The sequence below is a fragment of the Melanotaenia boesemani genome, chromosome 20, assembly GCF_017639745.1.
Source record: "Melanotaenia boesemani isolate fMelBoe1 chromosome 20, fMelBoe1.pri, whole genome shotgun sequence".
NCBI classification, from domain to species: Eukaryota; Metazoa; Chordata; class Actinopteri; order Atheriniformes; family Melanotaeniidae; genus Melanotaenia; species Melanotaenia boesemani.
Window position 1 is genome coordinate 11,002,505 of NC_055701.1, and position 121,723 is coordinate 11,124,227.

General features: G+C 40.3%; 5 protein-coding genes across 9 annotated transcripts in view; 4 read left to right on the forward strand and 1 right to left on the reverse strand.

The window, feature by feature from the left end:
• The window catches only part of LOC121631741 (bcl-2-modifying factor-like), an 18,482-nt gene extending 17,560 nt beyond the window's left edge, over positions 1-922 (forward strand). Inside the window, exon 4 of the mRNA XM_041972790.1 lies at positions 757-922. Coding sequence (XP_041828724.1) covers positions 757-876 — 120 coding nt within the window. The 3' untranslated portion in view covers positions 877-922. The remainder of the gene's footprint in view (positions 1-756) is intronic.
• Positions 923-46,194: 45,272 nt separating this feature from the next.
• Positions 46,195-78,871, forward strand: crim1 (cysteine rich transmembrane BMP regulator 1 (chordin-like)). 2 transcript variants are annotated; one of them, XM_041972876.1, is made up of 15 exons: positions 46,195-46,892; positions 50,698-50,859; positions 51,123-51,296; positions 58,366-58,608; positions 61,765-61,944; positions 64,098-64,301; positions 65,394-65,522; positions 65,846-65,996; positions 68,164-68,285; positions 71,163-71,381; positions 72,489-72,704; positions 73,766-73,987; positions 74,933-75,055; positions 75,316-75,494; positions 75,729-78,871. In XM_041972876.1, the coding sequence occupies exons 1-15, from the start codon at positions 46,598-46,600 to the stop codon at positions 75,921-75,923; spliced, it is 2,814 nt and encodes a 937-aa protein (XP_041828810.1). In that variant the 5' UTR covers positions 46,195-46,597; the 3' UTR covers positions 75,924-78,871. The 2 variants fall into 2 exon arrangements, with proteins under 2 accessions (XP_041828810.1, XP_041828811.1); XM_041972877.1 differs by having other exon boundaries at positions 50,698-50,850.
• Positions 78,872-82,346: 3,475 nt separating this feature from the next.
• eif2ak4 (eukaryotic translation initiation factor 2 alpha kinase 4) lies at positions 82,347-107,081 on the reverse strand. Its single transcript, XM_041971616.1, has 39 exons — positions 106,694-107,081; positions 106,459-106,574; positions 104,938-105,040; positions 104,689-104,862; positions 104,264-104,344; positions 104,028-104,164; positions 103,841-103,941; positions 103,588-103,745; positions 102,901-103,439; positions 102,487-102,599; positions 101,404-101,558; positions 100,862-101,295; positions 100,712-100,784; positions 100,525-100,614; positions 100,321-100,443; positions 100,133-100,237; positions 99,978-100,035; positions 99,781-99,860; positions 99,591-99,692; positions 99,463-99,513; positions 99,140-99,376; positions 97,492-97,567; positions 97,056-97,177; positions 96,747-96,796; positions 94,998-95,166; positions 94,338-94,454; positions 94,142-94,207; positions 93,881-94,051; positions 93,660-93,794; positions 93,351-93,458; positions 92,895-93,023; positions 89,593-89,679; positions 89,283-89,395; positions 89,131-89,192; positions 88,655-88,758; positions 87,667-87,735; positions 86,911-86,955; positions 85,866-85,981; positions 82,347-82,766 (listed from the first exon to the last, which is right to left on the reverse strand). The coding sequence occupies exons 1-39, from the start codon at positions 106,820-106,822 to the stop codon at positions 82,709-82,711; spliced, it is 4,956 nt and encodes a 1,651-aa protein (XP_041827550.1). The 5' UTR covers positions 106,823-107,081; the 3' UTR covers positions 82,347-82,708.
• Positions 107,082-109,721: 2,640 nt separating this feature from the next.
• On the forward strand, positions 109,722-112,946 carry LOC121631203 (actin, alpha cardiac muscle). Its single transcript, XM_041971937.1, has 9 exons — positions 109,722-109,800; positions 110,645-110,795; positions 110,951-111,079; positions 111,278-111,388; positions 111,478-111,562; positions 111,837-111,998; positions 112,087-112,278; positions 112,442-112,623; positions 112,710-112,946. The coding sequence occupies exons 2-9, from the start codon at positions 110,667-110,669 to the stop codon at positions 112,851-112,853; spliced, it is 1,134 nt and encodes a 377-aa protein (XP_041827871.1). The 5' UTR covers positions 109,722-109,800; positions 110,645-110,666; the 3' UTR covers positions 112,854-112,946.
• Positions 112,947-113,459: 513 nt separating this feature from the next.
• On the forward strand, positions 113,460-120,177 carry arhgap11a (Rho GTPase activating protein 11A). 4 transcript variants are annotated; one of them, XM_041972834.1, is made up of 13 exons: positions 113,460-113,513; positions 113,963-114,113; positions 115,256-115,323; positions 115,419-115,515; positions 115,607-115,863; positions 116,024-116,187; positions 116,284-116,424; positions 116,627-116,701; positions 117,095-117,268; positions 117,349-117,478; positions 117,626-117,734; positions 118,407-118,527; positions 118,624-120,177. In XM_041972834.1, the coding sequence occupies exons 2-13, from the start codon at positions 113,994-113,996 to the stop codon at positions 120,090-120,092; spliced, it is 2,925 nt and encodes a 974-aa protein (XP_041828768.1). In that variant the 5' UTR covers positions 113,460-113,513; positions 113,963-113,993; the 3' UTR covers positions 120,093-120,177. The 4 variants fall into 4 exon arrangements, with proteins under 4 accessions (XP_041828768.1, XP_041828767.1, XP_041828769.1 ...); XM_041972833.1 differs by having other exon boundaries at positions 113,461-114,113; XM_041972835.1 differs by having other exon boundaries at positions 113,461-114,113; positions 117,403-117,478.
• The last annotated feature ends 1,546 nt before the right edge of the window (positions 120,178-121,723 follow it).

The window sequence follows — 121,723 nt, forward strand, 5'->3', positions numbered from 1 at the left end:
GTGCACTAGGGGTGGGGCTCTGGGACAGTTGTGTGTATACGCAGGTTCCAGTGCGTGTGTCGACTCACGCAATGGACCTCCTCCAAACAGTAACAACTGCAAAAACATTGGGTCTGGTGTTAAACTCTGAGCACTTTTTCCAAGCTCATGTTTCACAACAGAGCACCAGGTCCTCCCTCCTTCTCTTTCTCTTTTTCTCACTCACATCCCATCCCCCACTTCCCTGGTACTCTTTCCCTCCTTTTCTCGAGCTTATTGGCCCTACACTCCCTATCTGTTTGTCTGTTACACACACAAACATGCACAAAACTTTTCAACCCCTCACCCTCCCACTCTCCATCCTTGAGTACACTCTCTCCTTTGCCCTACCTCCCTCTCTTGTTGGCTGTGGCTGACTGACAGTGCTGATTTACTCCAGGTTTGGCAGACAGCCAGCTCATCTCAAACAACTGCATGAGGTAGATGGTCGGCAGGAGGAGCCAAGTGTGGATGGCAATAAACAAAGATCAGCTCTTCTTCCTCTCTCTTCCCTTCTCCCAGTGTAGCTCCAGTATGTCAGGACCCAACAAAATATAATTTTTAAATAGATTTTATTGCTGCCAAATGTTTTGAGACCTAGGAAGACTTCTTCAAGGAATATAGCAGCATATTATTCATTCAATAGGCAAAACTAACACTGCTCTCAGTGTTGCTATTATATTACCTCTTTTTTTTAACTGATTTTTTCCCTCTTCTCTTTCTTTTTCTTTTATTCAGACAATGACAAACCAGTTCACCCCACCTATTCACACAGAGCTCAGCCCTGGCTGCTGCCAGCTAGCTGTCGCTATCCCTGCACAGCGATTGGCTAACATGATTGCCCAAAGGACCGGCTAAACTTCTGAACCCATACTTCTCAAAGAAAGAGCTTCAGACATCTGGAATTGAGAACCACCAGGGACTGAAGACTTGAGAATGAAAGACACAGCAATCGGCTCTTTTCTGGCTGCTGATCATTAACCTGTGGTCACCTCAATTCTACCATGGGAGAACATGAAAACCCTGTTTAAGATAAACAATACAACAGATATGCAAAATCTCACTAATAACTCAGGGGATATGGGAGAGGGGATGTTTTGTAAAGAGATTATTATAATATCTGTAATGAAACTTTAACTATATTTCTATTTTCAAACTTCTTCTGTGTGCTGCTCTATTAAAAACTGATGATTCTGACAGGCAGTCCCAGCAGAACTGCATCAGGGGAGTGTAGTAAAACAAAAACAAGATAAGCCATTCCAGAGAACAGATTTGCTCATAAATAATTCTCTTCCAAGACAGCTGAATGAATCTCAAATGCAGACAGAGATGAAGGTGGGCTGGGAAACAAGCAAACAGCATAATTAGTAGTCATGTGCAACATTTGTCTTTGTCTGGCACAACAATGAAACTGATTTAAAGTGCAGTGGTGATGATAAAAATAGCTCATCACTTCTGTTCTAATGTTGTTTGCTGTACAGTAGGTCACCTACAAATGCTATTATGGCCCTAGGCGTTGACCTTAATTCCTTGATATTTTACTTTGTGCCTCATGTTGCGATGTGAGCCCTTCCAAGCTAACTCCACACGATATGGTTGAGCTCACCCTGTGGTGTTTGTCTATTTCTATTACAGATAACCGTGTTTTCCAGCAGCATGGTTCCCAAGCTTGACACCCCACAACATTTCAACAACTGCAAGTTGATGTGAAACTCCTACAAGCATGTGAAAGCAACACTGTGGTGTGCTTTGTGGTGTGCACAATGTGCCTCTCTACGCAGTGACAGCAGACAGACAGAGTGAGCTGCTCTGCAGACCTGTGAGGAGTGTGAGGGTTTCATGTGACTGTGGCTGTGTGCTGTGTTGTGGTGGGGTGAGGTTTGGTGAGGATTGGCTTGCTTACCAAACAGCTGCGTCACCAGAGAGAGATGGTGGGGAGCCTCGTGGTCGCAGCAGACGAAGTGCGGTTGCCTATATTCACCACACCGAGCAAAAGCATCTAGGGTCCTTCAGCTGAAGCCTCACCACTCTGAAAGCCACCAGCTTACTATGTTATTACATCTGATTGAGCATTATAACATGGCTGATTGTTTGAGTTTAGCATGCATGAAGTTGCCAGATTGTGACAATTGCAGTGCTGAGATGTCTGGAAACCACAAGTCTCCTCCTATCTCAAGCCACTGGCAAATGTTTATATAAACCCAGGCTGTTATGCCGATGAGAGGGCCTCTTGATACTGTTTTCAAAGCTTCCTGGGGAAAACAGCAAGTCAAAGTAGATAACACAGATGTACAGTAAATAACTTCTCGTCTCCAGCTTCAGTGATAACAAGAGGCCAAACACCATTGTTTTTAGCATAATCTGACCTATCTTAGTTGTCTGTACTTGACAAGATCACAGTCTGTCTAATAAACACACAGGAGTTGGGCTCACTATCAAAAACAGTTCTCTCTATCACCTCTGCTGCCATTATCTTACCTCCAGCATGTCCCTTAATGGGTTTACACTGAAAATCAAACAGATTAGAAGCATTAGAGCTTAATAAATCCAGTCATGGATGTGATAAAGATGGGCCAGAGGAATCTAAGATGTAGCATGGTCCCTCCCTGCTGGGCTCCAACATGAGAGCGCTGCTCTAATCTGGTTAGCAGCAGAGGGATTTCACGCAAGGAAAAATGACATCAGCCCCTATATTTTTTCTGGTAAAGGTTGGATAACAGATGCAGTAATGGGCATGATGCGCGTTACTATTGTTCAGAGCAGAGGTTTTGCATAGGGAGAGAAATGCAGAGATGGAAAATAAAATGTCAACATGGGCCTGGATTAAACAAAGTCTTAGTTTAGCATGCTTTACTTGTATTAATGCCAATCTTTTGGAAACTATATTTGGCATGTTTGTTGCTAGGGCAACTTGCTGTTCTTTGAGAATGATAATGTGGAGCCATAATTTGTCTCATTTAAGCTGGTCCCCCAATTCAGTGTCCCGACTCACTGTCACACTGTATCATTTAGCAAGCCTGCCTCAGACAACTCATTCAAACACATTTTTCTCTCAAAAACAGATTTCTTGTAAAGGCCATTCCACCTCAGTAAATAGAGGGCACTGAGGGATGAATGGTGACTGCTCTCCTGGGCCCCCAAACAATACTAACTCCTACAATGCTTTTAGCTGGCACACAGATTTCAGTAATTAGACTGTGACTGTTGCTGGCAGGGGGCCAGGGTCAGAGCCAGAGGAAGGGGGTAAAGGCACTGTTCCCTGCACATATACACACACAAACATTTCTACACACCCTGACTGCTCATGAAATGAATGCTCAATGCTTTCTCCTTCTTCTGCCCTGCCATGTTTGCCCCTATAAACTAGTATCCCACAACCCCTTCTATTTTCTAGTGCTGTGTTTTAATGGGTCTATGTTAGGGGTCCTGGGGTTTGTTGCATTTATTTACCACTGGGTAGTTTGTAAGAAGTTAGAGGGGGCTTTTTAGGGGGGGAGGGTAATTACAATGGTGGGGAAAACAAACAGGATGGAGTGAAATGGGACTTGGCCATGGTCACAGGGGAGCTATTTATTCATTATTGGTTGGTCCAATGGGAAAGTTTGTTTGCTTTGCTTTAAGATGTTTAGATGGGGAGGTGCAGATAATAAATATATAATCATTGGTGGACATTTAAAAAGTGGAGTCTTCTTTCAACATGTGAAATGCTATTTGTACTTCATGTATGGTATTTTACTCTCAGAAAGCTGATCCTCTAAACAGGCATCTGTAGAGTTTAGCTCACTGCAGCTGGCTTGATATTGCCTCTCCCCTCCTTTTTGCTCTTTCTCTTTCTCTCAGACTACCTTCATGAACTCAGGCTGAACCATCGCATACTGCAGAGGTTTTATGAGGTACGTATCATGGTCAGTCACCCCAAACCAGCTCTGGTTGGCAGAGTGGCGTCGAGTGGTTAACAGCACAAGACAAACTATCCAGATAGGATCTTGAACTCCTGAACTTATCGCAAATACACAGCCAGAGAGTGGGCAATCAGTCTCACTCTGTCTTTTTTAATTTCCTTTGCTTTTTTTTGTTGTTGTTTTTTTCCCCCTTTTTTGTCATTCAAGCTCTTGGCAATTAAACTTGGTAGTTAATTTACTAGCACAGGCAAACTAAAAAACAATCAAGAACCTGCATGTCTGTGTTGTTTGAGTGATGTTTCATCGCGAACAGTGTCCTCACATGGTGGCTGTTCTTATGAGTTGAAGCGGGTGAGAGTCTGGACAGCATCTTACCCGCTCCAATCTACCGTAACTTCAAGTTTTCCCCAGGGTAGTTGGGGGAAGGGAAGCTGGCAATCCCCTGCTCTCACGCACCCCCTAGATTAAAAGCATTAAAAATCACAAGTAGGGAACAAGACAGAAATACCCTCAGTGTCTACAACCCTTCCTCCACCACACAGTGACCCTGCGGTCATCTGCTCTGTATTGACCTCTGCTCACTCAAAACTCAACTCACGGGGATCAGCTTCTTGTGTCAATGGAGTTGTTTACATACAGAGGCAATGAGTGGAAAATGTGCAGAAAAATATGAATGAAGCAAATGCAGTTATTAATCAGAGAGAAAATCAAATCAACGAGGAACACAGAAAGCATTGTGGAAGTTTAATTTGACATTGAACAGTGGTTAATGATAAAAAAAAAAAATTAAATAAAAAAAAAAGTCCTGGTTTTATTTTAAACAATACCCCTTTATCCAGTGACGTAGAATGAGATATATATGAGATATATTCTCTTATCCTATTGTCCAAGTACAACACATCAATACAATGTAATGAAAATTCTGATCTAGCTGGTCTGGATAACTAGCTTAAGCAAATAAATAGTAATGATAATTGTTGACAGGTTTCTCAGTGTTCAACAAGACTTATCAAATATCTTATCACATTTACCCATTCAATTTTTCGCATAAGAATCACTTCACACTTATTTGCCTTGGCAGCCAAAGTTAATGTGCCTGTGTTTACCGATGTGTCATGCAGCAGCATTTGAACAATGAAAAGCTGCAGCAGCTGGGCCCCTGAGACCAAGAAACAAGAGACCTTGTCTCCCTTTTTCTCTGATTCTCTCTGTTTTTGTCCTCTCAACAGCTTCTCTCACGTGGTTCTCACACCCCGAATCCTCATGCTTTCAATCACCCCCGTGAGATTTGAGTATGTTCACAATGGCTCACATCAATTCCCTGGAGTCTGCAGAGTCAAGTCATACTCATGTTGCTACATGGCACAAGAAGGTCTATCTTTGAATTAATGCATTCATCAGCACAGAAAGAGTGCTTTGATATTATTTTATGGCTATGGACTCCATGACTTTGTTAGTGTTTATGAATGAGTCTACACAAGGCATAATGTTTAAACTTTTTGATCTATCTAAACAGCTTGATATGTGTACATGTGACACATGGATGGCTTTGACTGTGGTGAGCCTTTCTATCTGAAGTTCTTTGCTGTTTGTCAAACTGTTGATGCCCAAGGGCTGGACTTATATGAGTTATCAATAAAGGGTTAATGAACTGACCTTTGGGGATTGTGTAAGTCACACTAGGAAATCCCCTGCAATATAGTATTTTTTCAGCACAGCTAAAATTCTTCCTCATTCCCCCTTAACTTTCAGAAAGCCTCCAGCTTACAACTGCCCAACACCATGCCATTTATCAGCTGAAGCACTACAACATTCTGAGTGCAATTTAGTCTCTGATTTAACCTCAATTTTGCCCAAGGGCCTGTGAGAACATGTCATCCAAAGATTAATTTCACGCTTAAACTGATTTTATCATAAAAAGAAGCCACCACTAAACAAATCTTATACCATATATTATGATTATTAGAATATAATTACCTTTCATCTTTGTGTACATTAGCGTCTTTCTTTAAACAAACACTGTTAGCGGCTTTCACGCACAGATTCCTATCGAGTTTTGGCATGTTTTGATTAGTAACTGCAGCTGGCATGCCGTCTAATTTGGTAAAACGAACCCCAGCAGCCCAGGAGCCAAGCAAATGCTTTAATGGATACTGATTGTGTTGAAATAATGGCATGCAATGGTGTTGTGATATCTTCTCTAGTTCAAGTAAACACCACCAGTTCAGAATGTGCACCTGCCATTGCTGCAGCTTAGTCAAATAACAGTCAAAAATCTTTATAGCACAGAGCATGTGAGCATTGATTGCAGATCAATTGCAATCTAAACAGAGAAAGACAGAAAAAATGCTTTAGGGCTTTTTTTCCTTTTGAAGAGCTCATGGGCTAATTTGAGCTACAGATGGATTATGTGATGTTGCTGTGTTGGATTTAGAGTAACTACCTGTCCAAAGTAGGCTAATTGTCCATACTGGAGCCATGCCTGATGATCTGATTGCACAGAGAGAAAATCAGTTGATTCACTTCTGATAACAACTTTCTGCTCTGACTGACAGAATTTGTGCAGCAATTACTGACTTAATCATGTGCAGTGACCTTTTGCCTGCAGCCTTTTCTTCACTGCCCTAATATTTAATCAGAGCATCTGTTTAGTAGAATCACAGTAAAACACTTCTCTGTTTGCCTCCTTAATTGCTATCGTGCTGTGTCCGAGCCTGATCTGTGGAGTTAAACTAAACAAGCTGATGTCTTCCTGGCCAACTATTACTGCTGGAGGAAGCCATCGTAGGCTCCGGTCTGAGGTAATCACGCCACCGGGATAATTACACTCTGTAAAACAGTAACTGGATGTTTATGTCCAGACCCCAAGGGAAGTCATTAATGCCATCTTAATTAAGGGTAATAAAGCTCTTTATTTCTGCCTTTTGGGATAAAGCGACCTTGACTTGATCTCTGAAATGACACATGGGTTAAATAAGAGACATTTACCAAGCATGTTTTCACAGCTACACACAGCATTAGGTTTCACCCTCACTTCTCTGTCTGTGTTGATCGTGTTACTGATGAAAGATGATGGCTTTCGACTGCTTGTCCATGTGCACTTGTCTGCTGCATTTATGTGCATATGTGTGTGTTTTATTTTTTTGCAAGTTAATCTTTTCCCCATCAAATCATAAACACCACCCAACAAATGAAGAAGAAGAAAAAACACTTATGTAGTCTTTTGCTGACACAAACAAATTGAGTACTTCATCAACAAGTCCTCTGTAACTTCTGTTGTATAAGAAATAATTCTAAGAACAGTGGTAGCAGGAAATGATTAAGCTAAATAAGAATGTAAAAGTACTTGCTTCAAACCAGTGTGGCAGGAAAAACAACCTGCCATGGTTGGGACAACCCCAACTTACAGTGACTGTAGCTCCAGCAGCTCAGAAAGAATAACACTGGGTCAGAGAGGGGAGCAAAGGAGTGCACATTGATATGAGTAATGGCAAACAGCTGCTCAAGCTGGCCGCTAAAAATACACACACACATGTGTAAGGCAGGTGTGTATGTCTGTTTATGTTTCTGTAGGAGATTAAAACTTCTTGCAAACTTAATTTCATAAATGGAAGAAAAGATTAAATCAAAAATATGACCAAATTCACTGAATTAGCACTTCAGTGCTTTTGTGCATAACAGTCAACATTGTTTTATAAAAACATCTCATTACATATAAATCTCCTACTTTGAAAAGGTTCTTGTGATGCTTTGTTGCAAACATGCAGAAGTTACTGTATCAGCCTAAATGATAAGGAATAAAAGGGTTTACACATCTACAATCCCATGTCTCAGTGCATGGCCAATCTTACCCTATAGGTTTTCCCTTCGAATACAAATTTTTAATGTCTAGTTGGCAAGAGCTTCAGCCATCATAGGGTCATTTACTAAGCGACTGTCCTTTAACATGATTGATGAAAGGCAGGAAGATGCTGCATAACAGCCACAGGTCATCCAGTCCTCACTTTGGGGAGTGAGTCTGCATTTGTGGCTGTAATGTAAGTTTTACACCTCAACACACTCACTTCTCATTCACTTTAAATGGGGGGATATTTCGCTTTGCCAAATTTACTTCTTGGTCTGTTGCTTCGCTTTGGCAGCATAACTTGTAGTATGTAAAGTTTAGATTAGTTGAGATTTTCTTTGGGTGCAGCAGACATGCCAGCCAATCTAACTGATTATAGCTGATTAGCTCACTGTCACAACAATTCCAAGTATTGGGCCTACCCAGTGTCAACCAATGTGGCATTGCACCTGTTTGAATCCTGCTTAGCTGCCTCTGTTCGGCAAGTGTAAATTAGCAAAAGTCGCAGTAGCAGGTTGATGAGCACATCTTTTTATTCACCTATAAAGTGCAACCAGTATATGAAAAGAATTGCTGTAATTTTTCTCTTTTGCTGACTCAGAGGTGCATCAGCTTGTACCAACAGTTCTATCTCCAAACCTTTCCAATAAGTGTTATAGGAAGTATTGCAGGACTTCGTCACTCATGCTGTCATTGCCTGATATCTACATATCTACTAGCTAAAATCCACCATTCAAAAAGTTCCACACACACAGACAGTGGGGAATTATTCACAAGTTAAATACACCCTTACAGATTTGTCGCAGGCCTTAAGACACGACTGAGAAGAATTACATTTCCATGAGACTGTATGTTCTTGCACTCTGAGGCAAAATTTTACTCCACAATGATAGCTTTTTAATACAAACTTCATCTGCTGATGTAGACCATGCATTTTGGTCAACATACCTAGAACCCACAAGTAAACTAACCTTAACTGGTCTGTAAATTAAAGTTCATTTCAGGGCAATGTTTGAGTTTCATGAACAGATTGGTTTCAATTTCAATACAACTAGAAAAAAAAGTACAGTTCTTGCATATCCAACTGAAATGTAGTGCACTGGAAATATTAACAGAAAAGGGAAACAAATGGATAGTATGCTGAAAGCAATGGGGGAAGACAGTACTTTATATTTTCTATTGCTTCTGTTTCTATCCACAACATTTCAGCTGTTCCAAAAAGCAACAAAAAGGCAATCTGTTTAAACAAAAATATTTCTAAATTCAGACTTTTTGTATTTAGCTCTCTGCAGGAACCCTGTAGAAAGGTCTAAATCCTAGTAACAGGATCTGGAGAGGCAGGGTCTGGACCCCAGGCAGCAAAAACAATCATCTGGCCTCTACTGGGAGTTAGGAGCAGGCCTTCTGCCAATGATAACAACTCCCTGATCAACCGAGGGAGAGGGAGCGAAAGAAAGAGTAGTGAAGGGGAGTAAAAGTGTTTATCTCTTGTGTGTTGTGTAGGTGGCTTTCAGTGTTCTTGGTGATGCATCACTGGTGGGATCGAAAAGTTAAAGGGACTCAAGTGAAACCACAAAGTCAACATCATGACCTTTTGTTCTGTCACCCAGATAAAAACACTGTCAAACTGTCAAACAATGAGAGCAGCAACAGGAGGTATCTTTCACTTCCACTGTCATTCTCTATCACACGGACAAGCATATTCACAGAAAAACATATCGGTGTAGCTTCTCAGTCATCCAGGTCATGGTAAGGATCCAAAGAAAAAATAAGATTAACCTTCTAAGAATGATTAACACTTACTCATGCAGCATCACACCTCACACCAGACAGCCAAATTCTTATCTGTTTATCATACATCCAGAAGATGAGATCAACACATCATGCAGGTCATGGAGACATGAATACATCTCTAATACAAAGCTGTAGTCACCTTAAGAGTTTCTCAACTGAAATATGCTCCCATTTTGTTGAGTTTAAAATTGTTTTGGAAATTCTGAAGAAAAAATATGAAACAAGTAAAATAATACATACAGAGAAAAACAAACACAGATGTGAACAAGCAATCAAATTTAATGATATCCTGTTTTCTTCTGAATTTGTTCCCTTAGAGTTTCTGTGCATGTGTATAGGTAAGTGTCTGTGTGCGCGTTCAGTCTAACTAAAGGGATTAGGAAGGCCTGTCTTAAATATTCTAGTCTGGTTTCCCCTGAGGCCTTCTACTGAGGACAGATCCCTGCTGGAGACTGTTTCTGTTTGCATGAATCACAGCATGGGTGTGTGTATGTGTGTGATCTTGTGTGTTTATATGTATCGGACTTTGTTTGTGCTTGCTCATTTGCTTTGCTGTCTGTCTTATCCCTATTCTGCACGTTTCCCGCTTTTCCTTATCTCTGTGTTCTCCCTGAGAACCAGTCTCCACCCGAAACCTCACCTGCAAGCTTCCATCTGACAAAGTGACTGTCATTTACATTAATCGTAAAAAGGCTACTTCTAGTCCTCACTTTGGATTGGTTGAGTCATACACAAAAAACTGTCGTAGAACACCTCCAAATGCCCACCTGTGACCACATAACAACCACCTACAGCAGGATCTGTGTATCATTTGGCAACTGGTGTTCGGTCACTGTTGAAAAAAAATTATATGTAAAGCACTTTGCTCAAAAGGGCCGACTTGATTATTACCCAAAATAGTAAAGACAGCTCTGCTTGTTACTAAATGTTGTTGGCTGTTAGCAGCTGATGGGTGTAGAAGCAATCTTTCAGCAGCATGTTTACATGTTCACTCAAGTCTTCTTTAAAGAAGTTTGTTGTGTGGACATCTTGAACTTGAGTGCCAATTTATTGTCAACACAATTAAGGCTAACTTTTTTTTCAACATCAGTTCCCACATGGAGATTTACAATAAACCAAGAATCTTAAAAATATCCTATATAGTTAACTTTATAATTCAGTGTCAGAGCTGCTCTTGCAATGTGAGTTATAATGATTGTGGCTCATCTGTGCATCTTTTATTAGCTCTTCCATGTCATCACACTGTTTTACTTCTTCCAGAGTACTGCAAAGAAATTCTAAGTAAATTTTGACACTATTCAGAGTGTAAGGTTGTCAAAAGTTCAGCAGTCAGACTAGAGGTTGAACAGGGTGGTACTGAGAAAAACCGGTGGCCACAAAGCTTAAGATTGTTCCTGAATACGTGCCAGCTTGAACATGTCCTTTGCAGAGGGAAGTGTGACCCTCTTAAGTTGCATCCTGCTGCAGCAGAAAGTCATGTCTCTCTTGCAACTCTGCAGAGTTTGTGGTTATACCTGCCTTTCATCACATCGCAGCACTCGGCACTGCTTATCCCCTGACCTTAAGATGACTTATAAACTGGTCTTGATGGTGAAGATCACTCATTTTTCATGACGCTTTGCTCTGCAGATCACAACGGGAGAAACATTGCTGGTTATAAAACACGTGATTCTGACTAAGTCATAAAGTGCATATCACTCCATTCGTAACAGTCCATACTACAAGGCAGATGTGGTTATTTTATATGCAAGTAAAACAAACCACAATATTAAGAAAGATGATTTCGAAATGTGTATGGGGAAACAGTGTATCCAGTCCTGCTAAAGACAGACTGATGTCATGAGTTAAAGCAAGAGAGCAGCCTTCTTGTAATGTTGACCATATCATACGAACCATTTGTGAGAGCAGCCTGAACGTTTATATGCTAGAGGTTGTAAAGGCATTTGTGGATCTTGCTCAGGCTTTATACAACACAGAGCTTTCTGAACAACACCTGCAGTCTGTTTCTGGTTACTTCACAAGTGTCAGGTCAGTGTTCCAGTTAGAGCCACATCTGCTGAAAGGATTTGTCACCACAGCAGGGACACATCCTGCTGACGGACTAACTCAGGACTCTAGAGAAAAGTGTAGTAGTGTAATTTTACTGTGTCCTACAACGAAACACAACATCTTTTTAAATATACAATCACATAAAGTATGCTAGAAAAGTTCTGCAGCTAAAAAAAGTTATTGTTTAACCTGAATGTAATTGTTTTCTCGTATACTTCATCTGTTCCTGATCGGGGGAAAAAACTGCAAAGCGAAAACAGAATCTGCTGCAGGCAAAGCAGGATTTTTTTTCACTCTTTTTCTCTGTCACTCCTTTTCTCTCTCTTTCTTCTTACCACTCCAGAGCTTGCAGGGTCTGCCCAGGCTGTTTTGATTTCACCACGGGTGAGTGGCAGCCTCGACCCCACCTGACCCCCCAGCCCAGCTTTTGCTGATGTCAGCATCTTGCAGCAGATTGGAGCATGCAGTTTTTAAACAAAGCCCCAGTCTCGACGCCCGGGGAAGGGGGTGGTGGCGGGGGTTCATCCACTTTATTTCTTAAAGGGGCCATGCACTATTTCAATGGTTTTTGCTGCACTTGGATTCCCTTCTGTGCCAATGATTCTTTACAGCATTGACACCAGTCAGCTGTGTCGAAAGTCACTATTTCTTGCATAGGCAGGAAAAATCTCCAGGCAAAATACAACATCTAATGTTTTTAACTGTGTATTGCTGGATGCAGTGTCTGGTCATAATATCCTGCATGCCCTCCTCTTGTCTGAATGAACTCTCGGTGGAGACAGAACAGACAATGTTATGAAACCTACTCAAGCAGACTTCTTATCTGCACTGTCTGTCTTTTTTCCTATCTTAGATATGTTCACCCAAACTCATTATATTCATTAGATTTATTGTCTTTTTTTTTTTCTTCAAAGCCAAACATATTTTTCTAACTTTTACTGCCCACAGTGCAAAAAGATTTTAACTAGCACTCTCTTTATTTAAATGATTTGTCTAACAAAACCATTAACCTGCAGTGGAACAGAATGGTGGTTATGGTGAGACTGAATTGCAACATTTGCAAAACGTGCAAGTTTCAGACTGACTGTTTTTATGTGCCTCAACATTTGTGGTTTCTTGCATGTTATGCTTTGTGTCTGTGGTCAACCGACTGCTGGAAAAAGTACTACTGACTCAAATACTGACATTAAGACAGATATCAGTACATCAGATTAAGCAGTAAGAGGTTTAAGGGATGGTTTGCAAAGGAAAAAATACAGTGAGTGACTGTGCAAAGAAGGGGTCAACTTGGTTAGGTCAAGGTAAACATCTCAAACAAAACACTCCATACACTCATGCACACACTAGTACACACACATATACACAAACTTAAGTCACAGAGCTAGCATGCCGTCTGCACCTGACCTAACTTTATTGCCTCTGTATGCCCTTCCTGGCTGAATGTGCTGTGTGTTGAGGTTTTGTGTGAACAGCTGGGTTGACGATTTCAGGCTCCAGACCCAGATCATCTAATATCTCTTGGCTGGCCCTGAGGTCTCAAGTCCTGGGGAAACGCCATCCACAAAGAAACTCTTATCTGGTCTGGGCACCTTTTACATTGTGGTGATAATAAAACCCCGCAGAGACTCTTTGACTATTCTAAATCCAGGTCTTTTTTTTTGGAGGGGGGGGGGGTATTGGTTTGATCAAGATCAAACTGGTGAAACATCAGGGTTTTTTGCCATATTAATCTTTTTTTTCCTTTGGTTCTAACTCTCATTTTTTCAAATTAAATTAAATTAAATAATTTTTTCCCACAAAAACTGACTTCCTTGATTACCCTTGCAACAAAACAGTCTCGCTTCTTTGGTAGTGTTGTTAAAGGTTTGCAAATCCAGAAGGAAGAACATCAGTCAAATTAAGCTCCACTTACATTTTACCCTTTCAAATTCAGTTAGTCACACAGGATGATTCAAGGAACCACTGCAGAAGAGTAATGGTAGTATAGCACAGATCTCCGTGAATCACATAAGAGCTCATTATCTAACACTGGCGCCACTGTCTGTGAAACCACACAGCACTGCTGATCATCTCATCATGAGATTCACATTAGTTTTTGATTACAACACTGTGAATTAGTGCATCTGTGGCATAAGTCGGGAGGAGAAAAAGGCAGCATCAGTGGTAGAGGTTTAAAAAGGTAACAGGCTGCTCAGGTTTTTCTTATCAAACCCAATTTGATGCTGTGTTTTTTTTTTAAAGTGCTGACATTCTGTACCTTCCTTAGTGTTGCTGCCTTTCCTGCAAACTGTGTTCTACACCCAGAAAATGTTAATACACTATATCTAACCAGAGTTTAGTGCAATGATTGCAGACTGTTGTCTGCAGTTGAAGCTCACATATTATGCATTCGACAAGACACGTTTACTTGCTTATACATTATACTGTAAGTTTAATTTTGAAAGGTCATAATATGCTTTGTGGGTTTCCCCAATTCCCTCAATGTGATATTCATCATTTTCGTTTATGTAAAATTTCTTAAGAGTAAAAGCCCCAGGGAGTTACTCTGTCTCACAGAAGACATTTTGTATTCCAGATTTTTCTTATTTTACTTTGCATAAATGCCTGAAATATATTGCAAGGCTAAATGAAAAGTAATGTGTTTAAATGAGGGGGTACACATATAACCAAACAAATTCCATTAAATCCTTTCCTACTACAAATACTTACTCTGTAAAGGCTATAACTTACTGGTACAATATACCTGTGCCTCCCAGGGTGTGAGCATATCCCTCGGATAACATTAGAAGAAGGCACAGTGTACCACAAACTGTGTTGGACCACGGTTTTTGAAAGTCCCCACTTTCTGAGACAATAAGAATACTTTTACATTTTTTATTGGACTATGGATGTTAGCCCTGCAGAGCAGCTCATAGAGTCACCTGGTCAACAGGTAAAGGTAAAACAATCTAGTCCCTGTTTATGAGTTGTTGCTGTCAGTGTCAGAGCTTCCACTCTTGTGGCCCCAACTGCAGCATCTGGGTGTTTATGTGCTGTGCTGAGCCAAATCAGAAGCAAACAACAAAACAAAACATCTTCCATGACTACTGGAGAAACATTGTCCCTTTTAATTTATTCCAGTGACAGATGTGGGTATGTGTAAAGAGGGTTTTTGTTGTTGTTTGTTTTCTTTACCAGTGTAAGATTTTATCTTTTTAACTAGTCAGCTGACCAATCAGAGCAGACTTTTGTAAACTTGTCTCTTTTGTAAAGAGACAGAAGCTAAAACTGAACCCTTTGAAAATGAATGATTTTGATGCATACATCACTCGTGCATGCTTCTGCCGGTCAGAAAGCTAAGCAGTAAATTAAAATATGCGGTGGGTTTGTCTTTACTGAGGAAATTAGAGTGATTTCAGGCAGTTATTGTGTATTTCACTGTTCAAATCATTAAGGCAAGAAGGCGCGCAAACAGTGAATGCGGTTTTACTGGTTTCCCATAAAAAAAATACAAGCAAACACCCTGAATTTGTGCAATCGGCTGGGGAAAATTGCCCAGGAACTGGTTATGCAGGGCTGACTTAGTCTACTTAGTATACTTTTTAAAGCAATGGACTCACGCTACCTCCTATTCTGGCCACTTTCTCTTGACGTCTCCGTTCATGTCTTAAGTGACATTGCACGGACAGTAGAACTGCCAAAGCAATTTTGCCTGGCCAATTGCACAAATCTGGACTGCTCACATGTGTTTCTTCACAGGAAACTGGTAAAAACACATTCCCTGTTTGCTTGCCTTTTTGCCTTAACAATTTGAACCATCAACCTACTGTAGTAAAGACAGTCCAATTGCAGGTTTTAATTGACGGCTTAGCTAACTGCAGAAGCAGTTACGAGAATGTGCAAGTGACATGGGTCAATTTTTCAGAGGGATCACAGTTACTGTATGTACAGTATGAGGGAAATGTGTTTGTTTTTGTTTTTAACAACAAAGAATACAAGTATTTTCAAATGAAATGATTAAATTGTCAGTGTTCTTACTTCTTGTGACCTCACCAAATCAAGTAGAAATAAAATCTTCTAGACAGAAATCATTCTGCCCCGAGATTATTATTATTCTGCCAAAAATGGCACAAATTGCAAAGAGAGTTGGGGAAACTCAGACGCATTAAAAAACACTTTGAAATACTGTAAAGCTTTTAGCATATTTTGGCTCAGTGCTTTAATTCTTTAATAGTATTACTGTCATGCCCTCACCTGGTCCAGCCAGGCACCAGAGCCATCACATTCCAGATTACTCATCAGTCACACCTGTATCTTGTTAACTCTTCCTGCTTTATATACCCCAGCACCTGGCTCATGCTTTGTCGGACCTTAACCTATGCACATTCATGGACTTGCTCTCTCTCCCTTCCCGGCTCCATGGTTCCAGGAACCCAGTCAACTCTACCACTGCCTGCCTGCGTAAGACCATTCATTTGTGTTCCTTTTATAAAATAAAGTTCTGTTAATCCTTCTCCTGTCTCCGAGAGGTCCATGCATAACAATTACAGTCTGAAACTCCTAACTTTTTATAGGGAAAATGCTCCAGAAAATCAACCCCTGGTCACCTGCCTGAAATCCAAACAGCAGATAGTTATACTTTTAACTGCAGCTGGTATATAAAAGAGCATACTAGAAATTTGCCTGTCACTTTAAAAGCTAATGCTAATGTTTGTGCTATTTCATATCACTTTATTGATGCAAAAAGGAGGTTATGAGGTTATGTGATGTCAGTGTTGGCTGTTTTTGCTTCCCTCAGTGGCCCAAAAGCAAGAATGAAAGGAAAGAAAAGAAAAACAAGTAAACATTTATTAGTTTAAAAAGAGGGGAACATTTTAGTGCTTCTCAATGCACCCTTGGTTAATCTGACCACTGATGTCGGGCTGATGTGTCTTCCATTGCCTTAGTTATGAAGTGAGGAGCGTGACACTTGACCTTGTGGTCCCAGACTTGTTTTTCTAGTCCTCAGGCCACTGCTGCCTCATGTACAATACATAATCCTCTTGTGTCTATTCTGTCTTTCTTCCTCCTGGCATCTCTCCAGAGCCTAAAGCTATCTGAACAGTCAGAAAAGAACTCTTGTCATCCTAACTAATCTCAGAGGGGGCTGTTTTAGATTCTAATGAGCTGCTTGTAAACGCTTAGCTTCCTGTCTCTCCTTCCTATATTTTACATTGACACAGAGTCCAAAATAAATTCCTCTAGCTTTTTTTTAGGAGAACATTTAAAAACTATTTTCCTCTGCAAGACTCTTTCTTAAACTTCACCAATATCTGCCGTCCTTTGGTCACTACATCACTAGCAAAGTTCAGTGGAGGAACAAAGGGCGAAACAGTGAACTAAGGTGAGGGTAGGTCAGTGAGGAAAAGTTGCTTTGCAAAGATCTGGGAAATCAGACCCAAGATTAAAAACATGCCTACACCAGTAACACATAAATTGTACAACTCTGGAACAATAGAGCGTTTGAAGTGTCAGGGTGGACCAATTATTTTAACTAGACCAGTGTAGTCAAGAAGAAAATTACATGCCAACGTACATTTCTAAAAACTAAGAGTATGAAAATATGGCTAATATACAGGTTCTGGAGCATTCCAGATTTAGGTATTTTCCTTCATAAAATTTACATTTGTAATCTTACTTAAGTATGTCCACAATGTTTTTTTACTTGACTTTTAATACAAATGCATATATGGGCCATAAATGTGGGTAAGGTTCAGTACAGCTACAAGGCTTCTAAGTACTAGCTCAGTCACCGTGAAAGAGGGCATGTACATATTGTACAAAGGCACTTCAAAACTATAAATTACCTACATATGGAGCAGTCCGAAATGTACACAATGTCTGTGATTTTTGTTTCTACATGTATACATACATACAATAAGTTTACACCTGCTGGGGCCTAATCCAAAAATATGCTAACCCATCCATTGTCTGCCGCTTATCCGGAGTCGGGTCGCAGGGGCAGGTGCCTAAGCAGACAAACCCAGACTTCCCTCTCCCCAGCCACATTCACCAGCTCATCCTGGGGGATCCCGAGGCGATCCCAGGCCAGCCGAGAGATGTAGTCCATCCAGCGTGTCCTGGGTCTTCCCTGGGGCCCTTTTCCGGTGGGACATGCCTGGAACACCTCAACAGGAAGGCTTCCAGGAGGCAACCTGACCAGATGCCCAAGCCACCTCATCTGGCTCCTCTCGATATGGAGGAGCAGCAACTCTACTCTGAGCACCTCCCGGATCACCAAGCTTATTGCCGTATCCCTAAGGGAGAGCCCAGCCACTTGTATTCGCGATCTTGTTCTTTTGGTCACTACCCATAGCTCGTGACCATAGGTGAGGGTAGGAATGTAGATCGACCGGTAAATCGAGAGCTTTGCCTTTTGGCTCAGCTTCCTCTTCACCACAACAGACCGATGCAGAGTCTGCATCACTGCAGACGCCGCACCGATCCGCCTGTCAATTTACCACTCCATTCTTCCCTCACTAGTGAACAAGACCTCAGGCGAACTGTCCCCAATGTCCACACGATGCTGCAGAGGCATGTCAGCCAAGACAGCCCTACAGTATCCAGAGCCTTAAGGAACTCTGGGAGGACCTCATCCACCCTCAGGGCCCTTCCACCGAGGAGCTTTTTAGCGACCTCAGCAACCTCAGCCCCATGATTGGGAGGGCCAACACCAAGGTCCCCAGACTCTGCTTCCTCATCGGAAGACGCGTTGGTGGGATTGAGAAGGTCTTCAAAGTATTCCCTCCACCGCCTCACAACGTCCCGAGTCGAGGTCAGCAGCCCCCCATCCCCACTGTACTCAGCATTGACGGAGCACTGCTTTCCCCTCCTGAGCCGCCGGATGGTGGACCAGAATCTCCTCGAAGCCGTCCAGAAGTCATTCTCCATGGTCTCTCCAAACTCCTTTCATGCCCGAGTTTTCGCACACCAGCTCAGGCTCCTTCCCCGCCAGAGAGGTGACATTCCACATCCCTAGAGCTAGCTTCTGCAGCCGAGGATCAGACTGCCAGGGTCCCCGCCTCTGGCAGCCGCCCAGCTCACACTGCACCCGACCCCTATGGCTCCTTCTGCAGGTGGTGAGCCCACAGGAGGGGGGGCTCACATTACCCTTTCAGGCTGAGACCAACCGAGCCCCATGGGCAAAGGCCCACCAAGCGCTCGCCTCCGTGCCCCACCTCCAGACCTGGCTTCAGAGTGGAGCCCCTATGACCCATGTCCGGGCAAGGGAAACCTGGGTCCATGGTTTGTCATCATAATAGGGGTGTTTTAAAGCCGTGCTTCGTCTGGTCCCTCCCCTAGTCACCTATTTGCCATGGGCGACACTACCAGGGGCATAAAACCCCCACAACATAGCCACTAGGATCATCAGGACATTCAAACTCCTCCACCACGGTAAGGTGGCGGCTCAATATGCTAACCCTTTAAACTTTGACTGAGTCACAGATTTTCATGTTTATGTAAAAATTGTTAGTCACTGTACTGTAAGGAATATGGGCCCCAGTAATATTCCCTGGTGAGCGCCATAAATGGCTTTTTCTCAGTTGTAGATATGTAACATGTACATTTCTTGTTTCAAGATACTTTAGATCCATGGAATACAACACACTGCCACTGGGGATCCACAGTATCAAAAGCCAGTTGTAATTAGTATGTTCACAGACTTCGTACACATAGTTTACCAAATTGACTGATTTTTTTGTTTTATGATCAGTATTTGGTTTCAGTGTTTACGCTACAGAAGTATATAGGATTTTACGAGGATCCCTGATTAAACTTATTACTTTTTTTTTTTTTTTTTTTTTTTTGAGTGAATCATATCTGTCCCTGTAGTTATGTTAAAGTTGAATGGAGAAAAAGAAAAAGACAAACGAACCTTAGCTCAGCTTTGAGAAACAGCCGTACAGTTTCTGAGTTTGGAATTCTTTTAAAGCATGACTTTTTTGATTTCACATTGTTTTAGTGTATGGTATGAAGCGGGCTCTTGAGTACTTTCTCATATTGTTTCCAGTTCTGATCCTGTTGCTGTGGTGTATTATCGTCCCAATAAGCTGGTCTTTAAACAGCCTGTCACCATTTAAATGCAATTAACGTAATAAGTGTCTAATATCAGGAGTTGTAATGAGGGGGCTATTAAAAAGCAGAGGTGGTAACCACAATGTGACTCAGCAGAGACAGATTGGGTACATACACCCACACACAAGGGAGTGATTAAATCTACCAGTACAGTGAGCAGTCTTATAGCTTGAGTCGTGTCCTGACATGTACTCTGACCTTGGTTGGGAGGGAAACAGCCTGAGGCATGCATCCTCATTTTAATAAGCTGGAAATGTGACATGTTGCATTGGCTACAACCAGCTTCTGCCAGCAAACACTTGAGTATAACTATAGACCCCTCTCACCAAAAGAAAAAAACAAAACAAACTAAATTTTAAAGTAATGAGGTTACAAACAGAACTCCAATAGAGGTCTGTGTGACTGGCATATGCTGCCTTTGAAATAAGTTTGTCTTTTAGACTTTGGTGTTGCCCTGTCCTCTAGCTCAAGCACAATGTGCAACATGAAAGAGAGCCACTTCAGAGAGCTTGTTGAGCTTTCAACTTCAACATGCACCCTCTGAGACCTCCACTCACTGTCGGAGCACTCAGAACAAAGCGCACTATCCAGTCGGCAGCCGCTGGTAACATTAGACTGTAATGCATGTGTGTGTGTGTGTGTGTGTGTGTGTGTGTGTGTGTGTGTGTGTGTGTGTGTGTGTGTGTGTGTGTGTGTGTGTGTGTGTGTGTGTTAAAGGGCATGGTGCATTAATGGATGAAGATATTGTTTCATAGCCAATGTTTATAGTTGTTTGGCTTCTCATTTGACTAGCATTGATTTGGCTTGCTGTGTTAATGTCCAAATGACATTACACATTTTGATAGAACATCTGCAATAAACACAAAAATTATCCAATGGTCTTGGACTACATGCACGTGGTGTAGAACTTGGAATAAACAATACTGCACAGATCTTTAATTTCATGCATCCATCAGTAGACTAAACTCTGCTGATCAGATATATCAGAAAATCATATCATATCAATAGTTGCATCTTACGTCTAAACATTTCTGCTGCTATCTTGATGCATCTTATATCTGTCTTCATCTCTGCCATTATTCTATTATGTGCTGAAGCTCTTTTAAGTTAAAGATTTCAGATCTTTCCAAAGGTTTTCAAAGGGATTTGGTTCAGGACGCAATGCTAGCCAGATTAAAACAGTCTCAGTCAGTCTCTGTCTTCAATCCTTGTTCAGCCAAAAGACTAGATTTTTACATTAAACTCAAGTTTATGATAATGACTCTGAACATTTTAGCTTTTAGCCTCTGATACACTTTACTAGAAGTGAGCTAGAGGCAGCAGAACAGCCCACAGTATGACAGAAACTCCACCTAACTGACCTTATTGGTTCAGGGTGCAGTGCACATAAAAGCGTGAAACCATCACTTCAGATTACAAAAGGTTTCCCAGAAGGTTTTTGCGAGATGCTTGTCCCACAGTCAGTGCCAACTTCCACAGACCTCTGACTTTTTGCAGAAACCACCATGTTCTGAAAGTACATCAATGATTAGTATGATTACAAAACTCACTGGCAACATTATGAACAGTAAAAACAGGATTTTGCCTCAGTTTTCTGACTTTTCATGTCCTGATAATTGCTTTTTCAATGCTCTCGTTGTCTTTAGAATTTAATTAAAAGAAGCAGGAAATAAATGGGCCTCTTCTATTCATTAAAAAACATAAAACTTTAGCCACAAGTGTTGTGAAAATTTGCAGAACATTGATTAAAACATTATAATCATGTACTTTTTTTCCATTATATTCCCAGATTTACCAACCACAAAGTGGCAAGAGAGTCAGTCTTATTTAAAGTAAACTGTGTGTTGTAAATCTAAGAATAATGACATGCCCTTTTCCTTGTCTATGGACAGATGAAGAAACTAGAATAACTATGGCAAACCATGAAAGCAAAAATGACTAAGATGACTATGAACACACCTTACTCAACTGAAATTTGGTGCCCCTCAATCTAATTTGTCTCCCTTGCTTTTATGTTATCTTTGACTTAAATGCAAACACATCTTCAAAGGAAGTGTTTGACCCCTGTTCTCTTTCTCTCCACCCACACAGACTCATACACATACACACACTTTGTTCCCCTTGCCAACACACTGTTTTTTAAATCTCCTTTAAGATGGACACATCAAAGACATCTGTTGGCAAGAGTGACCTGGTCTGACCACTATGACTGGAGCCTAGTTTCTTTAAACAAGCAGCCCTCCAAGCTTTGATTCTGCAGGTCACCTGCCTCACCACGGCCTGAGGGAGAGACAAGAAGAGGAGAATGAGAAGTGCAGATTGGGGGTATATTTCTTCCTTCTCCTCACACCTGCTGTGGTTCAGTTTTCTTTGCATTGCTCACACCCCTGTTGTCCTGTGTCTTTTAGACACATAACTCTCTTCTCACTACCCCCCACCCCACCCTTCATCCTTCTCTCTTCGCCACATCTGGGCAGCATTAGCAGGGCTGCTGACACGCATGACTCTGATGGGCGATCAGCAGCACGGAGACATGCTAAGTGTGCCAATGGAAAAATCTCCTCAGAGCTGAAGACATAATGCTCCATAATCAGGTCACTACAATACTGCCACCTGGACCAGCCCTGGTTTCTGAAACTTAGGTGGTGGTAGAAAAAAATGTCCCTGAGGAGTGTTGAAGAAAGTTAAGGGTAAGAGAAAGATATAAGACTTTCTCCCACCATGGAGTTCATTGGAGGGAGCTGGCATGAGGTGTCATTCAGGTTGATGCATTAATCTGCTGACAAGCCCAACTTGCTCCCACAGCTCAAGCCTTTCCAGAGAGACTCTGCTCAAAGCAAATTGGCTGTCCTCTCCAGTCAGAGCTGCTTGACTCAGATCTATGGACTTAACAGTTACCTGAGGCAAGTTAGGCCAAGAGGCCGCTTCCCGCCCAGTCTGCTCCCCTAAATTATAGCCTTGCTCTGTTCAGAGCGCCTGAGGCCATGTGTGTGTACAAATGTAGTGGCTAACTTGTTGCTTTACACATAAACCCAAGAAACACATAGAGAAAAACACATCAAGATAAACAAGGCCCCATTTTTGTGCCCTTATCTTTGAACACACTGTTCCAGATTAACAGCTTCAGTGGCCTTGGACGTCCTCCTCTGCAGACAAAACTCTGTGCTGTAATTATCCCGTAATATAGCTGCAAGCAGTAAAAGCTGTATCCTCAACTGTGGAATATTTCTTGAAGAAAAGGCTATTCAACAACTTGTGCATTTACAGTGCAGCTACAATACAGTATATATTACAGTAAAGTACATTATGCATCTCAAGTATTTTTAATTTTCTGTGATAGTTCAGATCATGTTATAGGTAATATCTGTAGAGCAAATGAAGGAAACTCCAGCTGTTCTTGGTCTAGTCCATAATTTTCACTGTACAATGATCTTTTGTAAGTATAAGTAAGTATGTTTTATATGTGAATCCTGATTTCCCCATACTGTAAAAGACAGTCTTGCTTCATTCCAATCTGAAGTGTCTTTCGATGAGATAGCTTCCACAGTTGGTTTTATAACCACATGTAAGTGAAAATTGGCTGCTGCATGTTTATATGCTGTAAAAGGAGCAACTTAATTGAATTACCTCAAAGGGTAGCAAGCAAATGAATTAAGTTTATCTGAAAGGACAAAGTATAATATTCAAGTTTACTGAATCCACTTAAGTGTACTGCCATTACCACAAAGAAAAGTAAATGAAATTCATGTGAAAAAGTACTTGAAATAAAGTTTGAAACCAGTTTGAATTAACACTGCAAGTAAACTATAAGTCCAGACTGTTTAGGTTGATGATTTTTTTTTTTTAGGCAGAGAGACTTATATCAGTCTGTAGTCTGAATGACTGTAAAATGCAACATGTAAAAGTAAAAAAAAAAAAAAAAAACATTACAGATACAGCATGATGACAAATGTGCACATATTTTACTGCTAAGATTTCAACTTGCCACAAAGCTACATGGTTAGCATGTTAGCATGGTGAGTCAGTAGAGTCATTAGAGCATTTAATGTACCCTCAGACAGATATTTAGCTAGCATATTATAGTGCAAAAAACAAGGTAGCTGGATTCTTACCAGAGTTGTAAAATCAAAGTAGGGGGGTTGTGAAACTGAAAAAAAAAACTAGAAGAAAAATAAAGACTTTTTATGCAGATTATTCATTTATTTATTTTCCAAATAGCTCCTGTAAAAGTTTGAATTAACTAGCTGGTTCCACAAGTAGCACTTTGTTGATATGACTAATTAGCTCGTAAAGGATTTTGGAAGACAGGTGATTTTATTATTTTTAGGCACCCACCCTTTTCCAAACAGTGTCCACTTATCATAGTTGTGTGTAACAAATCTTATAGTGCCTGAGGTCAATTCAACATGAGAAGAATAGATTGACTTCTTGATACCTTCTCTCATTTGAATGGCACAACAATAACATTACAATATTATAGTGCATGAAACAGTTAAAATACTATTATGGCTGAAGATGTTGGCTATCATTGAAGAGCTGGATGGGCACGATATGAGCTAGCCTTGTAAAGGATGATTTAAAGCTTAAGCTGTGTTTTCTTTGTACACCTGTGATAGAGATAGTGGTTAAGCCCAGTAGCAAGTAGAGTTCCTTATATGTCTGATCATCATATAGTATTTTTATTTGTCATATCTATACAGTACAGGGATATTTCCAAAATATTTCTCAAACACATGATTATGAACTTTTGCCTTAAATATAGATACTTTATAAGTAAAGTTTGATATAAAAAAACACAGTTTTACATCCAGTTTATAAGATAAATGACCTACTAAAAATAAGCTCCATGTTATTGATTAAATTATGGTATTTGTGACTTTGGAAACAGCATGTTTTTCATGCAGACTTGGAGCTAACACAGACTGATTTGTGAACCTACTAAATTTCATATAAATCTGCTATTACCTCTTAGGTTTTTTTGATTTGTGCTTAGTTTGACATTTGCAGAAACTACTGTAATTATAGATAATTGCTTGAATAACCAACAAATAACAAACTATCACTCTGTAAATCCATCAGTCACATGCCAGGTCTCATGACATCATTGTTATTAATCAGGTTTTGTCAGCCTATATAGCTTAACAAATGCTGAACAAAGTCATATTAGGATGACATTTAAAATCACTCAAGTGGAACAATTTAAAAAATGTATTTTTCTAATGAGAGGGAGTTTAAATTAGGCATCTGTGGACAACTATTAGACTACTTTTAAAGTTTTACATAAGGTTGTAATATCATAACATTAGAACTGGACATAACAACAAACTCTAATTCTGTATGGCAAAAAAAAATGTACACACTTTATAAACACCATTTTAATCTTATTTATAATTGTTTCTTCTGTTGTTTGTTTGGATGGAAGTTTTCAGAGAACACAATGTCACACAGAGCATATTATTTATGGATGTAATGGAGGCTTCACGTCTATTTATCAATTTGGAATTACTCGTCCACTGTGAACGGATAAAATTATGCCCAGTTGATGAATGAAAGGAGACTGAGTAAAAAGAAAGCACAAATGTTAACAATGGTCTTCTTTGGAGCAGTGGCTCCTACTTCTGTACAGAGGTATGTACAGACAATGCAGCCGAGTTCGTTTGTACAGAATCCTGCACAGGTTCAATTTTACCAACCCGCATGCGGCTGTTAAGATGATTACCAAACCTGACCCATGCATATCTTCAAGCGAAATCTGGACCCGACCCACAATGTAGGATTTAAAATATGACCCAACCAGCACGTTAACACAATCATACCCGTCCATCCCTTCATTGCATTACTTTTCTTAATTTGTTCATTTAATTAAAATGATAGTATTGTTTGGTGTTGTTTTCATTTACAATTAAAAGAGGAAAAGACAACAACACAGTAAATATTGTGAAACAGCAGAATTGAAATGTGACTTCTGTGACATCAAAGGCGGATAAAACGCAGCATGACCATTCAGACCAAGGTTGCTTCCACACAGATAGGACGTATCTAATCTGGGACCACAGTCCTTACAGTCAACACAAAAGGACTGAAGTGGGGCGGTTGAAAAGGGGAAAAGGCTTTAGGAGGACACAATAGGTAAAAAAAAGAACAGAAAAGAAAAGAAAAACATGTGACATGACAGAAAAGGAAGTGAGGTGGCAAAAGAAGCTTTGTCGTGAAAGAGAAACTGAAACTAATACCTCTACACTAAACAATTTATCTCACTTTTAATCTTTTAATCCTTGCATTCAGAGTTTTACTGGAGGTTTTTCCTATTTAGTATAAATTCTGTAATTCATTTGTAGATTTCAGCAAGAAAAGGTAGAGAGAATGAATTTGAGTAATGAGGACAAAATTAAACAAATACAAGTGGGGATGTCACAGACAGAAAGACTAAAAGAGTGTGTGTCAGTGTTTTCTTTGATGTCAGCCGAGTAGTGCCCACATGTCCAGCCCCTCTCTGCCAGGAAATTACAACTCTGTCCCCCCGGAGCCCCACTGACTGCTGGGAGAAATGTTCTGTTTGATGTTCTAAAGAAGGATCTCCAATGCAATTTAGCCTTTCATCTCTTCTCTTTTCTCTGTGAATCATCCAGACACTGTCAAAGTTACAAACATTTTCACAAGTCAGAAGCCATAAGTAATATTAGACTACTGCATGAAATGAACAACCTGTGATACAAAGACAGGACTGAAAGAGGACGATAAGAGTCCATGTACCCTCTGTCCCTGTAATCGTCAGACAATAAGGATGGTCATTTGTGTAATTACTTCATCTGTCATAGGCTATTAAGTTCTCACCTCCACATCCATGTTGTAGGCATGCTGTATCTTTCAATTCCCGAGCACTTAAGAGATATTACAATCAATATTTATGCATCAATAGCTCAAATTATGCTGTTTTCCCATTACCTTTATTGTATTTTGTAGATTTTTATGGCTTTATAGAAAAAGTCAAAGCTGCAAAGACTTGCCCATTAATGGTAGATCCTCCTCTTGACCACTTCTAATGTGCTGTAAAAGATTTTGTTTATTGTCCAGGCCTAATTTTCACTACTTGACAAAATCACAGTGAATATATTGGTATAATACCAGCCAATGAGACCAATCACAGCAGACTGGGTATTTCCAAAGGGGAAATTAAAGAGACATGAGCTAAAATAGAGCATTTTGAACAGAAGGCCACAAGACACGCAAATGTAGAAACAAGTTCAGTAAACTATAACATTGTTCTGCACATGACATGTAAATATCATGTAAACATCTTCAACAACACCTTCAACAAATATTGAACCTAATGTCACTAGTTGATTTTATAGGGTCACTGAAATTTACTTTATACTGTACATTTATTGCTGGACTTAAAATTGGAACGGTGTCTCAGTATTATTAATTGATCCTGATGACCTTGATGTTACCAATAATTTAAAACTCTTTTTTCTTGCACCCTTCTAAAAAAACAGTTCTTTTTCTCTCAAAACCTGTTTGGACCTTCACATAGCTGATGTGCCAATGTACTAATTCAATATCCAACATCTGTCTTATTTCTGTTGGCACTGATTTCCACATCTGGCAGGATTTCATTACAAATATGATACCCAAAGCAAAAAAAAAAAAAAAAAAAAAAAGGCTCCTCGCGATTTATCAGCTATGGCTGATGGTTTTGGGCAGGTACAAACAGCTGTTTTGTGCCCTCTACTTGCTCTGTGCTTTATTAATCAGCTCTTGGTTCACCCTGATGATTTATGACACAGTAACACTTGAATAGGGAGGGAATAGATGTAGACTGCAGACCCAGCTGGGGGTGCTTGCCTTTGCACAGAGTCAGATTAATTTTTAACAGTTTGTTGTTTGGCTAAAGGAGAATATAGTTTTTTTGAATAAGCACCATCCCCAGAGCCACTCTGCATCATCACCACATTTCGTTGACCATTCCTCTGTAACCAGTGTTTACTACATTCATGTGGCTGCAAGGGAGGGACAGGTGATAAAACCAAATTCACTGTTCTTTTCTGGTTTGTTTAATTTCTTCTGATGTGACTGGGTAAAATAAATAAAGTGACCACAGCCGATGATCTTATTGTTTAGAAAAGAGGGAGACTTTTCATGACATCCCCACAATGAATCCACCGTTGTTGACAATGTTTTATTCTGAGCTCCATGTTTTTCTTTTACCGGTGGGTCTCATAAGAGTTAAACGAGTAACCGCCTGACTTTGGTTGACCCCAAGAAGCATCAAACCTGTCCCCTCTGACTTTCCACAGAGGAGCCTTAATAGCCTCTTTTGTAGCTCTATAGACATATAGCAGAATTTATTCTACTCATAGGACTCATGGACAAGTGCTTTCTCCGAGGTGAAGACAGCTGTCTTTGATTTGAAATGCATTCAAAATTACAACACATAGTCATCCTGCTCATGTGCCCAGTCACAACAAACAGTGTGATTAGCAGGTCAGCAAGAGTACTGATGAATGATGATCACAATGACAATATTTGACAGTATACAGGTATATCATCATTATCTAAAACAAATAACACCAGTCCATCCATAGGTGAGTTGTGCTTCTTCTAATTAAATATGATAGGACTATGTAGTCAGGTAATTTGTTTTGAGTTAGCCTCAACCTGAAGCATATGGAGTGCTATAATTTCTTGGCAGGCTTATGGGGCAAGTTTTTGACCTCTTCCTGTGGTTCTTTTGTTCTAAGAGGGGCTGGAAGGTATCAAGGGGTTGCTTATCACTCTGACACAGGATGCCAGCAGGGGTTCATAGTGCAAGGGGGGAAGTGACAGTGTGGCACTTGTTTGTTTTCATAGGGAATGCAGTCATATAGTGACACACTGCTGTGCACCTCAATGAAATAACAGGAACAGCAATTATGTCCCCAAAGATTGTCAAGTGCAGTTGGTGGTATTATCTTCTGCATGCTTGTTAAACTAAGCATTTGGGTCAAGGTTTAAAACGTTTGTTTAATTTTGTTCTCTGTGTATGTCTTCTTCACCAAAGTTTAAAGTGTCTGTAAAATAGCTACAGAAGTGCTTAAGACACATGGAATGGGGCAGACATAAAGTCATATATTGGTTTTGGGTGTATGTGACTGATGAGGGGATGTGGTTCTCAGGTCAGGCTTACACACTTAGACAAGGGGTGATAATCTCATTCTGTCACAGGTGCATTTCCCTCGAGTATCTGTGGTTTTACAGACAAGTCACACAGCTGCGTGTTTGCGTTTCCTCCATAACAAAAAGGCAACAGCTGCTGGAGTTTCAGAAAGAACCACTAGTGCCGTTACAGTGACCAAACTGATTTCTAAAATTTGCAAGGAAAGTTTTACTGGCTTTTGAACAGAGGTGTTACTGTTCACTAGTACTTGACCTGAGCTTCTAAAATGTTTTCTGTTAAAATACAGTATATATTCATTTAATCTAAGTTTTCTGCTTGCAGAAATGTGTTGCAACTGCAGATTTGCAGTGCATGGAAAGGCTTTTTAAAGTTGCTTAGTTGCTTAGGTCAGCAGTGAAAAAAGTGATCAGTTATATAAAGCACAAATAGAACTGTAAGAGATACTCTGTTACAATAAAAATTCTAATCAAAAGCTCAATCAAAAAGTGCTCCCCAAAATACTGGTTCTGCAAAATGATTATGTATGAAAGTATGTGATCACTGATACTGATTGTTATAGTTTATCAATTCTAAACTGGCTGATATGGGGTGTATGTGGTGCTTAAGAGCTGTCTGTGTGCTGTCTTTTTAGAGAGTCTAAAAGTTTCCTGACAGGCAAGTTCAAGCTAACAGCTACTCAGAGGGAGGCCTTTTGAGGTAATACTTCACTGTATAAATCAACTCAAACAAGATCATGAACCCCACTTTAAATCTGCTCCGTTTATTGGTGTGTGGATGCATTAAAACTGAGAATAAGCACTGCCTGTAAAACTACATAGACTATGAAGTGCTGCATGTGTGTCTCAAAGTGTACATTTAATTTGTAATATAAAAAACATTAAAAGTATTGAAAAGTTTTATATGCTGTAAATGTGGTTTATTTACTTTTTAACACCATTAGGAAACATGAACTGTATTGTACAGCTGTAAATATATGATGGAGATGTCAAATTTCATTGTGTACACAAGAACTGCTTTTTGTTGTTTTTTTTTATTTTTATTTATTTATTTTAATTTTACTATTTTTAGTAAAATAGTAAAGTCTTGAGAAGCTTTCACCTTTAACTTGCGTGACAGGAAACCTAATTCTCCAAACTGGCTACTGGCTACTGGAGGTAAGATAATGTCCTTTTTTCTTATTTCAGTTGTGCTTTATTAGCACAAATAAAGACATTGTGTTTAAGGTGGTGCTGCTTGTAAATTCATACACACCAAAGAGGGGCAGCTCAGTGACACATCAGTGTGTGCTTACATACCAATGTAGCACCAGTCTGTGCTTGAGAGTGATTTATGAAAAGGTCCACTGATAACTTCTAAGTATTTAAATATGCACTAAAGAAAATGTGGTTTTCATGGTGATGGTAACTGCTGCAAATAGTTTTACAGGATTCTGCAGCTGAATCTACAACCAGCTAACTATTTAATCCCAAAACTGTAACAACAATCAACCCCAACCCAGCTAGAGTTTCACTAAATTGCATAATTTTGGATAATTTTCCAGTTATTGTATATGAAGCATACTCCTAGAACAATTGTCCTTTCATAGTCTAATAAAGTAGATTATTGGAAGCATTTAAAATGAGATGTGGAGCCTCTGCAGTATGTTTGTGTTAAGGGAGGAGACTGTGGACTACCTATCACAGCCATTTCTAATTAGTTGGGGATATCACAACATACTGAGGACCCCGCTAAATGTACAACTACTGGTTTGTTTCTTTACTTATAATTCCTTTTCTGAATGCATTTGCATTCTTACAGTCTATGGAAATAATGACCACAACTACATGTATTACACTATAGTATCTGCTGTACTTCAGTCAGTGGATCGCTGCTCACTTTTTATCTTAAAGATCACTATCCTGGCTAAGAGTTGGAAAGGGATGGACCACAGTGCTATCAGTGTTGATGATAATGCTAACTAACCAAGTAACAGCAATAAGCATGCCTTGTGGCATTATTTGGCATTTATGCCTGCTAGTGTTTCTTAAAGAGGCATAACTTTCCAACCTTAAAACTCAGCACTCCTGACTTGCTTAATGGCTCACTGGCATTTATTCTGTACATTTCTGGAGCTGTCCCTTCACAGCAGTGTCCCAAGGCTGAGAAAGTGCACTTCAAAACTTTTCCTTCCAGGATGCTTGGACATTGTAGCCGAGTTTAGCTTTATGCTCCATGTCAGCAGTGATAACGCCATTAAATTTGCGTTACTTTTTTTTCAGTTATGGGTAATCTAAAATGACTTTTTCCATCATTAGACTTCTGTGTCATTTGTGTGCATAATTTAGTCCTTTTCGCTGGTCACACGTCAGCTATAATGCTCAACACTGACCCTGCGGTTTCCAGATGTATTGATCCATTTGCTACGTCAAACAACAGATATTGACCAAATTATGTACATAAAGGACGCAGAAGATTGACAAAATGCTCCATATCTGTCTTTAGAGTAGAACATAAATGGGCCTTAAAAGTCAGTGTGCACAGCTGAATACACAAGTAACTAAGAGGTGCACACAGCAATGGTGAGTCCAGAGAAAACAATGGAAGAGTTTTTAAACTAGAAATACAGACATTACTTTTCCCTCACAAAGATAAAAGATAAGAACGTTATGTGAAATGTTCATTATGCCTAGGAAAAGTGTTTCTTCATGTTGGCTGTAGCAAATATAATCACGTGAAGCATGTCGCTTGAGGATACAGAGCCACAACATCAAGCAGACTGAGATTAGCATGGAGGATATTTCTGTTAGTAATTTACTCTATTACATTTCCATTTTATTTATTAGTCTGATCTAATATTTAGCCTTATTATGAATAAATGAACATACAGTTGAAGTTAAAGTTATTGTGTAGAAAGTAAAAAAGGTTACAGTCATAAATGCCCAACCTAATAAAAGCTTTCCTAGAGCAAGAGTCACATTATGGGTTTAAAAAGAAAAGTCAGAAGTGCATTAGCTCATAAATCATAGTTGAACATGTTTGGCTAGGTCTGCTCAGAAAACAGGAGCGAATTTAAACACTGTTCCAATGCCTGCAACCCCTGACCTCCTGACCCCTGAAACCCAGGTCCTGTTCAAGCCCCAGAACTTGTAGGTCAGTTGTTTGACCTCACCCGGTTTAGATCAGCAGGCTAATGGCCTGCCACTGTCACTGGATGTCAAAGTCTGACTGCTCTATGAGACCTCATTACACTGGGCAAACTAGTCAAGAAAGAGGCAAAGGGGATTCATCTGGCATTTCAGATCTCGGTATGCATTTGTGTTGCATGACACTTTTTTCTGAAAACACGCATGCACAGAAGCCACATTTGTTGTCATGAACACAGACACAGAGGGGTTGTGTGCTTATGGTTGATGGAAGCATGTAAGCCACAGAATATTAAAACAAGGGCGACTCTGGTGGCTTCACAAATGGCAGTGCAGAAGGAGAATTGTGTGTGTCTGTATTAAGAGGTCCTGTGATGCTGAACAATGGTTCCTCTTCATCTGGTCATGTGGTATGTGTGTATGTGTGTGTGTGTGTGTGTGTGTGCACGTGTGACTTTGTATGCAACAGTTTGAAAGTGTGTGTGTATGTGTAAGTCCCTTGCGGTGCAGCTTGGTCACATGAAAATAGTGCTAATGAGGGACGATTGTTCACAGCTGGTACCAGCAGTCAAACCTCTGCTGCACACACAAACAGTTGCACTACCAGAAATTGGAAAGTCTGGCAGTAAAAAAGTGGACAAGATTTTCTCCAGGACTCATGGAAAAGGTTGATTCAGTCATCATATGACACATTTAGTAAGGTTTAGTGACTCAACCCAAAGAGGAAGGATTACTAATTATGAAATATTTAGCAGTCCATGGAGATCAGCTGATCATCAGAAAAGGCCAATATGCAAAAATGTTTTTAGATGTTTTTGATGCAGCTTTTGACTTGTGAAAAGGGCAGATTGAAATGCATTTTATGCATCATGATAAAGACTTGAATGCAGTTAATGTTATGAGAGTTACTGTTTAAAGGCCAGCAATGTTTTGTTCACCATACCTGTCTAATGAAAAGACTTTTTTTGCAACCTAAATCTAGCCAAATGGTGACTCAAAGTGAAAGTAAACAGCAAATTGAAACTAAAATGTAGTTTAGAACTAAAGTAAAGAAACAAACAGAAAGATTAATTCAGATCTTTTGGCTGAGATCTGTGTGTACTTATCTATTCCTCACAACTTCTAAATGTTGACTTTTATGCCTTTGAAAACTGATGGACACTCCTCTCATTCTGTGACAGATTCATAGAAAGTGTAGGATGAAGTCCTATATGGAGACGTTTCTGCATCCACAAGCACAAACAAACTAGGAAGAAATTCATATCCCAGGACATTAATCAATGGATGACATTTTGTGATATTTCTGAGACGTCCCAAAAACATCTGTAATGCTGTCATTATAATGGACCCACTTAAAACAAACTCCTAAACATTTCTCAGTTTCTCTCGTAAATGACTTTTTTTTTTCTTCCTTCTTCAATAAAGTCTTGCTTGGCATTTGCAGCCACAACTCTATTTATTGCAGCCTTGTGAAACACAGCCTATACCACAATATTCTGATGACATTACACAGTTCAGTTTATTTGTTGCAATTCAGTGAAGTATTTAAGTCACCTGCTGAAATTCAGCCTGTTTTCAGCAATATAAAATTGAATAAATCTGGTATTATCATGTAAGCATAATGAAAAGAGAAGCTGCATATACATTGTCACAATGCTGTGACAAAGGTTGTATATGTCTGCATATAAGAATACAGAAAGAGTCATCTAAAGACTAATTCTGGTTTAGTTTAAAGTATATTCATTCATATGCATAAACACATATGCACACCGGTTTTATGTAGCCATGCAGTGTTTTGAGCCCATTGTACCAGCCAATAATGACGGCCCCATTAGCTGGGGGTGCTTTTGCTGGCCACCACTTAGATGCACTACAGGAGAAAAGATCATGCTATTTGCTGCTGATGTATGAGTATATCCAGCACACTGGGTTTCTTATTGGAACCAAGCCAGCTGAAAGCATTTGGCAGTGCCTGCTGAGTCTTTGTGTGAAAACTTTCTTCAGCTAGAGAACCAAACACAGTGTGTAATTGTTATTCGTGTCAGACACAATCCACTACAGCGTACTGTTATTGTTGCCAGATGAAGATGGAGCTCAATGTTTGTGTCATTTTAGAAAACAAAGTATTTAGCATCTTTTTTTATTTATTTATTTTTTCTCTTACATTTGCTCTTCTGGTGCCTAATTAGAGAGTTACATTAAAGCTACCAGCATGACTCAAGAGGAGCCATCTCATCCCAGATCCTTTTGATGAAGGAGATCCGCTGCTTTAATTACCGGTCTTCATCCATTCATGTTTCAGTGAAATTGCTCCATGGTCACATGATGACTTGGAGGGGGGGGGTTGTTAGCTGCTATTTGCGGTAGGGTTGGTTGTTTGAAGATCACAAAGCTTCTGAAGCGCTAATCATGCAAAGACACCATTTTGCATAACACTTTCTCTTATCTTGTCAACATATCACACTACCTGCTGCAACACAAAATCCACAAAATTCACAAGAAATGAAGGGCTTTATCTTTGTTCTGTTTATCAAAGTGCATTTTTATGAATCAAAAGTAAATAAATGTAACTATTCAAACTGGACCTTTATAAAATTATCCAGTTCATTTAAACTACGAGTTTCTTCTCTGCTGTCATGTTGGTGTTGGGTGTGCAACATCAGATCCTGCAGATGCACTTAGTACAGCACAGTGGTCAAAACTGAGAAGAATGCCTGTTCTTTGCCAGTACATTTTACTAATGAAAACCATGCTCAATTGATATAAAGAGAGGGAAGATGTGCAGTGGAAACAGTGGAGGAGCCTGAGGCTGTATTTATACATTACTGCCTAACCTTGGGGGAGTGTTTGGTTGATGATGGGATCAGATCAACGCAATCAATGCCACATGCCACAAGGAGCGAATGCATGTGGAGCAGGAATTTATCTCATCTCCGTGACAAGACAGCCCTAAAGTTGTGTTTCTGTTAAGAAATGTCGTGATATGGGGTTACATCGTGTGAACGTGCACATGTGTGCTGAAACAGAAATACAAAACAAGTGAATCAAAAGAAGAGTGGAAAAAAAAGTGAGTGAGGCAGGGCTATTAAAACCATGTGTTTGGGGCAGTGCCATGCAGCCATTGGTGCCTGGAAGAGATGGCAGGGTGTTTTGTTTTTTTTTTTTTTTTTGTTTTTTGTTTTTTTGTCTCTTTTTTGAGCCTGTGTATTGCCTCTCAATCAGGGAATGAAGTGACAGAGAATTAAGACTTGAAGTGTGTATATAGTGGGAGGAAGGCTTGGCTGGCTTTGGTCATGGGGATGTGGAAACAAAGTTTTACATCCCAAGCTGTTTTATAGAACCATTTACTAGAGAGCAGGTGCTAGACTATTAAAATCTCTCTTTACTAGTAAAATCACTTCAGAATGAGTTACACAGTTGGTCTGTATGACGACTTAGACATTGAGACAAGGCAGTAGCAAGTGAGGATGAAAAGCAAAAGGGAGTGTGGAGGAGAAATCGCTGAGGGTTAGAGGTTAGAGTTAGTAGAGTTGAACCACCGCAAGTTCACCAGCTTAGTTTCAGATCTACTAAAAGTTTGATGCTTTATCTTCTATGCAGCTTAGAAATACACACATAGATGAGTGCCTGCGCACACACAAACCAGTGAGGTGCAGAGAGTACGGCACTCCCTCTCACGCAAAGAGTTGTGATTGTGTCAGATCATCAGGCATCCTGCCAAAGGGAGTGAAGTTTAGGTGGGGGAAGGGGCCCACAGGTGCTGAGTCTTAAGCCTGGGGGAGGAGGAGAGACAGGGAGAATCAGGGTGAAGCAAGTGGACGCATTAGGAAAGGGAAGAGGAGAAGGAACCCTCCTTCCCTGTCTCTTATTAAGGGCCAGCACAGATGTTTATGAGTACATGACAGTGAATGGCTTCAGACAGGACAAGGAGGCAACTGCATGCCAAGGCCAGTCGCAGAGAAGCCTGCGAGGGAATAGCGTGACATCCGAATGTGTCAACAAAAAGAACTGAATTGTTTTCTAAAGATATCCGAGCTGTGACATATAATTGTCCAAAGCATGATAAACACCTTCCGTGAGCATTTCCCAAATGTGTGTTTTGCTTTGACTTTTACTTTTTTCAGAGAGAGTTTTCTCTTGCCTCTCTGTGCCCCACTCAACACACACATGCATTCACATTAAATTTGCTTCTCTCTAAAAAAAGAAAAAAAAGAAGAAGAAGAAGAAGAGGAGGGGAAACATGCTGGTAGATTGTATTTGCTCAGCAGAATTTAATATGAGCGAGCTAGTGGTGCTTTTCTTCTGGGGCCAATTCCCTGGAGACACATCCATCTCTAGGAGATGGTTGGGAGGACAAAGGAGGACTGCCCCCAAGGCTCAGCCCAGACGTGCTTAAATACACTCGCACACATAGAGCATGATGGTGCACGCAGATATCAACAGTTACAAACACACACACATAGCCATGCACATATTCACACAAGTGCAGTGCTCAGACAGAGTCCGCCTTGTCTGACAACAACTACAGACTTGGAATAGAGAGAGGAGGAGGGAGCTGAAAAGAAAAAGATTTGAAAGGGACCCTGAGAGGTATACTAAAGTAAATGGATGGACTAGAAGAGGTGGAAGAGGAGACATTAAATGGAAAGTGACATGCTAGATGCTAGGGCTTGAAAGAAAAGGGAGGTTTTCCTTTAAGAGGAAGACATAGAGGAAAAAGGAAAACAAGGTTGCAGTAAGCGGTAATGCCCCATGACAGCCCTGTCAGTTGAAGGAAACAGAGTGAGGACATGTTTATATTAAGAGTTATGGCAGGCTTTCCAGGAAGGTTGTGCTGATTCTTCACCTACTTATGGTCAGATCTGACAGTCAAGTCTGACAGCCCATTTTACAGTGTTGCACAGTCCCTGAAATATCAACAAATCAGATTTTTAAAACCAGAGAGAAAAAATAAGTAACTTCAAAGCAAAAACAAAACGTCAAATTCAAGTGGACCCCTCAAACTTATCAAAACCAACTGCAACCTATTTTATAAGTGTAGTTTAAGAAATTGGGTAATTGTGTTTTGGTTAGTTGGCATAACAAGTCGCATAATCACTCCAGTGCAAACCCCCTTGGAGAATTCATGCCCTGGAACAGCCTTCAGCCCCGCGTAGTTTATTTCCTGTTCCTGACGGAGGCAATGAAGGATAATAATCTTTACGCTACACTTACTGCGCTTGATGATGCAGTCACACAGCTTCTTTAAGAAGGAAAGAGAGGGGTTAGAGAGAAGAAACAAGACAGAGACCTGTCTCAGTAAGTCCCCTTCCCACGGCATGATTGATGTGGCAGATGCAGAGAGTTCCTCCAGAGAGAAGAACGTGCTGAAAACACCATCTAGATCACAAATTGTGATGCAACTATAAAAAGATGGCTGATCTTCTTGTCTGATGTGATAGCTGGAGTGAAACTCTAACCAGGTGTTGTATAGACCAGCAGTTAGATAGAAAATCTGCAGTCCTCTTGAGGGTTATTGGTAAGACAGGCTGTTCTGGAAGCAAACTTGAAAGGTTTGTATTACCAGCAGAGCTCTACAGTGCTGTCATACAGTTGTGACTGTTTATGAAGAGAAATGTGAAGTATTTAATGTCAGTCACCCAAATCTTGTGTCGCGTAAAGTCACACTCTTTTATTTTTAGTATCTTCAAAACAATCACAGCATACTGCTGAAGCTGTTAAAATACTGCAACAAAGCATGATTACACAGAAACCAATAAAATAGGGGATGTGACTGATTCATATTACTACCCTGCAGCCTGAACAAAACTTCAATGTGATTGCTACCACATCTCCATTCCCCGCGTTCCCCCACAGGAATCCCAAAATCATAAACAGATTCTTGGTTATTTCAGAAACTCTGCTGCTGCCTGGGTCAGATTTACCCAGGCCTGGCAGCAGATACCCATGACCAACCTTATTACACACTTACCCAATTACCTAGTGGAACTTAGCAGGTGGGGGAAAATAAGACACACTCTTCACAAACACATATATCTGCATGCATGCAGGGTTAACATGAGGTTATGGGGTTGTCAAGTGCACAGAGTGAATAGATACTGAAAAAGTGCACCGAGTTGTGCATAGACTTGGCCTCTTTCCAGCTGGTTCTGGGCTGCAATACAGGTGCCCCACCAGATCACCACCCAGACCCCTTGCACTCCCCCCATACACACACAAACACACACACATATTGCCCTCCAACTAGAGCTAGCTTCTACAACAGGTGCAGTAGGCTGGACAGCAGGTCCCAACATGCAAGGAAACAGACTGTTATTATTGTGGACCTTCCTTCCATCATCTCCTATTTTATTTCTATTTTTTTAAACATGTTCTCCCTTCCACCTCTCTTTCCAATCACCCGGGGGAGCAATCGAGAGGTCCAACCTGAACATGTAACCTGAGCACAGCTCTTTTGTATTGTGCAAGGACGTTGAAAAAAGGAAGGGATGAGTGGAGGATGTGTTGCAGAGCTTGGTGGTGTGCTTGCGTGTGCGCATGTGAGTATGTGGTGTATTTTGGAAGCAGTAAATAAGACCATGAAATGATAGATTTCTAACCTACTGGCACTTGCACAGTCAGGCACATAGTCAGTCAGGATTAGACACACTGCTTTTGCTTGCTGACAGTTAGATGGTAATCCATCCATCTTAGTGTCCACTAACAATAACTGTATAAAAATGCAAGGACATGAACAAGTGCTGTCTTTGTATACTATTTGTATACACACACACGTGCAAGAAATTTTTCAAAAACTCATTTAACTGACTTCCAGGGACTGTATGTTTTTTCTTGCACAGAAAAACTTTGCATCGTGCTGCATTTCATTATGTGAAATCCAGATGTTCTTCTTGGCTGCTAGTGAATGTCTTCAGCTGTGTATGACACCGTTCTTGGCCTCTGCACACTGAGCACAGACAGGGAAACGATGCCTCAGGGCAAGATTTTCTGCTCCCTCTTCCAGTCATCTCTTCATCCAGTCTCTTCTTTGTCTCTTTCTTTCACCCCCACCTCCTTTACTGACTTACACTTTTGCACCCTCTTCCATGTTTCACCTCGCATCCCATCATTTTCATCTCCCTCTTATGCTCTGTCTGTGTGCCACTCTTATCACATTGTCTGCTTTCAGAGACATGGGTGTTCTGACCATTGACAGGTAGTCAGAGGACTTGTGGGAGCCGGCTCCAGAAAGTCTGCCTCTATACCTACTTTGACACAGACTCTCCCTCATTCATACATCTCTCTCTCTCTCTTTCTCTCTCTCTCTCTCTCTCTCTCACACACACACATACACACACACACACATAGTCATTTACAGCTTGCATGGTAGACCAGTCATGCCAAATGTCATCTGACAAATTACTCTTTAGGGTTCAAAGAGAGTGATGTGTTGCTCATATCTGTCAAACCAAACACTACATCAACTTAATCATTGTTTTGAATGACTAGCTCTCACCCAGGTTTCAGTGCTGACATTTACAGTGCATGATGTCCTAGATCAGTATTTCCTCTTTTCTGTGTTGAGACGTGTACAGTTTTGTGGGGCAGAGGGGTAGGGGCATGGTCAATCTAACTAAATTGTGAAAGAGATACTGGTTCATGGTGGATGAAGAAGATTTGTTGCAGTTTTTTTCTTTAGATTTTTTATGTGTAGCTTTACTAAAGAACATCAAAACGGATTTTATACATATCCCTGAGGCCATTACACTTTAAAAATATATCAGCTTGTAGCATTGTGGCATCTGTAAAGTAAAAACACAAAATCTGGTGGTCTAATGAGCATGTACTTTCTAGCTTTAAAGTCCAAAGTTTGTTTTGTGGCTTTGGAAAATATATTGTTTGACAATTAAATTTTCAGGTCAGAAGTTAGTCTTATTCTAACTTCTGTGTCTTTGATAGGGACCTTGGAAAGTTGTGTCATCCTTCCCTCTACTGACGAGAATATAAAATTACACAATTGTTCTAATCTAAAATAAAAATACTATACACTTTATATACTATAAAATACACTTTGAAAGTTGTATTTTTTTCACTTAACAACATGCAAGGTTCTCAACATATAATATCCATCCTTCATTTAAATTGCATCTTACATGATCTCAAACATGCTGAATAATTTTGCAAGGCAGCAACTTACAACGAGCAAGATGCACCTAACAACAATCCACAGCCTCACCTCAGCAGTCCTACTGACCTCAGCCAGACAGGTCAGTATAAAAGGTTTCTGTCAGCTGACAATCCATCGTCTAGACAAAGAGCAAACCCCTTCCTAGAATTGTTTGTTGGTGGTTAGTGGTTGGAGAAAAACAGGAAGAGTGTGTGACTAAGCCAGTAAAAGCTCTTGGATCGGCAGGAGTAAAGGCTTCCTGTCTTTAGATGTCAGGAGCTGATTTGTAGAGAGACAGAATAATTATGCTTATAGACAGATGTTTGTGTAATATAACATTATGGGATGAGACGTAGGTCCAGATAAGCTGCATTAGCTACATTCAACCACATAGTGGCAGCACTGCATTAAGAAGTTTGTGTCACATGCATTTACTTTCTCAGAGAGAAAGTGATTAATGAGAGTTGTTTTTTTTTTTTTCTTTCTGTCTGATGTATATAATGTATATTATTTTGCAAATAATTATTTTGACATATGTTTTTGTAGAATTAGAACAATCTGGGTTTGTTATGGACTGATTCAGAGTGCATGACCAGTGACCCAAACAAATCATTAGTTTTAGTAAAACCGAACCGAAAAAATGACATTACTGCTTCTCACTGGCAATAAAAAGCTACAAAATGCTGACAAACTACAACCAGTTAGCTTAGCTTAGTTTAGCTTAGCATAGCTTGCTAGTTCCAAAATGACAAAATCCACCTAAACCACTCATTTGTTTCAGTAAGAGAGATGTTATTTGTTTAATCGGTATGTCTATACATCCTTATGTAAAACAGGGATTCTTCTGAAGTCTCTCAGTTTTGGGGCACTGCCAGTTATTCAGGTTTCAACATGTGGTAAACCTGACTGAGCACAGCATTGATCTTCTCATATGACTGAACTAACTGCCCAACAGGGTACTTCTTTTTAAAATAAATAAAAAAGATGTGTGTGTATGTTTTTTTTTTTTTTTTTTTTTTTTGTCAAGTAAGCATATTTTTGGATCTTCAGAAGTATTTATACAGCACACACTACTTACTTTCCCCCTCATTTGACCTGTTTCTACTTTCCTTTGACTCATGTGACTTCAAGTATGCACATGCCAGCTATGCTAATGATGTCAACTTGTTGCTTCACCTTCATAAAGGTCAGAAAAGTCACACATTTCTCACATTCTTGCTCCTGCAGCCCGGCCCTCCCCCCTCAAAGACAGGAGTAAATCTGCGTCCCAGACATAACATTAAGCAGTGATCATTTTCTCTTTGCGAGGTGGTTGTTTCACCTCACCGTTTCAGTTAGTGACACTGTAATTATAAGAATTTACAGCTGAAACACAGGTTGTGACATTCCTCTGCCAGCTGGAGGTCTGCCTGTAAATCTGGCGCCTTCACCTTTGGATCCTCCCCAATTGAGAAGCCACTGAAACAGCTAGAAACATTTACCTCATGTGCAGTCACAGGTGTTTATATGTTCACATTTTAGAGTGCAATGAGAAGGAGTTTATTAAACTTTATCATAATTGGATATAAGATCTATTAGCCGCATTAACCTGGTTACCTTGCAAAACCTGATGATTTTTTTCTTGTTAATATATCCTGTAAATAACTCAGTTTGTCACTAATTTCCTTTATGTCATCCAATTTGAGTTTATGTGTTAAAAATAAGTCAAATGTTCAAATTTAGCACGGCCACTTTTAGATATTGCTGTCTAAAGCACAAGCTTTCTTTTAAAAGAAACGAGAACTGCTACATCTTACCACGCTGACCCTAAACATTCAAACTGGAAAGAAAAAGGAGAACAAAACCCAGAGTTTAATCCTCGAGACTGTTCTTTCTTCCTCCCTCCAGTAGCTCCACTGCTGACAGAAAAGAGAGGGAGAAGTTTTGTGACATCATCTGGGAAAATAATCTGTCTCAGATCAAACCAGTCCTTAAACACACATCAGAAGACAAACCGAGGTAAACAATGTCCTAAGTGTTATGTATTCTATGCTTGTAAACATTTTGCAGAAAATTAAAATCACATTTTGTATTTAAATGAATAAGCTGTAAAATAAAAAAAATGCTATATGAAGAAGTCAGTGTCATAGCATTGTTTGTTCTCTGTGTGTGCTGTAATCTGAGCCTCTCTGTTCGGTTTTTGTATATGGAAGTTATTCCCGTGTAGTCTAAACGTCCAGACAGAGAAGACCTTTCAGATTTTATTCCACTGTATAATTCTTAAGCTAAAATGTTTCTGACAAAGACTACACAAGCTAGTGAACATTAGTCTATCCTCCCTGAAATCAAGAGCCCTGCATGACTCTCTCCAACACCTTTTTAGGCTTCACTCTCAGTTTTCTTTCTTTTTATTTAGATGTCTTGTATAACGCAGCTTTAAATGTTTAAATGTTTAAATGCTAATTTTCAACTAGGTATTGGTTTTCTCTGATTTCTCATAGGTTCAGTGATATTTTGAGGAACCTTTTATTTTAAGCTATAAAAATAAGATATTACTCTTTGGAGTTGATATACAGGTAAGCCACCTGAGAACCAAAGAAAGAAGGGAAATATAAAGTGACAATTGTTACCAAAATACAGCATCAAATAATTAATCTCGCTGATTTGAGAAATACATTTTCATGCCAATATAATCAACTATTTCCATTTAGTTAATTATAACTTGCATTACAATGGTAAACTATGACAATGACAACGCCATAAAAACTCAAAACTGAAACACTAAAAATGATGAGCTACTCCCATTCAGACTAGTTTATGATCAGACAGAAAATCTGAGTTACAGCCTCGCCCTTCACTCATTTGCTGTAACTGTAGACCTTCTGAGGCTCTATAGTTCAACTGTCTCGGTGATCTCATATATGAAAGGGAAGATTACACTGGACAGGTGTTATGGGAACGAGACACAAGGGTTCTTTTAGGCTCCAATCCACTGAGGAATTCACCATCATCACAAAGATTTGCAGATTAAAGCTTCTGAGAGGGCCACTTAACGTTCCGCTGCAGCTCGACAGGGGTGAGCAAGTATGCCACTTGTAATTGTCAAACAAGCTGGTGGCAGTTTGCTCCGGAAGGTCACAGGGTCTGCTGGTAAAAGGGGTGCAGAGAAAGTGAGAGAGAGGCCCAGAGCTGGGCACAATCTGGAGCCAGAGGATTTCAGCCGTGACTGGAGAAAGGGTCAGGGGCTGAGTCATAGCTACTTATGATGTCAATCGAACCCAGAAACCTCATGGTGTCATTACAGCTCTTTCGAAAAGTGTTGATATAGTTGGTAACAGAAACTGCTGCATATGTGTTGTTGAGTTTAGAGACCTTACATTGCGTTTTTAGAATCATAAATTTAAACTTCATGGTGGTGCTTCAGGAAAACTGAGGGAATCACCAAAGTCATTAAGGCAAATTATTAAAGGTCTGTGTTGGTGTTGGTCTATCTTGCAGAAGTGATTTTTCACTGTGAAAGACAAAACTTGCTAGAGAAAGGAGAGGATCACTAAAGTCCGTTTGTTGAGTGAGTCAGTCAGGACCAAAGTACTAAAGCAACCAGCTGGCAAATCCTTATGACCATCCTTAAACACATCCCACTATGGTTAAAAAATGTAGATGACTCCTGCACTTTTCCTGTCAAATATTCTCAAGAAAAGAAGTGAGGAGGCCTGTAACCTACATTAGTGATTTACATGTCAACATTAATGATGTACCACTCACTAAGTTTATGTACTGTTCACAGAAAACAGCCATTTCACAGAATACAAAGCTTAAGGTGTGTCTCGAACCCTTAGGACTGTTTGACCTCACTGAACCCTTTAAAATTCAAGCAGCAGCACTCACAGCGAAAGACGAGCAGATTGAGCACCTCTGTAGTGCCAGTCTGCTGCTGTTACCGTTTGAAGGTTATTGTAGGACAAAGAGAGAAGAAGACCGCAAGAGACCTGACAGTGTCAAAACACATTATTATCGTCCCCAGAAGAAACACAACCACTGGACCAGACCTCACAGAGAGAAAGAAAAAACAGTGGCAGAAGAAAAAGAGACAATGATAGGGGAAATGTCATGAGAGAAGTAAGCTGCTTGCACAAGGAAATCATGCTCTGTGTTTTTATGGACTTTTATGCCTACAAGTTCGTTAGAATCTAAAATAAAAGAATCTCTCTGGATAGTTGAAGAAAAGCATAGTTTAGCCCAGCACCATGCGCTCATGCAAAGATAAGCTAAAAGCTGTTAAACCCTGAGCACATCCCTGGTCCTTTTAATCAGGTGTGCCACACGCTGTCCACTCGACATGCATTCAACACTCACACACAACAGTCACACTCTGCATTCAGCCCTGTAAAGCCATCAGACTTGTATTGCTGCTGCAAGTTAGTTCACCCCTGTAACCATCATTCACACTCATCTATATCCCTGGAAACACACCCTCACCGCAAGCCTGACACTTCCACAGTAGCACAGTGATGAGAGGTACCAGGAGTGTCTGGTAGAAACAGTAGTCATCTAATCTGTGGGATACATCCCACACCCTGAGTTTGGGATGATTAGGTCACCTGAAGCAATGTCCACAAAGACTGCATCTGAGTCCCCACACCAGGGACTCCAACGCGGGTATGAAGGAAGCTGATAACCTGTATTTTCTCAGAGATCTGTGACTCAGAACATCATTAGCACACACACACTGCATTTATTCAGGTCTTGTAAGATGGTATTCTGTGCCCGACCTTTTCCCCTATTTGCTCCATTAAGAGTCTACACCCACAAACATGATGTTGCACAATTACAAGTACTCAGACACAGGCAATCAGAGGTGGAAAATTTTAAAAAAGCCAAAATTATACATAATTTGATTGACAGACTTAAAATAAAAGCCTGCAGCGTTTGATATGAGGCACATGCTCAGAGAGAATCTAAACAGAGTGCAGTCATTGTAGTATTCAATTGTCCCTATGAGAGAGAAATAGCTCTTCTTTGCTTTTATATTGGCAGATACAGTTAGAATCAAAAGGTGCTGCTGTGACCTTTTCATCTGGCAAAAAAACAAACTCCTAATCCATGATAGCAGAATGAGGGTCCTGTGAGTGTTGCCATCTGGCCCCAGTCTCCACAAGTGCTTGGAAACTTGGGCTCTCCATGGTCCCCGTCTGATCTGTCATCAACTTGCATGGGTGTCCAGCCAGCGGTCGAGTGCTTCAAGCAGGGGATGCAGAGAGGGAGGGTGGAGGGAAAGGCAGTGGACAAGAGCTGATTTGTGTTGCAAGGGCTGATTATGCGTGCTACGGGGCTGGTTTCCTGCATGTTGTGTTTGTGTTGGAGAGAGTGGCTCCAGGCAGATGTTGCAAATGAAGGTGCTGTTGTGTGCTGACATAGTGGAGGAAAAAAATCATCCTATCTGATTGGGGTTTTGAGAGGGAATGTCGGCACTGATGGCAAATATCTTAAGATTTGATGCACTTAGGAAAACACATATATTTTATTCTGGGTATGTAACAATAACAGTTAACTTCCAGCTGTACCCCACTCACATACAGACCATCCATTTTTCAATACAAGCATATCATATAAACACCACTTAAACAAAGATCACGCAACCTTTTACCTTTCTGCAGCCATCTGTATACACAATCAGACACCTACAAGTAAGCACACATCCAGAATGACATAGCAGTAATATATCCGGATATAGTTAATTATAAGGATTTGACGATTTGGGGATAAAAAAGCAACAGAAGAGACATAATCCCTACTGTCAATGTAGTCTGTGAAATAAAATGGTCTCCAACTTTACTGTAAAGTTGAGACCCGTCCCTCTGTGCAGGAGGGTGGGGAGGGGGGCTTTAAGTACAAGTTTGAAGTACAAAGAGGGACTTACATTTATGACATTCAAAGTTACATCACTGAGCAGCACTGAGGCAAGTTCTGGACACAGATAAATCAGTTCAAATCCTCCCTCCTTTCTCTCCTTCTGACTGGTTGGAGCCTGTGTCAGTCAGGGGGTGGGTGCACCGCTAATTTCTATATGCCTGTACGTCAATTTAAGACTCAGATTGCGTTTTTGTGTGTGGCTGTCAGTAGCAGCGGGCCCCAGTGGACATCTGCAACCTCAGAGTTTGATTTTTTTTGTGTGGATTTGTCTCAGATAAGGAGCTCGGGACGCGCGTCTACCTGCTCACGCTGAAGCTTCATCTTTGGATATTACTTCCACTTAAAACGCATCCGCACCTTCCTGTCCTGTCTCGTGGTGCGTTTGCATTTTGAAGTCAGCTGCTGAAGAAGAAACAGCCAAGGAGAGACGCTTTTACAAAACTTTTACAAAAGACTTTGACAACTTTGGAGATTGTGTACGTCTAAGTGAAAAAAAAATCGCGGTGAGTTCATGTGGTTTATCATCTGACACAAGAAGATCGTTTCTCTGGAAAACATAACTGAAGGAGGTTTGGGAACATGATCAGCAAATTCGTTGTGTTATTGAATGTCTTCTTTCTGGTGCGGGCGCTCTCGGCGCACGAGTGCACGCCTTGTAACCTCCGGACTTGTCCCGTCAAACCCCCGCACGGCTGCGAAGGTGGTCGGACTTTGGCTCGAGATCCGTGCGGATGCTGTGATCAGTGCACCCGTCTGGAGTGGGAACCCTGCGGCGGCCAGGACTGGGCGCACGGCTACTGCGCCCTGGGTCTGACCTGCGCCTCTGTGAACAAAACCGGAGCTGCCACGATCCCTGAAATTGGAGTTTGTAAAGGTGAGGATAACTCTCTAGTTTGAACTTAATTGAAAATGGCAAAATTTATGGATTATAGAAATAAATGTGTAGATGATGTATAGGACTTTTTTTTTCCAAGTAACGCCATTCAAAGTCGGTTCAGCCCTGATTGCAGCGGATTTGTCAGTGTTTAACTTGTTTCTGCTGCCTGGGTCAGCTCCCTAGGTCTGAGGAGCTCTTGACTTCCAGGAAAGAGTCATGTTCAGCAGCTTACTTCTTCTCAAAGCCTCATTGATTCTTAGCTCAGAGGCATTACAATTCATTTGGTAGAAGTGATTTGGCTGTGGGTTCCAGCTCCATTGGTAGCAGGTTTACTTCTTTTTTTATTATTATTATAAAACATTTAGTATAAAGCTGAGATTAGAAAAAAGACACACGACAGAAGGAGTCTGCAAGAGGTTAAATTTGTTGATGACTTCACATTTATTCTTTGTCATTTGATAAACAAGCTGCCACCTATCTTTCTTTCTTTTTTGTTATTGTTTACATGGTTGGCTTCCCTGTGTCCCTCATTGAGCCTCTAACAGTCTGACATCATAGTTTCAGTTTTTTAATTAGCAGTTCCATGAATCCACAATGCTACACTGTTATTTTCCTACCATTTAGAGCTAAGCTTTCATAGGGTGGATGTGGTCATTTTACGCAAAATTTGAGCAAGTTTCTCAGCTTCAGAGAAATGCACAGGGTTTTAGGTTCCTCACTGTGAATGAAGTCTGCAGCAATAGCTTTCCCTTGAAGAAGAAATAACTGGTGGAAAGACCCCCTCCAGCCATGCCATCTGCACTCTGTTCAGTTATTTTCTGAATGATTGAAGAGGACTGACAAGGCTGGGAGAATAAGCAGCTCTCAATCGGGGTCTGGATCTCCTGATCCTGTCCCTCCATCGTTTTTCTTTAGGGTGGTCCAAGTCTGGGCTCTAATAGGGTTTTCCAGGGTTCTCCATTCCCCCAGGTATTCCCAGGAGACATGGGGTGCTGATTATGCCTCATGCACAGGCATCTGGAGGACATCTCTGCAGCTTAACAGTTTTGGAACGAGTGGGCGATCTAATGGTTCCTCTGACTGCATCATGCCTCTGGTCCTGCAGCTGACCTCCTAAATCAGACACAAACACCCTTGATATCCCAAAGGGTCTAGGTGGGGGTAAATCAACACCTCCCAGTGTGTTTTTTGGGCCCACGGTTGGCAGGCTGTTGGAGGCTGATCCCAGATTTCCCTCCTCAAGCTGCAAGGGTCTTAAAGTGATTAGGCCTGCAATCAAGAGTAGGGGGTAAATGTTTCCGCTTTTCTGATCCCATTTTTCTGTTCACAGTTTGATTTACTGGGTGGTCAGAATCTGCTGGTGTGGAGCCAGTTTTATAGTGCAGGTGACACTTTACATATTACACGAGCAGGATACTTAGTGTTATTGTTTGGCCTTCTGCTGTCAAGAAAGAACTATCATACTGCAGTTTTTCCAGCCTGGAAATGTCATGTATTGCCAAAGAACATTACATGTGTATGGAATTAATTTTTAATCTTTCCCTTTCAGGGGAAAAATGTTATCCCAAAATCTGTTACCAGTAAATCTAACTATTCCTGAAGGTACAACAAGCAAAAATAATTGTGCAGACTCAAAGAAATAGTTGTAGTTTTACAAAAAACAAAGTTTATTATTTGCATCAGTTATTATCCTAACATTTATTCTCTTAAACTGACGAGAACTTGTACAAAAATGAGCAGTAATGTTGCAGCTTTGTCAGCATGCACCTGCTCTGTGGAGACATCATTTAGCCTGTCCATCTGATCTTTTAGGCCTCAGCCAGGTATAATGAGTCCTACCTTAATTAATTGTTTTAAATCTCTGACTGTTTTCTTGTGCCCATCTTCTCAAGCCAAGTACCTTAAGCTCCCGAGATAGTTAACATACCATGTAGCAGAATGCCTGTCTTACAGGGACGCTATGTCCACTGCACTCCTTCACATGGCTTCTGCATCTCCCTTTCTCTGGTATTATCTAATGTTTCAAAGACTTCCTTTTAAGCTGGCTATCAGCCTCAGGGCCTCTAGAGGTCAGCTTTCCCATCCAAGCTCTGAAATCCAGACAAGCAATGGCTGAAAGAGAAATCCCCCTGCGATGAAGCGTTATAGACTTTGGCTAGACTTATGCCAGACCGGATAACAGATAACCAGGAGGGACCATAACAGACATGGGTCAGTCTAAATGGTTCTAGGCTGAGGCTGCTTAGAATAACAGAGCTCATGTGGGTGGGGGTCAAGCTAAAATTAGTTGCAATGTTTTCACTGCCCAGCCTTTCATTGATTGTTTTGACTCCTACCTCCTTTTCTACATGCCAGCTTTAGCACCTTACAGACAAGTACTACCACTGTCTCAAACTAAAATACCCTTGCAGGCACAGGAAAGCCTGAGGTGGAAAAAATGTGGAGGTGAGGATCATTTTAGGGTGAAAGGAAATCAGGGAGAAAGTTTTGGTTGTTTTTTAAAGCTGCTTGTGCTCGGCCAGTTCACCGGCTGTCTGGGAGAGCTATTAAAAGCGCTGGCTGGCTCAGGTTAAAGGTAACATTACCTTCACCGCTTCCACTGGCCAGTGTTTTCGGTAGTGTTTGTAAGCGCAGGACTCTTGTACAAAAAAAAGTGTTACATAAAAGTTTTCTATTGCAGTGCCGCTGATTCACTTCAGCAGTTCATTTTTTTTTATCACAGCAAGAGATGTCACATTCTCATCTGTTTGGGATCAATATCTACATACGTGTTTTATTATCAGCTGTGGCATTTTAAAGCAAACCCACAAAGTTGCAATTCTTTCACTTTGAATCACCTCATTTTTTTCGACCCCTAGCTGAGGAGAACTCTCATTTCTCAGGTAGGGTCTCTACAGTAGTCTGGTAGACACACCCTGTAGAGGTCATGTTTGTGTTGGGTAGTTAAACCTTTGACACCTCTTCCTCTGGTGCATTGTTCCGGTGTGTTGCTATTTGGAGAAGAAAGCCATAGTATTTTGACAAGCTGCAGTCACGCTTCCACGCTGTTGATTTGATGCCTGGGAGCTAAATGCCTGGGAAGGGGATAGTCTGTGTTACAGTTTGTCTCATCCTGTTTACTCTGCTGCCACTCTTATTCCTCTTGGATAGCAATGAAGGAGGGTAATTTAGGGGTATATATGTGTGTTTATTCATGGATGAATGTGAAGGGAACACTGAAGGTAATGTGTATGTTGGGGCCCTTTAACCCCACAATCTTGGTGAATATTCAGCTCACTTGGCTCTAATGTGACATTCCTTTGTATCGTTAAAATTTCATCCAAGTGGGGATAAGCCTTGTGATGCCATCTCGGGGGTAAAACTCATTGGGTGAAGTAACAATATGTGGGTATGGTGCGAATGGCCTCAGTTCAGAGGAGGCGTTGCTGCAGCCTGCAAAGATGGAGACCCTGGGAGGGCCCCATGTTGTGGAACAAAAGCAAACAAATGGGCTCAGTAGTCGTAGTAGTGTGGCACAAGGAGAAGGGAGGAGGGATTGCAGCCCAGCATTAAACTGGTCACTACAGTGTTGTTTGTGCCAATGTAATGTGTTTACAACAGAGACTGTAAGCCGCCTAACTCAACTGTTTTGATCAATAAATGATGATTTCTAGCACATTTTTCCTTTTTTTTTTAATCTTTTGCTTTACTTTGAACTATCAAGCACCTTTTTTGTTCCCATTTTAGATGTTTTATGTAAATATCTTATAAAATGCACAAGTCCAATCCTAATAAACTTTGTTCTTGTTGCTGTACCCCACAGTACTTCCTGACCATCCGGATGCAGGTCTTGAAGATGAGCACTGTCCTCTGATAACAGGCTGTGACAGAGCAGGAGGCCAGTGTGTGTGTGACGCCCATCACTCCTGCTTGGGCTCCTTCACCTACCCAGACCAAGAAACCTGTATGAAGGCCAGTAAGTCAGGTGGGCTCTACTTTTCCAGATCTTTCTATGTTAAAAATCACAGATACACACAAGAGAGATGAATCAGAGTTTGAGTCTGTAACGCTGTTCATAGAGAGGAGCTAATTCAAAACAAATGTGACTGAGGTGACTAATGCTACTTGCATATTATAGCAATGACACAGGGGCTACGGCTTTGTGTAGTGGTTATTACACTCACCCTCGAGTGCTGCCATTGTGACTCATTGATGACTGTGGTTTGTGCATCCGCTGTTGGATTTCAGATGGTCGGAGGAACGAACACAGGGAAAGACACAGAGAGAAGTATGTGGGACCGTCCAACCCGGCCTGCATGTTCTCCGGGTGTAACCTGACCACTGAAGGCTGTATATGTGAGTCTCAGAGTTGCCACCACCACTTCACCTACATCAACCGCAGCCAGTGCCAGGAAGCAGCAGGTAACCCTCAAGTGGCTTTAGACTGACAACCGTGCAGTAGGCAACCAATAGCTCTACTCAGCTGAAAGTTATTTAGTGTCTTTGAAAGAAATCCTGTAACAGCAAGGTTATATTTACCTGTTAGAATTAGATATTTTCCAAATATTAATATAAGCATTCATATACAGGAAGTTTTACCGGCTCAAATCACCTCAGAGTGAAACAGCCACAGCATTCCTTATGTCACAGCCAGTTATGTGTAAGGGGAAATGTATTGATGCTGACTAAAACTTTGTGACTCAAAATGTCTTTAGTGGGAGCACAATAAAAAGCTCATAATATTTTTGCAAAAAAGAAAAACAGATATAAGTGAAAGATACGGGGTGAGAAAAGTAGGTAATGTCTGCCTTTTATAGAAAGAGCTGGCAAGACTTTTGGAGAGTCATTAAGGTGTGAATGAATCGAAAGCCGCTAGAAAATACAAGAATGTATGTTCACCACCGGTCTTTGCTGCCTCTTTGATTGACATTTCTATGTGAAAAACATTATTGGCAGAGTGAGTTTAGTTTCTACATTGGGATTGTGAGGTGTCTGGTAGATTGACAGTCTCTAAGTAGCGGCTGCCTCCTGAGTGGCATTTGCAAAATGGAACAAGGCTGCTACTAACTGCACTCACTCAACTTCCAACTATGTTGGGCACAATTCTTCATACTAAATCTAAACTTGAATATAAACTAGTTTGGTGCAGTTCTGAACAGATTAGGTCTAAAGCACGTGAATATGACTGCCTGTCTACATGACTTTTTCCTCCTTTAAAGTGTTCCAGATGAAAAGCAGCTTTTTAGATAGTCAATACTCTGGCTGGCAACAAGCCATGAAGACACATTAAAGTTTATTTAGTCTACAGCTAACAGAGAGGTTATTACAGAACATCCACAGTACAGCTGTATGGATGTTTATCTTGAGACATTTACTCAGTAAATCCCACAGGAAGTGTGCTCATCAAACATTATATTGTGTAGACATATCATCTAGTGTTACAATAAAAGATGGACTGTCTGTGTTGTGTAACTCCTCAGAGCCTGAGCCCACTGGTTGACAGTTTAAACTCAAACCAGTGAAAACTGTAAACAACATTTTTCAGCAGCTTATGAGTTTTCACTGCAGTATACACCCACCCCTCTCGTAGCCTGTCATTAAGCAGAAGAGCAGGATGTGTGTATTTGTTTGTCTTAAAGGATACACATGCATGTGGATCAATGCACACGTGCATGCTTGCATGTGCATCAATCCACCGTATATCATCGCATATGTGAAATGAGCCTATGAGCCTGTGTGTCTGCGTGTGTTTGTGCATGTGTCTGTGTGAGATAATTATCTTGTTTGTCTTGATGTCTGGGCAGAGATTTTTCTTTGTCTGTCATCAGCAGGAGCTTCCTCTGCAACCAGGCTGAGACTCTGTGGGTAGGAACCATGGTTCTGTTGGACTCCATGGTGACTGTGTCAATCAACACTATGTTGTTTTTAGGCACTTATTAAAATTAGTGTTGCTATGTCTTTTTTAAGGGAATACTTCCTGCAAACTTGCTGTCATGGCATGAGAGCTCCACTGTGCTCTCATGCTATGACATTTTTCTTTACCAGAAACTTGTTTTTACCTGAAACTGCATATAAAAAAATTACGTTACCCATTTGTTTATGGACTGCTGTTCTGAAACATCAAGTTCAGCATTAAACTGCCACCATCTTGGGTTCTGATTCATGAAAATGAAGTTAAATGAATAGAACTGATTGAACCTGAGGACACTATGGACATTTGCTACGGAGCACACCTGCTCAAAAGACACAGAATATAAAGCCTTATTTTTTTGGCTCATCTTGGCTTTATTTATTTTATTTTGACCAACAGAAAACTGGTTCAGTTTTCATTTGCACATTAATTTTGATCTGGACTAATTAAACAAAGGATTTTCGCTTGCATCACCAGTCCAGTCAGGTTGGCGGTTTATGTTCACAGGGTCAGTACTCACCCACTCATGCCAGCCAGTCAGTATAACAGATCAAGGTGTAGCATTACGGGGTGTAATGGAACTTCAATTTCTCTAAGGAAACCTCCCAAAGAGATTAATAAAGTTGTCTGAAATCAGGTTGTAAATATTCCAGTACAAATCCCATAGAAGATTTTTAGGTTTCAAACTTTTTTTTTAAACTACAGATGTTTAAAATCTGCACCATTGGTCTTCTTGGTTTATCCTTTCATTTTAACTCCCTGATCTGTTAAAGCTCAGATTCACTGCTATCAATGTCTAGTCACTTGTTGAATTTTTGTGTTTTTGTTGTAAAAAACACAGATTTAATTAATTATTGTTCACATGCAACATGGTGCATCAGACGTTTTGTTCACATGTCGTGGAGGAAAGAGGATGTGATTAGTGTAGTAGAGGAAGGGTTTAATGCAGGATGATAAGAAATCACAAGAGAAGCCAACCATTTTGTTGAGGTATTTGTGTACAGGCCCCATGGTCATGATAGGGTGGTGTTTAGTAATTTTACACTCTGGGATGGTTTACATATTTCATTCACGATAAGGCTCCTCAGTGTTATTTTAAAAGAATTCCCCTGCTGTTGCTCTCTGATAGTAGCACACAACAGCCGGTTAGACATTACTGGTGATTCATGTGACTGATGCTAATTTATAATCAGAGCTGGTAAAAGTTGAAAGCCCAAGTTATCCTGATGAAGTTAACCAATGCTCCTACTCTCTCTCAGGACCAAATATTGGATTTAGATTGAAGAATTGGGCCTCACATGCATGTGGTAGTTCACAAGTGGCTCATCAGACAGGGAAGTGGTGCCCACTGTGATCCCATGGCACCAGCTGACCTCACTCTCACAAATCTGCTTGCCTACATATGCCACCTCCGTCCTGCCTCTCTCAATCCTTGTGAAAGGACCGTTAGTTCTGCTTGGCTGCAGCCTCTTTGTGGCAAGACTATTACTGGCTGAGCCAGACCGCCACCGGCTGGCGGGGGCACGAGACGTCTCAGTGCTGAATGTTTGTGTGTTGTCAGAGGAAGCTGTGGCCCCGTCAGTTCCCAGAGCGTGCGTATTTATATGTGTGCGGAGAGTGATTTAAAAGAGGAAACAAAGCTCCTGTGTGGCTGTTGATACAAAAAAACATCCCTTAAAGGCATGTTGGGATTTCTGTCAGTCCACTTACAACTCTTGGTCAGCCACTAACCAAGTAAGGCAACTTTAGGCCAGCAGGAAAAGCCAAAATACACACACATAAAGTCTTAGACCCCTTCTGCCTGTCCATCTCTAACCCATTCCCTCTTTTTGGGCTTGGCCCTCTCTTCACTGAATCAGCCATAACTATTAACAAATCAAAGGCAGTCCAACTAGAGACTAAGCCAGCTCCTGATGTTCTCTGGCCCATTTGTTCTATCATCATTCTTTTCCTTACTGCCAAAACAGAAAGTAACGCAACTGCCTCTTTTATGGTTAATGAAGCAGCTGTGAACACCCCAGGTCTCCCATGGACTTGTTTTCTACAATTGCAACATGTTAGGGCTGAGTCTGATGGACATTACACGTGATAATTGTTAAGTTTTGTTTGAAAGTGTTTTATGTCCAGCCCACTGGAGCAAAGTATGTTCAGTTTTATCCCATGGTTTTTTTTATCCAACTCAGCTGGGATGCAGTTGTGCATCTTTGTCTGGGTAACAGGCTCTTTAGTCTGGCTGAAGTCTAAAATTTGTCACTGTTCTTGTTTTATTCCACCTGACAGCAAGGAGTTTCATTGGAGTGTACATATGCTGTGAAACTTGCTGTGCACACATAAACCTACATGAATGCATCAATGTGCAAATGTTGACATACAAGTTGCAGACGTTCTCATGACCTCACTCAGTCACACCTCTGCTGTGGGGTGATTTAGGAGGCTAAGATCATGTTTTTAAATCTGCAAATATTAGCTAAAGAGTAAGATAAGTCATAAAGCAGATGCAAGGCTGCTGGCATCTGCATGCCTCTAGCCTTTGTCTGTGATGTGAAGTGTTTCTACCAGGTGACCTTGATGTTGTCTTTGGGCCTGAACCCCCCCGCCCCCTCCTTACACATATACTAAGGTAGATGGTGAAAAATGCTGACTCTCTAAGCTGTGCCTGCAGGTGGGCCTGGGGCCAGACCCCCACAGCTTAACATAAGAGACAGCCCTGATATGTCCCCTCATGAAGCAACTTTACAAAACCTGAGGACAGAGCAGAAACCCACAGAAAGCAGCTGGACTAAGGCGGCTTTGTTCTCCCCTGACTTGTTTCCAAAGTCAGTCGGTGAACAGAACTCACATTGTGCACTTTTTTCCATGAGTAAACTCAGGCTGTCAACGCAGCCTCCTCTGCCTGTTTGAGTCCCTCTGGTTTGGGGAAAGAGTGTGCTCCTTGTACCCAGTCCTGAAGAGAAGAAAAAAAGCCGTTTTTAGTGGAGGACTTTCTTTCTTCAATGAGTTGCAGAGATGCCAGAAATATGCATTGTTTACAGAAAAGATCATTCTGGGATTATAAGGCAATTTCCACATCTCACCTTCTCCAGACCAGCATTGTGTGTGTGAGTGCAGCTAAGAGAAATCACGTATTGATGTTTTCCATTCTTTGCTATCTTTTAAATAATAAAAGAGCACATGTTGCCTAATCTGCAGAGAGAATTTGTCAAGCATACAAAATCAGGGCTTTGTGTTCGTGGAAGCTGGAGTATTGCCACCATTGTGATTGGTTCTGCGGTCGCTGACTCACTAATTATAGCCATTTATGCTAAGAGATAGAGCACAAACTGCACAGGATAAAATCCATTAGCTGCTGACTTTTTCCACCCTCCATATCTGCCTATTCTGCTTTTAAATGTTCCAGCTAAAAAATTATATTAATTAGACCTGCAAGGGTTGGACCATTTCCACAGATGGATACAATTCTGTTCATTTGAATGACAATGGTGTGTCTGCCAGCTGCTTTTCCCAGAGCTCTCTAACCCCAGGCATTATCAAAACTGAAAGAGTAATCAGCCTTCTCTGAGGCACATACAATACATAGAAAGTGTTTTTCAGAGCGAAACTTTGTGCAAGATTGCCCCAGCGCATTTTCTGTGGCTTTTAAAAGCTTGAGGTTTTCATATGCAAAACTGGTCTTCAACTGAGCAGCAGCAGACTGCGTTAGACTTTATTGGATGTAAAACACTGTCCAATCAGCACCTCTAACTCAAGTTTATTTAACTTTGGCACAGAAATTTGGCCAAAAACCGTTAAAAGGTTTGTGGCCTTTCTTAATTCAGGGATTTTCCCTCAATTTCTATGACACTATTCAGTTACAGAGTTTATCAATGAGAGCTTTGTGGCGGTCCTCACTTGTTCCAGCGTTGCTTGAGTAAACAGTACAGTACAGATACCTCACACTCCTGCTGTATTTATCTGGAGCCAGAAAAATTCAACATTTCCCTTCTCCTCAATTTCATCTGTCAGTTATGTTCCCTCCACCCACCAGACTACAGCAGTCACAGCCAGAGCCTCTCTTTTCTTGTTTTTTCAAAGTCAGGCAGACATGACACATGCCAGCAGAGCATCAGGTCAGAGAAAAGAATATATCTTTCAAAATTTGGAATAAATGAGAATATACAGTCTGATTTGTAGGTCTCATTGTGGTCTTGAGGACTAGCAGAGCAAAATCATTATTGAGGCATGAGCAGTCTGGACCCTAAATCTGCTTACTGGTTTGGTTCCCACATCTGAAAACTCTTAAGGATCCATTTACCAGTCTTTGAATGTCCGGTTTGAAGCACATCCTCTGAGAGACTTGTGTTGCCCTATTGAACCAGCATCAGTCTGGGAAGCCCATCAACAAAACTCTGGAAACTTTACAATACAAAAACCCCAAGCACTGTTATGCAATCTCAGCCTGTTTCATTCCCTTTCCTCAAAAACCAGATGTATGCAAAGATTGTCAAGCATTTCTCATTACTGAATAATAACCCTCTTGATTTAACTCCCAAATGCTGCAGTCATTTGTTGACACATTTTCTCCTGTAAATGAGATGGTTTCCAGTAGATGTGCAGTCACCACATTTTCCTCATTTTCATCCATGAACCCTGCATAAGTTAATACATCTTTTCTACTTTGTGCAGTTTTCTTGTAAAAAAAAAAAAAAAAAAAAAAAAGGCATAATCGTGTTTTCCACAGGTTTAACTTTGTGATTGATTGGCTATAAAACAGGACATCAGTTTGCTTTCCACAATACTTTTGCTCTGCCTGTCTTGTGTACATTACAACGACAGAGAACCAAAATAAATGCACCCCGGTGAAGGGAAGCTTCTGTTCTCATGCAATATCTATAAAGAGTGTGATCTACTTTCATTTCATTTTCCTAAAAACATTCCAAAATACACTCCTGAGACCTTTGCCCAGATTAGCTGTAACCCCCCAAATGAGGGATATCAGAGCTATTATCTTGGCTCTGCAGATGAATAGACAAACACATCCTGGTGGGCTAAGTGAAGGGGAGTCTGTAAACTGGAATGAAGAAAAGCTCTATTGAAGGTTGGTTGGTATTAATGACTGGTTTAGAGCATAAGGGTCTGTTTGAATTGTGGGCAAGTTGGGCCAGGCTGGGTGAGATCTGAGCCGCATCGACAGGATATGCGGAGATCCTTGACGTGTTGAGGGAGAGAGCCGCGCTCTCGCTTCTCTGACACCATGCTGTAAAGCTGTCACGGACTGAAGTGGGGATTTGATGACTGCACGCAGAGTTTGTGTTGGGTGACTGTGTGAACTCAGCCTTTAGCCTGTAACATGAGCAGCATCGTTTTAAAGTGGCTCAGCTGACTCTACAAGCAGGCAGCCGTCTCACACTCATGCACTCAACACAGGAGAACAGTGTTTGCACTGTCAGAGCTCAGAGCAGCTGAAGGTGGCGTTACCCAAAAGCAAAAGGGGGGGGGGATCCACATCTGTGTTTGTCTCTGTCACTGTTTGTGCTTGCATAGCTTTGTCAGCTACCTTTACGTTAACATGAATGTGTATCCATATGTGTCTTTTCTCTGCAGAAGAGCTGAGGTGTGCTGGGGTGACATGTCCTCCTCTGCAGGTGCCCTCCTGCCCCAAGGGTTCAGTCCTGACCAAGAGCTACACACCTCCTGCTGGTTGTTGCCCCTCCATACCACCCCAGTGCACTTGTGACCTCAGTGCCTGCCACAAGCCGCAATGCCCGAGTGGACAGCATCCTGTTGCACTTAGTCATGCCAGTGGTCAGCCGGGAGACTGCTGTGATGTGTTCGAGTGCCAGAAAGGTGATTGCACTGAACTCATCTCCACCCACTTTGATTGCTGTCCCACTACGAGTAGCAGTTGCACAGTTGTGAAACACAATGTGTAACTGGAGAGAGTTGGGTTTTTTTATGTTTGTTTTTTTGTTTTTTTTTTAATAAAACTTTTTTTTCCCCTGCTGAGAAAGTGGTTACAGAAGAAAAGAAAAATTACTGATAAGGTAATTCGTTTCTGGCTTTTATCAGGTGTCAGTGCCTCCAAGTGTTAATTTGCCTTGGTTCATTCATTTTCTTTTAGGGTTGCAGCCGCAATTTTTTTTTCTATTGTCTAAAGAGGCATTAAAAAAAAAGAGAGAGACTGATTTTTTTTCCCCCAGACTGGTTCAAATAAGCTGATGTAAATCTTTTTTTTTTCTTTTTTTTTTTTTTTCTGGTGAAATGGAGACAGAAGGAAAAGGATGCAAGAGAAAGCAGATGTTGAAACTTCAGCTTTCCTCTGTTATGAAGCAGAGGCAGCCAGGAGAGTCAGGAGGACAGGGAGGGGGGACCTGTGGTTATTGGCCTGTTTACTCTGCAAACCCAACCAATATTCGCTGCTTTACCAACAGAACAAATTCCCATTCTGGCCCCTCCAGATGTATAAATGAGTGCCATGTCCTGGAATTAATGGACTTAACAAGCCCAGTGACCAGAAAAGTGCTTAGGCTATGAATTTGCTCAACAGAAGTGCAGTGTCAAAGGGTTCCTGTCTGGTCACACGTCCAGAAGGAAAAAGGTTCAACAGTTCATTGATGGGAATGCTTTTTATGTGCTCCAGTCTGCCATTGGGGAGAGTAATTGAGTCCGGCAGGCCGGCGGGGGTTGAATGGCAGCCATGGGGGCCATGGGATCAGTGTTTTGATAACAAGTGTCTGCTGCTCTTTGGACCTGGGGCTTGATGCCTTTTGTGCTGCTTCTACTGTCCGTTAGGCCTGCATGACTGCGTGGCTGGTCAATAAAGGTCTTCAAACGGGGACACGAACGAGGACAAGGACATGGCACTGGATCGACTCCCCAGTCCTGCAGCAGCCTCCCACATGCACAGAAACAGCATCAGATAAAGTCCAAATCACTTTGAATTGTCATACTCCAATGGAGCCCATTTTACACAACCCTGCATTGAAGCTTTGTGTGTAGCTTGGACTGATTAACTTGTTTCCATTGCCCGCTTGGCTGGGGGCTGATATTTAGTCAGGGCTAGTGTGTGGATGTACAATAAACTCCACCTGTGTGTTTTGGCTTCAGCTGCATCTGTGTGGCAGTGCAGATCTGGCCGATCAGTCCTGACCTAATGTCACCTGATCTTGTGGATGACCCTGTTTAGCTGCTGTTTATCAACACCATTGCTGACACTTCTTCTGAATATGTTCCATGTTGTCAGGCTGGACTGCAGAGTCAATTCAATGCTGCACATGTTGTATAGAGATTTATGCTGATGTTGCAACAAGGCTGAGATCACCACACTAATGACTCTCAGGGAGCTCAGCTTGACTTTGTTATAAACATGCAGTGCAATAACAGCCTTGTTCTCAAAAGTTGGGGTTGATAAAGGGAAAAGGGGTTGTGTTAGTAAGATGAGTTAAACTCATTTCTAAAACCAATGTCAATGAATTCCATCATTATTCATCTATGGGAAAGGTCTCTTACAGTGGATGTGCTTTTTATGCCTGTACACCACAAGAGACACCAGAATGACAGTTCATTATGAATGATTTAGAGAAGCTTTTGGTCAATATTTTACAGACTGTGCATCTCCACAGCCAGTCCTCGCCTCAATTTAGAGGAGACTGAACATCAAAAAGCATGACTGGAATTTAGACTCTGTGCCGCAAGTTGTTTTAGGGATTACCATTAACAAACACAGCGGAAATCACATGTGAGCATCCCCTCATGTGACTTCCTATTGCTTCTGTGAGCGTTAAAAAGCCGTTGCCTCACCTTTTGATTTCGGCCAGCTAAAGTGCATATTGCATTTTCTCTGCTTGGTTTTGCTGCACGCAAAGCAGGACAGCAGGAATAAAAAAGTGAGGGGAGAATTGGGAGGGGAGGGGGGGGGGTTGAAAAATGGCAAGGAGGAAAATAAAAGATCAACAAATCCCCGCTTCGACTTTCAACTCAGCTGCCGCACCTGCTTTGTGTTAAGAGTGTAGTGCTGGTTGTCAAGAGGCATGGGGTCATTGGCACAGACGCTTTGAGTCTGCACTCAAAGGTATGGCATACAGATGCTGCTGTAACCTCTGCTCTCATTTATAGAAACTGCTGCCCCCACATCTGCTCCCATCTGTGCAATACATTTATTCACCCAACTAGCAATCCTCTGCAAGTGTGGAGACTTTCTTACATAACCACATTGTCTCACTTTCCTCATGCATGTGTGTTTGATGGAAAGGTATTATGTGGTTACTATGATCTTTCACTGTTGGGGAAACCAAACTACTGTGGTGTGATGTTATGCTGTACTCTTCCTTTTCCTGTGGTTGCAACAACATCCTAATTAATTTTGAATGCATCTTTTGGCATATCTGTAGTTATTTTACAGCCATTCCTTTACCCGTTTCCTTCTTGCTTGCATGGTTTTACACACATTTTTGACACTTTATCATTTAAAAGATGTGCTGTAACTAAGATAGTTTTACTCCAAGGTTGGTAGATTGTAGCTGAAACTGAAAGCTAAATGCTTAAATGCTTTTAGGAAAGACAGGCCAGAGCATTGATTCACTCCACCTGCCACCAGCACACTGAGCCCAGATCCCGCCAAAGCCTCCGACCCATACTGTTTTCTTTTACTCTGCACTCCAAGAGTCCAGAGTCTTTTCAAGACTTGATAGATCCCTGTGAAATTCCTCCCCACTGACTTAGTTTCATTGTCTGATGAATACCATTTCCACACCAAAGACCTAACCCTCAGCCATCAGAGTCTTTCTCTGCACCATTCGGATCAGATAAACATTTCCCTCGCTGATAAAACATGATCAGATGTTAATGAATTTCCATTGATTGTACACAGTTGTTATAGCCTCTCATCTCAACAGTAATCATACTGTCATTTATAAATCAAACATCATGCTAAACATTACGCTTCCCACATGGAATTGAGTTTAAGGTTGACAGGACTCCTATTTTCTATGTATTTTTCTTCAGCTTCTCCCAAGTGTGTCCACAATGGGAAAGATTTCGCCGAGGGAGAGGTGTACCGCATGGACCCCTGCTGGCTGTGTCAGTGCCGAGGAGGAATCTCCTTCTGCTCCAAGGCAGAGTGTGCTGAGCTGGACTGTGAAAACTTCTACATTCCTGAGGGTGAATGCTGCCCTGTCTGCATAGGTACACACACTTACATTATTGTATTATTATTTTGTTTGCAGCATCACTTTCCTGAACATCATGCTGCTTTAATGAGAGAGTAAAAAGCTGATTTAGCAAAAATGTGTACTTCCCAGCACACGCTATGTGATGGCTTCCTCACATCGCCAGCTTTCATAGTTGTTAACATACATGGTGAATAATGGGAGCCAGTCAGCGATTCATTTGCACTGGGGAGAGTTTGAGTGTGTGTGGCTTGGCAATGTAAGATCTGAATTTAACTTAATGGGGAGGCTCTTGCAAAAACACATGTGCTCAAAGCCAGGTAGGGAGCTCCGATATGTGTTTTTGGCATTGTTAAACAAGAAGGGCTTGCAGCGCATATGGCAACCACATTACAGACTGCCAGAAGCTTGTAGATGGAGATGGTAGCCGGCTTTTGCCTCTGGCTGTGTGGCTACAGTTAATCTTATGCATGAGAGGGGTAGGTGGACAAAGAACAGCTAATGTTGGGGGTACACCTCGTAGTCTGCACTTCTTTAGATGTGCATGCTTTTATCATTTGCTTGTGATGTAAGCTGCTCTTTCTTACTGTAATAATCTTAGTTTAGAATGTTAGAAAAAACACTTAATCTGGATGAACAGATTACTTGGTTGCAGTCTTACTTCAAGTTGTACTGAAGCATTATTTCTACTGTTTGTGAAGAGGGTTGCTGGTAGGCATAAGTTTCCCCCAGCTCAAGAGTTTTCTTCCAATTTATGGTTTTTGTTTTGCATCGCACAGCTTTGATATTTCAGTTTACAGTATTCTTTTATTACTCTCGACAGCACTGTTTAGTGAAAGTGCAATAAAACTTTGTGTTACCTGCACAGCATCAAAATCAAGTATGGTATTCATATTGGTTGGTCTGTGGAGGATATTGCAACTAAAGAGCCAGATGTTTTTCTCAGTAATATGTAATAGCTAAAAATGGAGATTAAAGGAAACAGATATAAGTAATATCTAATGTGTAGACATTAATGTGTGCAAAACCCAATCTTTAAATGTTCATTTTGTCCTGAAACAAGGATGATTGTAACTGTAATTAAAAACAAGTTGTACAAGAACAATCTTTTGTACAAGCCTCATGGAAGTGTAATGCTACACTTCCTAATATAAATCTTTTAACTTTTTATCATAGCAGTAGCAGTACAGTATGCATTAGCTGAGCACTGTAAGTAAGAAAATGGACCTTACTGAGGTTAATGGCAGCCAGATGGATTAAACAGCCCAAAAGTTTGCCAGTTTGAGAGGATAATACACAGCACCCTTCCCTTTCCTCACACCCTTCATAAGCCATGCTATGTTTGTGAATACACAGAAATATGACTTCTTTAACACTGACAGGGAAATTTTTTAGACTGCCTTCTAACTTGCCTCAAAAAAAAAAAAAATCCAAAACATTTAAATTGCAAATGAAAACAAGATTCTCAGAGCTGGACTTGGGCATCATCCATTACCTCCAGCTGAGCGAAATAGCTTCTCAGATTGGCTTTTAAACTGTCTGAAACTTTATGGCTTCTACTAAAGGCTAATGACTGGATTTAAAGATTTTTGAAGCGCTTCCTTCACTCTGGAGAGAAATTTATGGTATAAAACTCTGGTCTAGCCTTTGACCTGCAGGGTCACAGCTGAAACTCAAATAGGTGAGTTCAGACTTTTACTAAAAGCATGAGTGGGCATTGTGGGGGACCAGACATCATGAAAGCAGTTAGGCTTACCGTGTTTTCAATTACTAAACCTTTCTCAGGACAAAACAGCAATACTCCAAACTTCATCCTGCTGTTTGAACTTATAGCCATAAATATGCAGTCACGCAGCAAAGCTCCTCTATCACTTCTAATTGTAAATAAATCATCTAGAGTCATCCATGTTTTTTCCTTAGCTCTGGGTCAAAAGCAATGTTTTATCTCTTGTGAACTTGAGATCGCTTGTGGGGTGTCGCACAAGGGACCTCACAGCACTGCCTTCACTCTACCTCCTGTTATTCAGACACAGTAGAGGATACAGTATGAACACACAAAGCTGCAGCCTTAAGCTGAACTTTACTTATTTAATGGTTGCTGAAGTCAGCTAAGAATGTCACCAGGCTGTAAGTCAAACTTACATCTAGGAGTCTTTTTTTTCCTCTTAGATGTGGAGCTGCTGTCAATAGACAACACTAAGGCCAGCTGCTGGGTGAACAATAAGCTGAGAGCCTATGAGGAGCAGTGGAAAGAGGATGACTGCACCTTCTGCCAGTGTGTAGATGGAGAACCACACTGTACAGCCATGGCGTGCAAACAGAGCTGCCAAAACCCAGTGAAGATCCCAGGAGAGTGCTGTCCCTTCTGTGAAGGTAGGTGTGGGCCTTAAAACCAAGTAGCATTTGTCTTTTGAGATTAATCTATGTGGCAAGAATCTATATGAGCCACACATTAACCCCCATACCACATGTAAAAGCCTCATGTGGTCCTGCAACTTTGCTGCAGAGACCATATCGGCCTGGGCTCATTAAAGGGGAGGCAACAGAGCATTCTTCAAGCTGCAGGGTTCTTTGTGTTCCTTTATTACCCTTGCCCGCCAAAATGAGACCCACCTGTGTGTGTGAGGTTACAGCATGCTATTAAAGCAGTAGGCTGCATAATTGAAGTACATCTTTTTTTTTTCTTTTTAATTAGTTACAGCTCATTGAACTGCTCCTCTCACAGATCCTGGCGAGAGGTGTTTGATGGAGGGGTGCATGCATTGGTGCTTGTGCATCTCTTGTTTCCTCATTTACTGCAGTTTCACTAAAGCTGGCCCTAATTCAAGGTAGCATGGAGCAGTGCAAGAATCTGACTTAAATAGAGACATCTTATACATATACATATATATACATCTGCAAGACATATGTGACTATTATTGGAAGACACCTCTGTACATTAAGATAGTGATAGATATAGTCCGTCTCACAGTATGACCCACCCTAGTGTAATTGCTCAACATTTATCTGTAATTACTGTTTACAGCAGTGTTAATAGGTAGCTATTACAGTTGGCACAAGATGCATGGATGAAGTGGTAAACCCAAGAGGCTTTAAGCAGACACACAAACATATACAGTATATATTTGTAGTTTGTCTGACAGAAGATGACTGCTTATATTTTACAATTTGCACATTTATCATTTTAAACAAATTGTATTTTATATTGTTACCTCAAGGTTAAGAGATGTCATCCCTTGCATTCATGTGCATTCATTCAGACTAAAACCATCATGGTTCAACCAGTTTTATATGTAGTTTGGTTTCAAGAACATGCCTGACTTGTCTTTTTGATACAGAAAATAGTAAATTAATAGTAATAATAATAAAAAAATAGGTTTTCTAACCAAATTACTTACTTTGTCCCTCCCAATTTGTGAGTGTTTCCTCAAAGTTCCCTCCTTCCATCATCTCTTTGCTCTCCAGAACCTTCTTATGAAACAGTTAGCCCCATGCTGTGCCCACCCCTGGAAAACTGCACCCTGTCAGGGAACGACTGCCCTTACGGCTTCATCCAAGACAAGAATGGATGTCTCCTCTGCCAGTGTCACAACAGTAAGTCAACAGTAATGTCAACAATGAGATTTTTTTCCTCACATTTGTTGAATCGAAAGGGTTAAAGTTTGAGGGCATAACTATCAGCTGCTTAAAAATTGATACATGTGTTTACCTGCTAGCTACTGCTGGTACCAAAAGAATTTGGCAACCTCTTGGTTTTGACTGCAGCGTAGACGTGCTGATATTCATCACAGCTTATTTGTGTCTTTGCAAGTCTCTCCGTCGCAGGAATGTTCCTGCAAGCATAGCAAATCATGCCTTTGCTTTTTTGATGGATCGCTGTACCCATGATCAGACGACCTCTGTCTCAACTCTTTCAGATGATTCCTGTCCTGACCTGGGAAAATACTGTTCTCTGCAATGCCCAATGGGATTTAAGAGGGATGATTTTGGCTGTGTGTGTGAGTGCAGTATCCCCACGCCCAAGTGCCGACCTCTGACCTGCACAAAGACCTGCCCTTATGGATATGTGTATGTATACCCACTGACCCCGTGGGTTCCTCATCGTCCAATTTCATCTACACCCATTTCTCATCCATGCTTTCTGTCTGCTTTAAAAACATCTGTGTTTGTCAGTGATGTACCACACAGGCTTGCTGTGATATACTTATAAGATGTGAATGCTTATGTGGGCTGTAATATTTGGAAATTTAAGTAAAGGCTTATCAGTTTATTAATATAGCATTTATGTATAAAGCTCTAAAATAGTTGTTCCAATCTAAGATCAAAGGGCCTATCTATCATGGTGGGCATTCCCAGGTCTCTAAATCTGTGTGTGGGTGTGTGTTTTTATGTTTGTGTGTTAATATGTTGCTGTGAGGTCCACATTAGCCTCTCAGCCCCCTGCAACTCCTCTCCTCCTAATCCTATTTAACCCAATCAAACATCTGGAAGTGCTTTGTAGCAGTACGTTTAGTCCCCAGGCACCACTCTCATTTCATAAATCATCATCCTGTCTCAAAACAGCGATCAAAAACACATCAGGACCAAAGCAGCCTTTATGAAATGTATACAGTCAGGAGCCTTCTGATAGTTCAACCATGCTCTCCGGAGCCAAGGCTAAAGATGAGGCCCGATAGTCTGCAGAGGAGAGACGGGAGGATGAGCGAGGATCCTGTGGGGAAAAGAGGACAAGGAAGTCCTGGTTATATCCTTCATAAGCAGCTGTTTCGGTCTTGCCTTAGAAGTCTGAAATCCTCTGAGCTTCCCTTTCTTCACCATGCAATTCTGTCTTCTCACACAGGACTCCTACATGTGGCCATCAAAAAGAAACATAAAGATCAAATGATTTCTGTTTATACTGAATGCATTGATGACATCCTTCAAGTATTTAATGTACATACCCAAAGCAGGATGGATGTAAACCTTGTAAAAATTATTATTTATGAGCAATGAAAGACATTTTCAGGGTCACAGTTGCAGCTGAAGTGATGTTTTTCATCCTTCATGGCTCAAAAATCTACATAGGTCATGAATGGCATTCTTCTGGCCATCACGGTTGTGCCACACTGAAAATTATGCAGCGCCAGCAGTCTAAAGCCAGGGCCTCCCATGTCTCCCCAAGCTTCTATATCCCTCTGGAGCCTCAAGCGCTGCTTGGCATTCCTCATACCATCTTTAAACAAAGCCTTGTTCCAAGGTCGGCAGACTCTGTCTCTGTGTTTGTACAGTGAGGCATTGGCCAGCCTCTTGCAGTGTTGTTTCTATAGCTGTTATTGCTGTTTCAGCATAGAAAAGCTCTTCTGTTCACTGAGCCTGAAATTCGTGTCGTCTTTATGGAATGCATCACAGCTCCAAGGGGCTAATTTTAGCAGATGAATATTAATTGGGTAATTATCAAGGCTTATAGGGCCTCAGCATGAAATAAGAGTCATCACTTACCTGGAGAGATAAGCAGAGAGGGAGGCTTGGTGAGAATGAATGAGACAGGGAGGGATAGAGGAGAAGTCAAGATGCAGTCCATTCTTTCCTCTGGATTTTGATAATTTATCAACCTGCAGCTCATCCATGTTTTATTAGGCAGATAATTGGATTTCAACTGGTCTGTTTCCAGTTTCTGCTCTTCATACTTCTCCTCTCCATAAATTCAAAAAATCCTTTTAAATTTGCTTTCTTGAGTTTCTTTCCTCACCAGTTAAGTGAAATTATCAGCCATCAGCTTAACCATCAGTGGCTCCTATCTGCTCCTGTCTTTTTCTTTAATGTCAACATGCTCCTATTATCTACATTAGCTCTTATCAGGCCAATGCTCACTAGTACTTTTATATGACTGCCAGAGGCTTTCAGAGCAATAAAGATGGTAGCAGGGTGAATTGAAAGCATCTGAATTGGCTTTAGATTGCCCCTTCCACAGTCTTTAAGGTTGGTATGATGTGCAAACCACAGGCATCTCACATGTTGGCCTTTTATTTGCCGATCTTCAAAGGGAGCTAATATGGAAAGGGGAAAGCAGGTCCAGATGTTGATTATTCTTGAGGATCTGCATCTCCCTGTGTCACAAGACCAGGTTGTTTCACAGACCTTGAAGAAGTAATTGAATTTTGAGCCACGTTAAACCTCCATTTGTGCCAGTGTTGTTTACTTCCTGACACAACCGTTGCAGAAGTTGACTTAAGTTCTCATGTTTATCACCCTACAGGAGGAACAAACATGGCTGTGAGATGTGTCGCTGTGTCAAGTGCCTTCCTTTCACTTGTGATAAGCACTGCAGTAATGGCTACCGTCAGAACAGGAAAGGCTGTTCCATCTGCATATGTAAAGGTAAGATACTCCTGTTAGCAGTCACATACTCCTCATGAAGCATGGATTAAAAAGATGACAGATTTGCAAATTAGACATTAAAATATTCAAAAGTAAAGCAGCAGTGGTTCCCCATTTTCTGAAGTGACTAGATCCTGCACATCCCATAATGCAACCTGGATAGCACTTTTAGTTATTATGCATGTTAAATCTCCATATCTTATAAACCTTTCTCCTTTCTCCTTATCAAGAGCAGAAGAGGAAGTATGTGATTGGTGCCGTTTGCATGTTTGTCATCAGTATTGCACAAAAATAACCAAATTTAATTGCATTAAACTTGGCGATTGCAAAATAAGAACAGAATAAGATTGCTTTGATTAACACTGCAAATGTTCCACCCACCTATTATGAAACAGTGCCTTCTGTGTACCCTTCAAGCTTGGAACTCTTTGTTTAAAAAAACTAATTTGTAAGTCCAAATTGAGGTAACTGTGCATACTTAAAGTATTTATTTTGGACTTTAAAAACTGCCAGAGTCACAAAAGACATTACATAAGGGTATTTAAAGATTTGTAGGACTCTCCATAAGCAAATAGAAATGAGTTGGAAAATTGTTGTTGCCCTTTTAATAACCCATTACGCCTTAGTTTTTGCTGAATATTACACTGATTTATATGATTTAGTGATTGCTACATAAATTATGCTCTCAATTAGTTCAACTTACAAGCAGAAACAGAAAAATATATCTAATTAAGTCTTATGGAGTCTTTTTGAATGACTTCTTTCTTTGATTGCTGATACACAAGTATTAAAATGGGGCACTGCAATAGTTAGATAATGCAAAACATCCTGTTTAAAGTGTGTTTTCTTTCCCCTTTGTGTGATGCCTCATGCTTGATGACATCACATTTTAACACATTTATTTAATGCTGGTACATCTGGTAGCAAAGAATGAACTCCTTTTTCACTGTGTTTCCTTGGACTAATCAGCTGAATAATGAGGGCGAATGGGGCCATCCATAGAATTGGTGTGTTAAAGAAGCGAGCGGTAAAATGCAGTTTATAGGTAAAACAATCACAAGCAGTGCTTTAGCGTTTTACAATATGTTTTTTGTTTGTTTGTTTGTTAGTTTTTTTTTCTGCTTGGAAGAATGCAAATTTGGACTTAAAAACTAAATGTATTAATCCTTTAAAAAACATCATAAGGGGTCTTTTAAATGTCAGAGGAGAAATTCATGGTGTCTTTAATTGAAATAAGCTTCTAAGGACTCCACCAGAACAATATTCTGTGAAAATGTCCTCATTAGATTTCCATCTGAAAGCCACTAAGCTTATTTATTTGATACAGATGATGAAATCTTGTCTTTTTTTTCATCATTTAATTAGACAGTCCTTAAACCACTCTAAAATACAAAGGTTTTCTGTTAAATGTGTGCTGATTTTGCATAAGATCAACATTGACATGACCCTGTTGATATTAAATCTTATTACACAATGATATAATCACAAAACATACATTCTCCACCTCCTAAATGTTATGTTGTCATGCTACGTCTTGGTATTTAACAGGAGCTCCTCCACAGCATCTGAATGTTAAAACGTTTTAGAGTCAAACTCAGAAAGCGGAGCGTTGTAGGCAGCGCTTCGCTTCTGATCCTAAGCTGCAGCTTTGATTCTGTGTGACCTTTTGCTGCTCTGCTGTGAGAATTTTATGTCTGTTTGTTTTGGTTCCTGTTGGTGTTTAGCTTTAGCCATGGGATGTGCTTGCAATTCCAGTTAAATCCCTCTCAGAGTTTAAAGCTGCTATGCAGGAGCCATATTTATGCCCCACTACATTTTTTAGCCAATTTAGCTGCATTATAAATATTCCATCTTCACACTGTTTTCTTGTATGGTGGGAGAAGCAGCACACCTGGCTTCCCTCCACAAACAGGAACATGCACTGGCCGACACCTCCTGCAAACAAACCACTGTTTACCTGACTATAAAACTCATGAATAAGTCTCTCTGTAGACTACCAAAATATTTTCCCGCAGAAATAACTTTTTTTAGAAGCATGATTTAATTTGATTTATTTATTAAATGTGTTGATTTTTTAAATATAAAAATATAAGAAGAGATTTGAACATCTGCCCAAGCTGTGCAGTTAACCGGGTTCTGCTTTGCACCAGACCTCTTCAAGCTTAAACAGTTGTGCCATGACAACTTGGAAATTTTGGCTCTTAATAAGGTCTCTGGGTGAAATCCAATAGTCCTTTATGTTTTGGAAGGCTCCTAACTGAGTGAAATGACCCGGAAGTATCTAAGTGGCAGTCGTGATGAGAGCTGGATGAATTCTCTAAATGCAAAGTTTCAATGCTTCCTTTCTTTTCTTTTCTTTTCTTTTCTTTTCTTTTCTTTTCTTTTCTTCTCCAAGGTGGGATAGACTGAACTTTCCTATATAATATTTAAGTGGTTTATTTTTATTTATTGCTCTTAGTTGTAATAGGTGTGTAATTTCTTGCAACAGTGGCTGATGGCTGTTCAGTGTTGTTTTTCTAGTGTCATAGTAATTGGGATTAATTTAGATGAGCGATGACAGCAGCGTACTTCAATCTTTGTGGGACAAAAATATATATTTTACTTTAGGTGCTTTAGTAACATAACCAGTGAAAGAAAACAAAATACTAACTGGTGAGTGTTCCAGCATATGAAATAGCTGTCTCTTTAGGCTTTACTGACATTAGACGAAAGACTGTGACACTGTTGATCATTAACGTCCTAATAAAAGTTACACATTAAATGTATTTTGTTTCTTTAGTACAGTCCTTTTACTTTTTTCAGTTTTACACAGCTTTCCTTTACTATTGTACCAACTATTGTACCAACGTTTCCACCTTTTCATCTTTCTTCTTCTAGAAAGTGACCATATCCCGAGCACCACTCTCCCAGGTCCAACCCCTAGTTACTGCCTCACCTCCAATGGCCACCGTTATGAGGAAGGTGATAGCTGGCATGATGGCTGCCGCGACTGCTACTGCCACTCTGGGCGGGAGATGTGCGTGCTCATATCCTGCCCCATGCCCAGTTGCTCTCATCCTGTTGTCAAGCCTGACCAGTGTTGTCCTACCTGTGAAGGTATGTTTCTGCACTTCATTTTACATATATAGGCTCAAAAGATGTTTTTTTTTTTACTCATTTCCAAAATCTTTGAACTTTTGAAGGGTGTATCCTGCTGCATTTAGCCAAGTAGCTGCTGGGACAGGCTCCAGCCTCATGCAACTCTGCATTGGAATAAACAAGTATAGAAAATGGATGGATGAAAGAAAGACCCCAACTAAAGAATAACTAGCTGAAAAAACTTTAAAAATAAATCATCCAGCTGAGTACACTTTAAAAAAAAAAGTTGTCAACCACAATTAAAATATAAATCAAAACAGAAATTTAAGTTGGAAAAACATGAGAAAACTATTCAGATTTACTCACACAGTCAAGGCAACATGTGAACACAAGTTGCCTCAACTTTTTCATAGATATTTTTAACTTAGCAACATGAGTTGTTTAAACTCAGACGTGAGTAGACCTTATTATCTATCCTTACTTTGTTAAATTTAAAATTCTACTTTGAGTTAACTTTTCAATTTAGGTTCACATAACACCAGACCCCTCGGTTGAATAAAAAAGATTTGCAGCCAGATGCCTCACTTTTTACAGTTCACTCAACCTTTTTTTTTTTTTTTACAGTGCATACACACACTTACAACAGCACAGTCTGTCAGCTTACACAGCAGAAAGTTTTTAGATCATCTAGATTTTAAATCTGTGACTTGTTGGCTCCACAAACCTGCAAATTCACCATCTCCATCTGTTTCTGTAGAACTGAATGATGCACTGATCCGAATAAAAAACCCACACATTTTTTTATCCACAACTCTTCAATTCATGGGGATGTTTATGGAGGAGGGACTCAGTTGGCTGTTCAAATATTTTGGCGTGAAAGAATGTCTACAACTTTCAGAAGCAATGCATACTTTGCAGTCAGGGGACAACTGGCTAACTCTTTACAGATGTCTGCTACTTTGCTGGACAGTATATATGTTTACAACTAAGTTAATGTTAGGGGAGGGTGGGGACCACATTTTCAGTTTTTAATAAATCCCTCTCCCAAGCATCCTTATTCTAGTGACCTATGACTCTGGCCCCTCTGTATAATTTAATGTCTTCTTCCCCTCTTTTCTGCTGTAGATGAATCAGGCAGCGGTCAGCCGGGGGGTATGGATATGGTGGTGTGCAGAGCACCAGGAGGGGAGTTTTACGTGGAGGGGGAAACTTGGAACTTGGACGAATGCACACGCTGCACCTGCAGGAAGGGACGTGTGCTGTGCGACACTGAAGTGTGTCCCCCGGCTCTCTGTCTGACACCAGTCAGAAACAAGGACACCTGTTGCCATGTGTGCCTAGGTAAACAGAAAGAAAAGAAGAAAGAAAGAAAAGGAGGTGCACTTTCAGAAGAAAAACGAGGCTGCATTAATTCAGGAGGGGTTGTCAGAAGTTGATGTAGTAAGCAGAGAAGTAGATGTGCTATCAGCATGTGGTTTTGAAAGGTCTTGCAAGTTGTTTTGTTGGGCAGGTTAATGTCAGGCACAGAGGCTCATAAAGAAACCAGCCAAGACCGGTCGGGTTTACATAGAGATCCTCCAGGCAGGCAGCAACATATGGGCTGCTTATACCCAGCAGCCCACACCAGAAGCTCATCTAAGTCTCTGATTGTTGGGAGAAAAATAATGTAACTAATCTTCCCGACTCTGTCCCATTTCTCCAATGATGAGAATACACTTTGACACACACATATAGACAAATACAAAACCACATGCAGCTTGTATTTACTGAGCCCAAACACTGTAGTGTCTCTTACACATTTGTAAACTTATAAACAAAGCATCTCAATCACTTTCAAGCATGAGGCCCACAAATCAACGATGCGTGACTGCTCCTGAGAACTGCTCCTAGAGAATGCCGGCCCACCTTATCGCTGCATCTCCCCTCACAAAAAGAGACTGTCAAAGGCCAGGCTTTGATATTTGTATGGGCCTGGTCACCAGGAATGTGGGAATAATACACATCTCACTGACAAGCTCAATGATGTATGTACAGTAGAGCAGAACAGTGTGTACATGCTAATGAAGCACCCCCCCTTGGTCATGAAAAGGCCACAGGCCTGACCTGTGGGGTGTGATGAAAGACACAAATAAGGTCTGAGACTGAACTGCTGAACTCCTTTGTGTTTAACATACAGTAAACTATGTTATCTTGAAAGCAGCCTTGTAGATTGAGACGTTATATAGCAGGGTTAAATGCAAAGGCAGTTCTCACACAGTTATACATCTCCTACAAAAGCAGGCCAGTTTAATTAACACATTTCAGGTTCATTTTAGTGAGCTAAGTGGATCTAATGTGACATACCATACAGTCTTACCCATTGTTTCATTACTAATCCTGTTCACACCTGTTTCCACCCATAGAGGGGACACTGAGTCCATTACTGCCAGTGAACAACAGCCAACAGGAGTACTGCATAACCAGCGAAGGAGATGTGCTGCTAGCTGGGGACTCCTGGAGGGCCAATGCATGCACTAGCTGCACCTGCAACAACGGCACCATTCAATGTTTTTCTCAGCACTGTCCCACTGCCAACTGCAGAGTGCCTGTTTTACGCAAGGGCCAGTGCTGCCCACACTGTCTTGGTGAGTTTTTAGATTTGCCTCAGTAAAGACAATGCCTACTTGAAGCATTTGTGCAAAAGCTGCCAATAACTGAGAATAGAAATTTTAAATGTAGCTTTTGTAACTTTTTTTCATAACGCGGCTGTCGGGCAAAAACCTCCTATGTCCAAAATTCGTGATTTTCTTTCTCCTTCAAAAAACAGTACTATTGGTCACCCTGTGTCTGTCTGTAGTTTTACAAATATTTAACCAAATATGTATGATGTAAAACACAATACCAAGTTTGATGACATTATATCCATTATTACAAAAACCATACAGTTTTATTCATTTTTGAAAAATAACAGTTTTGGACATAGGAGGTTTACGCCCGACAGCAGCAATAATTAAGATTGATAAAAGTCATGATTAATAATGCTACATGTCTAAAGAAAAAAAAAATGTTGGGGGGGTGACGGTGGTAGTGTATAAATAGTGTGTGGGCATGTTTGTTCGTTAGACTTAGCCATTCTGGCGCTATATAAGCATGGAATGCAATCACTCTTGTGACACACTCATAGAGCCCCCCTTTGGAGCGAAAACATTCCTCGGGCATCCGCACATTCACACGTTTTTCCTGTCCCTGGCTGGTTCGGCCTGCAGCGCTCTCGCCTGCACCAGCACAGGAAGGCAAAGTTCCATGTCAGCTTTTCCTATATAGGAAAACCTCAGCACAGGTCTCCATTGTTTCCCCCGATATGTCGCCGTTTGGCCAGGCCTTTTGTTTTTGTTATTTGCCTGGTGGAAAACACAGCTTTCCACATAATGCTTTCATAAAGCTTTCCAGTGGAAGTTAAGAGGACAGATCGTATAAACACAGCTTATCGGCTGAGACACCAGGGAGTGTAAACAATAACTCACTGTTAGAAACATTTTTGCCTCTCAAGTTCTGCATGACACATTGGTATGTTTTTTCTGTCTGAACAGAGATGACGACGTCGGCATCAGTGGTGGTGTCCACCACCGACCCCAAAGCAAAAGTCACTACCACTGCGGAGATTCCACTATGGATTACCACTGTCACTGTGCCAGCCATCGTCCCTGAGACAGGTTAAAACTTCACCTCTTCAACTTTACTGTCCGACCCCATCCTGTTAGTTATTTGGCATCTTTAATACACTCTCTCTGCCAATTCCTGAGTGTTTATGCTAACGGATGGCTTGAGGACTGAGTTATGAACGGACACAAACTAAATATGATCCCTCTTGAGGCACCAAGCTGTAATTTTTCAATGTGAATCTACCAAAACAATCAAAGAAATAAGCTGTTTTTGATGGATGATCAATATCATTGATGTCTGTATCCAACAGATGAGCCAGGTTTGAGTGAGAATTACCCAAGCCAAACGGAGACGGCTCTCGTTTACCAATCAGCAGCCTGGATCCTGGCTAGCCTTCTCTTCGCTATCATCATTTTCCTCATTGTGGCGTTAATCATCAACAAGAAAAAGAAATGGGTGCAGATGTCATGCTACAGTGCACCAAAGAAGGTGAGAGCTCATCCATACATCACAAACCTTATTTAGAAGCACTTGCTTTAAATGGGACTGAATTACTGACTGCCTCCAGATAAATTGTAGATAAGTCTGGAAACTTTTTCCTTGATCTTTCAGTTCCTGTTTCAACCAGTACTAAGGCTGCCATGACTTTTAGAGAAATGCAGTTTCCCTTTTTTTCATCGTCACTGACCAGCAATATACCATTTTTCATTCACCTCTCTGCAGACCGTGATCCTGAAGAAGCACATAAACAAGAACTCTGTGGTCTACATGGAGCCCTCCAAGGAGAACAAATTTCAGAACATAAAGAACGACTGCGGCATCATCCACTTCTCTCCAGAAATGAGCTCTCCCTGCACAGATAAGATGACCATCCCCAGGGCCAAGCTTAGCATGGGCAATGACTGGACGACACGCTAAATGCAAAAAACAAAGACAGAAAAAACTCTGCAGATCAAAGCTGTCCTGCACCTCTCACTCTCCAGCTGTGGACCTTTGGGTGTGTGTAATCATACACGCACTCTGGGTGCTGCCTTCTTACCATCCTTCTCTTTTTGTGATAGTTAAATAGAGGATTTTCTACAGAAGACAAAACAAGTGACCACTTTTGCTTTCATTATGTGTCCGTCTTCTTCTGTGTTTGGATGTTTCGGGGTGAGGTGACATGCTGGGAGGTGAATGGACCAGTGGACATTTAAAGGACATGGCCACTCTGCAGCGTGTTTTAAAACAGTAAATGAGTCAGCCAGAGAGGCTCCTCTGTCAGAATCAGACTGTGACTGTGAACACTGTAATATTACTGCTCCTTATTGCCTCCTTTGAAACTGGAACTTTGGGGCAATAAGAGGGGCATAAAAAGCTTTAGGACAGGGGTTTGGGTTGTGAAGTGGACATTTTGGATGTTACCCTGTTAAGTACAGCAGTGCTTCATGGATGCAAACATGATTATCAATTGGGGGGGCCAAAGGAATTATCAAGGTAGGCACTGTAGACCGAATACAACTAGTCAGCAGGTTTTTACAAAGACCCTCAGATTCAAACCCCTGCTTTAGAATGTGTGGTTTCCATCTTAGTTTTTGTATATTTCAGTATTTGTACTAGATGTGTTGTCATTGGTCACTTTTTTTATCATGGTTATCTCTATACAGCCAGATTGAAAGATTTTGAAATGCCCCTCTAAACATTCCCCCCATGTTGTAGCAAAAAGACACACTTCCCAAATTATATGATCCTTCAAATGATCCGAGTCATTCCATTCAGAAAACCATCAACCACAGTTGCATAAAAAATTAAATATGTGAATTTTTTCTTTCTGAACTGTTACTAATAATCATCGACTGTCCGTTCACCCTCATGCAATCTTGGGCTCATTTGATAAGGAACCAGACTTTTTTTAATCCATCTCAAAGATACTAGAGCTCAAGTGGAGTGATGTTCATTCAGGTAGTGAGGAAGAGAAGAAAAAGGTGCCAGGCGCTTCATCTGGATGTACGAGGAATGTCTTTGATACCACGCCTCACTTCATTCACAGCTATGTGTGCAGGCAGCTACTGCTCACACGATGCTTTGTAATGATTCTTTGTAAAGCCTTAATTCCTAAGCCTTAATGAATTTTCTTTTTGGACATCTTGTTTTTGTTCATAACTGTTTCCCCATATCAAAGAAAAAATAACTTACTCATCCACAACCAAGAATTACGTATCATATAATCTCTTCATATACAGGTGAATAGTATGATGGCGGTTTGCTCTACTTTCTTCAGAGCCAGTGTATGAAAAAAAAGCACCCTGCTGGATTCTTGGAGGGATAAAAAGCCTTAATCAGGGATCTGATTGGCATATTAAGTACACAGAGATGTTAAAGCACTCAAGTGGACACGCTGTTGCAGTTACAGGCTTCTTTACCAGACCAAGCAGCACAAGAGAGGACAGAATCTGAGACACATTGCAAAACAAACTCCAAGCCTTGATTTTGGATCTGAGTGCAATTGTCAATATTTCAATACAAAGACCATTTTGATGCCAAAATAGATTGGAAACTAATTTATAATGAAGTGTTTTCAGTAAATTTGTATCTGTTTAATCATGTGCTTTAAAATGAAGAGGCGACTGTAAGAGCTTACGCAATACTTTGTTCTTCTATGTGTTAAAACAAAAAAAAGTAGTTTAAATGAGTAGGACAGAAGAGTACCTTATTTATTTTTTACATAGCTTTATTTATTAATACTATAGTTTAAGTTTTTTTGTTTTTTGGAAAATGAACTTGTAGTAGCCAAAGCTGCTGTACATTGTAGACCATTTACCATTTCTATCTGCTATATTCTATACAACCTTATTTATTTCACTGTTGCGAATCTTGTAAATATGTTTCCTAGATTATAAACTGTAACATTTACACTCATTTTGAAAAATAAATGTGTGAATCAAAGTGGCTTGCACTGATATTTAAATTTCAGCTCCCCAAAGAGTAGTGATTTGATCAAAGATGGCATCAGTTAGTGGTTGTTACTTCACTTTCATGCCCATGCACAGCTGGTCCTGGACTCAAGATGGGATCTTGTCTTCTTTGAGTCCATTTTATATCTGATCATTTGTCTTGCTTTCCAGCTGCTCTTATCTCAGTAGCAGATGCAAATGTGAGCAGCAAAGGCGAGTTTGAGGGGAAAAGGAGTGGAAGGTTGGGTGGGGGGGCTGAGATTATAGTAGTAGTGAAAAAGCTAGAAGACCTCTCATCTATCCAACTGGCTAATAAAATGCCGGAAGCTACAAAGAGGTACAGGCCAGACTTGGAAACCTGAATAATTCTGTCCTGTTGTTTTGACTTGTCCTAGAAAGCTTAGTCATAAACTTCAAGGTGAGGAAACTTCTCCGGAAGAATCAATAAAGCAAACAGCAAGGTCAGTTTCCCAGGTCTCGAATATGTGAAATACTGCAACATAAAGCTTTCAAAAGTTGTGCTGCTCAGGAAAAATTGATTAGCATCTATTTTTGTAAAAGCAAGCAAGAAAGGAGTGGAGTGGAATTACTTGGTATAATTCAGAATTTATCGTTTCATCAGTGATGGCAAAATGGGGCCAAACCATGATACTACCACCACCACGTTTCACAGAAAAGATTAAGGTGAAATAGCGTTTGAATGAATGAATGAATGAAGAATAAAAGAGAAACTACATTCAAAAAGAAAATAATGCAAAAAGAAAAAAGAATAATTATTGAATAATCACATATAATCATAATATTAAAAAGTTTGAAAAAGGAGTGGGAAGAAGTACACACTTTTTTTGGGATATCCCACCGCTTTCTACTGTGGGGTGGCATGGCTCACTGGGTAGAGTGGTTGTCTTGTAGCCCAAGTGTTGCCGGTTTGATCCTGGCCTGGAGAGATCATGCCAAGGTGTCCCTGAGCAAGACACCAAACCCCAAATTGCTCCTGATGGGTCGTGGTTAGCGCCTTGCATGGCAGTTTTTGCCTGTCTGTGTGAATGTGTGTGTGAATGGGTGAATGTGTTTCATAATGTAAAGTGCTTTGGGTATCGTTTCAGGTATGGTAAAGTGCTATATAAATACAGACCTTTTACCATTTACTCATTATGTAAACTGTAATACTGTATTACATAATATCCATATACTGCATTATTACCCAAATTAACATATATACAACTAAATATCCATATCAATAAACATATTTTATACATTTATACAGATAGATAGATAGATAGATAGATAGATAGATAGATAGATAGATAGATAGATAGATAGATAGATAGATAGATAGATAGACTACATGAATATTCATGTCTACCTATAATAGCCCATGTGTTTGTGCTTTGCTTTATGTCTTGCTCCAGACTGTTCCACAAAGTCACCCCATGACGTGCACATCATGCTGTTGTTCGTTGTGTTTTTTAAAATTTAGATCTCCCCTTAGATTATAGCCTCTTTCCCTCTCTGTGAACATTCTCTGGATATTTTTAGTAATAGATTATTTCTTGTTTTGTACATTATTTGCACTGTATTAAATTTAACCAAGTCCATAAATTTGACTGTGTGTGATTTTATAAAAAGTGTGTTTGTGTGTTTGCTTTATTTATAGTCCTGATTGTTCTTTTATGAAGTGTGCATATCAGCTATAGAGTGCTTTTAAAGGTGTTTCCCCAGACCTCAACACAGTAGGACAGAGATTGTAAAAGCTGTGAAAACAATAGAATATGTAGTGATTTAGCATCCAGAATGTAGTTTTCCAAGAATTGCAGTGCATTTTGCCAACTTTGCTCTTACATGGCTTACAAGAGGTTTCCAGCAGATATTTTCAAAGAAATTTGATCTCATTTACTCTTTCTATTTGTGTATTATCAATTATCAGTTCTACGTGTGTTTATGTGTTATTCCTCCCAAATAATATCATTTTTGGTTTGCTTAGATTTAATGGTAATTTATTGGTTATCAAACCAGTTTTAGTTTGTTTATTTCTGGTGTAATCATCTCTAAAGTCTGCTGCAAATTCTCAGAACAGGAAATATTTGTGTAATCTGCAAACAACATAAATTCCAGTCATTTTAATACTCTGCATATGTCATTGATATATATTACAAATGATTTTGGACCTAATACTGACTCTGTGGTACTCCCCATGTGATTTCTATGTTCTCAGATTTATATTTATCTATTTGCACAAACTGTTGCCTTCTCCTTAAACAGCTTTTCAGCTAGTTCAAATCAACCCCCCTTATCCCATACCTGTCAAGTTTAGTTAATAGTGTGCTGTGATCAGTGGTATCAAAGGCTTTTTTAAGGTCCAAGAATATTCCTACTGTTTTTTTTTTACTGTCTATATAATCTATGATTTTTTTCTACTATGTTCATGAATGCCAGAGATGTTGATCTGTCTGTTCTGAATCCATATTGACTTCCTGTAAGTAAATTGTGTTTTTCTGTGAATTTGTTTAATCTGTCTGCTAATAGTTTTTAAAGTATTTTGGAGAAGTGCAGGAGCAAAGAAACAGTGTCGTAAATTGCGTCTGTCTCCAGTTTTAAACAGTGGTATCACTTCAGCTTTTTTTATTTTGTCCTGAAATGTACCTGATTGAAGAGACAAGTTGCACTGTCATGTCGATATTGTTCCAGTTTTTTTTTTGTTTTTTTTTTTACAAGTTCTTACAGTATCCATTATTCCTGTTTTAATCAACTGCTTCTAGAAAAATTGTACTTGGGTTTCTGTCCACCAAATCTTTTACCCCTCCACATTCTGCATGTGGTTCCTTTATTTTTGTTGCTAATTCAGGTCCCACATTTACAAAGAATCTGTTAAAGCCATTCACCACATCCTCCATATTTTTAATAGTCCTGTCATTTTCAGTGAAGTATGAAGGTAATTTGTATTTTTTTCTCACAATGCTATTTAGGACATTCCACATACCTTAATGTTATTTTTTTTACAATAATTTATTATATTCTTTCTTACATATCTGCATAATATTAATTTTATTTTTTATTTCTTATACTTTTCCTCTGCCTCTGTAGTTCTTTGCTTTAAGAATTGTCTATATAATTTTTCTTTTCACAGGCTTTTTGTTGCCCTTAATGGCCAATTGACTATTTGTATGTTTATATATATTCCTGTATTGCTTTCTAGGACATTTTTTTTATCATATAGCAAGTTAAATATTTTTTGAAATTCCTTATATGCTTTATCAGTCTTCTCTCCCAGTTCTGCATCATTAAGTCATTTTAAGTACAATCATGGCTTCCTCTGTTTTCATTCATATATCTGTAGTTATTAATATCCTTTTTCTTCCTAAAATCACATTTATATAAAGCAAAAATAGTAAGTGGTCACTGATGTCTGTTAGAAAGAGTCGCTTTCTGTGTTGTTTTCCCAGATGTTTGTAAATATATTGTCTTGCTGCGTTGCTGAGTGGGATGTGATCCTGTTAGGTGATTGATGGATATAAGCCCATGCTGAACACTGAGTTTATAAACTCCTCTGTAACTTTGTTTTTTGGATTCAATAGGTCAATGTTAAACTCACCACAGATGTACGTAACCTTTTGTGTTGTTGCTTTAGTGTCCACGTTTTCCATCTAGTCTCGAAACACGTCAATAATTGATCCAGGAGATCTAAATACACAATTATGTTCATCTTTTCTTAACAAATTTCAGTTATAATGCACTCAAGTACGTCAAACAAAGCTGCAGTCATGTTTTCAGTCATTTTTTATTTCAAACCATTTTCCATGTATACTGACCCCCCTCCTCCATTTTTGTTTTTCCTTTTGATATAATTAAATTCATAACCATCTAGCTCAAAATCAACTCCCTTCTCACTGTTGGTCCAGGTTTCTGATAGTTACTATACAAAATGCTGAACTGAACTTTTTGACTTTTTTGTTTTTCCATATTGTGCTTTTCATTAAAGCCTAAAAGCTTTTTGGTAACATTTTTCCAAAAACTTCCAAGCATTTTTCAGCTACAATGCTGGTTTTGCAGAAGAGTTCCTTAACCTCTGCAGCCCTGCTATACAGTTGTTGTTTGGTGTTCTCCTGATGGTGGACTTGTGGATGTTAACATTAGCCAATGGTCTTTAGTTGCAAAGAAGTTACCCTGAGTTTCTTAGTAACCGCATAGACCATGCACCTTGTTCTTGGACTAGTCTTTGTTGGTCAACTGGTCATTAAGGGACAAGCAATGGTCTTGAATTTCGTCCAAATTCCATATTAATAGAGGCACCACTGCAGTTTATGAGTTAAAATTTTATTTTCAGATTTATTCTAGGTTCAATTCAAGTATTATATGTTTTTGTTGGTTTGTCTTTTAACAAAGAGACACAAAGAAATATGCAGCATGTGGGAAAAAAGTTATTTATTCTTTCATTCACATTTAGCATTTATAAGAAATGTACACATGACACATAATCTTAAGTAAAAAGCCCTTTCTTGATCAATTTTTTTTACTTCTATTAAGGCAATGAAGTCCAGTGAATCTCTTGTCTAAACCAGAAAAGACCAAAAGGTTTGGGTCTAATTATAATCACCATTTAACACGGTAAAACAAAGTCATTTGTTTCTTTGTGGTTCAAAATTTCCTAACGGAAAAGGTATGAATCTGTCAAATCTTCTGATAGATTTTGCAGGTCCAACGGAAGGAAAAAAAAAAAAAAAAAAATCATAGCGTTGACTGAATCTTAGTCGAAGTGGAATCCCTTGGTTCTCACATAAGGATCTTGTAGTAGTCATCCTTATAGCTGTACAACACCACCACCGCCACCCTGAAAGAGGACAACACAAAAGAAAAAAAAACAGATATATGTTTGATTTTCAAACAAATCAAAGGTGGGACAATGACATTCAGTTAGGATGGTTTAAGAAGCCAGTCATGTTTAAAAGAGTAGAAACAACCCTACCAGGAGTCCATGTCCACAGGGATGGAGCGTTGTTACTCATCAGGATAACCTAAATACTGTACTTCAAGTATCAAATCCTTTTAATAAGTTTTTAGGTCATAATATTTTAAGATATGACCATGCTGATTCCTTTAAACAGCATGGAATACCAAAGTCGGTCATAAACATCTTTGATTTCTCATCAAATACCTGCTAAACTAATCCCTACTGGCCCCCGCTATACTCTGGGTTTAGAGCCAACACAATAGCAGTATAAAAAAATAATCCTTAGAACATATCAGAAGATTAGCATCATCGCCTGGATGTTCTCATGCAGACGTAACCCAGTCCAAGATACCGCATCTCTAACAACAGTACCACAGAGCTGCCAGTGTGGCTGTGAACAGCTTGAAATGGTGGTGAAGACAAAGGTTTACACATACTTCTTGTTTGCAGCATTTCTGGCTCAAAGGAAAGATCAGTGACTGCAAAGCCCCTCAGATAAGTTTAGTTTATGGTCCTATTGCATGAGTCCTTCACCCTGCTCATTTGGCCTCAGTTGTCTGTGCCCCACATTCAATGAAAACAACTAAACAAGATTATAAAAACACACTGAATGTATCCAATGTTGCCTCTTTGACGCTCATTTATCAGTCAAATCTTTTATCCCCTGAATTACAACTGAAACACAAAAGAAGGGACAGGAAATTAAAACCAACTGCTCTGGAGACGCTTTGATTTCTCTTGTTAAATTCTCATTAATGAAGGACAAAATCTGCTGGATCCACCACAGGGTTGCTCTCAATGGACATCCAACACTCTGAAAGCGCAAACACAGAGACATTAGCCAACGTTGCACTGAGGTGCTGCGAGCCAGACACCAGAGGACCAAGCAAACCCTTCTTCAGATTTCACCTCAGGAAAAAGGCTCAGCTGAGGATTTAATGTTCTTCAAGGCAATGTTTATCTGTCTAACAGCACTCTTTGAAGGCCTGACTGTCACTGTTACACCTGGAGTGTGTGGGCCGGGCTGGAGTTTGGGAGTGGCAGCTACCAGGCAAAAGGAAGTCTGTCTTGTTTTTTAAACATTGTCTTTAACATATTTAACTGTTTGCTTCAGGCTTTATTTGAGGAAAAATAACAAGTTAGAAGAGGGAGGAACCCAGTGGGGGTAAAAGAAAAAAGCCCAGAACTTCTGACTTATCTTTCCCAGGAAAAGTGTTTCCATCTGGGTTTTCATTGCATGCATTTTAAGATCCAACATTATCCAACAACAATGTGATAGGAAGATAAAGCTGCAAATTTTGAAAAGGCACCCTAAATATTTTTCATATTTATTGAAAAGGTTATTACATTAAGCGAGACAAAAATGGGTTCCTACACAGAAAATGTTTAACTCCAATAAAGGATCAGCTGCTTCCACATTTACAGAAGAAACAGCTGACTCAAAAAAAAGTAATCACAATGTGGCAAATTGTAAAAAAAAAAAAAAAATCCCGAAACTCATTCTCTATTTTTCTCTTGTATATGGCCAATGCAACACATTTTGTTCTGCAGTTTTTGAACAAGTCAGTACATCACAGCCAAACAGAAGCAAGCCTTTAACTCAACTTCTGACATCATGCAGTCCAGCTTATTTGAAACAAACCAGGTTGTGTTTAACACTCTCATGGTTTGCATTTTTCAAAGTTTGCTTTAAAGCAGCACTTATGAACTTTGGCGTCCCCTAACGAAGGCTAATTTTGCATCCATCTTGCGTTTTGTCTTCTCTGCGCGCTCTCCAGCCAGATTCAGTCCGATACCAACTCGTCTTATCTTTGCTGTCACTTTCTCTCTCTTTTCCTCCACTTCCTTCAATAATGTCCTCTTGTATTGCTTAGCTGAATAAGCAAAAATCCACGGTCAAAAGGGCCATTGTGCTGATATCCAGTTGCTGGTGTGTGATGTGGTGTCGTAAGGCAAAATACAGCCGTCACGTGATGTTGCAGCCTGGAAAAACAAAGTTGTGAAGATGTTCCCAGCCTCGGGACGACTCCAGAAACGTGCATAATAAATGTCAGTTTGCCATCAAGACGAGTCAGAAGCACAGATTTTTAGGGTGGAAACTTGTGTAGCGTAGCTTTAAACACAGTTAATTGGTACAGCTAAGACTGAAAATAGTGGTTTAGAATTAAATATGTAACTAAGTATGAGAATACAGTTTTTATAGCTAGAAGAAGGAATTTTATTTTTTTTTCCCATCCAATGTCTATGCTAATTTTTTTCCACAGAAAAATATACCTGCTTTTCAGAATTTATCTAATCATTTTTCATTTATTTAAAAAGAAAAAAGCCTTACAGGAAAAAAAATTGTTGTTCTGATGTTCATGGTTGCCAGATAATGGACAGTATTACATCTTCTGTCCACTAACTTCACAAGCTAATTAATTCTTTATTTCTTCTCTCCTAACCCGTCTAATGAACACAAGCAAACTACCAGCCTAAAGAGACAGACTTTATCTTTTGAGGGGTGCTATAATAAGCAAAAGCTATTTTTCCATTAATCAGTGCTGAAGGCCATACTGTCAACAGGATTGGACCGGGCTGCCATGGCAACAAGGATCCACTGAACTCGCTGAACTGCTTGGTCCCCTCTTTGCTACTTTGATCTATAATTATTAATTGATGAGACTATCGTTACCTTAGCTCAGAGATGGGAAAAAGCCGGTCCTCAAGGGCTGCAGTAATGTAGGTTTTTGATGTTTCCAGCTGCAGCACACTTGAATCAAATTAATGGGTCAACATGTTTGGGCAGAACTTGACAACAAGCTGTTGAGGAGAGCCATTTAATTTTAATCAGGAGCAGAGAGACATCTAAAACCTGCAGGAAGCTGGCCCTCAACAACTGCCTTAGCTTGTTAGGAAACCTCACCAAATGCTTTTTTTCCCCCTTTTGACAGCACCAGACAAAACAAAAAAAAATCACTGTCACATGTGGCATGTCACCTTTTTGTTATCTTTAAGTCGTGAATCTCATCACAGATGGACTTCAGGTAGCGTTGCTTGGGGAGACGAGACAGCAGCGTCTTAACGCTGCTGTTGAACTGTTCTTCACTTTCAAACTGAAAAACAACAATAAAGAGCAGGTGTTAAAACCAGAGATTATGTAAGAATGAAAATAGGCGTATTCTAGACATTGATATCAGCTCTAGTAAACCCAAACAGCCTGGAAAAGATTAGATGTTCCATATACAAAATTATAAACATTCCAACAAAAAGCTACAGAAAGTGCCATGTTTGTTAGCGGCTCTCGAGATCAGGATGTAGACAGCATTTATAGCAATAAACAAAGTTTTTCATCTGCAAACTTTAAGTATATTTTTGCATGTCAAGTGGAGCAGCGCAGCCACAAAGCAACAGAGGGTTTATAGATTTTGTTAGTTTCTCGTGTGACTTTGGGTAATTAGCCACATTAAAACCAGCCGTTCCCGGCAGCACACACAGTGTATTGTCTTGGGTTTTATATACTGAACATGTTGTCTTTAACACATGTGCTGCTGCAAAGAGCTGACTATAGGTGGCCCATTCATTTATGGAGTGGAGGTTTTTGCTTATATAACTACAGCGTTAAGAGCATTTTCAGCTTTCTTTCTGTTTCTTCACATTATAATTAGCTTTTGTGGAAAGGAAGCTGGAATTTTATGAGCAAAAAGTCTTGGTAAGAAGTTTGGAATGTGAATATTAACACCTCTTAAGAGTGTGTTTAGTTAACTGAAGCGCATGTCTGTCACATATGTTGGCCTTGTGAAAGGGGTGTGTAAGTAGACTCAGGTCTCCCTAACTGTGGAAAAGTGCAAGGGAGTTCCCTACGTCCATTCCTCATCAGACAGGACCATAAGGAAGGAGACGGAATTCCCTCTTCCTGTCTCGGACCTTGACCTTTACAGGCTGTTCTTTCTGTTTCCACCCCTCCCCTCCCTCGAGGCTTTCATTGGGATGCAGAAGTTTATTAACTGTGCTGTGCTTTTGATGAAGCTAGAAGGGAACCAACCTCTAGAGAGAGGAAGTTGATCAGTGTTTCCTTCTGCAAGTCCACCTGCAGGATAAAGAAAAACAAGAAGGGGTATACAACTGAGCCTCATCTCACAATTTAACAATACAACATGCAGCACAGAACTCATATTTCAGGTATTTTGACAGAAGTGTAAACTTTATAGTGCAAAAATATTAAGAGGTGACTGGCCTTCTGGATTCATCCTGCTACGTTTCAGCCTGACTAACATACAAGCACGCTGTTGACACGCAATATTGAAGCCTACCAGCCCTTTGTAACAGTGTACCAGCATCATGTTCCCTTTCTGTAACTCCTGTTTATGGCTGCATTGCAGATGCAGTCCAGATCCAAACTGGTTTAAATATCTATTTGAAATATGCAGCGACACTGTAAATAAGACAAGCAGGGAGGATTTACTTTAACAGTATCTGGCCATAAATCTACAATGCAAATACAAATAAATTCAATATGGCAGCCATTTACCCAAAATGACACACTGGCTGCCCTCTGTTTAGTGTTCATTGTTCTGTAGCAACTGGAACAGATTCGTAGCCATCTCACCACCAGCAGGGGATTGAGGCACACGGCAAATAACTATAAAAGAGGCTGCTCCCTGTGATGTTTGTTGTTTTTGTGATCAGAAGCCCTTTCCTCGTTCTGTGATTTCACACATGAATGGAACAGATAAGGTGAGAGCGGGGGAAAAAAAAGGAGTTGAGATGGATGAAAAGAGTAAACAAACAGTAGACTTACAGCCAGCACCTCAATGTCATTGCTCTTGTTCTGCAAGTTGCTACTGAGATTCTGTAATCGTGTTTGGATCTGAAAAAGAGAAAGAAAGAAAGTGAGAGGAACAAAAAAGGAATTAAAGACATGTTCCCATGAAAATTAAATAACTGAAAAAATATGTTTACATGCGATCTTTATATATGCAATCCTTTGGCTAGGTTTTAAGTTACAGCCATCATACTCTTTACAAGTAATGCTCCAGTATTTAACGCTGACATGCATGAGACGCAAGAAGTGATCACAGAGAGTATTCCTGGAAAAATGGGTGTGACTTTCCCTACTAAGACATCTAAAAACCCAATCATCTGTATATACTGCATTAGCACATTGGCCTTGTGTAAGGCTGTGTTATGAAAACAGTCTATCGCATCCTTCACAGCTACAATTATCTGGCTTTAAATAAAGAGCATTGGTTTGAAAGTTATGTGGGCATGGGTTGGTTCTGCAGTGTTACACAAGGAAAAAGTAACTAAAAACGCAGCTTTAAACTGACCCAGCTCACACTGGTTAAAAAGCTCACAGCTTGTGTCTACACCAGAGGCCTTAGTAAAAGCAGAGAGGTCACAGCTGACTTTATTTAAGTGGGTCAAGAGCCGTAAATTTGGTGGGGACTGCTGCAGAGATGTCGTGATGGGCAAGTGGAGGGCAGGCCTGTAAGTCTTACATTCTGTACAGAAAACATATCTGGATCCAAAGTTTCCAGTCATTATCTTTGTGGTCACTGGTAAAAGTAAACAAGGTGAGTCAGATAAGTAGTAAAAGCATTACAAAGTTTTCTTGTTTAGGTTATGGGTGTGTGCATGAAAATATGCCTAATTACTGTATGGGAAGGATTAGACAAAGAGAAAACTGTGTGGGAGACAAAAAGACATAGATTTAATATCCAAAAACACAACAGAGCTCTTAAGTGGAGCAAATTTATTATCTCAGTGTGTGTTTATGCGTCACAAACCTGAGTTTCATAGCGTCGTCTAGTGCTAGCAGAAACTTTCTCTGGGCTAATGACGTTCACGTTCATGTTTGTTGTGCTGCTGCTCCCATGCTGCTCTGAAGAGCCTGGAGACGGTTTGCCACATTTACCCAGTTAAAAAAAACCACAAGTTAGGGCTGCATCTAACAGGTAAGCACAAGTATCTGAAACATTCTCTTGTTCGACTACTTCTCGAGTTAATTAAAACAGCCCGTGCCAAAACTGGTGAGGGGTCAAACACTTGAGCTCATTCTTCTGTGGCACTATTTGCCCATCAATCTAGATAAATTAGGTAAACACCACAAATATTTTATAACATTTAGCACTTAAATGGAGACATAGCCCAACTGTATGAAAACAGTAGTGTGCTTGTTTATGCTCCTGTAAGACGTTATGCTCACAAACATCCAGTTTATAGAAGTTTGCAGAAGCAGATGTATAGCGATGGCTCTCTGTACCTGTGCTGTTGAGCAACGACCCTTTCGGGTTCTGAAGAAGGGTCATGCTTTCAGAGATTTCTCTGCAGAGACACAAGGATGACATTCATAAGAACAACCCCTGAACTTTGTTTCCAGTCATCTGAACAGCACATCACACAAAATGTTTTTACCTGATGTTTCTCTCGTCAAAGAATTTGGTCCGACATTTCTGAATGATGTGGTCCACCAAGTCCGACTCTGGAATTCGTTTCTCTGACTGTCGGTCCTTCTCAAAGGATTTCACCTTAGGGAATAAAATCTCTTTTACATGTGCTGTTGTCTACGGCATTCCCGTAACCACATCTTAGAGAAACAGGCTATAGTCCACTTTTATCTTTATTATACAATGAATAACAAACAGAAATCATTTATTGTGAAGCTTGTTATATACTCAGATCTCAGAGGATTTCTCTGGCTGGAGCTGAAAATGTGTTGGTTTACCTTCACATACTGTCCTTCTTTGTCAGACACAAGTGCCATGCACGTGATGCCTGCCAGCCTACAGTGCTCCAACAGCGTCTCCTGAGACTGAACATATTAAATGGGACAAAAAAAATTACACACAATTTAAAGGTATTTAAAAAGAGTTGTGACAATACACGTTGACAGTATAGCAGAAACTATGTACTGCCGTTTACAACTAGGCCTTAAGGGCGCTGTCCAGTGTGGCCTGTGTGGGCTCTGGATTTCAGAGAACTACAAGCCGCTGACAGTTCTGAGCCCTCAGACAAGTTTTACAGAGTGTTTTCTTCCATGAATTACTGAAGGATCGCAAATCAACTTGTAAATACACAGGAATTACACAATTAAAGTGTCATAGTTCCCTATTTCAGCTGTGAATGATCTGGTTGCTGAAAGATTGAGGAAAACGTTGCTAAGAAACATCTAAGCTAAAAAGTGATGGCAAAAAATGTGAATAGTGGCTTTAAAGTTCTTGTATTACGGCATTTGCTAAGTTTAAGCCATGTAGAGTATTGCTTAAAATCTAAGGAACAGGCAGAGAGCTGGGACTTGAGACCAAAACCAATGTAAATTCAGGCAATGCACTCAACCATGATGGTGAGTGTGAGTGCATACATCTGTGTTAGCCCAATTTCTTCTCATTAACTTCAGTTTGGCTACCCCTTTGGACTTGCTAGTAAGGGTGTAGAACGAACCCTGCAGTGTGTGTTGTATATACGTGTGCCAGTTTGCCTTGTCTTCATGTAAGCTTTTACACTTCTTCTCTTCTTACATCTTTCTTACTGCCAGACTGAATCATGTCAAAGGTAAGCTACTTCCCAGGAGCAGATGGGCAGCTTGGGGTCTGACGGCATGTGGAAGGTGTTTGCCATATTTGGTTAATAAAAGCTAAAAGAGTGGAACAGTCTCTTGGGGATGAATTAAAGGCTGTCTGTTAAGATGCCAGCATGTGAACTGCTAACAAAAGTCAGGAGAGGGGGAGTAATGGGTGAAAAGCTCTGTACGAGGTGTCCTGACCAGTTTTTCACTGGCTGAAAAGAACTGATCTTCATACATAAACAACAACAACACGCTTTAAAATACTCTTGATAATTTGGAACTTAATGACTTAATGGCTTGTTCTCAGCGAGACCCAAACTCTCATAATTACCTCTGAGGACTCTGGGGAAATAATGGTGGCCTGTGCAACTAACAATGAGGACCATTAAAGCAAACAGTCACTGCAGAGGTGGAGAGTTAAAACAACAATGGGTTTAATGAGCAGGGGAGGAAAAAACAGGAGGGCATTAAAATGCTGGTACAGGGATGTGGCAGGGAGGCAGTTTACACAAACAGGACTGAGATCAGTTTGTCACATTAACATGAAGAATGTGACAGAAGCACGACATCAGAAGTTTTGAACCACAGAATAAAAAGCTTCACTTTGAGAGAACTGACCTCAGCCTGACTATCTGCCAGTACAATTCTACAGCACGGTTATTGTCAACAAGAACTTCCCAAAAGTGGCTCTCACAAATGTCTCATGTGCAGTCATTTCTAATAAAAATGATGGTGTAGTGTCGTGTGAGTTAACCTTTTTAAATGCAACCAACAAAAAGAGCTCAGACTCTGATAATCACCATTCCTGACCCTGTTTCTACAGCTCTCCAGTTACGAATTGTAGCATTTAGCTCAAGAACAAGACCCGAGTGTTGCCCTCTGTGGGAGGGATGAGGTTACTACAAGATCAGAAACATGACAGAGATACTTAGGAAGTCCATCGTTTTAATGGTCCAACTCAGAAATGGATTAAATCTGAGATGTGATTTAGTGTGGGCAAAAAAAGGCTCAGCTACATAATTAGAGGGTGAACACGTCTTCAATTAAACTTTTAAACGTTATCTTTATTTTAGGTATGCAAATGTTTCCTTTTAACAAATCTAGGACAGAAGAAGACTGAGATTCCACTGGTGGCTTAATGGCTCAGACTGGGAATTAAGTATTTTCAAACTCAAACAGCATTTTTGCACAAATAATTTTTTTAAGTCAGATTCTATTAGGCGCTCAAAAAAAAAATAAGCACATCAAGCTCGTAATTTGATGTGAATATAGAAAAAAATGCCACAAAAGGCATTAATAAATAAAAATATGCACATGCTAGTAGTTTTTTACTCAACAACAGCTTTGAACAGGCACATCAGCTCTATGTTTACAGATGAAAAATGAAGCATATGAAGAAAAGAACACTGTCCCTACTGTGAAACATGGAGGAGGCTCTGTTATGTTCTGGGGCTGCTTTGCTGCATCTGGCACAGGGTGTCTTGAATCTGTGCAGAAACATTGAAACTCAAGACTATCAAGGGATTCTAGATGTTTATGAGGAGTGGGCCAAAATACCTGCTGAGAGGTGCAGAAGTCTCATTGACAGTTACAGGAATCGTTTGATTGCAGTGATTGCCTCAAAAAGTTAAGGGTACCATCATTTTTGTCCAGGCCTGTTCCAAGAGTTTATATTTTTAAATAATTCTGCTGAAGCATGGTTGAAAAGCAATGTCTGACTTTCATTGGTTAAATTTCATAGAATTTTTATTTATTATTACTTTTGTCAGATTCAAGTTATTTCTGTGACCATTGTGAGTTTTTCTTCCATTAACCGAAGGGTACCAACACTTTTGTCCACGTCTGTAATACTAGTTAACCTACAAAAAAGGAAATAAGTTACACACAAGCTAGCATAAATGTAAGAAGAAGGGAATTAACTAGGTTTGCAAGTACTTAGTGGAATACACAATGCATTTTAATGCAGCCTTCATGATTGCAAACGTGTTGCATGTAGTAATATTTGCTTTAAACACAACATCTACACACCTGTATCTAATTGTAGGTTCCTATTTTTATTTTAAAAGTTGTGATTTCCTGGAACTCCAAACTGTACATGGGGGATTTTTTTGATGACATTTTTATTTGTTAACGGTCAAGGACATATAAAACCCTGATCCCTCTGACAGGATGATGCTGTTTAAAGGTGACGCCTCCTACCACAAGCAAACCTTATTCCCTCCATTTAAAAGATATACTCCTCCCTTGCCGCTCATTATCACCTCTTGGCAATCATGAGTCAGCGATTGGAAAAGGAGTGTACTCGCTATAAACTCAAGTTGTGGAGCTGATGTGGAAAAGTGACATCATCTGTCTGATTTTAAAGGAAACAAGTAAATATAGACACAAACAGCTTCCCACTATTTTAATTAAAAAACATCAGCACCCTTTGGTTTTCCAGAGAAGATAGTCATGCTGCTAACCTGTGAGACATCATAGGCGATGTCTGCAGAGACGCCGGTGCTCCACAGCTTCTGGACAACGTTAATGGCTCTGGACATTGAAGAATGTCCTACAGGGACCACCAGAGCATCACAGGAGCTCACTGTTGGCTGATGCAAAGAACAATAAATACAATCACACCCCTTCAAATACTAAAAATAGAGAGAACTGGCAGTTTAAAACACATTTGGGTAATAAATTATTTCATTTTAGACAGATTCAAGCCTGAATCCAAAAGTTAGAAAATGATGTGCCTCCAAAAATAACTCCATCAATTCAAGAGCCACAGTGATCATAGGTATTAACATGTTTCTAAAAGTGGCTGTATGGCAGCCAACTGCTGTAAAAAGGCGTCATTAAATATGAAACTCTGCCCACTGCTCCTTCATTACAATAATTAAGAATGTCAAATCCCTGTGTGTGCGCGTGTGTCTCACTGGTTCCTCCATGTTGGCAATGGCAGCACAGACTTTGTCCAAAGCAACACTGGCTCCCACTGCACTGGGGACTGGCACTGTGGAGGCTGGCCCTCGAAATTCTAGGATCTTGGTTGACCAAACAAAGTGAAAATGAGTTGCATCACCAACACAGCTTCATACGGTATTAACACAGTAAGAAAAAACAGGCTTCACATATGTGTGTATATCCACTAACAAATATCAAAAGATAATATGTATTTAATAACTTTGTGCCACTTTATTAACTGGTTTTAATATGTGGAGTGTGAATGGATGACTAAAACCCACCAAGTGGTCGTAGCGTCCTCCAGCAGCCACTATATCTGGAACAGTTCGCTTGCGTTTCTTAATGAAAGCCACAAACTGGAAGATGACTCCAGAGTGGTGCTGCACCTTATACACCAAACCCAAGTTGACCACCACCTATCAAAGAGATAAACTCATATTAAATACAAAAAAAACACAAAAAAGTGACACCTTCTTTTACACTTCCTCAGAATCTAAATCACCCTCATTTTAACGCCTAGTCTGCGCAGGAGCAGAGTGAGCTCCTCCAGGTCCTTGAGAGCCTGCTTGGCTAGCTGGGTGACAGCCGTCTTCTGTTTGGTGAGCGATGTCAGAAGTGGTGCCAGTTCCTGCAGATTCCCCTTCTGTTCTATATACTTGTACAATGTCTGCAGCTAAAATCGACAGGTGAGGAGGGATATCAGTGAGTACAAGTGTACTGCTGCAGATCTGAGTGTCTTTAGAAGTACTGAGTGAACACTTACACTGTTGGTTGAGAGGGAAAAGTTGCAGAACTTTGCTTCCACCTCACGTTTGGTCAGCTTTTCACTCTGTAGCCAATACACATATCAAGGAAATAAAAAAGTGTGTCAAGATTTATCTTAGCCAAGACCACACCAGCACATGGTTAAACCAGGATTTCAATAAAAAGCTACCACATAATGTGTGACCTGCACTGACCATGGCATCACAAAGTATGTTGGAGGCCTGATTCAGTTTGTCCTCTGGGACACCGCTGTGGAGCAGGATGGCCTTCAACAAGCTGGTGTGGTTCAGGTAGATATTATAGTTCCTTTCCTGCAGCCATAAACACACCTTTAACCCTCTCAGCTGCAATTACAGTCAATACCAACAGCATCTCTGCACAATAACCACCTCAGTGAATAATAACTGTTGTGTCCGGCTGCCCTCTCATTCTGTCGGACTCACATATTCTTAAAAGCTTTCACACAAAGAACAGGGCAGTGGAGAGGATCAGAAACAGGATCTATGAGGGATAAAGTAGAGACCAGACCCAAGGTTGACTGGGTTTATAAAGAATCCAAAAAAGAGCTGCGACAGCACTGGGGTAGATGGGGACAGGAAATGGTTTGTACTGGACAGGAGGGAAGGAACCGGATAGAGCTACACTTAGCAGATTTACAACATAAACAATAAATACAATGTAAATCACTCGGGCTTACACATACTTTGGTATGTGAGGAATGTGGGTGGGATGTAAAGGGGAAAAAACAAATGGTCAAACTAGGATGGTGCTCAGCTCAGACACAAACTGTCGTTTCTAAATGAGAATCACATAAACTGTTAGTTCAAAATAGATGTAGATCATCTGTGTATAACCTGTAGCGCTGGGAACTCCTGAACTATTTCAGAGATGGTGTAAATAGTCTCTGCATCAGGGAGAAGACTGTTGGTGACGGGTGTGATGATGTCAAAGGCGCATTCCAGGAGCTCCCTCGGGTGTGCGCGATCCAGCTTCCTGGGGCGGAACACACGCTCAATGACGTACCTTATGGGAGAAGAAAATATATGTAACACACTTTCTTCTGATTTTGAAAGCCAAATTTCACAGCAGATATAGAAAAAGCATCAGGTTGTCAGATTCTTGATGAATCTATTTCCATTAAAATGAACACACTTCAGATGTTCACTGAGGTAAAATAAGCTAAACAAGCAAGACTTAACAGTGCTGCTGTTCAGGCGTTAGAGTTGGCTTATTACAGCACTTTATGTAGACATAATAAAAAAAAAATAAAAATAAAAAAAGCGAGAAATCTTTTATCTTGGACAATAACAGATTCTCTTCACTGGAATAAATTCTAAGTACAAATAACGTACAGATAATCGTTCTGCTTGATGCTGGACAGGATAAAGTCATAAATAAATAAAATTTTATTAATTCAAGTAAAACAAATAAAAAAACATATCTTAAAAGTGAGAAATTTTACATTCTATTTGACAGTTAACTGTCATTAAAAAAAAAATAGAAATGTGCTCAGTCACCTTCTGTCATAAAAACACACTAATCAAATATGAACTGAGGAGGCCAGCTATTGTAGTTTGGTATCAAATGTATTTCCATTAATGTTTAATGCATGCTTTTAACATCTCAAAAGTTCAGGGCTTTCTTTGTCTTGTTTTTCCATTTCAAAATATCCCAGATTATCTCAGTGGGTGACAGGCCAGAACAGTAGGCAGGCCACTCTTCAATGACAGAGTCATGCTGTTATAACATGTGCAGAAGGTCGTTTGACACTATCTTGGTGATAAATATAATACTTTCCCTGAAAACAATATTTTCTGGACTGCAACCTATTTTATTTCAAGCTATGAGTCAACATTAAAAGGGCCTTCACAGATGTACAACACAAGCATTGCTTTTTGTGTGTGTGTATAAATAAGTTAAATGGACCCTCTTCCCTCATACCAGAGGACATGGCATCCAATTTTACTAAATCTTGTCTCTATAACATTAAAAATGTTATAGATTAAATTTTTTCCTGTATCTTTGAGCATTTTGCTTATAATACAGTGCTGCCTTAGAGTCCTCCTCCTAGTGTGCATAGAGATTTCTTTCGATACTTTTACGTAATTTACAATAGACAGTAAAGTCTGGACAGTCTGTAGCGTGGCGTGGCAGCGGTGGAAGGAACAAGACAGGATGTCCCAGGAGTGCTCAATTAAATTCAGGTCTGGTGAACAGGCAGGCCAGTTAATAGCATCAACGCTTTGGTCATGCAGGAACTGCTGACACACTCTGGCCGAGCACTGTCATGCATTAGAAGGAACCCAGGTCCCGCTGCAGAATGTGGTCTGACAATGTGTCTGAGGATCTCAGCCTGGTACATACGGTCCAGGTAACTCCAAAGATTTGCCTCCTAAGACCATCACTGGCCTGTTTTTTGGTTTTTTTTTTTAGCTTAACTAATTTAATACTGGCTTTGCAAATTAATGGGTTGTGTTTTTAATTCAATTATACACAATGACAAAACTGTAATTAAAAAGAATGGTACTTAAAAATGAACATTACTACAATTACTAAGAAAAGTGTTAAAGATGTGATAAATCATTTAAAAACATTAACTTTACCTCTTCAGATGTGTTACATTATTGCGGGCAACAAATCTTGCGAACGCCACCTAAAGTGAAAACAGAATTGAGACATTGGGTGTACGTATAATGACAGTGCAGTCAGTGCATACCAGGCTGTAATCAATCACAGTGTGGAAACAACCATTTAGTCCTGAGGGTTTCCTGAGACAGCAGGATCTCAGGGCAGCTGCTGATTGCAGCCTCGCACTGCGCGTTTGCATTTGCTGATACAAATAGCTCTGTAATTGGTGTTTGTGTGTAAGCGTGGACGTGTACCCCAGTGTTTGTTATGTGTGTTGAACTCACGCGAAGGTCATAGGGCAGTGTAACGAGCATTCCGCTGTGGTCCATGAAGCAGGCCAGCTCATTGCCATCATACAACTTTCTGTTTCTGGGGAGGAACAGCGGGGTCTGGAGACGAACCGCACCTGAAGACAAACATTAAAAGACCACTGCTACTGCTTCATACGTGAACGTGACCCCCCCCTCAGCCCTGGGAGGATTGATGCATGCAAGTAGATACAAACAAGCACAGCTGGACATAATCAACAATGTGCACAAAAGCAACACAAACATAGATTCTATGGTCCCCAACAGTGAGCGTATTGTTTAGCTGCCGCACACTGGAGCAGATGTTGGGGTCCCTAAAACAAGCTGCAACAGGTCATGAGTGCAAGCAGTTTGTGATAAACAAAAGCTCGTGTTCACATGCACACACATTAAACAAAGACAGTGTACTCACCGTGCTTCTTAAAGATCCTGGTGATGGTTTCATACACATACTGCTGCAATTTGGTGCTGCTGAAGCTGAAGCTGCCCTGAAGGGAGAGCAAACAAACAGCCTCTGTTAGGCACTGATTAAACACAAAAGGCCTTCTGCTCTTCTGTTGAGGTAGCATGAAAAAAAATGGTAAATGGACTTGTACTTATATAGCGCTTTTCCAGTCCGCTTGACCTTTCACTCATACCCCAATAGGCACATGGGAGGGGGGCAACGTGGGGTTAAGAGTCTTGCCCAAGGACACTTTGACATGTAATCATGATGAAAGGTTGGAATCGATTCACCGACCTTCCGGTTGGGAGACAACTGCTCTTCCTGAGCTACAGCCGAACTGGACAATACAGCTATTTATGTGCCTGTAGTGACATCTACAGGTAGAGAAGGGGAAATAAAGCCAATGTTCTTTGCAAACACTTGTGAAAATCTCAGTATTCAGATGTGCAAAATCCCAATTTATTGTCAACTGTCACAAGGAGTGTAAACCCTTCTGATCACAGAAAAGTTTCAAGAATCTGGACTTTTCAATCTAAGATACAGCTGAACATGCCCCCGCCTTGATCTATAACCTGGTTTAATTCTGACACTGAATGGGGATTTCACCCAGTGTAAGCATTCAGTCCCAACTACAGATTTATACACTGTGTCTTGATTAAGATGATTTAGTTTTTTTAAGAAGTCATTACTTCATAGACTGGCAACAAATCCAAAACTGTCCTCTTGTCAGTATGGATTTGGGGATCACACTAATTTACTGAATTGGCTTGAGTTAAATTACACTTCTATAATATTTACTTAAATTATATTGTTGCAGTACAAATAAATATATTATTTGATAAATAAGTATAAATATGAGCTGAAAACCTCTTAGAACACTAACGTGTAAATGTGAAATAGACATGTTTGAAATCTCCAAAAATATCACCATTTGGGTATTTGTGTTTGTTACTTGGCAACCACTGAGCTGCTGAAATCATATGAATCATTGGAAGATTACATAGGTGAACTCTGAGTAGAATACATGGACAAAAATTCAAACCTATCCCAGCTGTTATAGTATTGCACTGTGATCTCTCTTCCTCCATCTGCCTGTGTAACCTGACTGCTATGTAGAAAGGTGATGGAATCTGGAAGACCTTCCATCAACCATGTCTGGGTAAAACACACAGGACTGTACTCCCAGTATCCAAGCTTTGTCCTTGTCAGTGCATTAGGCTCATCCATTTTATATGCTGGTGATTTTTCATTCCCCATTGTCATCAAGGGAGGACAAAGTTTTAAATTCCATCCTCATTTCTCTCTATTTTGAATAAAAAAAAACTGTCAGCATGTTTATTCATCATAAGAGATGTTAAAAACTGATGGAAAATGACTGTACATGGTAATTATTTCTTTGTTACCACTGTAACAGCAGTGTTTGACTCAGGCTAATGGGATGACTCCCAAAAAGCTAAAAGGAGGTATAAATGATGGGTGCATAAACATTCTTGATTTTGACATATTGTTCAATGAAAAATATTTAAAATGCAGCTGAACTGGTTTAAGATGGCCCATGAAAAACATAGAAACATGGTCTGCTCTCGTAAGTTGTCAACTTCAACAGAAGCCTCACCTTGTGCAGGTCTATGTCATAGGTATAATCCATGACTGGTGAGGTGTTCTGGGCAAACAGCTGCCCCACCATTGTGCGGTAGGCCTTGCCATTGATATTAGCCATGGTGTGCTGCAGCACCTCATGCAGCTCAGACTCCTCCATCTGAGGAGGTGGCAGCAGTTCACTCTTAAGCAGCTCCTGGGCAGTGGGTCTTAGGGCCGGGTCATGTTTCAGCAGCCACTCTATCACCTTCCTCTGACAAACACAATGACAAGACTGTTAGAGAGCTATTTCAGAGCAAGGAGGAGGAAGATTCATCTCAAACTCTGCATTTCAGTTACCTGTGTTCCTTGCTCACATACAGGGAAGTCCACTGGAAAGGACATGGGCTCCTGCAAAAAGAGATGGTGGTTAAATAAAAGTGAGATTCAGAGACTATGTTCATTTCAAAATACTCCTCTTGACGTACCACTCGTAGCTGGCTCAGGACAGAGATGCGCTCGGCACCAGTGGTCATTGGTCGGTAGGACATCTCAAAGAGGATGATTCCTAGGCTAAACAAGTCAACTTTCTGAGGACAGATAAATGAATAATAATCACTGAGGAATCATATAGAGGATGCAAAGTGAAATTAGGCCATTTAAGTAAATTTTAATTACTTGGTTGTAAGTAGCTTTGGTGTTTCCTTGAACCTCCGGACTGACATAAAGGGCTGTGCCAACCATCCCTGTCATGTTACCTGAAGAGGGTGATGTAAAAGGTGAAGTTAAGGTGTCAAATAATGGAATAAATACTAAACTCTTCGGCTATCAAAAATTGAGGTTTAATGAGTACTGTATATCTAAACTGTCTGCACCTGCAGGGTCAGGTTTGGGCATCAGTCCTGAGCTGCACTCTTCCTGCTCACCTGCAGCCTGCAAGAGAAAACGCATTAAAATATCATAACATGCCAAGTTTTACACATTAGGTTTTGCATAGTCTTTAAACAGAGTGAAGCTTCAAACTCTGTACCACATTAGCAGGATGGTCAGTAGCTAGGCCAAAGTCTCCAATTTTTACATGGTCCTGTGAGTCAAGGAAGATGTTGACAGGTTTCAGGTCCCTGTGAATCATTCCCTAAAAAGACATAGGTCATGACATGAGTGCTAAAATAAAGCTTCTATCGTTATAAAATCGATGCGTTTGAACTAGTTCCATACCTGTTCATGGATGTAAGCAAGGCCATCCAGTATCTCTCTGAACAGTCTCCATAACCGATTCTGGTCCTGGTACAGGCTTTGATCTATTGTGTCCCTTAAAGTGCTCTTTTCACAGTATTCCATCTGTCAGGAACACAAATCATGTATCAGAAGTAAAACAAAGATATTAAAGGAGTTAAAACAAAGCATAAACAAGAGACTTACTTGTATGTACAGGTAATGTGCGATTGCGAGACATCGATCAGAGTCTGAGCTCTCTGTTGTATCCGTCAGTGGTCTTTTCCTTGGCTCAACCTGCGGATAAAGATACCAGATGCTTGTTGCGCCACATGTGATACTAAAAAAAAACTCAAGCCCAGTGGATAAATGATGGCATGAAAGTTTTATAAACCTGTGAAATCTCGTCTGTACTGTCATCGCCATTGTCGAAGATGATGTCACTTCTGGAGTCGCTATCTGATGGCCTGGGGGAAAAAAAAAGTCTTTGCGTTTGTGTCAACATCTTTAAAAAGGAAGGAAAAAATCTTACAGAAATACTTACAGAAAAGAGGCACCAAATACATCTTCATCCTCATCATCATCGTCTTCATCACTTGATTGGTGTCCACTGCACTTGGCACTGGAGGATCTCTCGATGGAGGTTGACCACTCTACAGAGCTCGACAAAGCTGGAGGCGGAGCAATGTCCTCCACGTTGTCAAGGAGACCGAGCTCGTTGAGGCGCTGTGGGGAATCTCTGCCCTGTGGATGTTTGTCAGGTGTGCTCTGAGGCTCTGAGCTGTCCGTGTTGCTCAACACTGCTGTAGACGGAAGCTCATGCCGCTCGATCCACGCATTGTAATAGCGGACAATGTTCTCATGGTTCAGGCGTGAGAGCAGCGTCACTTCACCTTTGATCCGCCTGAACTGCTTACTGGCTGGATTGACCTGGATACGCTTCACAGCATAGTAACAACCGTCTAGTTTGTTTTGAACCTGCAAGTGAAAAGAATGGAAACTGAAGAAAACTTCAAGGCAAAAGTGATGCTATAACTGGAAATTGACATGGGGGAATAAAAAAAAAAAAAAAAAGGTGTAGTTCACCTTTATTACAGAACCAAAGGCTCCTTTTCCCAGAAGCTGTAGCTCCTCAAACTCATTGAAGTAGCGAGAAAACTGTCTCTGCAACCCGGAACTGAAGGGAGCATTGAGGATGTGGCTGCGGGGGATGACTGATGATGGAAAGTCTACAGCTAAATCTACAACATGAGAAATGACCAAAAAAAAAAAAAAATCAACACACTTTTGTAAACAAAAATGGCAAAAGCTTTACTCTATATGGTTGCTCAATTGTATGCATCTGCAGCCTTTCACTGTTTTATACTGGAAGCAAATAGATAAACATCTAATACTGATTTTCTAATAATTCAAATAAAAAAATATCTTCAGATCATTCATGCAGAAAATGACGAGTTGAAATATCTTCCACATTGTTAGCCAACAAAATTTAGTTGACGATGACTTCACATCAGTATTCTCACAGCATCTAGGAACACATTGTACAATATAAACTTTTCCACCAGATCTGGCAACACCAGCTCTGGTGGAATTCAATGAAGAACAGATGGGTTATGAAGGAGAGACACAAGAGAGCCAATGTTCTGTAATTTGAAGTATATGAATAGAATTAAAATTTCATGGGTTAAGTAATAGTGGCGTAAATCATCAAACTATGCTCTGCAACATTTTCACAGAAATGTGGATGAAATATTCTGTTTGAACCCCGTGCAAACACTAAGACTGGAATATTGTTTCATTTAGATTAAAGTCAGCAGTGGGAATATTGCTGTGCATGTATGCATACCTGCTTAAATGGAGATTAGAATTGATTAAATCCTGAAAGAGTCTGAAAGTAAAACTGTTTTAGCAGCAAAAATGAGACATAAACAAGAATAATAGTAGAATAGAAGAATAATTAATAGTAAATCTGTAGGTGGAAATTATGGTTTCTCTTTCATGCCTCTGCCACTGTTTCCTATCTGTTTGGCTAGTTTGCTTTAATCATCTGTGCCTATATTGGATGATAATAAAGAGGGGGGAGGGGCATTAATCTTATTTTTCCCCCCAATTGTGTTCTAAATATATTTTCCACCTAGTGGACATATAGTACACTGAAGTATGTGCAACCTTCTGGGCTGGTCTCATCCTGTGGCAGGTTTTTGGGTGAAGGTGGTTTGAGAAAAGGGTGGTCCAAAAGCTGCTGAGTCGTCCAGCGTTCAGCATCATTCAGGCATACACACCTTTAAAAAAACACACACACACACACACACAATATAAGATGCAATTCCACTACAAGAATCCCTGGGATAGAGCTGGAATATATGCACCAAGCCACACTTAGCTCAACATCTGCAAGCAATTGACATTTGATTTGAGGAATAAAAAAAACTAAAACAATTAAAAGTATTAATTTTCCATTTCTGATTAAATACTTGAACATAAAACAACTTTCTGATACCAGTTTAATGCCAGAAAAAGTCTTTGTATCTGTAAATATTTTGCGTAATGGAATAAAAAAAAAAAGTCTCTGACGGTACATACTTGTGGAGGAAATCCTGGAAGTCTGCAGGCAGGCTGGCCGGCACAGTCACTGGATACTCTTTCACTTCTCTCCCCTGACTGAGCGCCAGCAGCATCAGCCCCAGGTTCCACACGTCCCCCTTCTTGCCCGTCTTTGTAGGCATCACTGTATCCTCTGAGAAACGCACATGGACTTGCTCAAAAATGTCTTCCTTGCAGATCTCTGCGAACCGTTTTGATAAACTGTAATCAGTCAGTCGAACGTTGCCCTCAGAGTCCACCAGCACACTGGAGGCCCCGAGCTGTTTGTGGACCACAGAGTTGGAGTGAAGGTAGTCGAGGGCAGCCAGAAGCTGGGCCGTGTAATGGCAGAGTTTTTCCAGAGGGACCGGGGTTTGGGAGATCAGGCTTTGGTTCAAGTTGATCCCAGCCACGTGCTGCACCAGCAGGTTGACCATGAGGCAGTCCTCCTTCTCAGTGGAGCTCATTGCCATGTAACGCACCAAGTTTGGATGATCCAACCGCAGGAGGGAGTTAAACTCATTCTCTGCTGCATGGATCTATACTCCAGGCAAAAGCAGTAATATATCAAACCTTTACACATAGAAATGGCTTCTAGGAGCATTTAAGGCTAAATTTCCTGCTCTCAAAAGGCCAAATGCATTATTTAACAACTAAATTCTTAATAAAACCTTTGTGTGTACTTGCCTGCTTTTTACAGTTCTCAATCTTTTCTTTCTCCTGGCTGGTGAAGAACTTGCCCATCTTCTTGTTCCAGTGCAACGACCACTCATAAATCACACAGAATTCTCCCGAGTTTGCTTCAAATCCAGAATAAACGCTATGGCTGAGCCGCTCACTTTTACCTGTCAGAAACATACACACAAATGCTCTTATGACTCCAAGAGGTGGATCAGAAGCCCTGACACCAAAAAAAGGAGCACCAGCTAATAGTTCTCACCTAAACTTTTCCCTCTGTGGACAACAAGCTCTCCAAAAGTGCTGCTGTTAAAGTGGAGCAGCTCCTGTGGGCGATGGTTGTCTTCATTCACAGTGTCCCGCCTGGTAAAACACACACATTTCCAGGTGTTGTGTTATATTTGCCATGCATACGTGGTGTATCTGTAAACGTGGTGACTGTAATGTACCTGTGTCGCGTGTTGGAGGTAGTGCGACGGCGGTTACCAGCATTCTTTTTGGCTTCAGTCAATTCAGGATTTTCACTTGGGCTCGGTGGGCTCTTTCCAGACACAGAGACAGACTGATCCATACTCTCAAGTCGCTCCTTTGAACACGAAGCCATGTAAAATTAAATTAAGTAAAATTTGACACTTTATGTACTGCTTTTCTTCTGTAATTGGTGGAACTACTTTATACCAAACACCTGTTTGGCCATTTCCTTTCTTCTCTTTTCCTCTCGCTTCTCCTCCTCTCTCCTTTGGATTTCAGCCATTATCTCTTTTTCCTGCAAAAAATTTAAATACTGCAGTCAAAAGAAATTCACAAAGTCAAAGATCTTTGAGTTAAAGCAGTCTAAATTTAAATGACAATACTATACATACTTTTTTAAGCACATTTTGTGTGTGGTTGTCATAAGTCCTATTATTTCTTAAATAATTCTCTATGAGGTTTTCCAGTTCTGATTTAGAGTGACAGTGTTAATTCCTGTGATAAGATAAACCTTACATTTCTCTCAAACTGAGATTTATTAACTTTTGTGACAAGGCTTGACAAATCACCTTAAAATGACATCACGAACACAGACAATGCTAGTGGAGTAAGAATGGCTGTTTTGTTTCCCTTCCTTACCATCTCCTCATCCTTTTTGCGTTGCTGGTCCATCCTCTGCTGCTCCTCCAGGGCTCGTTTCTCCTGCTGCCTCTGCTGGTTCTTTAGCATCTCCTCGTGGAAGGAGCATGACGGAGGCTTGTTGTGCTTGCTCAGGAACCCTTGGATGTGGTCTGCGAGCTCATAAATCATCACCTAACAGAGCAGCAGCACTGGTTAACAGAAATCTCAGTGCACGTTGGGTCGCATGGCGTGTCAGTACATCCTCACCTCACCACATCGCACTGCTGCCAGCTTGGTGAGCTCACTCTGGAGGTTCTGGAGGTTTTCATTTGAGAGACCTTTGGCATTCTTCAGCTCCAGCTCCGGAGGCCTGATGATGTCCCATGATATTATTTTAGTGAGACAGAATGATTACAGGGAGGATGACATTAAAAAAAAAAAAAAAACAGAAAAGGCTCTTTGTATTTAGTTGAGCTAAATCACTAACAGGCCTGTTAGGAAGTCACTCCAGAGTCCCATGAAGCAACAGCTTCTCTTCAATTTCTGCCCAACCATGTGAGTCCATGTGGATAAAATCAAGATAAATTCCTTTAAGGCTATAAGCAGATTAGAAGCAGAGAAATCGCACTATTCTTTTACCCAGAATGGAGGCACTGGGCTGTTTTTTCTACAAGCTATACTGCATATTACATTTTCCACAAAGTTTTGCTCCTTCTTCCAGAAAATATTTCAGTATGATCAATAAACTCAAAATATTAAATGCTGTTTCTATTAATTTAAAGTTAACAGCAAAGTTAGACATGCAACAAGGTCCCAGGTTTGGTGGATTAGTCATAAAAGTTAATATGACTATCCCATCCTGGGTCATCATCTGTTTGAACTGTTGCCTTCAGGGTCAACAAAGCTAAAACAAACAGATTAAAAAACTGTTTCTACCCAAGAGCCGTTACTGCAGTGAACACTTTTTTTTTATTCTACCACCTGAACACTAACTATGGCAAATATACTCCTTATATACTGGTGCCTGTTGGTGCAATATTCTAAAGTTTAAATAGTTTCTTAGTTTAGTTTTTTTTCCACTTTGCCTTCATTTAGTCTTAATAGCCTTAACCTGAGAGCTTTTTATCTCAGTATCGTTGTGTCAGATTAGGAGAGCAACTGTCCTCTCCCATCATGACCACTTTCTATCAGGGCACCATAGAGAGCATGATGACCAGCTGCATCTCCATCTCACACAGGAAGTCACTGCAGAGGGTGGTGAGGATGGCAGAGAAGACCATCAGGGTTTTACTTCCATCCATTCAGGACACTGCATGTAAATGCTGTTTCAGCAGAGCTCACAACATAGTCAGAGACTTTACACACCCCCATCACGGTCTGTTCTCCCTGCTGCCCTATTCACACAGTAGCCCATGCTGCTAACATTAGCTGTGCCACATCACTGCCTTTTGACAAAACAAAACAAAGGAACACTTGGTTTGCTTTAAAATGTTTTATAGTTTCGCAAAATCATCTTTTCAGGAGCTCTATCGAGTTTTGTTTTGTTTTAAAGAAAATGTCAATAAATTATAAAGGAACCTCACAGAGCTCTGTGTGGCAGTTTATTATACTTTCTACCTGACAGAAATCTTCATGGTTTTCTGACATAAGTACAGCAAAAGAAGGAGGTTTTTAAAATCTGTACTTCATCCTGACACCCAGAAATTTGTTGGAGTAGATGATCACTAGTAGATGAACTCCAATAATGGACAGATGACATGGTAGAAGTCAACCGAGATTAGTACTCACACGTCTGGGTACGTGGGAGGACATTTCACCTGCAGGTCCACAGTCACGTAGCTTTCCTGTCCAATGTTCAGCCCATTGGGCCGCAGGCAAAGGTACACCTCTGGAGGCCTTTTAACCTAAAATTAAGTAGTTACTAGTGAGTATTACTGCAATTAACAAAAGTTAATAGCAGTGGGTGTGTGTAAACTTTCAACCATCATCTTGTTCCTCGGTGAAGGCTAACATCGCTAGCTACCTTCCACGGGTCCATGCTCCGCAGATCCTGGAAGTCATCTCCGAAGATAGACGCAAGGGCTTCTAGTTCATTTTCCTGCTGCACTGTATAGTCGTCAGTCCCATCTGTTGGAGTGTGCTGACTGCTCATTCTTCTGCCTCCAACTACATGGCAGTCACCCCGTCCTGTCTCACTCACCCCAGTCAGAAAGGAGAAAGAGAAGCAGCTCGGCACGCTGCTCTGATTCGCTACCGCCCACTTCTCCCTTCCGCCTCTTTGTAAACTCAAACTTTAAAAGTTCCGACTCACAGCTCACGCGTGTTAGAAAGTATTCTGTATTTTACCACAACGTCGACAGGCGACCACAACAACGTTGCCTATTGCGCATGGCTGTTGCAACTGAGTGTCGCAGGTGAGACGTCATCACGCTGATTTTTTCCCAAGATGGCCTCTAGGGAGCAGTAATTGTGCTCTGATGCTGACAAGCTGAAATTGTTTGATAGTAAATCTACAAGCTTTGCTTAAAACGCTCAATTGCAGAATTAAAGAGAGAGAGAGAGACAGGATTAAACATAAAAAGGACAATTTCGCCACACAATTAGGAAAGATGAAAGAAAGACTCATGTGAGGACAGATATGTGTGCAATGTGTGTTGAAATGTAGATTGTACCAAGCAATTTTCTAGAAATGTTAGAGGATTCTTGCCACATGAGACATTTAGGCTGAAATTCAGTCCATAGGCAAATATCCTGACAAGAATTTCTGACCTCATTGCTCCGATTGTATTATTCCATTTGATCTGACTCAGAAAACAAAACAAAACAAAACAAACAAACAAACAAAAAAAAAATCACTAATATACATAGATTACATAGAATATATTATTTATTTGTATTTGACTGGGTAGCTCACGATATGACATTTGATCATGTTCTAGGTTTTAGATGAATAATTGTTAGTATGAAATATTAAATCTGAAGATATAAGCTCTACTTTTAGCTAGATATAGCTGTCACATATTTGGTAGATATACGAGAAATCTTAATGATCGATCAGTTATGGAGGGTAGCAAAAACTGGCCAACTCAAATGATCTGAATTGCAAGTGGAAATGTAGGTCTTGTGTTAATGCAGAGAATATACAATAAAATTAAGTCATATTGTTAAAACCCACTGTTTTGTCAATACTGGTGGTTGTAAAATAATAATCAGAGGTAACCCAGGTGAGCTGAAAATACAGTTAGATGTACATACTGGTCATACTTTCAAGAAAGAGTTTTACTAAGGTGTTTGACTACAAATACCCTTACTTCAGTTTGGTATAGCTTCTACAGGCACCTAAGACATCATTGGATAATTAAAACATCATTCTACCAAATATTTTTTAATCATTTGGTGCTTTGATGATGACTTTAGGAAGCAATGTCTACTCTGTAGATCATAAAAGAGCATTTTATGCCCAGCATTCTGGGTTTTTTGTTTGTTTGCTTTTCCAAATGCAGGACTAGTGCACAAATAGCACAATTAGAAAACATGCTGTCAATACCAATGTATCACTAATATCTTTCACTCTTACAATATGAATACAAATACAAATCAGAATCAATAGTTTTTCTTTTTGTTCATTTTCATTTTTCCTACACTCTATTACAGGAAGCAGTATTTCTGAGGCAATCTTTATTTTCCTTTTTATAGTCTTGAAAGCCTGACAATTTGATATTAAATTGCACTGTTTTTCCCTTTTGCTTGGTAGAAAAGGTTGATCGTGAATCACATCTTTTTTTGTGTATTAAAAAACCTGTATCAGTCCAAAACAATATGAGTACAATTCAATGCAGTCTTCTTTGTCATGCAAATAACTGTAAGATGCTCCATCCAGTTTCCATCTGTGGAGATACAGCTATAAATAGCAGGATATGGTGGGTGGTGTTCAAAAGAATGCTGTCACATTCTTTCAGCTATGATATACGCTCACATTTTATTTTCTACACTGCACTACATAAAGACATAATTCAAGAATTTTTATAAGTACTAAAAGTTAATTCTGTGAGCTCTGATCATATGTGGTTTTAGTTTTGGAAAGAGGTGTGTTCTTGTGAACAATAAGTCAAACGGAATAATCCCTGCAGGAATGACAGGATTTCCTCATAAGGTACAAAGCACATCAGGCAAGATACCTTACAACTGGTGGTTGGCACAAATATGGGTCTCCTCTTTTCAAACTCACAGCTCAGGAACCTAAGTGGCTGCTCATAAATGACTCTGGTGCTCCCCATAACCCTACAAGGAGACAGCTGAGCCAATCAGGATGAAGCAGTGATACAGACAAGCCACTCAGACAGTCAGCTCAGACACAGAGCCTGGCTGGAGTTCCCATCAGCTGTTACACACATTGAGGGGGCTCAGCACATATACCAGCTGGATGATTTAGAGACATATACAATGTTCTCAGCTCCTTAACAAGACACCAGTGACGCTGCATTAACTGGGCCAAGAAGGGGGCAACCTATGTGCAATCAGAGGAGTAACACCTCAGAGGATTATAGTGCAGAATTACTTTAAGCATTGTAGAAAATACAGTATTTAAAACAGGATGTTTATAATGACATACCGCTCTACTTATAAGCAATGAAGAACTTATTTATGTATGTATATGTATGTATATGTACACTACCAGTCAAAATTTTGGACACACTTTCCCACAGAATCTGATGGGGAAAATGTGTCCAAACCTTTGACTGGTAGTGTGTGTTTATAAGCTTATGCTCATTTCAGAACTGGCTGTTTAATGTAATTAAATAATAATGGGGACAAATGTTTGACTCGATAAAAACATTTAAATTTCCCATTTTAAAGGACCTGCAAACAACTTCTAAACTTTGCATGCACTATGTCATTTACACTGCCAAGTAGTTTATTGACTTTCTTGCAGAGAGAGAACCCCATCCATGTATGTTAAACATTTTTTTCCTGGAGCTCACTAAGTTATGCTGGAAGCTCTTTTTTGGAGTTGTGTGAACCTTTCAGTCCCGCCCCTGGTCCCTGGACTCAGCGTGGGTCTTATTTAAGGGGCTCTCCTCACTGTGAGCCTTTGTCCCAGTGGAAGCATCCGTGTACCAGCACACCTTGGTAAGTACTTTGTACTGCTTGTCCTTCTGGATCCCTGAGAATAGTCAGAGAATGCACTGTTGTAAATAAATTAATGGAAGATAAAATGAAAGACATGTTAATGAATGATAGCGTTATTGCAGTGATGTTTATGTGAGAACACATTAGATTGTGTGTTTTTATGTGATAAATGAGCAGGGTTGAAAGTGGCCATTTAAAAGTGATTCGATATAAGTCAAACATCTTCTTGCATTTTTATGAAGTAGTGTACAAAATCTAAGAGGATACCAGGCATATTTAGCAATGGACAAATTAATTAAGCTAATAAGGAGCTGGGGCATGGTGCCGAGTAGTAAAACAAAAGTGTAGCAGTGTAGACAGATGGGTGCTGGCCTGGCACTTCTGACCTGAAATAGCTGGAGATCTATCTGTCACTTGTTTTTCCTGTTAAGCACAGAGAGGGTGCTGAACTCAAAATAGATCTCAGGTCTCTCTGTTATTCCCCTTTTTGGTGCTTCATCAGCAGCTCTAAGAAGTACCAGGAACAATCATGATTCTGGAGATAAGGTATCAATGGTTGTACAAGTTTGGGACCAAAAATAGAACCTGAACACTTTTAATTAGCACTCTAGATAGCTTCCATGTAGGTTGGTTGTGCTACTGTTTGCAAGTGATATACTGACAGGTCTTCAAAGCACAATAGATAACAACTAATACACATGTCAATCATACAGGTGATCAAATGTTAAGAAATTTCATCATGTTTTTTGCCAATCTGGAATAAAAAAATCTGCCAGAATGTTCAGAAACAAGAGCTCCATGAGAGTGCTACATATCTCCTTATGTCTATCTACCCAAATTTTAGACCACACCAGTAAAGCCTAATCATGTGTGACGATGATGAGACTACTGCACTTGTGTGCGACAATGGCTCTGGCTTGGTCAAGGCTGGGTTTGCCGGAGATGATGCTCCCCGTGCTGTCTTCCCTTCCATCGTTGGAAGGCCCCGCCACCAGGTACAGACCCCCCCCCCCCCCAAAAAAAAAACAAAAACAAAAAAAAGAACCCTGTCTTCATTAGACAAAAAAAAAAAAAAAAAAAATTATCATAACTAACCACTGGCCAAAACGAAAAGTGGCTTCTAATATTCCTCTCACGCTTTCTGCTTCAGGGTGTGATGGTTGGTATGGGTCAGAAGGACAGCTACGTAGGTGATGAGGCCCAGAGCAAGAGGGGCATCCTTACTCTGAAGTACCCCATCGAGCATGGTATCATCACCAACTGGGATGACATGGAGAAGGTGTGTGTTGACACAGGGACTCGTTTACAGCATTCATGGCCACTGACCTCCTGCATTGTTAAGACTTAACAACCTACCACCATCATAACAAGCTGCTTTATTTTTAGATTAAGTGCTTCAGTCTCAAAACCTGGTCATTGTTTATCCAGCCAGCAGCTGTTCCTGGCTTGACATCAGCTGTTATTTTTCCTCTGTCAGATCTGGCACCACACCTTTTACAATGAGCTCCGTGTGGCCCCTGAGGAGCACCCCACTCTGCTGACTGAGGCCCCCCTGAACCCTAAAGCCAACAGGGAGAAGATGACTCAGGTATTAAGAGCCTCATTCATTTGTTTGTTTTACATTAACGCTCAGGCTGAGGCACAGTTTTTTCTCATTCTGCTTGATTTTTGGTGCAGATTATGTTTGAAACCTTCAACGTTCCTGCCATGTACGTGGCCATCCAGGCTGTGCTGTCTCTGTATGCCTCTGGCCGTACCACTGGTCAGTAACCTTTGCACATGTACCAAATGTATTCTGTGGTCAGTTATGCAATAAGCTAACATTGGATGAGTATGCAATAAAAGTGCATGTCATTTGGATGAATTCCTATCTTATTGTAAGGGGAGGTGTTAATTCACCTTCTGCACAGTGTTTGAACAACGATGTCAGTGGTATTATATAGTTTATAATGTGACACTTATTTGGAGATGACTAACATCTAACTCCCTCATCCCCTGAACCCTGGCTAACTCTGGTTATTCTTTGCTTGCTGAAGGTATTGTGCTGGATTCTGGTGACGGCGTAACCCACAATGTTCCCATCTATGAGGGTTATGCTCTGCCACATGCTATCATGCGTCTGGATCTGGCTGGTCGTGACTTGACTGATTACCTGATGAAAATCTTGACTGAGCGTGGTTACTCTTTTGTCACAACTGGTAGGGCTACTACTATCAATTATTCATTTGATTAAATTGTTAGAGGTATAAATGAGTGTCTTTAGTACTCAAACTTTTTACTCCTCAGCTGAGCGTGAGATTGTGCGTGACATCAAGGAGAAGCTTTGCTACGTGGCTCTTGACTTTGAGAACGAGATGGCCACTGCTGCCTCCTCTTCATCTCTGGAAAAAAGCTACGAATTGCCTGATGGTCAGGTCATCACCATTGGTAATGAGCGTTTCCGTTGCCCTGAGACCCTCTTCCAGCCTTCTTTCATTGGTGAGATAAGATTCTGCACTTGATTTTTATACACACATATATATATATATATATATATATATATATATATATATATATTCTTTTGTTACAGATATTTTAATGGTAATTTTATTAAATAATTTAATTATATTATTGTTACAGTTATTTGCTTATTCTCTACCAGGTATGGAGTCTGCTGGCATCCATGAGACTGCCTACAACAGCATCATGAAATGTGACATTGACATCCGTAAGGACCTGTATGCCAACAATGTGCTGTCTGGTGGTACCACTATGTACCCTGGTATTGCTGACCGTATGCAGAAAGAGATTACAGCTTTGGCCCCAAGCACCATGAAGATCAAGGTGAGAGAAAGGGAATTCCAGTAATCATTCCCATTGATGAAGCAAATAAACACTCTGTACTGAAATGTTTTTTATTTCTCTCACAGATCATTGCTCCACCTGAGAGGAAGTACTCTGTCTGGATCGGTGGCTCCATCTTGGCTTCCCTGTCCACTTTCCAGCAGATGTGGATCAGCAAACAGGAGTACGATGAAGCTGGCCCCTCCATTGTCCACAGGAAATGCTTCTAAAGACATAGCCACCCCTTTCCATCCATGCATTTATACTTTGTTGCCTACTGTATATACATATCTGTGTTCAATTGTAATAAAGATAAGCCTTTGTGAGAGTATCTCGTATATTGTTTTATGAGCAATATTCATGTATGGTCCCATCATAGGCAGAACATTTTTAGAGACAGACATGATGATTGGAATGAGACACATAACTGCACTATTATAAAATTTAGTAAATGCAAAAAAAATATTGATAGTAACAAATTATTGCAAGCATGTGTATCTACAAATGTATATATTTTAAAATTGTATGCCTTGGGGCCTCTTGTTTGAAATAGTCCATTATCCCATATCTATAGGGATTTGTCCAACATTTTTAGGTCTGTAGTCATTTAATCTGGAGTATGAATTTGTTTTTCAATGTGAGAGGTGCGACTATTTTAACTACAGAGTCAACCGGTTACACTGACGCGTCCTTTTCATGGACTACAACAGAAACTGCACCGCCCGTGTGAGCGACTCTGGATAATAAAGCAAACACGTTCATGAAGTTTGTACGAATGTCTCCATCCAATCACAACGTGGAAGGCAGGGAGCGCTTCTGTTTGAATATACTCCGGAAGCAGTCCGACCAACATAGCAACCGATTTGACGAGCGAGACGTGGCATAATGAAGTTAGCTAGCAAACTATTTAAATTAATGTAAATTATATAGTTTACCGATTAAGAAGCGACATGTAGCGATTTAGGTCGCGTTATAACAGGAAACGTTTTTTTTTATATGAGGAGAAACTTCAAGAACCTAGTGTGACTTGCTAACCTAGGTGGCTAACGTTTGCTAGCTAACTGCATAATTGCAACTGATACATAAAGATATGCGCTCTATAGTATGACAATTTTTGGGACCTTTACACTTTGTTATTCGTAGTGTTTACGGTTGTACTGCTCAATGCCTCGTGAGTAGTTCAAATAAATTTCACGTGAGGATGAGTTAGTGTTAGGCTTTGGAGGAAAGTGATTTAGTTAGAAAGGCTGAGCTGTGAATGTCGGTTTACATAGGTCCGAGCTGGAGAGAGTGAGTGAACTGAGTCAGAAAGTTAAATAGTGTATTTTTTTTTACGTAGGTAGGTAGGCAAGTCTGGGAAAATTAAAGTCATGGAGAAAAATGTGATGCGTCTGGTGGCTGTACAACATCTCCGCTCTGTTTATGGGATAAAGATAAAGAACTGGAACAAAAGCAAATCAACTAACTGCAAGTCAACAACCAGCAACTCGGTAAGATTTTTTGGAAAATCAGCTGCCCAGTTGTATCGCCCATTACTTCCATTATCTTTGCATTGGTTGTGAAACATAGCACTTGATGATATTTTATCGAAAAATTAAATTCAGTCACAGTATCAGCATTGATAATACTATTGTCTGAAATCAAATTAGCATATTACCGAAAGCACCCCCCTCAGAAGAGACCCATTTGTTTTCTGAAAGCTTTCTCCGAAGTTACTGCAGCTTGTTTATGTGGTCATGTCTGATTATTCACACCATAAATGTTTTTGTCAGTAAAATCCAATAAGATGTTAATAAAGTAGTACTTTCTCATAAAAAACAATTAAACAAAAAACAATTAAATAAAAAACAATTAAATAAAAAACAATTAAACAATATGACTTAAAAAAAAATATATATATATGCACTGCCTATAGCACTACATGACAGCACCTGGGTCCAACTGTTCTCAAAGCAGTCTGACTATCACTTAATTAGGATGTCCCATTTTGTTTGAATTCATGCTTGTGTTGTTCTTATTCTCAAATGTAAGTCGCTTTGGATAAAAGCGTCTGTAGAATAGAATAGAATAAATCTTGACCTCATTTTGTAATGTTTTTGGAAATTTTTGTGAATATAAATTGAACATAGCAAGATTTAACTGATGCATATTTTGCAATGCTTAACATACTTTTAACTTAAACCCCTTAGTTTTCAGTCTTGTAATTGGGTCATAGGAGTCACAAGGTTGTTGCGATAGACATATTGTGCAATGAACTTCTGCATTGTGGTCCTAAAATGTGGTGAGAGAAAAAGACTCACTCAAATTTTAGCCCATTCTGAAGAAATCAAAAGCTGAATGTTCTTGATATGTAGAGGAATGTTTGACACCCAGACATCAATTCGTAAGAAGTTGTTGAGAGAGTGAAGTCCTTATCATTTTAAATTTAGCCAAAGAAAAGGGGGGATAAAACATAATTTTGATGTAGATCAGCCAAATAAGGGGTGTGATGCTGCTGATAAATGATCATTAGTGAATTAACATCTTGTTAATTTATGTTATTTCACTAATAATTAACTTACTTTGCTCATATTGCAGTGTTTTTGTATGAAATTGAACTGATCAATACAAATGTATGCTTCTATTTCTCAAGACAAAAGTTTTTGGTGTACCCTTGGATACCTTACCATACTATAATATGGAATGTGGGAACGTGCCAAGGTAAGGAGACATGTTTAATTTATTTTACTTGAGGTTGCATGTTGTATCTTGCCCTTCTTGTATAATCTGTACAAATTTTTTTTTTGTCCTCTTAGCTTTCTAGTTGATGCATGTATGAAGCTGCTAGCACATGTTGACACAGAAGGCTTGTTCAGAAAATCAGGCTCCGTTGTTCGTCTGAAAGCACTCAGGGTAAGTGATGGCTAAAGCTGACCTTGTTTTCACAGAGGAACCTTGAGGCTGGGTGGGAATGAGACAACAGAGCTGTGTTTTGTCTGTCCAGGCTAAGCTAGATGCAGGAGAGGAGTGCCTGTCCTCTGCTCTTCCCTGTGATGTGGCAGGCCTGGTGAAGCAGTTCTTCAGGGAGCTTCCGGAGTCGGTGCTCCCCACAGAGCTGCAGGATGCCTTCCTCAAGGCCCAGCAGCTCCCCACTGAAGAAGAGAGAACTTCTGCCACCATGCTGCTGTCTTGTGTGTTGCCAGACAGAAACATTTGTGTCCTGCATCACTTTTTTGACTTCCTCCATAGTGTATCTCAAAGGTATTCTCACTATATTTTTGATTGCCTTAGCTTGACATTTTACATAATTGTCTCCTGGATTATTTGTAAATGTTATTTTTTAGATATTCCTAATTTTATTGCAGAAAAAAAAGTTTTATTCACATATACGTTGTTTTTCCTTGTCTTTGTGTAATCACAGGAGTGCAGAGAATAAAATGGATAGCAGTAACTTGTCTGTAATTTTGGCCCCCAACCTCCTTCATTCTGGAGACGGTACAGAGAAGATGAACACCAACACTGAGAAGCGCCTCAAACTACAAGCAGCCATTGTGCACTGCTTCATAGAAAATGCTCACAATTTTGGTATGACTTGAGGCATCTTGCCTAGACTTCATCTATGTGTCAGGCTACACTGTAGCTTTATAATGTTAAATACCTGACTGTGCTTCTGTGTCTCAGGTGTGTTACCACAGTTTCTTCAGGAGAAAGTTCCTCCCATGATGGGCTTGGAGGTGGGGGCTCTGTCTCCCAGTCGCAGTGACCTGGAAGAGCTGGATTTAAATTCTGGGATGAAGAAGAAACACAGACGTAGCTTTGGAGGTGAGATTATTATCAGAAGTATATTTGTTTGGGAAATTTGCAGAAAAGGCTCAGATTCGATCATAAGTTGGGTAAATGGCTGCACAGAACAAACACCTGTAAGATAAAACATTGTATTGCAGTGACCATAAAGAATATCATCATTTTCAGACTCTTTGTTATTAAATACTTTTTTTATGGCTGGGTTTGTCTCAAATTTCAGATGTGGTCAGTGGTGCACTGAATAAGATAAAAACTAATAGAACACCCACTAATGTCACCCAGGCAGACGGTGTTGGTAGGTACCCTGATTAGATGAGATGACATTTGTTTTGAAAAGCATGGAGATGCTGTGTTAATCCATCTTCTGTTGTTATGAAATTACAAGCTTTCTGTTCTCAAAACAGAAATCAAACTTTTCATGTCACTCTTCATCTTCTTGTTTGCTTCAGATGAACTTTATTCACATCTTACTTTGATAATGAATGGTGACGTCGTAAAGCAAATCAAGTGATGCCTGTCGTTTGGCTTTTGTTTCTTTGCTTGTCTGCCTGTCATTTGCATGGATAATCATTCACAAAAGTCAAAATCTAATATTTCTTAGTGCTTTGGTTTAAAAATAAAAAGTTTTTAAACATGCAATAACAAATCTATATGTATAAAGAATTTAATTACTCTGTAATTTTGCCAGTTTTTTCCTCTGCAACTCCTGTGATTGCAACACCCTCCTCCAAGCGAAAACTTCCTTTTGAGTCTGGTCACTCATTTGGATTTTCAAACAAGAAACGTAGATCTGTCAAAAAGAACCTTGGGATAGAATTACTTCCCAATGTTTTATTCAGTGGGACCTCTACTCCAGGATCAGGTACTGATGACTTTTATCTACTAATTTGCTATCTTTAAAGACTGGTAAAGTTTACACACTTTTCCTTGTGTATATTCCAGCCAACAATGCCTCGGGGGTCTTGGACTCTTCCCAAAATACGTTTGTGTCTGCAGGGAGATCTAGAAAGCAATCTATTCCATCTTCAAGGAGGAAGAGCAAAAGACTTAGCAACAGACATGTCGTCAACAGGTAGCATATTCTTAGTATCGGTTCCCATTTATTATATATTATGTTTAAAATATTAAAGACAGGTAATGGTTCAAGTTTTTACCTTCAGTTTAAAATGTGCTTTTGGCTTTTCTTATAAAGATATATGTGAAATTTTCTCCTTTTCAGAGTTGAATCTGGAAGAACTGGCTGCTTTTCTCCTAAAGTTGGTAAAAAAGAAGCTCCACGCAAGTCTCTGCGCTTACGTTTTAGCCTGGGGAAGAGCAGCAAAGACGCTGTAAGTGTGGTGGCATAATAGAAATCATACGTTTATCGGGCTCACTGATAAAACAGTAGGAGGCTGTTAAGTCCATGCAGTGACATTAACTGTATGAAAATCAAACATTTGCACACACAACGTCATGTTGGAATGAATGGATGGAAGTTAGCACTTTTTCGTTGGGTCACTTTCAGAAGCTAACATCTTGAAAGTACTGCATGAAAGGTTTTAATAATAATCTGTATTGCACCTTTAAACATTTTGTAATGGCACAAAATAAATTGTGTTCCTACAATTTATTTAAGGTACAAAGCCATTGGATTTTTTTTTTCTGTACCAAGATATTGATAAATGCAGGTGAGATTGTGTAGTACAGCATAAAGATTACAAATAAATAAATATTGTAATTTGTCTTTGGCGTACATTGGGTGAGCCGTTTTAGCTGAGTGACAGCCGCATGTATATTACTGACTTAATAAAATGTTAAAAACAAATCAAATACCTTGTTTCTTCTGAGTGATTTTTATCATTCTCTGAAGAACTAACCTCCAGAACATGCTATTAACATATTAATGGTGCATATGGGTTTTTTTCTGTTGGGTCTGTTTTTAACATAATACTACTCCCAAGCTTAATCCTTCTTGAAAGTTCTTTTTTTCTTTAATTTCTCCTTTCATGCTGCATGTAAAGGGATCCGAGTCCATTGGTTGGCGACTTGCCACACAGGAGAGCACCACCAGTTTCCCTTCCACCAAAGAGACAGAGTTTACTCCATCGAGTTCCATTTTGTCCAGAAAAACTGAATCCAAGTGTGAGTATTTGATAATGTAATTAAACCCTCACTGTTATGTTGTAAATGGCATCTTTTAAATCAGAAAATATATTAATGCTGCTTTTATTTTTCTAGGCTCAAAGTACATTAGCAAGTCCGAAGACAACTTGCTGACACCTCAATGTGACTCAAGTGCCCACCGGACCTCATGGAGCGGGGAGACCCCTGTTGGAGATCAGGCTTTCAGCGGAAGGTCTTTTACAGACACTCCAATGAACATGTGTCTCAAAAACACCTACATGTCAGAGCCTGCAATTGTTGCATCCAAGTCTCCAGCAGGGACCAGCCTGCCTATGAAGCTGTGCTGTGCCTCCAGCGTGGAGAGTCTCGAGAGCGAGCGCTCCATCACTGAAACTCGGAGACAAACCAGTCCAACGCTGCTGAAGATCAGGAAGGCCTCCACAGAACTAGAAACTGGCCTCCAGGGTGGGATACAGGGCTCTTGCAGCACTGCAGAAGAAAATGTGATAAAACCATTAGACAGCATTACGTTTACTCTGCCTGTGACTCCTACAGCCAAAGTTTTGTCTGTGGACACTGAAACCTCCAGCTTCCCAGCTCAGCAGAGGTTTCTGGCTAATGAACAGAATATTACTTTTAGCCAAACTGAAATTGCTGCACTCTCTCCTTTGCATATTGATAGTGTAGTTTTTGAGTCTAGTGTACACTGTAGTCCAGTAATTAATGACGGTAAAACTGCTCCCTTTAGTAGTCATAATGGCTCCATGGTGGGAGCAGCTGTAAAGGAGGCAGATCAAGCGAACACCAGCAGGCTAATTAGTGCTCTGGATATCCAGAGTCCTGCTCATTTCAGACAGAGTGTCTCTAGACTGCAGTCAACTCCATGCAAGCCCAGTACTGAACTCAAAGATGAGCTTGTTTTACCAACTAAAACTGGTCCTGGTGTTGTCAAATTACATGAGAAGACAGAATCTCTCCCAGAGATTGGTACCAAAGTGGAAAGCCAACAGTCACCCTCGCTATGCAACCAGGAGGCTGAGAAGCGTAGGGTGGCAGATCACATTCAACACTTCAACAGGCTCACCCTTTATTCTCCAGTAGGCTCAAAGAGCAAACAAATCAGGTCACCGCTGAAGTTCCACCGCACCCCCGTTCGGCACACTGTACGCAGGATCAACTCTCTCGTTGGAGAAAGCAGGAGACCCGGTAGAAATGCAGAGCTCACTCCCTGTCAGAGTGGTCATGTGGCAAAGGCTGTGAGTCTAGAGAGTGGCCTGTCCCCTCACCCACAGCTTCAGCCTCACTGGGGACTGCCCAACAGCATTGTAAAGAAACCACCTCCAGTCCCACCAAAAATGCCAAGCACCCTGGCCCGAAAACCCACAACTTGTGCTTTAGGCGACATGACCAACAGGGTCCAACCAAAGAACAAAATGGACTGTTCTGCTTCTGATCCATCAGGAGCACCAAAGCTTCTTGTGCAGCAGGTAGCAGAAAAAGCCGTGAACCATTACAGAGGTTCTCCCAGAAACCCTATTAGTCAGGGAAAACTGCTGTCTGCTACAAAACCCATTGATTTATAAAGGATTTTTTTTTCTTTCTTGCTCTTGCTATGCAGGTGTCTTTTTGGTGAGACTCCATGACATTAAACTTTGCAGCTTATACATATCTTCATCTTATTTCTTTTTTTTTTCTTCTTCTTCTTTTTCTTCCCAAGATAGAGATGTAGTTTGTTGTTATTTTCGGTTCTTATTGGGAGATAAATATGTTAAGTTAAAAAATTATGCATCAGTCTATAACAGGAGTGCCCAGGTCCAGTCCTCAAGATCTGCTATCCTGCAACTTTTAGATGCAACCCTTCCCCAACACACCTGAATCAAATGAATGACTCCTTACCTGGCCCCTGCAGAGCTGAATGACATGTGGATGAGGGAATTGAGCCATTTGATTCAGGCGTATTGGAGAGGTCTAGAGGACTGGACTTGGTTACATGTTGGGTAAAATGTGATTAGTTATACGACAAAATATTGTGATCGAGTGCCATGCCTCTTTATTTATGAATTTTACAGCTAATTGTGAAGTTTATGTTTGGGCCCAAAAACATAACGATGTGAGTGAAAATTTTAGCTTTTTTATGACTAAATATTTTATTACTGCCATAAGTATGAAGAAGGAAATAATAAATGCACATTTAAACTTTTTTTATTGGGTAAAAATGTCAAAAAGCTCAGTGTTTAAATCGATTATCTGTTGTAGTCTGTTCATTTCAGAACTTTAAGCGAGTGAAACATTTGTCCTTCTGAATCGCTTCATACAAATAAAAATAAACCATGTAGTTTAAAATTGACCGTTTTCATTTTGTTTGAACAAAAAAAGACTGGTTCTTAGTAACGCCACAAGGGGGCGTCCTACAGCTGCTGCTTACAGCAGCACACTGGAATGTGATTTTAATCAGGGTCCAGTTTATACTCTAACAGGGTCAGCAATTATTTCTGTCAGCCTGAAGCCGAGATGACTTCCTACATATTTTTATTACCTTTTGAGAAATACGTCACTGTTTCCTTTAAGTCTTTCAACATATTTGTTTGCATCTGTTTGGAGAGACTATTATAAAACGTCTGTTATTTGTAAATTAAAAAAATCAGAGGCAAACAGTAGAAAATAAAATGTTTTAACGTCTATTAGGCCTGTGATAAATTTATCTAACTCACTAGATATTTTAAGGACTATTGTGCATCAGCGTTTCTCATATAACGTTTTAGGTTGAAATCTCGCAGAATCTCGCGTTAAAATGGTTGAAACCACTGAAACTTATGAATGGATTTATGGCGGGAGGTGGCATTTTTGACTGTTATTTGTAGTAACCTGATTACTAAAGTTTTTGTATATACAGCTTTTAAAGCAGTTGAAGAGATTGTTTAGTTTGCCATATTGTAAAAAGAATCCTTCAGCTGGTTTCAAATAAGCCGAAGTTATTGAACTCACAAAGGCCGCTGAACAATTAACCAATGGAAAGGTGTGACTCAAAATCAGTTTTTCTAAATTAATATTCATAACTTGGCTTTGTACAATAGAGAATGAAAACACTCAAAACCACAATGAAACGTCAGATGTTGTTTCTCAGCCTGGTTGTCCTTAACTTGAACTTTTTTGTTGTTTTTAGAACTGATTAATTATCAACATAGCAGTCGATTATAGAGCTAATAAAAAAAGA

Excerpts from the sequence above, each read along its gene's own strand:
- crim1 (XM_041972876.1), top strand. The coding sequence starts at position 46,598 with ATGATCAGCAAATTCGTTGTGTTATTGAATGTCTTCTTTCTGGTGCGG. Across the intron at positions 61,945-64,097 it reads ATGCTGCCCTGTCTGCATAG|ATGTGGAGCTGCTGTCAATA; the intron begins GTACACACACTT and ends TTTTCCTCTTAG. Across the intron at positions 71,382-72,488 it reads GTGTTGTCCTACCTGTGAAG|ATGAATCAGGCAGCGGTCAG; the intron begins GTATGTTTCTGC and ends TTTCTGCTGTAG.
- eif2ak4 (XM_041971616.1), bottom strand. The coding sequence starts at position 106,822 with ATGAGCAGTCAGCACACTCCAACAGATGGGACTGACGACTATACAGTG. Across the intron at positions 103,440-103,587 it reads TTGAGAACTGTAAAAAGCAG|ATCCATGCAGCAGAGAATGA; the intron begins GCAAGTACACAC and ends CCTGGAGTATAG. Across the intron at positions 100,785-100,861 it reads GTATTTGGTGCCTCTTTTCT|GCCATCAGATAGCGACTCCA; the intron begins GTAAGTATTTCT and ends TTTTTCCCCCAG.
- LOC121631203 (XM_041971937.1), top strand. The coding sequence starts at position 110,667 with ATGTGTGACGATGATGAGACTACTGCACTTGTGTGCGACAATGGCTCT. Across the intron at positions 111,389-111,477 it reads ACAGGGAGAAGATGACTCAG|ATTATGTTTGAAACCTTCAA; the intron begins GTATTAAGAGCC and ends TTTTTGGTGCAG. Across the intron at positions 112,624-112,709 it reads CAAGCACCATGAAGATCAAG|ATCATTGCTCCACCTGAGAG; the intron begins GTGAGAGAAAGG and ends TTTCTCTCACAG.
- arhgap11a (XM_041972834.1), top strand. The coding sequence starts at position 113,994 with ATGGAGAAAAATGTGATGCGTCTGGTGGCTGTACAACATCTCCGCTCT. Across the intron at positions 116,702-117,094 it reads CACCCAGGCAGACGGTGTTG|TTTTTTCCTCTGCAACTCCT; the intron begins GTAGGTACCCTG and ends TAATTTTGCCAG. Across the intron at positions 117,269-117,348 it reads GACCTCTACTCCAGGATCAG|CCAACAATGCCTCGGGGGTC; the intron begins GTACTGATGACT and ends TGTATATTCCAG.